Source organism: Phyllobates terribilis, unplaced genomic scaffold, assembly GCF_046119375.1.
Source record: "Phyllobates terribilis strain yellow unplaced genomic scaffold, ASM4611937v1 Scaffold_12__6_contigs__length_324123572, whole genome shotgun sequence".
Taxonomy (NCBI): Eukaryota; Metazoa; Chordata; class Amphibia; order Anura; family Dendrobatidae; genus Phyllobates; species Phyllobates terribilis.
In genome coordinates, this window is record NW_027362772.1 from 190,991,027 (window position 1) to 191,135,205 (window position 144,179).

Below are 144,179 nucleotides of genomic sequence, written 5' to 3' on the forward strand. Positions count from 1 at the left end.
GCAAGCAGTCGTGAAATGTGAGAATTTAGTAGTGTGGCCTGTGGGGCGTTGGCTGCATATTTGCGCTTGCGTTCCAAGGACTGGGGTATGGACAACTGAATGCTGCGCTGGGACAAGGACATGGACATGCTTCCTGATGCTGCTACTTGAGATTGTGCAACGACAGGTGCAGTGCAGGAGGCATCTTCGTATGCACCATGGACAGGGGATTGGCTTGCATGCACAACAGCGAAAGAAGCAATGGTGCCACACCCAGACACTGTTCCTGGACCCTGGCATTCGGCCCACAAAGTCGGATGCTTTTCTGCCATGTGCCTGATCATGCTGGTGGTGGTCAGGCTGGTCATTTTGCCACCCCTGTTGATGCTGTCTTGGCAGGTGGTGCAAATGGCCTTTTTGGAGTTATCGGCAGAGTCTTTAAAAGACAAGTCGGCCTTGTGTGCCAGACTGCCAACAGCCAAGAACTTCCCTGTTCTCGCCGAGAGTATTACTGTCTATGTTCTCTTCCTCCTCCTCCTCATTATCACCCAATCACCCAATCCACACTGAGATAAGGCTGGGTAGCATCACCCTGTACAGTTCCTTGCTCCGCCTACAATGCCTCCTCTTTGTGAGCAGCGAGCGTTTCAGTAGACAGAGAAGTGGGATGGTGACGCTAATTATGGCATCATTGCCGCTCACCATCTTCCTGGAGTCCTCAAAGTTTTGGTGGAGGGCATAAATGTCAGACATCCATGCCCACTCATAAGTTCTTATGTGTGGAGGCTGACCTGAATGCCGACGGACCTGTTGAAGCTGGTACTCAACAACTGCTCTCTGCTGTTCAAAATCATTCAAAACATCTGCAGTGTTGATTTCCAACGCGGGATCAGTTGCCTCAGGGCACTCGGAATGGTGGGAGGAAGGAGGATCAGGGTGAGGAAGATGCTGACTCCAAGTAAAAAAAATCTACTGGATCCGCACATTCCTCAACCACAAATCTACAGAAACACTAGTGCACTCGCTCATCATCTCCCTTCTCGATGACTGCAACCTCCTGCTCTGTGGCTTCCCTTTTAACACTCTCGCATTCCTCCAATCTATCCTAAACTCTTTTGCCCAACTAATCCACCTGTCCCCTCTCTATTCCCTGGCCTCTCCTCTCTGTCAATCCCTTCACTGGCTACACATTACCCAGAGACTCCAGTTCAAAACCCTAACTTTGGTATGCAAAGCTATCTACAACCTGTCTCCTCCATACATCTGTGACCTAATCTCCCAGTACTTACCTGCACGCAACCTCCGATCCTCACAAGATCTCCTTCTCTACTCCCCTCTTATCTCCTCTTCGCACAATCGCATACAAGATTTCTCCCGTGCATCCCCCCGTCTCTGAAACTCTCTACCCCACCTTTTCTGACTCTCGCCTACTGTTGAAACCTTTAAAAGGAAGCTGAAGACCCACCTTTTGCGACATGCGTACAACCTACAGTAACCCTCGCTCCACCATACCACTGCAAGACCAGCTCTATCCTCACCTACTGTATCCTCACACATGCCTTGTAGACTGAGCCCTCGCGGGCAGGGTCCTCTCCTCTCCTGTACCAGTCGCTGTCACATTTTTGTTCAAGATTATTGTAATTGTTTTTGCGATGTATACCCCTTTTTCACATGTAAAGCACCATGGAATAAATGGTGATAAAGTAATAATAATAATGTGATCCAGACTCACATCTACTGAGACTGGACCATGTGGAACACAGGGTGGTGGTGTTGGTGGTGGCAAACTGACTGGAAGCTTTATCTGCTATCCAACCAACAACCTTTTCACAGTGCTCTGGCTTCAATAGTGGTGTTCAGCGGCCCCCTAGAATTTGGGACAGGAAGTTAGTTCAACATGACGTGGGTGTTTGTTGTGCTCCCTCAGCAGGCACAGTTTCATCTTGCCCACGGCCTCTGCGTGCACAATCACCATCACCATAACGTCCACTTTCCCGTCCCTTGACACACACCTTGCCCATTTTAAATGGAGTTAAAGATTTGTCCCGTTGCCAAAAATGTCTGTATTACTACCGCAGTAATATAGGATCACGTCTGATGAGATGACCACAGTTTTAGGCAGTTCCCTCGGAGTCAGAGATGCTTCCAGCCCCAGGGGTCTTCTTCATGCTGTTCCCATGTCACACACCACATGGCCAGATAAGGTTGTAAAATGTTAAAATGACATTTCCCGATGAATGCATTTGTCTTGGTTAAAAGCAATGCAAAAGGGCAAAAAAGCATAAAAACGCTACGTGTGAACATAGCCCAAGGTGTGGAGGAGCATTTTTGTTTTTAGTTATTTATTTTGCCTTATATACAATTCATTACCCTGGATCGGATGTTCCTTAACATATTTCCCAGGAAAATCCAGTTTGGTTTCGTTTTTGTATGTTTTATTGTGATTCCCTAAAAGTGGCGTAATACCTCTGACATCGTTGTGGACAGCAGTGACCTGGGAGTCAGAAATGCTTCCAGGATTCTTTCCCATGCTGTTCCCATGTCATTTGAGCACTGTTCCCATCGATTTGGGCAATTTTTAGGCCCTCTGCAGACCGCCGGGGGGATCCGCCAGAAAAATGATCGAGTTTCGTATAGACTTACATTGGGCTCGTTGCTCGGTCCGAGCACTCGAGCATTCCAATTTGCTAGACTCGAACAACGAGCATTTTAGTGCTTGCTCATCACTAAATTTTAACATTATACTAGCTTATCTGGCCATGTGGTGTGTGAGACATGATCAGACACATCCTTTCATTTATGAAGAAGGGACTGTGAAAGTCACAAAGCCTATTTTTACAAGGCCATCAGGCGGTCCTTACTATTGTTAGAGGGCCATCAGTCGGCTATGCTTTGTTGTTCCTATTATTAAGAAGTGGGTCTCCTATACTGTTATTGCATATGCAGCAAGTTCAAGGGCTGCCAAAAATTTGGACGCACTCCAATACCCCTTTGAAGAGACGTCGATGAGGGCTTCATTAACCCCTTACTGACATTATCAGTGATAGTACATTCCTGTGCCCTGGGCCTATTGGACTAGGTAAGTACTATTACGCACAATGTGATCGCCGCTGGGTGCCAGCTGATTCTCACAGCTGACACCAGGTACTATGTGCCAGGAATGGTCTGGCATCCCTATGCTATACAAGTGATTAGTCTGCAAAAAATGAAAGTCCTATAGTGGGACAAAGTGTAAAAGTAAAAAACAGTGTAAGAAAGTGAAAAAAAAAATTGAAAAAATATTTAAAAGAAAAAGAAAAAAAAATATGCTGCACCCATAAATAAATATTATCATGAAAAAAAAAACAATAAAAGTATACATATTTGCCATGTCCAAAACGACCTGACCTATAAAACTGTCCCACTAGTTAACCCTTTTAGTGAAATTGTGGTGATGTAAAGTAGACATGTGGGAAATGTTATTTATTAACTATTTTGTGTGACATATCTCTCTGATTTAAGGACATGAAAATTCAAATTTTGAAAATTGCTAAATTTTCTACATTTTTGTCAAATTTCCAATTTTTTTCACAAATAAATGCAAATCATATCGAATAAATTTTACCACTATCATGAAGTACAATATGTCATGAAAAACCATCTCAGAATCAGTGGGATCCGGTAAAGCCTTTCAGAGTCATTACCTCATACAGAGAGTGGTCAGAATTGTAAAAATTGGCCTGGTCATTAACGTGCAAACCACCTTCAGGGGTACAGGGATAAAAAAATATGTTCCCATTATAAAGGAGTGGGTCTCCTATACTCTTATTGCATATGCAGCAAGTTCAATAGCTGCCAAAAATTAGGATGCATTCCAATACCCCTTTGAAGAAACATAGAGGAGGTCCTCTTTAAAAAAAAAGTCCTCATTATTAAGGAGTGGGTCTCCTATACTGTTATTGCGTATGCAGCAAGTTTAAGGGCTGTCAAAAAATTGGATGCACTCCAATACCCCTTTGAAGAGAAGTAGAGGGTTCATTAAAAAAATTGTTACCATTATTAAGTAGTGGGTCTCTTATACTGATAATGCCCATGCACTAAATGCATGTGCTGAAAAACATTTACCCCTGGTGGAAATACATAAACATACTGTATAACATACAGAATGTTAGTAGTAGGCCTCTAAAAAAATGTTATACAGGCATCATAAACACCCTTAAAAAAAAATTATGTGTTGCATAACGGTCACCCTCTTGATATGGTGGTGGAGGATGAGGAGAAGGAGAAAGAGTAGGACAACAGTCTATCAGTTATAATGCCTCCGGCAGCACTAAATAGCCGCTCTGACAAAACACTAGCGGCAGGGCAGGCCAGAACCTCCAAGACGCAGAGAGCCAGTTCCTGCCCGTGTCCAGCTTGTCATAAGGCACAGAGGAATCACGGAGGACATTGGTACTGTTGGCAAGGTACTCCTTCAGCATCTTCCAAAATGTTTCCTTCGTCAGAGTACCCCACGCATCAGGGTCTGGGCACCGGAAGGGTCTGAGAAAACTGTCCCACGGTTTTGACAGCGTTCCCCTGCCTCTGCTGCATCGTATTTGTGTCTTCCTCGCCTGTATTCCTTGGTTATCCAAGGAACTGTGACCTCTGCCACCCGCGTTTTCAGATGGGAATTTTTTTAATAATTCCTCAACAAGGGCCTTCTGGTACTGCAACATTTTATTAGACTTCTCCGCCACGGGAAGGAGAGATAGAAAGTTCTCCTTGTAGCTTGGGTCTAGAAGTGTGACCAACCTATAATTACTGTTGGCCAAAATGTGTACAATGCGAGGGTCATCGGATCATAAAGTCAGCCATGTGTGCCAGACTGCCCTGGCCTGATTAAGAGGATGACTGTCCATGCTCTCCTCATCCTCCTCCTGGTTCCCTTAGAGGATTTGTAACCACCATTATCAGATATAGTCAGTGTTAGGATTTCCATCCATTGGTAGCATACTTACACCTGTTATGTATTGAATGCCATTATGGGGTGTTAGTCTCTTTGTTATATTATCCATCTCACCCTATTACTCTCTAGCTATCCTCTCGCCCCTTCCCTTGTTGTCCTTATTTTGTCCTTCACCATTTATATTGATTGTAATTTTTATGATATTAACTTCTTTTCAATAAAATATATATTTTTTATTTTATCCCCTTTTTTGTGTCTGTTTGGAGAATGCTTATAAGTAAACTCTAATAACTACCTGTGTTAAGGGGAGGGGTGTCTTCTCTCCCTCGCATTCAAATTTTTCTCTCCAATATAGATCTTTTTGGTTTTGCTTATACCATCTACACTTCCCTGGAGCTAAGCTCTACCTGTGGAGAGCCACACCAGCTTTGCTGCACTGACATCAGCTCCAGAGGACCTGCTCCGCAGCGGCGGCTCCACATAGCCGCATACCACAGGTGGCGTCACGAACATTGTACATAAATCCCCTGTAAATAAACCCCTTTTTATTGACCGCCCTGGGTCACGGACCGGGTCACCGCCACTGTGACATCCCCCAGCATCTACCGGCCCGGCACCGGGTACCCCACGGCCCAGGGGGCACATCAGAAGCATTATCTGCTATCTAACCAACAACCTTTTCACACTGCTCTGGCTTCAAGAGTGTTGTTCCATGGCCCCCTAGTTATTGGGACAGGAAGGTAGTTCGACATGATGTGGATGTTTGTTGTGCTCCCTTAGCAGGCACAGCTTCATCTTGCTCATGGCCTCGGCCTCTTCTTGCAACATAAATATCACGTCCACTTCCCCATCCCTTGCCACGCGCCTTGCCCATTTTAAATGGGGTGTAATATTTGGCACGCTCCAAAAAAATATGACATTTATTACTGCGGTTATATTGGATCACCTCTGATGACCACGGTTTTAGGCAGTGGCCCTACAGATGTGGTATTGGTGTGGTGTATAAGTGTGAACAGGTTGAACAACAAACAACTGGCAGACTTTAACTGGAGTGTAACATTTGGCACGCTCCAAAAAATGTGCCATTTATTACTGCAGTTATATCGCATCACCTCTGATGACCACGGTTTTAGGCAGTGGCGTTATAGATATAAATAATCAGGATTAAGAGAAAAAAAAATTAGCCCTGATATCTAGGGCTATGGATGTCTGTATCAGCTGCAGACAAAACATTGAATAGACCCTATTCTGCTGTATACAGTTTCCACAAACTCTGCCTGCCTAATTCCTGCTATCACTAGTAAATTACTAAATTAGAATATCACCAAAAAGTTAATTTATTTCAGTTCTTCAATACAAAAAGTGAAACTCATATATTATATAGAGTCATTACAAACAGAGTGATCTATGTCAAGTGTTTATTTCTGTTAATGTTGATGATTATGGCTTACAGCCAATGAAAACACAAGAGTCATTATCTCATTAAATTAGAATACTTTATAACAACAGGTTGAAAAATGTTTTTAAAATCAGAAATGTTGGCCTACTGAAATGTATGTTCAGTAAATGCACTCAATACTTGGTTGGGGCTCCCTTTGCATCAATTACTGCATCAATATGGTGTGGCATGTAGGCGATCAGCCTGTGGCACTGCTGAGGTGTTGTGGAAGCCCAGGTTGCCTTGATAACAGCCTTCAGCTCGTCTGCATTGTTGGGTCTGGTATCTCTTATCTTTCTCTTGACAATACCCTATAGATTCTCTATGGGGTTAAGGTCAGGCGAGTTTGCTGGGCAATCAAGCACAGTGATACTGTTGTTTTTAAACCAGGTATTGGTACTTTTGGCAGTGTGGACAGGTGTCAAGTCCTGCAGGAGAATGAAATTTCCATCTCCAAAAAGCTTGTCGGCAGAGGGAAGCATGAAGTTCTCTAAAATTTCTGGTAGACGGCTGTGCTGACTTTGGTCTTGATAAAGCACAGTGGACCTACACCAGCAGATGACATGGCTCCCTAAACCATCACTAATTGTGGAAACTTCCCACTAGACCTCAAGCAGCTTGGATTGTGGCCTCTCCACTTTTCTTCCAGACTCTGGGACCTTGATTTCCAAATGAAATGCAAAATTTACCTTCATTTGAAAACGACACCTTGGACCACTGAGCATCAGTCCAGGTCTTTTACTCTTTGGCCCAGGTAAGACGCTTCTGGTGTTGTCTATTGGTCATGAGTGGCTTGACACAAGGAATGCGACACTTGTAGCCCATGTCCTGGGTACGTCTGTGTGTTGTGACTCTTGAAGCAATGACTCCAGCAGCAGTCCACTCCTTCTGAATCTCCCCCACATTTTTGAATGGCCTTTTCTTAACAATCCTTTCAAGGCTTCGGTTATCCCAGTTGCTTGTGCACTTTTTTCTACCACACTTTTTCCTTCCACTCAACTTTCCATTAATATGCTTGGATACAGCACTCTGTGAACAGCCAGCTTCTTTAACAATGACCTTTTGTGGCTTACCCTCCTTGTGGAGTGTGTCAATGACTGCCTTCTGGACATCTGCCAAGTCAGCACACTTCCCCATGGTTGTGGAGCCTATTGAAACAGACTAAGGGACCTTTTTAAACGCTGAGGAAGCCTTTGCAGGTGTTTTTTGTTAATTATTCTAATTTTCTGAGATAATGACTTTTGTGTTTTCATTGGCTGTAAGCCATAATCATCAACATTAACAGAAATAAACACTTGAAATAGATCACTCTGTTTATAATGACTCTATATAATATGAGTTTCACTTTTTGTATTGAAGAACTGAAATAAATTAACTTTTTGATGATATTCTAATTTTGTGAGAAGCACTTGTATATGCAGCTGGATTAGTCCTAATACCTGTGGAATACCTAATACCTGACTAATAAACTGCTAATTCTCTCCCTAGAGCTCCCGCCTGGGCATCCCGGAAGTACTCACCGAGCATCTCGAGCAGTGAGATGCTAGGGCGAGTATAAAGCAAGAGGGAGCACGCTCGCTCATCACTAGTGTCAATGCATTTTTACATTCAAGATCGGCCCACCCTGCACATATCATTTGAGCCATCCCCACAAGACAGCTTATTCAAGCAAGACGTATCTGTGATCAAGATGAAGACTGAAAATCATGCCAATGATTTAAAACACAGATTTGCTCAATGAGGTTACAAACGACAGTATGTTAATACTGCCTATCAACGTGCAAAACAACTGAATAGGCAATCTCTACTTGTCCCTAAGAAAAAACAGGAATCTTCAGAAGTTATTATAAGAAACTATCACTCTAGATGGAATGAAATGTCTTCAGCCATATCAAAATCTTCGTCCATCTTAAAATAAGATCCAACATTGCCTGCATTCCTGTCAAAGAAACTGTGTCTGACGGCTAAATGCGGAAAAATAATACGTGATATGCTGGTACACAGCCATCATTAAGCAGCTCCTTCAAAGTTTATTTTTGGGTCAAATGGTCCTAAGTGGGGATGTTGGAATTATGTGAATTCTATGGCTTGTAAATATATCCAGAAAACAGACTCATTTTCAGACTCTGAATGTGTATGGGATTACAAGATCATCCACTTTATCAACTATAGGACATATTTTCTCATCCATTTGGTTATTTGAGTGCGCAATACCCTCCCTGTTTCTTGTTCCTCTCTTCTTGTGATGGCTGTGAGGAACGCTGTGCTCCACCGTGCACATGTGCCTAGCTCACATCGGGATTGAAATGACCCAACAGCACATCATGAATGGCTACAGTGACGCGCGCCACATCCTCTTCTCCGGATGTGGATGTCGGCACACATGTGCAATTAGCGGCGCCCGGTAATACAGCACTCCACATTGGTAATCATATACAGCTGTGTTGATCCTATATATTCATGGTCCACCCCACCTCGAGCACACTCCCTGATGAAGCAGTAGTGAAACGGATTTGGAGTGGTGTGAGGGGATTATGGTATGTCCCCACTAAACTTTGTTTCCTATTGGCATTTATTGTCATGCCCTTCAATCATATATGTGTATATCTTATAAATCCGTACATTGCATTGCTGTATCTTTTAATTATGTATTTCCTTTGATTTCATCAATATATTGCATTAATTGTTTGTTCTAATCATACATCTAGGGATTCTTAGACTTAGGAGTTTTCTAATTGCACTAGCAGTTGAAATATATATGGACTTTATTATAATTTATCTGCAGCATTTATTTATAGAAATGTGACTAATTAAAATATATTTAGATATATTGGTTATTATTATGACATCAATGATAATTAATATAAAATAATTACATACATAACATCAATTGTGAAGCAGATATATATCGACAAGTTTTTCAAATGTGATATTGCTGGATGATGGCAGGTGTGATGGCATGATTATTATTCACTGCAGTGGGCATAACCCTCTCCCCTCTTGAGCTACTTTTTATTTTTGGATTTTAATATGTCCTTGTTTTGTTTCTATATATGAACAAATTAATTAATAAATTGCATTATCTTCTTTACAAGATTGTTTTTGTCCTTTTTAATACCTTTTTTTGGTCGCACCTTTGTAAATTAAGTAACCTAGGACCGCATGTCAGTAATTAAATCCATTGAGAAGCAAGTCCAAGGACCACTATGGGAAGGCAGCGACTAGTGAAGTCCAGCAGAACGGGTTGGGGTGTGTTAATTCAGGCACAGACTTTACAATTTAGGAAATATTCCTTACAATCTCAAACAATAGTTAGCCACCAAAAATTCCTGGTTACCAATCGAGTATTGTTAATTCAAACCTACTAGCAAAAAATCATGAGACTCCTGTTTCATAGAACATTTATTTTACCCTTAACATGAAAGTATGGTTAATAATATAGCTTCTATTACAAAATTTTCATTTCTACTCAAATTAGTTCATTCAAAAATGAATATACCCCATATCAAAAACTGTTATATCTAATATTTTTTATGACCTCCATGATTTTTAAGGACCGCAGCAAATCTATGCATGGAATGAACAAAATGGCGACATATTGCCACATCTATCTTTTTCCATTTTTCAAGAACGTCCTCTTTTAGAGCCTGGATGCTGGATGGAGAGTGATTGTCAACTTTTCTCTTCAAAATTTCCCACTGGTGTTTGATTGGGTTCAGATAAGAAGACATACAGTAGTGTTCAGAATAATAGCCGTCCAGTATGACTGACCAGATTAATCTAATCACTATTTTTGGTATAAATTATATTACCACATGTCAAACAATTTAAAAGAAGAAAACCAACATACTCAGCATTCATGGTCAGCATGTTTTTGAGTCTGTGTATTTGAATAATTAATTGAAAAGGGGTGTGTTCAAAATAATAGCAGTGTGGAGTTCAATTAGTGAGGTCAATCATTCTGTGAAGAAACAGGTGTGCATGTCATGGTCCTTATTTAAGGGTGAAGCGAGCACATGTTGTACATGCATTTCTCCTTGAAAGCCTGAGAAATCTGGGTTATTTGAGACATTGTTCAGAAGAACAGCGTAGTTTGATTAAAAAGTTAATTGGAGAGGGTAAAACTTATAAAGAAGTGCAGACAATGATAGGCTGTTCAGCTAACATGATCTCCAATGCTTTAAAATGGAAAGCAAAACCAGAGAGACATGGAAGAAAATGGAAGAATATCATTCAAATAGATCAAAGAATAGCCAGAATGGCAAAGGCTCGGCCAATGATCAGCTCCAGGATGATCAAAGTCAGTCTCAAGTTACCTCTGAGTACTTTGACAGTTAGAAGATGCCTGTGTGAAGCTAATCTCTTAGCAAGAAGTCCCCGCAAAGTCCCACTGTTAAAAAAAATAAAGACATGTACTGAAGGGGATACAATTTGCTAAAGAATACATCAACTGGCCTAAAGAGAAATGGAGAAACATTTTGTGGACTGATGAAAGTAAAATTGTTCTTTTTGGGTCCAAGGCCCGCAGACAGTTCGTCAGATGACCCCCAAACTCTGCATTTAATCCACAGTATACTCTGAGGACAGTGAAACATGGTGGTGCAAGAATCATGATATAGGCATGTTTCTCTTACTAAAGTACCGGACCTATTTACCGCATACCAGTGATCATGCAGCAGCTAGCATATATTAAAATACTTGAAGAGGTCATGTTGCCTTACGCTGAAGAGGATATGCCCTTGTAATGGGTGTTTCAACAAGACAATGACCCTAAACACACCAGTAAACAAGCAAAATCTTGACTCCAGTCCAACAAAATTGAGGTTATGGAGTGGCCAGACCTTAATCCGATAGAACACTAGTGGGATAACATAAAAAATGCCGTTTTTGAGGCAAAGCCAACAAATGCCAAAAAATTGTGGGATGTAGTCAAAGCATCCTAGGCTGGAATAACAGTTGGCAGGTGCCAGAAGTTGGTTGACTCTATGAAACACAAATGTGAAGCAGTTCTAAAAAACTGTGGTTATACAACTAAATATTAGGTTAGTGATTCACAGGAATGCTAAATCCTAAAAATTAAGAGTACATATTGTGAGTTTGTGAAGACAAATGCAGACACTGCTATTTTTTTGAACAGCCCAATGTTCATATTTTTTAATTTTCTGTAAAGTAGTTAAAAATTATATATATTCTCTTCATGTTTTGAATTAGAAAACAGTGTGCAATGTTCCCAATGCATGGAAATAAAAACTAGTATAAAGATTTTGTGCTTAAATCATGTTTTTGAACACACGGCTATTATTTTGAACACTGCTGTACTTGGCCACTGAATCACTTTCACCCTGTTCTTCTTCAGAAATGCAACAGTGTCCTAAGATAAGTGTTAATTAGAATTTTGTAGTCTAAATTTTAGCTTTTCTCCTAAGATTTTCATTGAGGTGTACTCATTTGTACAACATGGTCTTGAATTAATTTGTTAGGAAAATTACGTTTTTGGGTGTGCAAAATAACAAATCTTGTTTGTAATCATTGATCCACATTTGTGGAAGTATTTTGTAGTATGGAGTCCCAAAGAAAATGTGATTCTGAAAAGGAAAAGGAAAGTTTTCTGACAAATATGTCAGACAAATATGTTAGGATGTACTCATTTATGCTAAGCACTGTATATTTTACCTTTAAGGAGACAGGAGTTTGGTGCCAGTTCTATGGGCCAATCATAATCTCTGTATGGGGGTAATTTTTACAAATTGAGACACTGAAAAAACATTGGCAACATTTTCAAACACATTCTTAGTGATATACAGTACAGACCAAAAGTTTGGAGACACCTTTTCATTTAAAGATTTTTCTGTATTTTCATGACTATGAAAATTGTACATTCACACTGAAGGCATCAAAACTATGAATTAACACATGTGGAATTATATACTTAACAAAAAAAGTGTGAAACAACTGAAAATATGTCTTATATTCTAGGTTCTTCAAAGTAGCCACCTTTTGCTTTGATGACTGCTTTGCACACTCTTGGCATTCTCTTGATGAGCTTCAAGAGGTAGTCACCGGAAATGGTCTTCCAACAATCTTGAAGGAGTTCCCAGAGATGCTTAGCACTTGTTGGCCCTTTTGTCTTCACTCTGCGGTCCAGCTCACCCCAAACCATCTCGATTGGGTTCAGATCTGGTGACTGTGGAGGCCAGGTCATCTGGCGTAGCACCCCATCACTCTCCTTCTTGGTCAAATAGCCCTTACACAGCTTGGAGGTGTGTTTGGGGTCATTGTCCTGTGGAAAAATAAATGATGGTCCAACTAAACGCAAACCGGATGGAATAGCATGCCGCTGCAAGATGCTGTGGTAGCCATGCTGGTTCAGTATGCCTTCAATTTCGAATAAATCCCCAACAGTGTCACGAGCAAAGCACCCCCACACCATCACACCTCCTCCTCCATGCTTCACGGTGGGAACCAGGCATGTAGAGTCCATCTGTTCACCTTTTCTGCGTCGCACAAAGACACGGTGGTTGGAACCAAAGATCTCAAATTTGGACTCATCAGACCAAAGCACAGATTTCCACTGGTCTAATGTCCATTCCTTGTGTTCTTTAGCCCAAACAAGTCTCTTCTGCTTGTTGCCTGTCCTTAGCAGTGGTTTCCTAGCAGCTATTTTACCATGAAGGCCTGCTGCACAAAGTCTCCTCTTAACACTCGTTGAAGAGATGTGTCTGCTGCTAGAACTCTGTGTGGCATTAACCTGGTCTCTAATCTGAGCTGCTGTTAACCTGCGATTTCTGAGGCTGGTGACTCGGATAAACTTATCCTCAGAAGCAGAGGTGACTCTTGGTCTTCCTTTCCTGGGGCGGTCCTCATGTGAGCCAGTTTCTTTGTAGCGCTTGATGGTTTTTTCAACTGCACTTGGGGACACTTTCAAAGTTTTCCCAGTTTTTCGCACTGACTGACCTTCATTTCTTAAAGTAATGATGGCCACTCATTTTTCTTTACTTAGCTGCTTTTTTCTTGCCATAATACAAATTCTAACAGTCTATTCAGTAGGACTATCAGCTGTGTATCCACCAGACTTCTGCACAACACAACTGATGGTCCCAACCCCATTTATAAGACAAGATATTGCACTTATTAAACCTGACAGGGCACACCTGTGAAGTGAAAACTATTTCCGGTGACTACCTCTTGGAGCTCATCAAGAGAATGCCAAGAGTGTGCAAAGCAGTCGTCAAAGCAAAAGGTGGCTACTTTGAAGAACCTAGAATATAAGACATATTTTCTGTTGTTTCACATTTTTTTGTTAAGTATATAATTCCACATGTGTTAATTCATAGTTTTGATGCCTTCAGTGTGAATGTACAATTTTCAAAGTCATGAAAATACAGAAAAATCTTTAAATGAGAAGGTGTGTCCAAACTTTTGGTCTGTACTGTACCTCATCATATGCAGGGTGAAAAGTGTATTGTCAATAGTAGTAACTCATGGGAATGCAATCATTTCAGTAGGAGTAACCCAAGCTCTTTGACCTCAACAAAGTTTAAAACTGAACCGCAATTAATTTTTTTTTTCATATAAGATATACAAACGGAGCAATTATTTAGAAGAATCTTCAGAGCCACCTAGACGCTGGAGTTTTGCGGTGGCGGTCATTTTGGGCAGGCACATATCTGATGACCAGACTCCCCAAAATAGAAGCAAAGACCCAACTTTTGTTGCCCGAGCATTGGTGGTTGCTGAAACTGAGTAATCCCAATCTGCATGGGTTCCTCAGTTGAATTAGTTGTCATATGTCTTAGACAATTGTGCCAAGGAAACTGTACTTTAAGTCTTTAATCTGGTCAGAAAGTCCTCTGCGGAAGTGATGGCGAAGGGCCTGGTCATTCTATTTAGAGTCCATGGACCAGTGTTGAAGCTTTGCACAGTATTCCTCCTCAGGTTGCCTTGCCAGATTGTTGCCCTTGATGTAGTTTCAGTGAATAATACCTGGTCAGTGTCAACATACAAGAAGCCCAGGGCCAAACCATAGAAATGAGCCAGAGCAAAAGTTGGTATATGTGCAACGTTTAAGAGCACATTCACACTGTGTCCACTTCACAAACAAAACTTACGAAAAACAAAATGAGCATATTCTCTTAAGCAAGGAAATAGTATTACACAACCGAGAAAAGAAGGGTCTCTAACTATATCCTACCAAGCAAGGGAAATTGCGAATATTGCATGAATATATTTAAGTATTGCTAATCGAGGGTGATAGAGATACCAAAAATACAAAGGGGTTAACTAGAAAAGTAGAAAAATTTTAATGACAATTACATACAAAAAGGCTAAAATAGCATGGAATAAGGGGAAAAGTACAACTAGAAACCTGATATGGGAAAGGATAGAAAAATTCCCATGTCAAAAAGAGACAATCCAATTCCTCATAGCATGGGCTCCTTACAAAACAACATGTCTCATGTCTCTACAAAAATGTGATAATTGTTTATTTATATATAAAATATAACAGTAGAAGGGAACCAACAAGAGACCAATGTAATGAATCAAGGATTATAGGTAAAGATGGTATTTAGATAGGCCTATAATCCATGGACCATAGACCCAAAACTATACTGCGGACAGCGTTAATCAGTCATCATGATAAAGCATTTAGACCTTAGTCCAATGATTTTTATGGAGATGCCTCCTGATGAAGCCAAAGCAGGTGAAGCATGCATCAATGCTTCTGCAATACTGTTATTTTGGTCGTGGTGGGCAGATTCAGTAAGATGTCTCATTTTATTGCGCTATCTGCTTTACCCAACGCCAAGACCTTGGCGAAAATGTTCATCAAAGAAATCGTGAAACTACATGAGATCCTACCGATATTGTTTCTGACCGGGGGGGGTGCAATTTATTTCCAAATTTTGGAGACGTCTTTTGCTCATTTGGGGATTCCCAGTCTAATGGGCAAACTGAACGTGTTAACCAGAATCTTGAGACTTATCTTAGGTGTTTGTGTCTGAGAATCAGGAGGATTGGGTTACTCACCTCTAGATGAATTTGTGGTGAATAACCGTTGTCATGAGTCTACTGGTAAGTCCCCATTCTTCAGGGCATACGAGTTTCATCCTCAGTTCCGCTCATTTAATAGGAATCGTTCTTCAGGAATACTTGAAGACGAACGGTTTTCTTCATCTATTACATCTGTTTGACAAGGGGTTCTTAATAATTTGAAGAAGATGAGGTCCAAATATATGGCTTATTGGAGACGTTTGGTGGGTCTGGACCTGTGTGTTGGTGATTTGGTGTGGTTGTCCTCTAGGAACATTAACCTAAGGTTCCTTCTTGGAAACGGGGACCCAGGTTCATCGGTCCTTATAAGATTGTGGCCGTCGTCAATCCTGTAGCATTCCTCCTTGCTTTGCCACTCACTTTTAGGATTCATAATGTGTTTCACCAGTCCCTACTCAAAAAATAAGTTGTGTCCTCTAAACGATCACTACCATCTCCATCTCCAGTCATTATTGATGGGAATTTGGAATTTCAGAAAGCTACAATCATTGATTCGCGCTTGGTTTGTTAGTCTCCTTAAGAGAGAATGTGGGTACCAGCATCTGATGTCCATGAGGTTGATCTGGTCTTTTCACGTGGCACACACTGATAGACATGGCCCTAAGGTTTCAGTGGTTTCTCCACACACTATATGATGGCCCTCACACTGTATAATAGCCCCCACAGTAGCCTCCACATTGTTTAATGGTCCCCACACTGTATGAGGGCCTCCACAGTAGCCCCCAAACTGTATAATGTCTCTCACATTAGCTCCCACACTGTATAATGGCCGCCAAAATTGGTCTCCACAGTTTGGCTTCCCCCCACAGTAGCTCCCACACTGTATAATGGTCCCCACAGTAGATCTCAAACAGTATAATGCTCCTCCCCGAATTAGCTCTCACACTGTATGTCTCCCACATTATCCCCCACGCTGTATAATGACCCCAGCATTCATTCCCACCCTATATAACGGACCCCGGATTAGCTCCTTCACTGTATAATGTGCCCGGATAAGCTCCCACGCTATATACGAGTCCCTTGCATTAGCTACCATGCTGTATAAGGGCCCTGGCATTAGTTCCCACAATGTATAATGGCTTCGGTATTAGCTCCCATGCTGTACAAGCGGCCCTGGATTTGTTCCCACGCTGTATAAGGGTCCCTGGCATTTGCTCTCACGCTGTATAATGGCCCCCTTTTAGCTCCCACACTATATAAGAGCCCTGGCATTAGCTTCCACGCTGTATAAGGGCCCCGGATTAGCTCTCAGGCTATATAAGGTCCCCAGCATTAGCTCCCACGTGTGTTTGTCAGGCAATCCCCGCATGTTTTGAGGCTGTCTAACATGTGGCTGTGGGGACTCAAACATGATACTCGAGCACCCACGATACTCGATGCATACTTGAACACCCTAGGCAAACTCGAGTAACGAGGACTTATGCGCAACACTAATTAAAACGGGCAAAAAATACACAGGTGCATCTCACTAAATTAGAATGTCATCAAAAAGTTTATTTATTTCAGTTCTTCAATACAAAAAGTGAAACTCATATTATATAGAGTCATTACAAACAGAGTGATCTATTTCAAGTGTTTATTTCTGTTAATGTTGATGATTATGGCTTACAGCCAATGAAAACACAAAAGTCATTATCTCAGTAAATTACAATAACTAACAGAAAAACAACTGCAAAGGCTTCCTAAGCATTTAAAAAGGTCCCTTAGTCTGTTTCAGTAGGCTCCACAATCATGGGGAGGACTGCTGACTTGACAGATGTCCAGAAGGCAGTCATTGAGACACTCCACAAGGTTCCAGAGTTCCAATTTTCATTTGAAAATCAAGGTCCTAGAGTCTGGAGGAAGAGTAGAGAGGCCACAATCCAAGCTGCTTGAGGTCTAGTGTGAAGTTTCCACAATCAGTGATGGTTTGGGGAGCCATTTCATCTGCTGGTGTAGGTCCACTGTGTTTTATCAAGACCTAAGTCAGCGCAGCAGTCTACCAGGAAATTTTAGAGCACTTCATGCTCTCCTCTGTCGACAAGCTTTTTGGAGATGGACATTTCCTTCTCCAGCAGGACTTGGCACCTGTACACACTGCCAAAAGTAACAATACCTGGTTTACAAACAACAGTATCACTGCGCTTGATTGGCCAGCAAACTTGCCTGACCTTAAGGATGAGAGACACCAGACCCAACAATGCAGACAAGCTGAAGGCTGCTATCAAAGCAACCTGGGCTTCCATAACACCTCAGCAGTGCCACAGGCTGATCACCTCCATGCCACGCCGCATTGATGCAGTAATTGATGCAAAAGGAGCCCCGACCAAGTATTGAGTGCATTTACTGAACATACATTTCAGTAGGCTAACATTTTGGATTTTAAAAACATTTTTCAACCTGTTGTTATAAAGTATTCTAATTTACTGAGATAATGACTTTTGTATTTTCATTGGCTGTAAGCCATAATCATCAACATTAACAGAAATAAACACTTGAAATAGATCACTCTGATTGTACTGACTCTATATAATATGAGTTTCACTTTTTGTATTGAAGGCTAATCCAACTTCAGTAGAAATGCCTCAAGACAATGAAATGATGCTCAGTAGTGTGTGTGGCCTCCACGTGCCTGTATCACCTCCCTACAATACCTGGACATGCTCCTGATGAGGCGGCGGATGTTCTCCTGAGGGATCTCCTCCCAGATCTAGATTAAAGCATCAGTCAACTCCTGGACAGTCTGTGGTGCAATGTGGCATTGGTGGATGGAATGCAACATGATATCCCAGATGTGTTCGATTGGATTCAGGTCTGGGGAACGGACAGGGCAGTCCATAGCATCAATGTCTTCATCATGCAAGATCTGCTGACAGACTTAAACCACATGAAGCCTAGCATTGTCATGCATCAGAAAGAACTCAAGTGGCCACTGCACTGTCTGAGGATCTCACCCCGCTACCTAATGGTAGTAAGGGTACTTCTGGCTAGAACATGGAGGGCTGTGCGGCCCTCCAAAGAAATGCCTCCCCACACTATTAATGACCCACTGCCAAACCGGTCATGCTAGAGGATGTTGCAGGCAGAAGATGTGTGTCACATGTGCTCAGTGTGAATCTGACCTCATCCATGAAGAGCACAGGGCACCAATGTCGAATCTGCAAACCTTGGTGTTCCCTGGCAAATGCCAATCGGTCTGCACTGATTGGGCTGTAAGCACAACACCCACTTGTTGACGTCAGGCTCTCATGCCACCCTCATGGAGTCTTGTTTCTGACAGTTTGATCAGACACATGGATGTTAGTGGCCTGCAAGAGGTCATTTTGCAGAGCTTTTGCACTGTTCCTCCTTGCACAAAGGTGGAGGTAGCGGTCCTGCTGTTGGGTTGTTGTCCTCCTACGGCCCCCTCCACGTCTTCTGGTGTACTGGCCTGTTTCCTGGTATCTGCTCCATGCTCTGGACACTGTGCTGACAGACACAGCTACCAGTCTTGCCACAGCTCGCATTGATGTGCCATCCTGGATGAGCTGCACTACCTGAGCAACTTCTGTGGGTTGTACTGTAGACACCACCTCATGAGACTGTACCTCTTGGGGTGAGAGCAATGACAAAATGCAAAAGTGACCAAAACAACAGGCAAAAGTATGAGAACAGAGAAATGGATTGTGGTCACCACCTGCAGAATCACTGCTTTATAGGGGTTGACTTGCTAATTGCCTATCATTTCTACCTGTTGTCAGTTCCATTTGCACAACAGCAGGAGAAATTGATTCAAAATCAATGTTGCTTCATAACTTGACAGGTTGATTTCACAGAAGTGTGATTGACTTGGAGTTACATTGTGTTGTTTAGGTGTTCCCTTTAGGCTGCGTGCCCACTATGCGTTTTTCAAGCGTTTTTGCCATGGAATTTCCGCAGCAAAAACGCTTAAAAAACACTTGGAAATACGAGCCCCATGGTCCCCAATGATAATCCGCATGTGCTGTTCACATGCTGCAGAAATTTCCGCTGCGGATTATCATTGCGGAAAAATACGCAGCATGTCCATTAATTTTGTGGACAAGCAGTGTAATCGCCGCCATTGACTTACATTGGACCGCGTGACATCTGCATCACTGCATCTGCACATGCGGATATCACACGGTTCAATGTGCGGATGGTACCCAGGTCTGGAGGAGAGGAGACTCTCATCCAGACTTGGGTACCATAGAACCTGTAAAAAAAAGAATTTAAAATAAAAAATAAAGATTATACTTACCTTCCGATGTCCCCCGGCCTCCTTAGTGATGTGTCCGGTCTCTTGTACGGCTCGCGGTGGTGTGAAGGACCTGCCATGACGTCATTTAGTCATGTGCATGAAAATGATCTTGCTGCGGAATGCACGGTTCTTCTTCTTGAACCATGGCAGGAAGTGCTGTGTGAGAAACTCAACATACATTATGGAGTTCATCTTTACCCCTTCAGGGATCCTAAAAGGGCCGACAATCTCTCTCCACATGATTCCAACCCAAAACATTACTCCACCTCCTCCTTGTTAGCGCCGTAGCCGTGTTTGCATGGGGTGTCCATCAACCAGCCATCCTCCACTCCATCCATCTGGACCATCGAGATCATTTCATGCATGATAATGCCCCGTCTCATGCTGCACATAACACATCTGCATCTCTGGCTGCTGTGGGCATAAAAGGGGACAAACTTATGGTGTGGCCCCCATGTTCCCCTGACCTCAACCCCATTGAGAACCTCTGGAGCATCATCAAAAGGAGTGTCTATGATGGCAGGAGGCAGTTCACATCTAAGCAACAGCTCTGGGAGGGTATTCTGTCCTCATGCAAAACAACTGAAGCAGAAACCATCCAAAACCTGACAAATTCAATGAATGAGAGAGTTCAGAAGCTCCTTTCGAACAAGGGGTCCTATGTGCAAATGTTACATCACCTAGAATAAAGTTTTGAGTTGAAAACTGTTTGACTTCAGTTTGTAATAACCTGCTAATGCTTATAATTTCAAAAATGACAATTTTTTGGTTCTTTATTAAAATGAAAAGGTTGAAAACTCTGCTGTGCATAATAATTTGGAACATGCAGTTTGAGTGCAGTTTGAGTGTTTTATTTTTTTAAAAATATACTGTTATCATAGGCAGTTTGTACAAAACCCTTTCAATTGTACTCTAATAGTTATTTGACTGGAAAATTACAATGACTGCAATTCATATAGGTAATTTGGGAAAATCTGAGAAAATATTATTTGCATAATAATTTGGAACACAGTGTATATAATTCCACATGTGTTAATGTACAATTTTCATAGTCATGAAAATACAGAACAATCTTTAAATGAGGTGTGTCCAAACTTTTGGTCTGTACTGTACATTTTGCTTGTATATTCTTTTTCTCTATGGGCTTTCATGTATTTATTGATGAACTTTATAACCTTCTTCATATGGACTTACATATACCCCTATATAACCTTTCTTAGGTCAGCAAATATGTCTATTAATATTGTAATCTCTCTCCACCTGGATGTGCACCTTACTCTCTCTCCATCTTCACCCATAGGCCATGGCCCCACTATATCAGTATTTGGCCAGTATTTTTTCTCAGGAGTGGGAGACAAAACCAGGAGTGGGTATACATGCAGAATTGGTGCACTTGTTTCTATTACACCTTTTCTGTGATTGTTCCTCACCTAGTTTTGGCTCCCACTCCTGAGAAAAAATACTGACCGAATACCGACCAAATACTGATAGTGGGGCCGTGGCCATATAGATAATCCCACTGCAATTGTTTCTCGACGTACAGCTCATTCCATATGGATGGGAGTGAGTACGCATTGATAAGCCCAACCCCTTGGATGACGCTACTTCCAGTACCGTGATCCGCACCGCCATAACCATCCTGTTGGCATTACGTCCTTGCGGTCCACACACCGGAAGTGTGTGACCCATGTGATAGGTGCGGGCACCCGATGACGTGCGCCAGTATTCCTCTCCCTAGGGAATTGGCTTGGTCTGTCAGGCACGCACCGCCATTGCCATCCTGACGATAGTGTGCTTGCGGTCCACACACTGGAAATGTGTGGCCTATGTCATAGAGGCGGGCCTATGAGTCTGGATGCCAGCACTCCTCTCCATTAATTACTAACCTGACCGCAAGTGGGCATTATGTCACGTGTATATGATCTGGATTCCCTATTGGCCCACTCTCCTTTTTAAACATCCGGCTATCCCCATACCTAACACGCCCCCTGAGGAAGGTATTTCCGAAACGTGCATAGGGGTGGAGGGACGCCTGACTGCCATTTCACGTACTGCTACTACTCATCAAATCCTTCAGGTAGTGTATTGGATCAACAAACTATGCTCATTTTCATATTAGTTCCAGTTTTTCTACTGGACATTAACATCTTGAAGGCTTGACAGAGCTTTTTCTTATATGTAGCTATTCCTTAAACCATATTCGCTCTTATTTACATTAGGTGACTTTGAATTGTCATTTTCACCTTTTGCACTAACTATTCTCATACATTAACACACACCTGAAAACTCTGGTACTACTTTGTGGTGTGTATTTTTTTTAAAAATGTTCTGCTATTTTGGTGGATATACCTATTAATCTGCCTTTGTCGTTTTTGATTAACCTGATTTCTGCACTGTCACTTGATAGGCATACACTTTGTTGGTTCTGTTGATAACTTTTATGACAGTGTTGTATGTCTGTTAACCTCCAATATCACAACTACCCTGAATGTGGTATATTTGAGATCTGTATTTAAAGTACGCACTCTATATTTGCATGTATTTGCTTCTATCATTGGACTTTGGGTCAGGCTATTCCCTCACATGAGAGGCACCTGTTTTTAATGTGTATTCTTGCTCTAATTTTTGTCATTAATAAAATTTATATTTTATAATCTATTCCTACTGTCACATGGTTATTTCCATTCTCCAGCATTAGGATACTTGGGAGGCTACTTTTGATTCCTATTAGTTTCAGTGACGCTGTATTTTCGTTAGACCAAAAACTATTGATTGCAGATTGACGTTATGAAGTGGCCAGCACAATCCCCAGGCCTCAATTCGTCTGCGAATTTGTGGAGTGTCAAAAAATGCTGTTTTTGATACAAAACCTAAAAATGCAAAAGAACTATGGAAAGTAGTCCAGTCAGCTTGGGCTGGAATATCTGTGCCCAGGAGTCAGATGTTAGTTGACTCCATAACACACAGATGTAAAGCAGTTGTCAGAAATAGAGAGTTATGCAACTAAATAATACTTCAGTGATTAACAGTAAAGTCTCTAAACAAATGTGTTTATAATGTTCATATTTAAGTTTGTAAATAAAAATGCAAACACTGCTGCTTTTTTTCAACAGCGTATTATTCCTTTTTCTTCATTTTCAGTTTAAAAATTGATATTTTCTTGAGGTTTTCATTTGGAGATGAATGTGCAGTGCTCCCAGTGCCTTTGTGTATATGGAAATAAATACTATTATGAGGATTGAGCTTTTTCACAGTTGTTGTAAACACACTGCTATTATTTTGCGCATAACTGTATACACACACACACACACACTCTCTAACACAGCAGCGTAAGAATGCAATTTTAAATAACTTCTCTTTAATGAGGCTCAACTCTCTTTATACATTGTCATGGCAGGTTAGTAAATATTCTGACATCTGTGGTTAAACTCAATTCAGTTTTGGAAAAAAAAAGTGTTAATAATGCTTACAAAAGTATGCTATATATACAAAGCAATAAAACATTACAAATTATACTTTTTATTCTAACATTAATAAATGGCAAGGTTACAATTATCTAAGGCCAAGAAAATAACTAGTAGCACAAGGTACAATGTTGCATTTCCCAGATTGTTTAAGATACGGCTTTTCAATATCATTAAAGAGGTTGTACGGTTGAAACAAGTTAATATCTATCCACCGGAAAGGTGATAACTTCCTTGGCTGATGAGGGCCTGAGAGCTAGGACAAGCACCGATCAGCAGAGCGGGGAATTTATATCGCCAATGGGGCACATACATCTCAGTCATAAAATGGAGTGACAGCTCCATTCATTCTCTGGGACTGCAGAAAAAAACAGAGTGTAGAGCTTATCAGCCCAATATGGAATTAATGGAGTGGCAGTCAATGCCATCTATCAGGAATAAAAGTTCACAGTCTCGTTGATCGATGTAGGTCCCTGCGGTCGGACCCCCTCCAATAAACAAGTTATCACTTGCCCAGTGAAAACAAGTCAACACCTAAGCAAAGGATAACTCCTTTAAAGGTTAAGATTCAAAAAAGAATATTCAAAAGGGGTACTTCAACCAAAAACATACAGGTACATCTCACTAACTTAGAATATCATCAAAAAGTTTATTTATTTCAGTTCTTCAATACAAAAAGTGAAACTCGTACATTATAGAGAGTCATTACAAACAGAGTGAGCTATTTCAAGTGTTTATTTCTGTTAATGCTGATGATCATGGCTTACAGCCAATGAACACACAAAGGTCATTATCTCAGTAATTTAGAATAATTAACAAAATACACCTGCAAAGGCTTCCTACGCATTTGAAAAGGTCCCATAGTCTGTTTCAGTAGGCTCCACAATCATGGGGAAGACTGCTGACTTGACAGATGTCCAGAAGGCAGTCATTGACACACTAAGTAAATTTTGTACTTTATTTGGAAATCAAGGTCCCAAAGTCTGGAGAAAGAGTGGAGAGGCACACAATCCAAGCTGCTTGAGGTCTAGTGTGAAGTTTCCACAATCAGTGTTGGTTTGGGGAGCCATGTCATCTGCTGGTGTAGGTCCACTGTGCTTTATCAAGACCAAAGTCAGCGCAGCTGTCTACCAGGAAATTTTAGAGCACTTCATGCTTCCCTCTGCTTAGCTTTTTGGAGATGGAAATTTCATCCTCCAGCAGGACTTGGCACCTGACCACACTGCCAAAAGTACCAATATCTGGTTTAAAAACAACAGTATCACTGTGCTTGGATGGCCAGCAAACTCACCTGACCTTAAGGATGAGAGACACCAGACCCAACAATGCAGACAAGTTGAAGGCTGCTATCAAAGCAACCTGGGCTTCCATAACACCTCAGCAGTGCCACAGGCTGATCGCCTCCATGCCACGCTGCATTGATGCAGTAATTGATGCAAAAGGAGCCCCGACCAAATATTGAGTGCATTTACTGAACATACATTTCAGTAGACCAACATTTCGGATTTTAAAAACATTTTTCAAGCTGGTGTTATAAAGTATTCTAATTTACTGAGATAATGACTCTTGTGTTTTCATTGGCTGTAAGCCATAATCATCAACATTAACAGAAATAAACACTTGAAATAGATCACTCTGTTTGTAATGACTCTATATGAGTTTTACTGTTTGTATTGAAGAACTGAAATAAATGAACTTTTTGATATTTTAATTGCACCTGTATATGGCATAGTAACAATGTCTTATTTTAAGAGAATCGTGATCCCGTGATGACTGTTGAGAAAATATTGCATCAGTTCGACCACTTTCCTACACCTATTTTCCTGCAGTCAGTTTGCAAAACAGGTGACAAAAACATTGCCAGATACTTCTGCTTTTTTATTGAACATTTAGTTGATTTAGCAAATTTCTTATCCCATATATTAATACACAGCCTTAAAGATCATTCCACTTCAATAAAACAGCCATGTATCAGTAAATTGAAAATTAGAGCGACACTCAAAATTTGGCAATTATGTTTTATTTAGAGACAGTCATTTTTTAATTCGAATGAGGCAAAGGCATTTGCTAACATGTGTGTGAAATGTGCAGACATTTAGCTAATTTTTTAATTTGGAAAACTATTAGCATGGATTTAAAGAACACAAAAACTTTGGCTACTTCTCTAACTTGTGGCCTGATTCACACCAAGTGGTAGATTTATTAACTAGGGAACTCTAAAAGATTGAGGGTTTGAGTCACATTGTGGTCACGAAATAAAAAAAAAACGAGAAATCGGATGCATACGCCGCATTGAGAGCTTTAAAAGGGACACTTTTTGCAACTCAATAGACACTTTCAAAAATTAAAGTGGAGGTAGCTTAGCATCTTTCTAGAATACCACTTTTGTATTTGCATGGACTGGGGCGGTGAAAAGTTAAACAAGATGGTCTCAAAATGCATCAGACATACTGTATATCTAGCATAAATCAAATGCGATGACCTTGTTGGATTTTAAGACTGTCTAGGCTTAGTTTATTCAGGATGAGTAAATCAGCCATGTTTTGACCTATATCAAAAGTGAATTGTATACACATACTATAATGTACAGGTTTGAACAAGGTGACTGTTCTCCTTTTTGCAACATGTATTGATTGAGCAGGAAAGGAACATTAAAGCAAATAAATGCCATGAACTGATGTAGATGGATATACAGTATTTCCTGATTTTATTAAATGTTCACATCCTCACTGGTTTTAACAGAGGCCATTTTGTGGATATATGTGCACAAAAAATTGAACATGAAATTAAACAAGACCAGAGCACATAAAGTACCAGAAAATATTGCCATGAGGACTGTGTAGTGCAACCGAGGGCTTCAGGCTTGTTAACAGGAGATACATACATACATAGATAGATAGTAGCTAAACTTTTGTGGTTTAAAAAAAAAAAAATTAATTTGAATACATTTTGTATTTTGCTGCTTTCATGAGGAAAATAGGTAATAAAGTGCATAGATACGTACTTCTTTTCTGTAGTATGGCTCTGCCAACTCTGAGTGCAGAGGAGAAGAGTCTTTTTAGTGTTTTCGCAGTTTCTTTGTATGTAGCAAACACAGTGAGACTGCCGATCTGCCTTCCTTATAAGCGCTCTGGGACCCTCGCTTCTACGCAGCGCTGTCACTATGACTGCAGCATGTTCTTCTGTCTCCTTGTCACCAGGGCCACAACACTGCCAGCTTGCTTTCCTTACAAGCACTATTGCACAGCACTTTAACTGTGACTGTAGTGAAATTCCTGGAGTGCTTGGAAGGAAAGCAGACAGGCAGTCTATGGCCCCAGTGAAAACTGTGACTGTAGTGAAATTCCTGGAGTGCTTGGAAGGAAAGCAGACAGGCAGTCTATGGCCCCAGTGAAAACTGTGACTGTAGTGAAATTCCTGGAGTGCTTGGAAGGAAAGCAGACAGGCAGTCTATGGCCCCAGTGAAAACTGTGACTGTAGCATGTTCTCTCCTACAAAATGGATGTTGGAGAAGATCACGTTACAACAGACCCAGCATCTTCACTCCTCTCACTGATGACTACAGAATGCTCCCTCTGCACTCGGTGAGACATCCATTCTCCAGACACGCAGTACTGATCTATGCAATTGTTAAAGAACGCTTTAGCACCTATTTTCTCCATGAAGCCATCAATATATGGTATACAACCCCATTACAAAATGTTTTCAAATGATATTTATAGCATAAAAGTTTAGTTACTCTTTAAGGGCTTTTCATATGTTGCCTTTGGTAATTCTGCTTTAAATAGAAATATAGTAAATTATAAAGTATACAGGGCCAAAAAAAACTTAAAAAAAACCAGATAGAAATAGAGTCTTATTGAAACAAACCGTGTAGGGATAGATTTTCCATTATAAAATGGTAAACTAAATTGTGTCAGTTTCACTGTTAAAATTAGCTAATTAATTACATCCCATCATTGTGTTGAATTTGACAAATTACTGTTTTCAGATAGATTTGTTCTATATGCATGCACATATTTATTCTAATCTGTCTAATTCTAATAAAATTAAACATTTAAGACATTGTCTTCTAATAAAATGACAGACTTCTAGTAGGGATTATACTATTGTTTTCTGTAACGAATCCACTGAATACACACTTATTTTGAAAATAAAATGAAATATCTCAGCTAAAACTTTTGTAAAAATACAAATTTAATGTAAGGGTTTAAAGCTACAGTTCAGAAAACTCTTAAACTTACTAAGACAGTCCATTTCTAAACTGTATAGAAGCATGTAAACTCAATGCCTCACTCCAGGATGTGGTGAACAGCTTTCAAATGCCTCTTAACCCTACGCTTTTCCTGGAAGCTCTTCCCGCATAATGGGCAATTGTGTGGTCGCTCTCCAGTGTGCACTCTCTTATGTTTAGAAAAATTGGAAGAATTATTAAACCTTTTGTAACAAACATCACACTGAAAAGGCTTTTCACCAGTATGGATACGTTGATGGCTAGAGAGTGCTGATGACTGGGTGAATCCTTTGCCACAAACTTGACAGACAAAAGGCCTTTCACCAGTGTGAACCCTCAAATGCTCTTTTAAGTCTGTAGCCCTTTTAAAGCGTTTAGAGCACACAAAACAAATGTAGGGTTTTGATTCCAAGTCAAAAAAATGACACTCGTCTTGGTCAGAGTTATTTACATGAGAGTCCCAACATTCAATAGTCTTTTCCAACAGCTGGTCTTCCTGGTCCACCATGTCTGAATCACTGCAAGGTAACTCACTCTTGATATTTTCTTGGCAGCTTTCATTGTCACACTGAATTAACCCTTCAGCAAGCGTTTTCTCATTTGGCGATTGGCTCTCTCTCCTATATATCTCAGCTTTAGTCTTAGGATCCCTAGTCTGGTATTGAAATGATGGCGTTGTCTGTCTTGCCAAATGATCATCATCACATTCTTCATCAGTAGTGTCAGATATTTCTACATATATATCTTGTGTACCTTTAGTATAATAGTTGATGTTTTCAGCTTCAGGTGATGTAGTATTGCTACATTCATACGTGGGAGACGTTGATAATTTTGGTTTATGGTTTTCCTCAGCATGAGCGTGAAAGGCAGTGTGACCATTTTGGATGGAGCAAACAGAAGCCAGGTCAACTTCATTTTTAACGTGTATCATTTGTTTAGTCCTAATATCCGTTGTTTTAAAAGGCAGACACTCTTTTAAGTTGCTTGTCATAATTGAAGGGGAAAGTTCAGTTCTAAATAGTTTGTCTTTACTTTCTTCAAATATTTTCTTTTCAGATATGAATTTAAAGTCATTTAGCACCATTCTACCTAGATCCTTTTTGTTAAAAAATGCACCAATATTATTTGTATAGCTTATGCCATTTTTAATTCGAAGTGGCCGTTTTAAAACACCAATATTATCATCCATGTTAACTTTTGCAATTATATCTTGTATTGAGTGTGTACGCTGGTGCTTTTTAAAATTGGAAGAATTGTTAAAAGTTTTACCACAGACATTGCAATGAAATGGTTTCTCACCAGTGTGAATTCGCATGTGTCCGGTCAAAACTGAAGACTGAGTAAAACATTTATCACATATTCTGCAGCGGTATGGTCGTTCTCCAGTATGAACTCGCTCATGGTCTTTCAAATCAGAAGTGCGCTTAAAGGCTTTTTCACAATATGAACATCTATATGGCTTTTCAGACAGTTTTGAACCGCTTACCTGTTCTTGATCTTTTAGATAGTCAGACTGACCATGAAGGCGTTTATGCTTTATAAAATTTGAAGCATCTTTAAACATCTTTCCACATATATCACACTTAAATGTTTTTTCTAGAATATGAGTATGTTTATGAGCCAATAAAAAGGAAGACTGGGTAAAAGCTTTAGCACATAAGTCACATTTATAAGGATGTTCATTTGTGTGTATATTATAGTGGTCTTTCAAGTCAGAACTATTCTGAAAAAAACATCCACAGACTTGACATTCAATACAATTATTGCCATTATGTTCGTGTCCATGAAACATCAGCTCAGACACATGGTCAAATTGTTCATAACAGGTATCACATCTGAATTCCTTGCTTGATACAGGTTCTATCTGACAACTTTCAATATTAAGTCCGCTTTTAACTGTGAACATTGTACGATGTGGAACATCTAACTTGTGAAAGTTTCCCAACTTCATTGCCATCCCGTCATGAAGGCTCTGAATGGATGTACTCATCATTATATTGCAGCTGGGTATACGCAATAATACTTTTACAAAACGTTCTGTATGATCAAATTTTAACTTTTCCCCATTGTCGTCTTTCTCTTTGGTGATGAACAATGCAAGAAAAGCAGGTGGCAGATTGTTCTTGTCATGCTCCAGTCTTTAATATGCTTTCCACCTAAGTAAAAGGAACAAAAAATTTTTTAAAAAAACTTTATTTTGTCAGTTTAATATTCTACCATCAATTCTATCATTTAACTTTTTGCAACATTATTGAGTACAAAACCTCTTTCTTTAAAGGCCAGATGTTTAGTAGTGTATACATTTCTATTTGGATGAATGAGTACCATATTTTGCGGATTATAAGATGAACTGGACCATAAGACTCACCCAAAATTTTGGGATTGAAAATAGGAAACAAATTTTTTTTAAATAAAACGGTGGTGCATCTTATAGTCCGTTTGTATACGGACTGTTATAGTAGTCTCTGAATCCAGCCCTGTGACTCTGAGTCCGTCCTGCCCGAGGAGTAGTCTGAAGGGAGCCCGAGTCCGTGTGCGTGACCCTTGGGGTCAGCAGCCGAAGTACTGGGGACTGCCTAGGAGTGGTACCTGGTGGCTACCTGCAGTTCAAGTCTGACTCCATCATCAGAAGCTCCAGTGAACACCAGGCAGCCGCTTAGCCATGTCCCTCCTAAGCAAGTCCGACCCCGTGGGTCCACGAACCACGTGTGCCACCTGTGTGCGTTACACATTGTGTCCAAGTGCTGTGAAGAGACAATTTGCACATTTCCCAGGGGAGCATTGTGACTTAAAAGTTTCCTCACCTTGACATGCTTAACATGTCACTCTCCACAAGGATCCAAAAATGAATAAATTCATAAAGCATAGCGATATAAATACACCAAGAAGGGAGAGCTTTGAACAATGACTATGTATAAAAATGATTTTTAATTAACATACAAAGTGTTAAAAACATCCAATTGGTGGGTAAATCTGGATAATAGTATATACACAGTGGTAAGGATGTATGTAGGGTAATGACTACAATGGCCCAATCAGAAAATTAAGAAGCACAAGATGAATACACAATACACAAAAAGGTGCATATATTTCAATTGTGCAATAGCAGGGGAAAATCTAATATAATGAGACTTCAAGCATGCTGAGAGCTTAAATATGCAAATACATGTGAAAATTCATGTCTGTCCAAATAAAGTGCCTAAAATTACGGTATTTATACAGCAGCAAAAAAGGATCAGGTACTATGAGTACACATATGTGCATAAAACACAATGATGCCCACTATTTATACAGAGATGCTATTCCTGGAAAAAGCCAAATATGGGGGATAGAAGAAAGGAGGAGTAAGCTATAATTCAAGTCAGTACTTTCAAGCCAATGCCTCCACTGACACATTGGGCGATCGCCATTATTCCATTATTCAGTAGTTATTTAATATAAAAATTATGTAATTAATTGTTGGCAAGAATTAAATATCAGGAGACCGGTTGCACGGTCTTAGATTTTCTCTGCCAAAAAAAGTGTTCTTTACAGGCATATGCTGTTATACACATATCTCTCTAGAAGAAAGGACAGTAGCCTTCATTTTTCCGCTACTCTTTTTTCCCTATAAAATTTACTAAGAAATAACAGTGCAAATTCCAATAAATGCATTCATTTTATGTCAAATGTCAAGCTGGTAATAAACATATTTGGTATGTCTGTAATTGTAGTAACCAGTACAATACAATCAACACATTTACAGTGATAGGTAAGTGGACTAAATAAAAAAGGCATTTTTCCCTCATCTAACTAAACATTTGGGATATTATTTGTATACTTGTATGCCCTTTTAATCAGGGCTGTGGAGTCTGAGCCCATTTTGGTGGAGTCGGTATAAAATGGACCGACTCCAACTCCTAAAATATATAATAAATTGGGTACAGTAGTTGAATGCAGTTTGTGGGGAATATTTTTTCATAAGAATTTGGGTAAGTTATGAAATGTCCTATAAATGTCTGTCCTATTCCTGATCTAAGGGTCTAGACTTTTAGCTGAGATGAATCTGTGCTACAGTAAATTTATCACTTAAACATGAGCCATGTATGAGGGAGTCGGAGGCATGGAAATAGAGGAGTCGGAAGTTTGGCTTACCGACTCCACAGCCCTGCTTTTCATTGCAAGCATATATCAGTAGAGGACCAGATCATTAGACACCCACCAATCATTCAACCCCCCCAATTTTTGAGAAGTATACAGCTCAGAAGAAAGAAGCGCATAGGTCTTACTTTAGTGTGCACTCAGAGCGGATTATAGGTATAGTAGAAAGCCTAAAGGTTTAGTTACACAATTAAGTATTGCATTTATAGAAAGGATTAATTATTCTAAATGTAATGCTTACATAATTATGGCAAAATGGCGCCTAAAAAATATGTCAATCTAGCAAAAAACAAGACTTCACAAACCGAGGTTTACATAATAATAATAAAAAAAGAAGAAGTTATGACTGAATGGGTTAATTCTTCTCTATGTATAAATTAAATAAGTGCATAATTAAAATTTACAATCAGAGTAAGGATTAAATGACAAACTTTACGGCATATATCTCTTCTTATGGCATGTTCTCACATGCAGTGGCTTAGCATTTGGGATTGCCCCAGGTGCTACAGTCTATAGGCTAGTGTGCACCCTGGAACTTTGACTGTTGTGGCTATGACCGAAATAACAAAGCTCAGTATAATGAAAAAAGCTTTGTCATCTCGGTCACTGCCTATACAGAATGCAGTAGTCGATGACAAATTCCTATCGACTGCTGCCCTCTGCATAAGCAGCGATGGAGATGACAGAGGATTAGTACATAATGAAAAAAAAACTGTATTAAAGTAAACTGGATTCAATACTAGCTTAGTCATTACTAAGAGCTAGTTTTACATTTTTACACATTTTCTAAACCTAACTACAGTTAGGAATTGGTTTGGTGTTCATAATAGACATCACTGATTTTTTCTCGTATATAAAACTTTAATTATATTTGTATTTTCCTTAAAATTATAATACAATACAATATAATACAATACATTAACTTCAAAACTTATGCTCCAGGCACTAGTAAGCCACTGCACACTTTTTTTTGTAAAAAATATACATGCCATTTTAACATATTGGTCCTGAATCATCAAGATCAGCATTATTCATGCTGGTCTTGATGAGGGGGGCGTACTGGAGTCAGACATTCCAGATTCATTAAGAGGCATAAGACTTTTAACCCCTTTACCCCCGAGGGTGGTTTGCACGTTAATGACCAGGCCAATTTTTACAACTCTGACCACTGTCACTTTATGAGGTAAATTACTCTGGAACGCTTCAACGGATCCCCCTGATTCTGAGATTGTTTTTTCGTGACATATTGTACTTCAGGATTGTGGTAAAATTTCTTCGATATCACTTGCGTTTATTTGTGAAAAAAAATGGAAATTTGGCGAAAATTTTGAAAATTTAGCAATTTTCAAAATTTGAATTTTTATGCCCCTAAATCAGAGAGATACGTCACACAAAATAGTTAATAAATAACATTTCCCACATGTCCACTTTACATCAGCACAATTTTGGAACCAAAATTTTTTTTTTGTTAGGGAGCTATAAGGGTTAAAAGTTGACCAGCGATTTCTCATTTTTCCAACAAAATTTACAAAACCATTTTTTTAGGGATCACATCACATTTGAAGTGACTTTGAGGGGTCTTTATGACAGAAAATACCCAAAAGTGACACCATTCTAAAAACTGCACCCCTCAAGGTGCTCAAAACCACATTCAAGAACTTTATTAACCCTTCAGGTGCTTCACAGGAATTTTTGGAATGTGGAAGAAAAAAATGAACATTTAACTTTTTTCACAAAAATGTTACTTTAGACCCAATTTTTTTTATTTTCACAGGGGTAACAAGAAAAAATGGACCCCAAAATTTGTTGCGCAATTTATCCTGGGCACGCATATACCCCATATGTGGGGAAAAAACACTGTTTGGGCGCACAAGCAGGGCTCGGAAGGGAAGGAGCGCCATTTGACTTTTTGATTGTAAAATTTGCTTGAATAATTAGCGGACGCCATGTTGCGTTTGGAGAGCCTCTGATGTGCCTAAACAGTGGAAACCCCCCACAAGTGACCCCATTTTGTAAACTAGACCCCCCAAGGCACCTATCTAGATGCATAGTGAGCACTTGGAACCCCTAGGTGCTTCACAAATTGATTCGTAAAAATGAAAAAGTATTTTTTTTTCCCACTTTTTCATTTTTACGAATCAATTTGTGAAGCACCTGGGGGTTCCAAGTGCTCACTATGAATCTAGATAGGTGCCTTGGGGGGTCTAGTTTCCAAAATGGGGTCACTTGTGGGGGAGCTCCAATGTTTAGGCACACAGGGGCTCTCCAAACGCAACATGGCATCCGCTAACAATTTGAGCCGATTTTCCATTCAATTTGTTAGCGGACACCATGTCGCGTTTGGAGAGCCCCTTATGTGCCTAAACAGTGGAGCTCCCCCACAAGTGACCCCATTTTGGAAACTATACCCCTCAAGGATTTTATTAATGGGTATAGTGAACATTTTGAACCCAGAGGTACGACACAGAATTTGATAACATTAGGTCATCATATTGAATAAGTTGTCATTAGTCTTGAGCGCAAGTGCTCGCTACTTGAGTTTGCATCGGGTACTCCGGTATGCACCATGTACTGTTTGTGCTCGAGTGACATGCTCGAGTCCCTGCCCCGCATGTTTCACGGTTATTAGACACCCATGGCAGGCAATCCCCACAAAGTATTTTTGGCCACGAAGCATATGGGGCGGAGACTCGAGCATGTCACTGAAATACCCACGATACTCAATGCATACCAGAGCACCCGATGCAAACTCAAGTAGCGAGCACTTGCGCTCAACACTAGTCGCCATATCGTCATCTTTTTTTCTTACTTTTGAAAAAAATCACAACCCCATCACAACCCTAACCCTAGCACAACACTAACCCTAGCCCAACACTAACCCTAACCCTAGCCCTATCCCTAGCCCAACCCTAACCGGAGAGTTTATTTTTTACGCCGTTCCTCGTGTGGTATAAGTGATTAGACGACTTTATTCTTTGGGTCGGTGCGATTACAGTGATACCAGAATCATATCGGGTTTTTATGATTGACAGCTGTCACACACTAAGAGACGCATTTTTTGTAAAATCTAGTTTTTGCATCACCATATTTTGAGAGCTATAATTTTTCCATATTTTGGCAGACAGTCATGTGAAAGTTTATTTTTTGCGGGATGAGTTGACGTTTTTATTGGTGCCATTTTCAGGCACGTGACATTTTTTGATCGCTTTCTATTCCGATTTTTGGGAGGCAGAATAAACAAAAACCAACAATTCAGGAATTGTTGTTTTTTTTTTTTTTTTTTATTCTGTTCCGCATGTGGTAAAATTGATAAGGTAGCTTTATTCTTTGGGTCAGTGAGTTTACAGCGGTACCACATTTATATTGTTTTTCTATGTTTTGGCGCTTTTACACAATAAAAGCTATTTTATAGAAAAAATTATTTTTTTGCATTGCTTTATTCTGAGAGCTATAACTTTTTGATTTTTCGGATGATAGAGCTGTATGGAGGCTTGTTTTTTGCGGGACAAGACGTTTTCAGCGGTACCATTTTTATTTATATTCGTCTTTTTGATCGCATGTTATTCCATTTTTTGTTTGGCGGTAGGATGATAAAGCATTGTTTTTTGCTTTGTTTTTTATTTATTTGTTTTTACCGTTTTCACTGAAGGGGTTAACTAGTGGGACAGTTTTATAGGTCAGGTCGCTCCGGACGCGGCGATACAAAATATGTGTACTTTTATTGTTTGTTTGCTTTTTTTTCATAATAATATTTATTGATGGGTACATTATATTTTTATTTTTGGTGGATTATTTTTTTTATTTTATTAAATATTTTTACAATTTATTTATTTTATTTTTTTTTTCACTTTCTGAGAGTTTTTACACTTTTTTACTTTGTCCCACTATGGGACTTCCACATTTTTTATTCTGATCGCCTGTACAGCATAGGGATGGAGCACCATCCCTGTGCCATGCAAGTAGTCAGCGCTGCACAGTGAGAACATTGTGTGGTCGTGCACTGCGCATGACCAAACAATGTTCCTGCTGCCTGGTGACCCGGATGTTGTCATGACGACATCGGGTCGTCATGGCAACACCCGGGAAGCCGCGGCAGACAGCGCTGGAGGCCGGAAGAGGAGGTGAGTATTGCGATCACCTCCCCTTGTCTCCGCAATGCTGCGATCGACTTTGATCGCAGCATTGCGGGGGTTAATGTGCCGGGAGCGGTGCGGGACCGCTCCCTGCACATAGTACCGGGTGTCAGCTGTGACAATCAGCTGACACCCGGCGGCGATCGCGCCCGCACAGCCTGTGTGCGCGCGCGATCGCGATGACGTACTAATACGGGTCAGGCTCTTAAAGCCCAGGGCACTGACGCGTATTAATACGTCATGGGCTGTAAAGGGGTTAATGAACCAGGAAAGTCAGACAAGTGGTGTGCAGTCAAGGACTGAAGTAGGATTTGTGACATAAAGAACGCCACTTCTCATCATGAATTTGCTGAGCGGGAGTTGCCATCCCAGATCCGTTCACTTTTTTAGAGCTTGGCAAAAATGGCACGAGAATGCCATAAGTCGCAAAATTTTAGTGCAGCATTGAGTTGCCCCGAAATTTTGTGAATTTTGAAAGCTTTTTATGACAGACTACATAGTAAAAGTTTTGCTTAACTGTGCCCATTACATATGCATGGGTATATATGCATTTTATATATGCATATATACATGCGAGGGAAGGTCTAAACATATTTTGCACAAGGGCTGTTTACTGGCAGTGTCTGTATGACTTTACTATTTGTGCATATACAGTACAGACCAAAAGTTTGGACACACCTTCTCATTTAAACAAATTTCTGTATTTTCATGACTATGAAAATTGTACATTCACAATGAAGGCATCAAAACTATGAATTAACACATGTAGAATTATATACTTAACAAAAAAGTGTGAAACAACTGAAAATATTGGCATTCTCTTGATGAACTTCAAGAGGTAGTCACCGGAAATGGTCTTCCAACAATCTTGAAGGAGTTCCCAGAGATGCTTAGCACTTGTTGGCCCTTTTGCCTTCACTCTGCGGTCCAGCTCACCCCAAACCATCTCGATTGAGTTCAGGTCTGGTGACTGTGGAGGCCAGGTCATCTGGCGTAGCACTCCATCACTCTTCTTCTTGGTCAAATAGCCCTTACACAGCCTGGAGGTGTGTTTGGGGTCATTGTCCTGTTCAAAAATAAATGATGGTCCAACTAAACGCAAACCGGATGGAATAGCATGCCGCTGCAAGATGCTGTGGTAGCCATGCTGGTTCAGTATGCCTTAAATTTTGAATAAATCCCCAACAGTGTCGCCAGCAAAGCACCCCCACACCATCAGACCTCCTCCTCCATGCTTCACGGTGGGAACCAGGCATGTAGAGTTCATCCGTTCACCTTTTCTGCGTCGCACAAAGACACGGTGGTTGGAACCAAAGTTCTCAAATTTGGACTCATCAGACCAAAGCACAGATTTCCACTGGTCTAATGTCCATTCCTTGTGTTCTTTAGCCCAAACAAGTCTCTTCTGCTTGTTGCCTGTCCTTAGCAGTGGTTTCCTAGCAGCTATTTTACCATGAAGGCCTGCTGCACAAAGTCTCCTCTTAACAGTTGTTGTAGAGATGTGTCTGCTGCTAGAACTCTGTGTTGCATTGACCTGGTCTCTAATCTGAGCGGCTGTTAACCTGCGATTTCTGAGGCTGGTGACTCGGATAAACTTATCCTCAGAAGCAGAGGTGACTCTTGGTCTTCCTTTCCTGGGGCGGTTCTTATGTGAGCCAGTTTCTTTGTAGCGCTTGATGGTTTTTGCAACTGCACTTGGGGACACTTTCAAAGTTAGCCCAATTTTTCAGACTGACTGACCTTCATTTCAAAGTAATGATGGCCACTCGTTTTTCTTTACTTAGAATTTGTATTATGGCAAGAAAAAAGCAGCTAACAGTCTATTCAGTAGGACTATCAGCTGTGTATCCACCAGACTTCTGCACAACACAACTGATGGTCCTAACCCCATTGATAAGGCAAGAAATCCCACTTATTAAACCTGACAGGGCACACCTGTGAAGTGAAAACCATTTCTGGTGACTACCTCTTGAAGCTCATCAAGAGAATGCCAAGAGTGTGCAAAGCAGTCATCAAAGCAAAAGGTGGCTACTTTGAAGAACCTAGAATATAAGACATATTTTCAGTTGTTTCACACTTTTTTGTTAAGTATATAATTCCATATGTGTTAATTCATAGTTTTAATGCCTTCAGTGTGAATGCACAATTTTCATAGTCATGAAAATACAGAAAAATCTTTAAATGAGAAGGTGTGTCCAAACTTTTGGTCTGTACTGTATAATGACCCAAAAGGGGCCATTAAAAATGTTTTTTTGCATTCATAGGAGCCTGTGGAAGAAGTCATGCTTTGATGTGTTGCTGGATGTCATTCTGTCAGACTAAATGTAAGCTGTTGCTCTGTAACATCACGGGAAACCAGCAGGTGGCGGTATAAGTGTTGTCAAGTGACTGTATTGGAGGATGTCTGATCAACATCCTCTATAAAAAAAAAAATACAAAATAAATGAAGTAGTAAGCCCGAATTAAATTCAATAATTTTTTTATTAGAAATATTAAAAGAACAAACATATTAAAAGTGGAGACTGATACAGGAAAACTGCTATACAATGGTGACAACAAGTGTGGCACACAGCCCAAAAAGACTAATGAGAAATTAAGATAAAGTGCTGCAGAAGGTAAAAAGATATATGATTGTAACAACAATTCCTTTGAACAAATACAAACTTCTTTTAAGACAACACTCTTTTTTGTATCATTTAGCATAAAATAGGGAAATAATTCTACAATTGTTCATAAAGTGCACTCTGCAAAAAGACCAAGTGATCATGTGACACAGTATGCCACTATATAATTTTCTGTTTGAAAAAGTGTGTTATGCAATAAATACAAATAAATGCAATGCAAAGCAGACTCAGAATTCTGTGATAAAGTGCACTATGCATAAAACTAATTTCCTATTTGCAAGGGCTCAGTGCAGTAAATATAAATGAATGCAAGGCAGAGCAAGTTCATAAATAAAGCATAAAAAAGTAAAGGCAGTGCTGGGAATACAACCTGGGTATAGCAGATATGACCCCCGATGCGCGTTTCATGTTAGCTTCTTCCACAGGGGCAGAGAGTAATGTCATGAGTGATATGCAAGCTATTTATGGAGACTGTCACCAATCGTGAGGTAGTTGCGGCGCACATCCATGTCAGGTAAGTAGAGCGGAAGTCCGTGGTTCAGCGTCTGACGTCAATTATCCATGCCCCCACCAGACGCATCATGATGAGAGCGGGGAGAGGGAGACCGGAAAGACGTGACGTGGAAACCAAATGCCAAGTCACATGAGCGGATGCACAGCGGGTTCAGTGAGATGTATGGAAGATGATAGGAGCGACTGCAGGGTAGAAAGCGCGCGTGCATGTAAACTTCTATGATGTCAGTGTTCATATTCTGGCACATATAATGAAAGTGACCAAGGACTATGTAATTGCAAAAAATACAAATGTGCCACAATCATTATGAATATATAATACATAAATAATTAGAATTCTGAACAACTCATAAATATAGTAAAAAAATAAAAATGTCTCTATTCGTATTGGATGCTCTTTTCGTGCCTTTCTTAATGCTCCTATTGGAGTATCCCTTTACTTGGAATCTTGATGATAATTCCTGGGCCTTTGTGTAAAAAGAGTCATCACTTGAACATACAGTTGTGCTCAAAAGTTTACATACTCCGGCAGAATTTTTGCTTTCTTGGCCTTGTTTCAGAGAATAAGAATGATAACAAAAAACTTTTTTTCCACTCATGGTTTTTGGTTGGGTGAAGCCATTTATTGTCAAACTACTGTGTTTTCCCTTTTTAAATCTTAAAGACAACCAAAAACATCCAAATGACCCTGATCAAAAGTTCACATACCCTGGTGATTTTGGCCTGACAACATGCACAGAAATTGACACAAATGGGTTTGAATGGCTACTAAAGGTAACATCCTCACCTGTGACCTGTTTTCTTGTAATCAGTGTGTGTGCATAAAAGCTGAGTGAGTTTCTGGAATCCAGAGAGACTCTTGCATCTTTCATCCAGCCACTGATATTTCTGGATTGTGAATCATGGGGAAAGCAAAAGAATTGTCAATGGATCTATGGGAAATGGTAATTGAACTGTATAACACAGGAAAGGGATACAAAAAGATATCCAAGGAATTGATAATGCCAGTCAGCAGTGTTCAAACTGTGATTAACAAATGGAAAATCAGGGACTCTGTAAAAACCAAACCACGGTCAGGTAGACCAACAACAATTTCGGCCATAGCTGCCAGCAAAATTGATCGGGATCCAAAGAAAAGCCCACAAATAACATCAGCTGAAATTCAGGACTCCCTGAAAACTAGCGGTGTGGCTGTTTCAAGATGCACAATAAGGAGGCACTTAAAAGAAAAATGGGCTGCATGGTCGAGTCACCAGAAGAAGACATTACTGCGCAAATGCCACAAAGTATCTCGCCTACAATACACCAAACAGAACAGAGACAAGCCTCAAAACTTCTGGAAAAAGGTAATTTGGAGTGATGAAACCAAAATTGAACTTTTTGGCCACAACCATAAACGTTACATTTGGAGAGAGGTCAACAAGGCCTATGATGAAAGGAACATCATTCCTACTGTAAAGCACAGAGGTGGATCGCTGATGTTTTGGGGATGTGTGAGCTACAAAGGCACAGGAAACTTGAATGCAGCACGTTATCAGCAAATACTGGAGGCAAATTTGCACTGATCAGCCCAGAAGCTGCACATGGGACGTACTTGGACATTCCAACATGACAACGATCCAAAACACAAGGCCAAGTCGATCTGTCATTGGCTACAGCAGAACAAAGTAAAGGTACTGGAGTGGCCATCTCAGTCTCCTGACCTCAATATCCCTGAGCCACTCTGGGGAGATCTCAAGCGCGCAGTTCATGCTAGACAGCGCAGGAATTTACCGGAACTGGAGGCTTTTTGCCAAGAAGAATGGGCCGCTTTACCATCTGAGAAATTAAAGAACCTCATCCACAACTACCATAAAAGACTTCAAGCTGTCATTGATGTTAGAGGAGGCAATACACGGTATTAAGAACTGGGGTATGTGAACTTTTGATCAGGGTCATTTGGATGTTTATGGTTGACATTAAGATTTAAAAAGAGAAAACACAGTAGTTTGACATTAAATGGCTTCACCCAACCAATAACCATGAGTTGAGAAAAAGTTTTTTGTTATTATTCATATTCTCTGAAACAAGGCCAAGAACGGAAAAATTCTGCCGGGGTATGTAGACTCGAGCACAACTGTATCCTACGTGTTCTTAAAAATTGGCCAGTAGGAATACTGTTAATAAGGAGGCGTGGATGCGAAACGAGGCATGTAACAAAGAGTTCACAGAGGTGGTCTTTCTGTAAACTTTAGTATTAATCAGACCATCCTCCCCCTTAAAAATAAGGGTATCCAAAAAATCTGTGGCTGTGTTTATTTGTTACTCTGATTTTTATATCATTGAGATTCAGCATCTGTACAAATCTAAGCAATTAATTTTGTGTGCCCTGCCAAATTGGCAGAATATCGTTGATATATCTTGCCCAAAATAAGACCTTCTTAACAAGAGCCATCGGGTTGGTAAAAGATTCTCCTCGGGGGGGCATGTCTAGCTGCTGAGGGAGAAGGGCGTTGAACTGGGAGCTCCCTGAATTAGACTAATCTAACGAATAAAGTAGAAATCACTGGGCCATCCACCGCATAAACAACTCAGTTGACACCCCTGGACTGAAAACCATCACGTGGAGGGGCGCCCGGAGCTGTGACGCCGGTCTTTGAGCTTGGGCCTACCCGTGTGCCTGAAGCCACGGTCTGTCCTGCGGATCTGTGGAGCGGCCTGGAAGAGCAACAGCAAGTCTAGCCAGAGGGAACGTGTGGAGACGCTGAGGCAGGACAACATCGAACTCCATCTGCCGCGGAGGTCGAGAAACGGTGACCGGAGGAGAACGCTGCAGCTGTGGAGCTACTGACTGGAGTCCCAGACCAGCCTGAGAAAGCGCCGGAGCGGAGATAAGGGGAAGCCCCAGCTCCTGGTCCCTACCACGCAGTACAGAGCTCCGGACCCATAATTACCTTATGGAAGATCGCGTCAGCTAATTCCCTGTCGGAGCCCGGAACACATACAGGCCCCACAGAGGAGTAGCCCTCAGTGCTGCGGGAGAAACTGCGCCGACTGTCATAAAATTTACTCCCCGAGCTGCATCTATTGCATGAGGAAATTTCCCGCTGACTGAGCGCCCACCATCTTGGGGAGAATAAGACCTGAGAGCAGGGCTGTGGAGTCGGAGCCCATTTTGGTGGAGTCGGAATAAAATGGACCGACTCAGACTCCTAAAACATACAATAAATTGGGTACAGTAATTCAATGCATTTTGTGGGGAATATTTTTTCATAAGAAGTTGGGAAAGTTATGAAATGTCCTATAAATGTCTGTCCTATTCCTGATCCAAGGCCCTAGACTTTTAGCGGAGATTAATCTGTGCTACAGTAAATTTATCACTTAAACATGAGCCTTGTATGAGGGAATCAGAATCGGGGTCGTGGAGTGGAGTCGGTGTCATGGAAATTGAGGAGTCGGAGGTTTGGCTTACCGACTCCACAGCCCTGCCTGAGGGGAAAGTAAACGCAAGTGGGGCAGACTCAGGCAGAGGCCACTATAAAGCAACTCTGAGCAAACCACAATAACTAACCCCTATACAAAAGTTATCTCCCTCCTTTAAGGGCCATTTAGAACAATATCAAACTAATTAAATCTCTACAAGGACGCAAAAAGTGGACCAATCACTATTACATCCAACATTATTACATGAAGACTTCTTTATTCTAACCTCAACACTTTCAGATATCAGTTCTGCTCTTATGCAGCCCTCAGTGACATTAACCCCTCACTATTGAAATAACACCGCCATATCACAGTTTCTCTTCTATTTTTACATGATCATCACAGTGTTCACCACACATCTATATACAGAAGCATTTTGACATAACTAATCAGAGACTCTGACGGCATCTAATGGCTGAATGTAAGATAACAATTAAGACCGGTCTCTGCAATTTAACATCTCACTTCTCTGTAATCAAAAGCCCTCCTCAAGAATATCTCTTTTAATCTCACAAGCTACCACGAATGAAACCCAGCCCATCAAGGACACATGAGCGGACCGCGGACCTAGGCCGAAACTAAAATGATAGGATGAGTACCGCACCCAGGAAGACAAGCTACAGACATTTAGCAAATCTGGATACTCAAATACTAATACGGACAACTCATTATATGCGAATCTAAACGTCTAAAGACACACAATGCCAAAAAAGGGAGACTCAAAACAGACAAATCGCCCTATAACAGACCTCCTAATCGCCTCATCAGTAGGCGGAACCGCCACATCCAACGCAGTCTCTCGCACCTCATCTGGCACATTGCAAATGGAAAATGATGCTACTACTATGGAACAGACAACACAAACACAATCTGAATATGTAATAACTATGTCTGCCTTACTCAAAAGCATGCAAGAAACCCTTAGAACGGAGCTCGCATCTGCGATGGAGACTTTCACTACCCAACTTAATGAAATCTCACAACGCACATCTGAGTTGGAAAAAAAAATGGATGATATTGCCGAGGCTCTAAAGGAAGACCAACTTCTACTGCAACAACATACAGAGCACCTCAACACCCTTGACCTTAAATACGAGGACCTCGAAAACAGGTCCCGCAGAGGCAATGTTCGAATTAAAGGCCTACCAGAAAACATTACCTCCTCAATGAGACAGCTATGTCCGTATTCATTTCTCTTCTCCCAGATACCGACCCGGCTCTACTCCATATCACAAGTATTCATAGAGTTTTGGGAAGAGCACGGACAGAACATTCACCTAGAGATGTGGTCCTGAAATTACACTACGAAGAATCAAGGGATCTAATCCTAACGGCAGCCCGTGACATGCAGTCGTTACTGGGATTGCTGGACAAAGTCTCACTATTCGCTAACATATCACCAGCCACCCTCTTCAGAATAAGATCGATGCGCACGATTGGCCTTACAAGCCGCAAATGTCAAATATAAGTGGGGCTTCCCCTTCGCTCTATCTACAACAATCAAATTTTCACAGTGTGCTCACTGACTGAAGGAAACATGTACTTACTTACCGGTAATGTGTTTTTTCGGAGTCCATGACAGCACCCCAAACGAGAGAGGGATCCGCCCTCCAAGGACAGGGAACCATCAGGGCTTTAAAGGGGCAGCTCCTCTCCCCCTGTCAGTTGGTTACAGAGACTGTACTAATCTTAGGAACACAGTTAGTCCACCGCAACCACAACACCACGTGTATAATACACAAGACACCAAGAGGAGAAGGTGAAGATAGGAACCCCCAACAATGGGAGGGAATATGAGGGTGCTGTCATGGACTCCGAAAAAACACATTCCCGGTAAGTAATTACGTGTTTATCGATCGTCCATGACAGCACCCCAAACGAGAGAATTACAGAGAAGTGAAAACTTTAGGGAAGGACCACCGCCTGCAGAACCCTACTCCCAAAGTTGACGTCAGTACCGGAAAGGTCAAGCCTATAGTGCTTATGGAAGGTTGAGGACCAGGTGGCCGCTCTATAGATTTGATCAATAGAAACTCCTGACCTTTCTGCCCAGGTAGTAGCCAAGGCTCTTGTGGAATGGGCTTTGAGATTCTTCTCCACTTATTTTCCGCTAGCAGAATAGGCCAAACTAATCACTTCCCTAACCCACCTAGCTAGCGTGGCTTTGGAGGCTCTACGTCCCTTCATCTGTCCCTGGAAGCAGACAAACAAGAACCTATCCTTCTCCAGGAACCGATGGATTCTAGGTATTTTTCTAGACAACGTTTAACATCTAGGGAGTGTAATTTCTGTTCTTTAGCATTAGAGGGATTACTGCAGAAAGTGGGCAGGACTATCTCCTGGGAGCGGTGAAACATAGAAGCTACTTCTGACCCGGCGTACCTCCCAAGTCTCAAGATTACTCTGTCCTCCTGAAACAGGGTAAAAGGAGGATCTACTGAGAGAGCCTGAATGTGTCCTATTTGCCGAGCGGAGGTCAATGCTACCAGGAGAACAGTTTTAAGGGAGAGGACCTTGATAGGGACATTCTGTAAGAGTTCAAAGAGGGGTTCCGTTAATGCTGTGAGCACCAGGTTAAGATCCCAAGGGACTGAGCCGATAAATCGGATGGGTTTAGATCTGGCACATGCTTTTATAAACCTAGAAACCCAGGGATCCCCTGCTAGGTTAAAGTTCTAAAGGGCTCCAAGGGCTGATACCTGGACCTTGAGAGTACTTACTGAGAGTCCTATCTATATATAATAATAATAATAATAATAATAGTTAATTTTTATAGCGCCAACATATTCCGCAGCACTTTACAAATTTTAGGGGGGACTTATACAGACAATACAGAATAAGCATATCTCATATCGAACGGAGTGAGGGCCCTGCTCGCGAGCTTACAGTCTATGAGGAAGTGGGGGAGACACAAAAGGTAAAAAGTACATATATTGTATAATGCAGCCTTGATATACTGAATAGGATAAATAATAATACATGGACTGGTCGCCAGCCAGTATGTGTGCAGTCCTGACAGAGGCTTTTATGTGCATGGTTGGTTTGAACCCGAAGTTGAAGAAGATTTTAATATGGGGGAAAGCTGGGATGGACAGAGTGTGTTTAGGTGATACGCCAGTCTAAAGAAATGTGTTTTTAGGGTTCGCTTGAAACTGTGGGTATTGGGAATTAATCGAACTGTCCTGGGTAGTGCATTCCAGAGAATTGGCGCAGCACGCGAGAAATCTTGGAGACGGGAGTGGGAAGTTCGGATTATGGAGGATTTTAGTTTCAAGTCATTTGCAGAACGGAGGGCACGTGTAGGGTGGTAGACTGAGACAAGGGAGGAGATGTAGGGGGGTACTGAAGCATGGAGCGCTTTGTGGGTAAGCGTGATAAGTTTAAAACGAACTCTATATTGGATGGGCAACCAATGCAATGACTGGCACAGGGAAGAGGCATCTGAGTAGCGGTTGGCGAGGAATATGATCCTGGCTGCTGCGTTCAGGACGGATTGGAGAGGGGAGAGTTTAGTAAGAGGGAGACCGATTAGTAGAGCGTTGCAATAGTCAAGACGAGAATGAATAAGAGCGACAGTAAGAGTTTTTGCCGAGTCAAAGGTGAGAAAAGTCCTGATTCTTGATATGTTTTTGAGGTGTAGATGACATGAACGAGCGAGTGATTTGATGTGAGGAGTGAAAGAAAGATCTGAATCAAAAATGACCCCAAGACAGCGGGCTTGTAGCTGGGGAGTAATGGTTGAGCCACAAACGGAGATGGCAATATCGGGCACAGGTAGATTAATGGAGGGAGGAAAGACGAGTAGTTCAGTTTTTGACAGATTCAGTTTTAGGTAGAGGGAGGACATAATGTTAGACACAGCAGAAAGACAATCACTGGTCTTTTGTAGTAATGCAGGGGTGATGTCCGGAGCAGAGGTGTATAATTGGGTGTCATCAGCATAGAGATGGTACTGAAAACCGAATCTACTGATTGTTTGTCCAATAGGAGCGGTGTATAAGGAGAAAAGAAGGGGGCCTAGGACTGATCCTTGAGGAACCCCGACAGTAAGAGGAAGTAGGGAGGAGGAGGAGCCGGCAAAAGACACAGAGAAGGAGCGGTCAGAGAGATAAGAGGAGAACCAGGAGAGAACCGTGTCCTTGAGGCCAATAGTGCGGAGCATAGTGAGGAGGAGCTGGTGATCCACAGTGTCAAATGCTGCAGAGAGATCCAGGAGAATCAGCAGGGAGTAGTGACCATTAGATTTAGCTGTTAGTAGATCATTAGAGACTTTAGTGAGGGCAGTTTCAGTAGAATGTAAAGAGCGGAAACCAGATTGTAAAGGGTCAAGAAGAGAGTTGTCTGAGAGATAGCGGATTAGACGGGAGTGGACCAGGCGTTCCAGGAGTTTAGAGATAAAGGGAAGATTGGAAACAGGTCTGTAGTTGGCCGTGCAGTTCTGGTCGAGGGATGGTTTTTTAAGTAATGGTTGTATGCTGGCGTGTTTAAAAGAAGAGGGAAAGATACCAGATGAGAGGGAAAGGTTGAAAATTTTAGTTAGGTGAGAGGTGACAGCTGGAGCAAGGGACTGAAGGAGATGTGAGGGAATAGGGTCGCTGGTGCAGGTGGTAGGGCGAGAAGATGCAAGGAGCCTGATCACTTCATCTTCCGTGACTGGTTCGAAGTCAGAAAATGAGCAAGATACAATGTGGCGGGGGGGAGCATGCATAACATTTGGGGATTGGGAGAAAATTTCCTGTTGGATATGGTCAATTTTTTCTTTGAAATAGTTAGCTAGATCGTCAGCGCTGAGGTCGGTGGTCGGGGCCTGTGCTGTTTGATTGAGGAGAGAATGAAACGTGTCAAAGAGTCGTTTAGGATTATTGGAAAGTGAGATGATGAGGTTGTTAAAGTAGGTTTGTTTGGAGAGGTGAAGGGCAGAGTTATATGTTTTCAGCATAAATTTATAGTGGAGGAAATCTTCGGGCAGATTTGATTTTCTCCACAGCCGTTCAGCGCACCTGGAGTACCTCTGGAGAAGACGTGTTTGAGGCGTGTGCCAGGGTTGTCGCCGTCTATGCCGAATTGTTCTTTGTGTAGGAGGTGCGGCTTCATCCAGGGCGCATAGCATTATTTTGTTATAATGCTTCAATGCAGATTCGGGACATGAGAGGGAGGAGATTGGGGCCAATGATGATTGCAACCTTTTTATAAATTTCTGGGTGTTAATGGCGCGTAAATTTCTATAAGTGTGGACGGTGGGAGTGTCTTGAGTAGAGTCACAGTTCTTGACAGAGAATGAAAGAAGATTATGGTCAGAGAGTGGAAGGGGAGAGTTAGTAAAGTCATGTACTGAGCAAAGCCGGGAGAAGATCAGGTCCAATGTGTTCCCGTCCTCATGTGTAGGAGAATTAGCAAGCTGTGAAAGGCCGAAGGAGGAGGTTAATGATAAAAGATGCGTGGCAGATGGGGAAAGAGGATCGCCAATTGGGATGTTAAAGTCTCCCATGATTATCGTGGGGATGTCGCAGGATAGAAAATTTGTAAGCCAGGCAGCAAAGTGATCCAGGAATTGACGGGGGGGACCTGGGGGGCGATAGACAACCGCCACTCGCAGGGAGAAGGGCCGGTAGAGTCTGACTGTGTGGGCCTCAAAGGACGGGAAGATAAGGGAGGGTACAGGGGGGATAACCTGAAAAGTACATTTTGTTGAAAGAAGCAGACCAACACCTCCACCTGATCTGTTGTCAGGTCGCGGGGTATGAGAGAAATGTAGGCCACCATAGGAGAGAGCTGCAGCGGCGGTGGTGTCTGACTGCTGGATCCAGGTTTCAGTGAGAGCCAGAAGGTTGAGGGAATTAGAGAGGAAAAAGTCATGGATGTAAGAGAGTTTATTACAAGCTGAGCGTGCATTCCAAAGGGCACAGTTGAATGAGACAGAAGATATGCAGGGAATATTAATGAGATTAGCAGGGTTTCTGAATGTAAGAGGGAAAGAGTTAGTGTTATTATTACTGGAGGGTCCTGGGTTGGGAGAAATATCACCTGCGACTAATAGAAGGAAGATACAGAGAGTGAGCAGATGATTGAGTGATTTGTGAGAGCGTTTCCTGCGTTGTATGGTGGGAATGAATGGATCTGCGTGGTATAACATTGTGAAGAGAGCATGACAACTGTACATAGGAGAAGAGAGGAGTGAGGGATTAATATGGATGAAGTGTGCCGCATTTGTGGGAGAACGGTGAATGTGGATGATTGTAGCAACCAGAGTATAAATGGCACAGATACAAATGGTGAATACTGTTTGCCAAAAAGATGACCTGGAAGCAAGTTTGTTTAATTGTCTTGCATGTATCTGCACCCCTTTTTGTAGAAACTCTAAAATTAGATTAATTGGAGCCCCCCCTTTTGGATCTGCTCATTGATAAGAATTTTTTCAAAGTCCTATGAGAAATTCGAGAAGTTACAGGCTTTCTAGATTTAAGGAGTGTTGAAGACACTTCAGCAGAGAACCCTCTACTTCTCAGATGCCGCCTCTCAAATTCCAAGCAGTCAGATGTAATTTGTCTGCCTGCGGGTGATGAACTGGCCCTGGGAGAAGAGGTCCGGAAAATCCAGAAGGACCCAAGGATCGGATATTGACATCTGCTGGAGCCAGAAAAACCAAGGCCTTCTCGGCTAGAAGGGGGCAATCAGGATCACCCGAGCCCTTTCTTCTTGGATTTTCTGGAAGACTGTCGGAACTAAGAGGAGTTGAGGGAATGCGTAGGCTATGCTGAAATTCCATCTGATCAATAGGGAGTCTACAGCAAACGGACGATCCTTGGGGTCTATGGAGCAAAACCTATCTTTCGGTTGGCTCTGGTCGCAAATAAGTCTACTGTGGAGACCCCCAAATGTCTGTGATCTGGTGGAATATTGCCCGATTTAGGACCCACTCTCCCTGGTGAAGGTGTACTCGGCTGAGGAAATCTGCCCTGCTGTTGTCCTTTCCCTTTATATGAACTGCCGAGATGGAGGCTAAATGAGCCTCTGCCACATGAAGGATCCGTTCTGCTACCTCCATCAGGGTTCTGGACCGGGTTTCTCCCTGGTGGTTTATATATGCTACTGACACCTGATTGTTGTTCAGGATCTTGATATGCTGGCCTTCTAATACTGTCAGAAACCCTTTTATAGGCTTTTCCACTGCTACCAGCTCCTTTACATAGGAAGAACTGGTTTTTAGAGCATCTGACCAACCCCCCTGAAGCATGTGATGGTCTAGTAGGGCCCCCCATCCTGAAGGGCTGGCATCGGTTGTAACCACCCTTGTAGCTGGAGATCACCAGGGAACCCCTGTGGATAGAACAGACATGTCTAGCCACCAGTGGAGAGACTGCAGTGTCAATATTCCTTCTAGATTCTGATTGAGAATTTTAGGATTCCTCAGAATGTCCCACTGTAGAGTCCTGGTATGGGCCTGAGCCCATCGTACCCCCGGGATACAAGCTGTAAGAGATCATAGAGACATAGCTCTCCTTAGCGTCATGGTTGATGACTCTATGGCATTCGACACTAAGCTCTGGATTCTCATTATCTTGTCCTGAGGAAGGTGACAGTCCTGTTTGCCTGAATCCAGTATAAGACCTAAGAAGGTCTGGGACGTTAATGGGGCTAGCCTTGATTTCTCCCAATTGATGAGCCACCCCAGGTTCTGTAACATCTTGAGGACCTGTTGGACCTGTTCCAAACAATGCTGAGCTGTCTTTCCAACTATCAAGAAGTCGTCTAAATATGGCACAATTAGCACCTTCTTTTCTCGAAGATGTGCTGAAACCTCTGCGATAACCTTGGTGAAAACATGAGGAGCAATTGCTATGCTGAAAAGAAGGGCCTGGTACTGGAAGTGCTTGATCTGAGAGTTCATCTGAACCGCGACCCGGAGAAATTGTTGAGACTGATTGCATATGGAATATGGTAATAAGCATGTTTTAAATCCAGAACTGCCATGTGGCAGCCTGGAATGAGAAGCTTTATAGCAGACCCAATTAACTCCATCTTTAAAGTCAGGACCTCTAAGAAATTGTTCAAGTCTCTAATGTTTAAAATGGTTCTGAAAGAATTGGCTGTTTTTTTTTTTTTTACCAGGAAGAGGGGGAGTAGTAACCTCTTTTCTCCTCCTGAGCAGGAACCTGAACCAAGACAGCCTTGTATAAGAGAGTCTGAATTTCGTTCTCCAGAGCTTGCTGTTCGTACAGTGGACTGAGGAGGGGTGACAAGAAACCTGGTTGGGGGAAGGCTTGGAAACCATAGTCTCAGTCATGTTCTGATGAGGCTTAGAATCCAGCTGCTTGAAGAAATTTGTGTCCAGGCAGGGAGGAAGTGAGAAAGTCGACCTCCCACCTGGGGGAAGGAGTCACTTGGAGGTCTTTTTGGGGTTTCGAACAGACCCTTTAAACATAAAACCTTTCCCTCCTTTCCTACGCTCTGACCAGCCTGACTGTTCCGAAAGGGCTTGAGTGAAAATCTTTAAACTTTTTCTTTTTATACCCGGCCTTCTCCAAGATGTCATCAAGTGCGGCCCCAAATAAAAATTTCCCTTCACAAGGGAGTAAATTTAGCCTGTTCTTTGCTTGAAGGTCCCCATGCCAACTTTTTAGCCATAAAGCCCTCCTGGTGGCATTGGAAGATGCTGCAGACCTTGCTTTCAAAATGGTGAAATCCGCAGCCGCTTCTAACAAAAATGCTGCAGCCCCTTGTATTACTGGGACCAAGGCCAAGATCTCGGCTCTAGGGACTCTGTTTTTTAATTGACTAGAGAGTTGGTGTAGCCAGACCATAAGGGACCTGGCCGTACAGATGGTAGCAATCTCTGGTCTCCGTCATCCTGCTGATGACTCACAGGTATTTTTAAGGAACTGGTCGGCTTTCTTATCCAAGGGATTTTTTAGCGAACCCATATCTTCAAAGGGAAGGGAATACTTCTTTAAAGCTTTTGCCACTGCCAAGTCTAGTTTCGGAGCTTTATCCCAAGAAGAGCAGGAGGCCTCTTCAAAGGGATATTTACGTTTTAAAAAAGACGTGGGGGCGCCTTTCCTATCCAGCCTATTCCATTCTCTTGTTATTAGGGCCTGGATCCTTTCATCAAGGGGAAAGGGGCAACGCTTCTTCTGCCCTCATCCCCCAAATATTACCTGACATGGGCGGGCGCCACAACTACCTCGCGATTGGTGAGTGCCTTCATAAACAGCTTGCATGTCACTCGTGACATTACTCTCTCCCCTTGTGGAAGAAGCTAACGCGAAACGCGCATCAGGGGGTCATATCTGCTATACCCAGGTTGTATTCCCAGCACTGCTTTTCCTTTTTGATGCTTTATTTATGAACTTGCTCTGCCTTGCATTCATTTAAATTTATTGCACTGAGCTCTTGTAAAATAGGAAATTAGTTTTATGCATAGTGCACTGTACCAGAGAATTCTGAGTCTGCTTTGCATTGTATTTACTTGTATTTATTGCAAATTGCACTTTTTCAAACAGAACATTGTATAGTGGCATACTGTGTGTCACATGACCACTTGGTGTTTTTGCAGAGTGCACTTCATTAGCAATTGTAGAATTATTTCCATATGTGTGACCTATCTTGCCATTCCTATCATCTGCACTAACCTGGTATGTTTGTAAGCGGACAACAGCATGACCCCCTGTTCAACACTTTCTTTTCTTTATGACCAGCCTGTTTTACTTTGCTTGTATTATATCCTGCTCTGGCCCAATTTGTAATTATCTGATAAACCTGGGTCAGAGGACTCTCTCCTCCCTTTAACAGCTGAATGCATTTGCTAGCACATATATTGTGAAACCTTAGTCTGGTTGATGTAGTCTGGCCAGTGTGAATTCACCAAGTGTGTTGAAACAAGTATGGCATTGAATTAATCCTGAATTGGACCAGAAGGAAACTGGATACCCAGGCAAAAGTAAATGATGTTCCTGTTTGTCTTCACTCTCCCCCATCGTACTTCACTTTCTACTAACCCCACTAATCCCTACACCTAGTAAGGAACTCTTCATTTCTCCCTCCATCCTCCCCATTCATCTCACCTCCTCCTCAGAACTTTTCCTCAATATTCACTCCTGTATCTCCAAACACAGACAGCCATCTCATGCCCTCTCCTGCTCCCACCTGCTAACATTTTCCCTGCTCCTTCTGACTGCCGACTATATCTCTCCAAATCCTGGTTCTCCTCACCACATCCCCACAGTCACTTCCACCTCCTATCCACGATCTGTCACAAGCTCTCGCAACCCTTCTAACCTTATTCCCATCCACCCAGCCCCCGCCTCTCCAGCCCCACTAACAGGAGCTCTATGGAACGCTCACTCTCTGTCTGGAACAAACTTTCCTACATCCATGATCTTTTCATTACTAACAAACTCTCCTTCCTCGGCATCACCGAAACCTGGCTCACCCCCTCTGACACGGTGGATTCCATCTTTCTCACACCCCTCGCTCCAATGGCAAGCATGGGGGAGGAGTAGGTTTTCTCCTGTCAGATAACTGCTCCTTCACCCATATCCCACTGCCACCCTCCATTACTCTCCCCTCCTTTGGAGTGCACTGTGTGCACATCTACTCCCCCTCCAACTGGCCGTCGTTTACTGCCCCCCAGGAACAGCCACCACTTTCTTTGACAACTTCACTACATGGCTGCTTCACTTCCTTTCCGCTGACATCCCCACTATCATCATGGATGACTTCAACATCTCCATTGAGACCTCCCACTCATCTGTCTCCAAGATTCTATCCCTCACTTCTTCCTTCGGCCTTGTTCAATGGTCTTTAGCCCCCACTCACAAAGATGGCCACACACTGGACCTCGTCTTCACCCGCCTCTGTTCCCTTTCTAACCTCTCTAGCTCACCTCTCCCTCTTTGACCACAACCTGCTCATATTCTCTTCCCTCTCCTCTCCAGGTGCTCAAGCCCCACTCTAAAAACTTGCACACCCTCGCAGAAATATCAAACACCTTGACCTACATTTACTCTCTGAATCCCTTCTCCCTCTCACAGGCATAAGTTCATTACACAATGCAAATGCTGCTGCCACTTTATAAAACACCACAACAGTTGAAGCTCTCAATTTGGTCGCCCCATCACACATACCACCCACTCAACCGGCAACCCTGGCACACCAACCTAACTAAAGAACTGTGAAGGGCCTCCAGGGTTGCTGAGCGGAAATGGAAAAGGTCCCGCTCCAACGAGCACTTCATTGCATTCAAACAGTCCCTCACTACCTTCAAGTCCACACTCACTGCAGCAAAACAAACCTACTTCTCATCTCTCATATCCTCCCTTTCTCACAACCCTACACAGCTATTCAAAACTTTCAATTCTCTCCTCCGTCCCCCAGTACCTCCTCTCTCTATTCTCATCTCAGCCAAAGACTTTGATAACATCAGACAAAGCTTTTGCCTAAAGTCCCCACAGCCCCTCCTCACACCTACTCAATCCTCCTCCAAAACCAGCTTCTTCACATTACAGAAGATCAACTCTCCTCTTTACTCTCCAAATCACACCTCATCACCTGCAAACTTGACCCAATCCCATTTCCACCCCATTCCTAACTTTCCTCCAACCTGTCACTAACAACTGGTGTCTTCCTCTCATGCTTCAAACATACCTCGATCACACCCATCCTCAAAAAGCCATCCCTTTGACCCATCCGCTCTGTCTACCTATCGCCCCATATCACTTCTCCCTTAACCCTCAAAACTACTGGAACAACACATCCATTCTGAACTGTCCTCCCACCTCTCCTTCTGCTCCCTCTTTGACCGCCTCCAATCTGGCTTCCAACCGCATCACTCCACTGAAACTGCCCTGACTAATGTCACCAACGACCTACTAACTGCCAAATCCAAGTGACACTACTCTGTCCTTCTCCTCCTGGACCTGTCATCTGCCTTTGACACAGTCAACCATTCCCTCCTTTGGAAGTGCATTGAGCTGAAGGGTGCATTGCTGCAAAAGGGGGAAAAAAAAAAAAACCCTCTTTAAATCTTCTTCCTTAGCGAGTGCTAATGGAGCGTAAGTGCAAACGGAAGTAAGTGTGTGACTTGTTTTTCAGTGAAGAGGTATTTGGGAATCCTGCAGAAAATACCTGTGTGAATTGCGGTGAGTTGCTGAATTGTGACCTGCTGAGTGCTTTTCTACCTGTTTAGTTTTATTGGGCTTTTTAAAACCTATTTTCTCACTAAAGTTTTACAGTTTCTTAGTTTACTACCTGTGTATTTAAGGGTTAACTACAATGCACTAAAATCCTGAGGTGTAGCTATACTCACAAGGGGTTAATTAAGGGTGAGGGGTCATAATTTAGGGTTTATAAGGGGCAGCTGGTTGGGGCATCCAGTCCTTTGGAAGTGCATTGAGTTGTAGGGTGCATTGCTGCAAAAGGGGAAAATCTTCTTCCTTGGCAAGTGTGAACGAGCTGAGTGTGACTGGAGCGTAAGTGCAAACTCTGTCCCCCAGAGTTCAGTCCTAGGACCCCTGCTCTTCTCCATCTACACCTTAGGCCTGGGACAGCTCAGAGTCCCATGGCTTTCAGTATCACCTCTATTCTGATGAAACACAGATCTACCTCTTTGGACCAGATACCTCCTCCCTACTAACCAAAATCCCACAATGTCTGTCCGCTATCTCATCCTTTTTCTCTGACAGATTTCTAAAACTTAGCATGGACAAAACTGAATTCATCATCTTTCCACCATCTCACTCAACCCCCCCCCCCCCCAACCGATCTAAAGTCAATGGCTGCCCACTCTTCCTAGTCCCGCAAGCCCGCTGCCTTGGGGTAATCCTGGACTCTAACCGCTCCTTTAAACCACATATCCAAGCCCTTTGCACTTCTTGCCGACTCAAACTCAAAAATATCTCCCGGATCTGCACATTCCTCAACCACGAATCTGCAAAAACACTAAAGAAAGCCCTCATCATCTTCCTCCTCGACTACTGCAACCTCTTGCTCTGTGGCCTCCCTTCTACCACTCTCGCACCCCTCCAATCTATCCTAAATTTTGCTGCCCGACTTAATCCACCTGTCCCCCTGCTATTGCCTGGCCTCTCCTCTGTCAATCCCTTCACTGGCTCCCCATTGCCCAGAGACTCCAGTTCAAAACCATAACCTTGGCATGCAAAGCCATCCACAACCTGTCTCCCCCATATATCTGTGACCTAGTCTCCCGGTACTTACCTACACGCAACCTCCGATCCTCACAAGACCTCCTTCTCTACTCCCCTCTTATCTCCTCTTCCCACAATTGTATACAAGATTTCTCCCGTGCATCCCCCCTACTCTGAAACGCTCTACCCTGTAGTGCCGGCGTCCCTGCCCTCTGCTAGGCAGGGACGCTGCTCCTCTCACCGCTCTGCTCCGTGCCCGGCATCCTCCCCCCGCTCTGCTGTCAGCGCGCGCTCCGTCCCGGCGTCCTCCTCCTGCTCTGCTCTCAGCGCGCGCTCCTTCCCGGCCCCTGTGCTTAGGGCGCGCGCGCGCGCGCTCCCCTCCTCTTAAAGGGGCCGCGCGCGCCGCCCTAAAGAGTCCCCGGCCAATGGCCGGAGGACTTCATCATATATAAGGCACCTCCTCCAAAATGGAGGTGCCCGAGCAATGTTGTTTGCACCTGTGTCTCACCTGTGCTTCAGCCCTCAGGTCCCGTTGCCAGTTACCTGCCAGTTACCTGCCAGTTTCCTGCCAGTTTCCTGCTAGTTTACCTGCCAGTTACCTGCCTGATTCCTGCCTGAATACTTGTTACCTGTCTGCCAGTCTGAGGTCCGACGGTCTGCCTTACTACTCCTGTCAGTCTGTCTAAAGGACCAGCCTGCCCGCTCACCTGGGAGCGCATATCAGCTACCTGCCTGCTTGCCTGAGGTCCGACGGTCTGCCTTACTACTCCGGTCAGTCTGTCTATGGACCAGCTTGCCCGCTCACCTGGGAGCGCTTCTCCGTTATCTGCCTGCTTGCCAGCCCGGAGGCTCCGTTGTCACGTGCTGTGACCACCAGCTATCTCAGAGACTCTTGCCCGCTCACCTGGGAGCGCATCTCCGTTACCTGCCTGCTTGCCAGCCCGGAGGTCCCGTTGTCACGTGCGGTGACCACCAGCTATTCCAGAGACTCTTGCCCGCTCACCTGGGAGCGCTTCTCCGTTACCTACCTGCCTGCCAGCCCGGAGGTTCCGCCGTCACGTGCCGTGACCACCTGCTATTCCAGAGACTCTCGCTTGCTCACCTGGGAGCACACATCTACCATCTGCCTGCTAGCCTACCCGGAGGCTCTGCCATCACAGGTCGTACCTACCCCTTACCCAGAGACTGCCCTGATCACTTGCCGTAACTCCCTGTCCGTTCACCCAGAGACTGCCACCCGCTCCCTTACAAGGGCCGCCCCCTTGTATAGTAGCTCAGAGGTTCCGCCTCCCGGACCCGTTACAGTTTGCTCGGGCCATGGAACCCGGTGGCACCCAAGCTCCCTCGCTCTCGGACCTCTGTCTTGAACTGTCCCGTCAGAGGTCCCAACAGGAGGCCATCCTGGGTCACCTGCGGAATGTTAATACTCGCCTGAACACTCTGTCTGATCCACCAACAACCTCCGCCAGTGCCATATCTTGCAATCCGGCAGCTCCGCTGCCCACTAATACTATGGTATCCTACCCCGGACCCCGGCTCTCTGCACCTCCTCGCTTCGGAGGCGACCCCGTCCAGGCTCGGGGCTTCATAAATCAGTGCACCCTGCACTTTGAACTTTTGTCCCATCAGTTTAATTCCGACCGGGCCAAAATTGCCTTTATCATGTCCCATCTCACCGGGGAGGCCCTGGCCTGGCTAAATCCTCTATGGGAGAGAGGAGACCCCCTGGTGTCCAACTTGCCTGCTTTTCTCTCGGCTTTCCGGAAAGTCTTCGACGAACCCGGACGGAAGACCTCATCCGCATCCTCTCTGCTACGCCTCCGTCAGGAGGGTCTCACCGTGGGCCAATATGCCATACGGTTCCGCACCCTTGCCTCGGAGCTGGCCTGGGATAACGACGCTCTGGTATCCGTCTTCTGGGAGGGTCTGTCCGGTCGTATTAAAGATGAACTTGCTGGTCGGGACATTCCTACCTCTCTCGATGATCTAATAACCCTTGCCACCCGGATTGACCTACGGTTCCAAGAGCGTGCCAAAGAGGTCACCCGTGAGAGAAGGATTCCACGTTTAGCTCCTACTTTCCAGAAACCCGTCATTCCCTCCGTCTCTCCCCAGGTACACTCTCCTGAGCCTATGCAGGTCGACCAGACCAAGATGGTCAAAACCCGTCAGGACTCACGCCGTGCCGAGGGGAGCTGCTTCTACTGTGGCAGTAAGGAGCACCGGATCCGTGCCTGCCCGGAGAGGTCGGGAAACGCCTGTGTCTAGGTTCGCTCAGAGAGGTCCACCTAGACAAGAATAAATCCTCTCCATCCCTGCTGTTGTCTGTTTCGATCATCTACGGGGAGAACCGTTATTTCGAACTAGCCCAACTTGACTCTGGAGCAGCCGGGAACCTTATTTCACAGTCCCTGGTTGAGAAATACCGCATCCCCACCAAACCTCTGGCTGTACCCTTGTCTGTCGCTGCCGTGGATGGGGGCCTCTTACCTCGCCCCATTCAACTCATCACCGAATCCATTACCCTGCAGGTGGGAATGCTGCATTCTGAAAGTATCTCCTTTCATGTTTTGCCTGGACTCTCTCACGCCCTCTTGCTAGGTCTGCCCTGGCTCCAGAGACATGCACCCGTGCTAGACTGGCAAACCGGAGAGGTCCTTCGCTGGGGACAAGACTGTCATAAAACCTGCCTGGTTCCCGTCCATCCCGTCCGTCCTTCTCCTACCCCAGCTAATCTACCTGGACTTCCGATTCCTTATTGGTCTTATGCAGATGTCTTTAATAAAAAGGAGGCAGAGACATTACCACCACATAGACCATACGACTGTCCCATCGATCTGCTACCCGGTACTACTCCTCCCCGTGGGCGTATCTATCCTTTATCCGCTGCTGAGACCCGGTCAATGTCCGAATATATTGAGGAGAATCTGGCCAGAGGATTCATCCGGAAATCTACCTCCCCGGCGGGAGCAGGCTTCTTTTTCGTCAAAAAGAAGGACGGCTCTCTCCGTCCCTGTATAGACTATAGAGGCCTAAACCTGATCACGGTGAAGAATAAGTACCCCCTTCCGCTCATTCCAGAATTATTTGATCGTCTGAGGGGGGCTAGGATCTTCACCAAACTGGACCTTCGTGGGGCGTACAACCTGGTTCGTATTCGTCAGGGGGATGAATGGAAGACGGCATTCAACACCCGGGACGGCCACTATGAATACCTGGTAATGCCCTTTGGTCTCTGTAATGCTCCTGCCGTCTTTCAAGAGTTGGTCAATGACATCTTCCGGGACCTTCTCTACTCCTGCGTAGTGGTGTACCTGGACGACATCTTGGTCTTCTCTCCGGATCTCCAGACTCACCGGAGGGACGTTCGTCAGGTCCTGCTCAGGCTAAGGCAGAACCATCTCTACGCTAAATTTGAGAAGTGCCTCTTTGAGCAGACCTCGCTTCCGTTTCTGGGCTACATTATCTCTCAGACCGGCCTACAAATGGATCCTGAGAAACTGTCTGCCATCGAGAAATGGCCCCGACCGGAGGGGTTGAAGGCCATTCAGCGATTCCTGGGCTTCGCCAACTACTACCGCCTCTTCATACCACACTTCTCTTCCCGGACGGCCCCAATTTCTGCGCTCACCCGTAAAGGTACTAATCCCAAAGAGTGGCCACCCGAAGCAGAGGAGGCCTTTCTTTCCCTTAAACAGGCCTTTTCTTCCGCCCCGGTGCTGCATCGCCCAGATGGCAACAAGCAGTTCTTCCTGGAAGTTGACGCCTCCTCCTCTGGAGCCGGAGCAGTACTTACTCAAAAATCATCTTCCGGGAGGATGGTAACTTGTGGCTTCTTCTCAAAACTCTTCTCCTCCTCAGAGCGCAATTATTCCATAGGAGACCGAGAGTTATTGGCCATCAAACTGGCATTGGAGGAGTGGCGTTACCTGCTCGAGGGGGCTCTTCACCCGGTAATAATTTACACTGACCACAAGAACTTGGCTTACCTCCAGCATGCCCAGAGACTTAACCCGCGCCAAGCCCGGTGGTCCTTGTTTTTTGCTCGTTTTGATTTTGTCCTTCATTTTCGCCCGGCTGACAAAAACGTCAAGGCGGACGCCTTGTCTCGATCCTTTCTGGTGTCTGATCTCGAGGAGGATCCGAAACACATCATCGATCCCGCCAGAGTAATGCAGGTGGCTCCCGTGAGTCTAAATCGTCTTCCTCCTGGTAAGACGTTCATACCAGTACCTGATCGGGAGAAGATCCTACACTGGGGTCATTCGTCTAAACTAGCTGGCCACGCCGGTCAGAAAAAGACCCTCCAGCTTATTTCCCGGCACTACTGGTGGCCTAACCTGCACAAGGATGTAATTGACTTTGTTTCTGCCTGTGTGTCCTGCGCCCGCAACAAAGTTCCGAGACACCTGCCGGCCGGCCGCCTCCTACCTCTGCCAGTACCTGCTGCCCCCTGGCAGCATATAGCGATGGACTTCATAACTGATCTGCCCGTCTCTGCCGGTTGTACGGTCATTTGGGTGGTCGCTGACCGCTTTTCCAAGATGGCTCACTTCATTCCACTGCCAGGTCTTCCGTCTGCACCCGAGCTGGCTAAAGACTTTATCCGCCACATCTTCCGTCTTCATGGCCTGCCCCGTCACATCGTGTCGGATCGAGGAGTACAGTTCACTTCCCGTTTCTGGAGAGCCACTTGTAAATTGCTGGACGTCACCCTGGACTTCTCCTCCGCTTACCACCCACAGTCTAATGGTCAAGTGGAGCGGATCAATCAGAACCTGACCAGTTACCTTCGGCACTTCGTTAATGCCCACCATTCTGACTGGGTGGATCTCCTGCCATGGGCCGAATTCTCGTACAACAATCACGAGAGCGAGTCTTCCTCCAAATCCCCGTTTTTTGTAATCTACGGTCAGCATCCTCGGATCCCGTTTCCCGTCTCCACCTCGGTGGACAATCCGGCTGCGGAATCTCTTGTTAACAAATTTTCCTCCATATGGGAGAGTACCCGGTCCGCACTCCTTCTGTCATCCGAGCGTATGAAAAGACACGCTGACAAAAAACGTCTGGACCCTCCTCAATTCCGCCCTGGGGATAAAGTCTGGCTCTCGTCCAAATATGTCCGGCTCAAGATCCCTTCCTATAAGTTAGGGCCTCGGTTCATCGGCCCACTGGAGGTCATCAGTCAGATCAACCCGGTGGCCTATAAATTGAAACTCCCGGCCAACTTACGGATCCCTAACTCCTTCCATGTGTCTCTCCTCAAACCTGTGGTGCTTAACTCTTTTTCCAAGTCTACAGGTACGCCTCCTGCTCCGGTTTCTGCTGAGGACGAGTTTGAGGTAGAGAACATTCTTGCCACCAAAAGGGTAAGAGGAAAGACCTTTTTTCTGGTAGATTGGAAGGGGTTTGGTCCTGAGGAGAGAACGTGGGAGCCCCGGGAGAACATCCATGCCCCTCTCATCCTAGCTAAATTTCTGTCTGGCCTAAAAAAGGGGGGGCCTAAAGGGGGGGGTACTGTAGTGCCGGCGTCCCTGCCCTCTGCTAGGCAGGGACGCTGCTCCTCTCACCGCTCTGCTCCGTGCCCGGCATCCTCCCCCCGCTCTGCTGTCAGCGCGCGCTCCGTCCCGGCGTCCTCCTCCTGCTCTGCTCTCAGCGCGCGCTCCTTCCCGGCCCCTGTGCTTAGGGCGCGCGCGCGCGCGCTCCCCTCCTCTTAAAGGGGCCGCGCGCGCCGCCCTAAAGAGTCCCCGGCCAATGGCCGGAGGACTTCATCATATATAAGGCACCTCCTCCAAAATGGAGGTGCCCGAGCAATGTTGTTTGCACCTGTGTCTCACCTGTGCTTCAGCCCTCAGGTCCCGTTGCCAGTTACCTGCCAGTTACCTGCCAGTTTCCTGCCAGTTTCCTGCCAGTTTCCTGCTAGTTTACCTGCCAGTTACCTGCCTGATTCCTGCCTGAATACTTGTTACCTGTCTGCCAGTCTGAGGTCCGACGGTCTGCCTTACTACTCCTGTCAGTCTGTCTAAAGGACCAGCCTGCCCGCTCACCTGGGAGCGCATATCAGCTACCTGCCTGCTTGCCTGAGGTCCGACGGTCTGCCTTACTACTCCGGTCAGTCTGTCTATGGACCAGCTTGCCCGCTCACCTGGGAGCGCTTCTCCGTTATCTGCCTGCTTGCCAGCCCGGAGGCTCCGTTGTCACGTGCTGTGACCACCAGCTATCTCAGAGACTCTTGCCCGCTCACCTGGGAGCGCATCTCCGTTACCTGCCTGCTTGCCAGCCCGGAGGTCCCGTTGTCACGTGCGGTGACCACCAGCTATTCCAGAGACTCTTGCCCGCTCACCTGGGAGCGCTTCTCCGTTACCTACCTGCCTGCCAGCCCGGAGGTTCCGCCGTCACGTGCCGTGACCACCTGCTATTCCAGAGACTCTCGCTTGCTCACCTGGGAGCACACATCTACCATCTGCCTGCTAGCCTACCCGGAGGCTCTGCCATCACAGGTCGTACCTACCCCTTACCCAGAGACTGCCCTGATCACTTGCCGTAACTCCCTGTCCGTTCACCCAGAGACTGCCACCCGCTCCCTTACAAGGGCCGCCCCCTTGTATAGTAGCTCAGAGGTTCCGCCTCCCGGACCCGTTACATACCCTAACACATCACACTCTTGCCTACCATGAAAACCTTCAAAAGGAACCTGAAGACCCACCCCTTCCGACAAGCATACAACCTGCAGTAACCCTCGCTCCATCATCCGCTGCATGACCAGCTCTACCCTCACCTACTGTATCCTCCCCCATCCCCTGTAGATTGTGAGCCCTCACGGGCAGGGACCTCGCTCCACCTGTACCAGTCGCCGACTTGTATTGTTCAAATTTATTGTAATTGTTTGTGCTATGTATATCCCTTTCACATGTAAAGTGCCATGGAATTAATGGCGCTATAATAATAATAATAAATATATTTATTACAATGCCAAAGATTTTATAAAAGACTTTAAAAAACTGGAGCAAGTTCAGAAAACAGCTACCAGGATGGTGAGCAGAATGCAAACTACTGTATGTCCTACGAGGAACAGTTAAAGGATTTCGGAATATTTAGCTTGCAAAAAAAAAAAAGAGAAGAGGAGACTAAAGAGCTGTCAACAAATATCTGAAGGGATGTCACAGTGTAGAGGGATCATCCTTGTTCTCATTTGCACATGGAAACACGAGAAGCAATGGAATGAAACTGAAAGGGAACAGATTAGATATTAGAAAAAACTTTTTGACAGTGAGGGTGATCAATGAGTGGAACAGGCTTCCGCAAGAGGGGGTGAGTTCTCCTTCAATGGAAGTCTTCAAACAGAGGCTGGACAGACATATATATACAGTACAGACCAAAAGTTTGGACACACCTTCTCATTTAAAGATTTTTCTGTATCTTCATGACTATGAAAATTGTACATTGACAATGAAGGCATCAAACCACATTAACACGTGTGGAATTATATACTTAACAAAAAAATGTGAAACAACTGAAAATATGTCTTATATTCTAGGTTCTTCAAAGTAGCCACCTTTTGCTTTGATGACTGCTTTGCACACTCTTGGCATTCTCTTGATGAGCTTCAAGAGGTAGTCACCGGAAATGGTCTTCCAGCAATCTTGAAGGAGTTCCCAGAGATGCTTAGCACTTGTTGGCCCTTTTGCCTTCACTCTGCGGTCCAGCTCACGCCAAACCATCTCGATTGGGTTCAGGTCTGGTGACTGTGGAGGCCAGGTCATCTGGCGTAGCCCTCCATCACTCTCCTTCTTGGTCAAATAGCCCTTACACAGCCTGGAGGTGTGTTTGAGGTCATTGTCCTGTTGAAAAATAAATGATGGTCCAACTAAACGCAAACCGGATGGAATAGCATGCCACTGCAAGATGCTGTGGTAGCCATGCTGGTTCAGTATGCCTTCAATTTTGAATAAATCGCCAACAGTGTCACCAGCAAAGCACCCCCACACCATCACACCTCCTCCTCCTCCATGCTTCACGGTGGGAACCAGGCATGTAGAGTCCATCCGTTCACCTTTTCTGCGTCGCACAAAGACACGGTGGTTGGAACCAAAGATCTCAAATTTGGACTCATCAGACCAAAGCACAGATTTCCACTGGTCTAATGTCCATTCCTTGTGTTCTTTAGCCCAAACAAGTCTCTTCTGCTTGTTGCCTGTCCTTAGCAGTGGTTTCCTAGCAGCTATTTTACCATGAAGGCCTGCTGCACAAAGTCTCCTCTTAACAGTTGTTGAAGGGATGTGTCTGCTGCTAGAACTCTGTATTGCATTGACCTGGTCTCTAATCTGAGCTGCTGTTAACCTGCGATTTCTGAGGCTGGTGACTCAGATAAACTTATCCTCAGAAGCAGAGGTGACTCTTGGTCTTCCTTTCCTGGGGCAGTCCTCATGTGAGCCAGTTTCTTTGTAGCGCTTGATGGTTTTTGCAACTGCACTTGGGGACACATTCAAAGTTTGCCCAATTTTTCAGACTGACTGACCTTCATTTCTTAAAGTAATGATGGCCACTCGTTTTTCTTTACTAAGAATTTGTATTATGGCAAGAAAAAAACAGCTAACAGTCTATTCAGTAGGACTATCAGCTGTGTATCCACCAGACTTCTGCACAACACAACTGATGGCCCCAACCCCATTTATAAGGCAAGAAATCCCACTTATTAAACCTGACAGGGCACACCTGTGAATTGAAAACCATTTCTGGTGACTACCTCTTGATGCTCATCAAGAGAATGCCAAGAGTGTGCAAAGCAGTCATCAAAGCAAAAGGTGGCTACTTTGAAGAACCTAAAATATAAGACATATTTTCAGTTGTTTCACATTTTTTTGTTAACTATATAATTCCACATATGTAAATTCATAGTTTTGATGCCTTCAGTGTGAATATACAATTTTCATAGTCATGAAAATACAGAAAAATCTTTAAATGAGAAGGTGTGTCCAAACTTTTGGTCTGTACTGTAATATATATATTATACACACACACAGACACACACACAAAAACATCCACATGACCCTGATCAAAAGTTCACATACCTTGGTGATTTTGGCCTGATAACATGCTCAGAATTTGACACAAATGGGTTTGAATGGCTACTAAAGGTAACATCCTCACCTGTTTGCTTGTAATCAGTCTGTGTGCATAAAAGCTGAGTGAGTTTCTAAGATCCAAACAGACTCCTGCATCTTTCATCCAGCCACTGACATTTCTGGATTGTGAGTCATGGGGAAAGCAAAAGAATTGTCAACAGATCTATGGGAAAAGGTAGTTGAACTGTATAACACAGGAAAAGGATACAAAAAAATAGTCAAGGAATTGATAATGCCAGTCAGCAGCGTTCAAACTGTGATTAACAAATGGAAAATCAGGGGCACTGTAAAAACCAAACCACGGTCAGGTAGACCAACAAAAGTTTTGGCTATAGCTGCCAGAAAAATTGTTTGGGATGCAAAGAAAAACCCACAAGTAACATCAGTTGAAATTCAGGACTCTCAAGATGCACAATAATGAGGCACTTGGAAGAAAAATGGGCTACAAGGTCGAGTCGCCAGAAGAAAGCTATTACTGCGCAAATGCCACAAAGTATCTCGCCTACTATATGCCAAACAGCACAGAGACAAGCCTCAAAACTTCTGGAAAAAGGTAATTTGGAGAGATGAGACCAAAATTGAACTTTTTGACCACAACCATAAACGTTACATTTGGAGAGAGGTCAACAAGGCCTATGATGAAAGGAACACCATTCCTACTGTAAAGCACAGAGGTGGATAGCTGATGTTTTGGGGATGTGTGAGCTACAAAGGCACAGGAAACTTGAATGCAGCACGTTATCAGCAAATACTGGAGGCAAATTTGCACTGATCAGCCCAGAAGTTGCGCATGGGACATGACAACGATCCAAAACACAAGGCCAAGTCAACCTGTCATTGGCTACAGCAGAACAAAGTGAAGGTTCTGGAGTGGCCATCTTAGTCTCCTGACCTCAATATCACTGAGCCATTCTGGAGAGATCTCAAGCGCGCAGATCATGCCAGACAGCCCAGGAATTTACAGGAACTGGAGGCTTTTTGCCAAGAAGAACGGGCCGCTTTACCATCTAAGAAATTAAAGAACCTCATCCACAACTACCATAAAAGACTTCAAGCTGTCATTGATGTTATAGGGGGCAATACACAATTTTAAGAACTGGGGTATGTGAACTTTTGATCAGGGTCATTTGGATGACCATGGGCGTGGAGAGGGGTGAATATTCATGCCCTTTAATAGAGGGCACACGCGATTGCCCGACCGCAGCAGGAGCTGAGCTGTGGCTACACTGTGTGCCGGCTATTAAAGGAGAATGAAGTCACTGCTCCCCAAGCACACAGTCCCGTGCATACCAGGATAGGGATGAGGGGAGCCGTGCATACCAGGATAGGGATGAGGGGAGCCGTGCATACCAGGATAGGGATGAGGGGGGCCGTGCATACCAGGATAGGGATGAGGGGGGCCGTGCATATCAGGATAAGGATGAGGGGGGCCGTGCATATCAGGATAAGGATGAGGGGGGCCATGCATATCAGGATAAGGATGAGGGGGGGCCATGCATATCAGGATAAGGATGATGGGAGCCGTGCATACCAGGATGGAGGGGGAGCCATGCATACCAGGATAGAGATAAGGGGTGCCATGCATACCAGGATGGGGATTAGGGGTTCCTTGCATAAGAGGATGGAGGGGTGCCATGCATAACAGGATGGGGATGAGGGGTGCCATGCATAACAGGATGGAGATGAGAGGAGCCATGCATAACAGGATGGGGGATTGGGGTGCCATTCAAGCCAGGATGGGGGATATTAACAGAATTGGGGGACATTACCCCTATAACAGTGTCAGACCCCCTCCCCCTTAACAGTGCATCATGACCACATTTTTTGCTCACATTTTTTTTCTATTTTCCTCCTCTAAAACCTAGGTGCGCCTTATAGTCCGAAAAAGACGGTACTTCCGCTGCCTGATTGTAAATGATTGAGACAATGATTGTGAAGGAAAATACAGTTGGTAAGAGAGGGGATAAAAACAAGCACGAAAAGGGCGCCACAGCAGGGATGTAAGGAGATGGTAAGCAGCCCAATATATAAAGTGCTATGTGCCAAGCGTGTCCACGCAATCAGGGTGAAAAAATAGATGGTAAATAGAGTAATGCTAATGCTTTATGGTACAATTACAACATATTCCTGTTGTTGAAGTATGAGCAGGTAGGGGATAGAAAAATCCTAGGCGCCTAGATTAAGCTCACATGAAGCTGTTAGTAGTAGGCATGCTACTAGATAGGATGTGTATCCATATGATATGACATGCTATTAAGTTTTTTTGTCATAACTGTATATATAATACTCACAGCCAAGAGGTGAATTTGCTGCTCTGCAATGGCGCCAACCCCGACGAGCGTTTCGGCGTCCAGCCTCCATCTGGGGGTGGCATCATTGTGCTGCGCCCCAGTATAAAAGTCAGCGGGGGCCAATAGGGAAACACGCGTGTATCCCACGACAGCCAATTGTATTCGAGGGACGTGGTATGGCGCATGACGTGAAGCGGTGTCTCTAAGCAGCCACGGCGACCGCATTACGTGGCAGGCAGCGCAGCGAGCACGTGACCAATCAGATGACTGGTTACGCGGTCCGACACCACAAGCCACCCTTAGACGCGGCCGGCGAGACACGCCCAGGGGCCGCGGCCGCCATGCGCACCGCCCATTGAGTGAACATGTGGATTACTAACCCCCGGACTTTGGTGGGCAATCAAGCGGTCCTAGGTATTAACCCATGGCTGAAAGGTAAATCAACCTATCTTGGCTGTATGAACCATTTGAGCACACCATTTCCATAACACAACATGGTGGAATCAGGATGCCACATCAAATGCCCCGTTGAAAACTATAATCTCTCTTTATAATCTATTAAGCATTATAAACATATGCCTCAAGCATTTACAACATGTGCAGAACCTTTTCCCACATAGATATACATATAGAGCATCAGTTAATATAGACAATGCATTTATTTATCACAAGATATTTTCATAGAACATTCATTATTATAAATAGCGTAATCCATTAACTTGCATATATGTGGAATGTGCTACCTATAGCATTGGCATGATGAGGAGAGAAGAAAAAGAAGAGGGGGAAGGCAGAAAAGGAGGGGGGAAAGATGGGTGGGGAAGGAGAGATGGGGGTAAAGAAAGAAAGAGTGAGTAGGAAAAAGGGGGGGTTAGAAGGAAAAAGGGGGGAAGAGAGGAATGGCATAAGAAAAAGGAATAATTGGAGGAAAAGGAGGACTGAAGTGGAATGAGGACTCCATCATATATATGTTACCACAGTATTATTATCAATGTCCTTTCATGAACATAAAAAGAGGGCAAAAAGGTTAGTTGCTAGATGATTCACAGTCGTCATAATCTTTAGATCGTATGTTCAAAGGGGACTCACTGTCTAGTGTAGTTGATTGTGGGAGCTATCTAGATGGAAAAATATAAGAGAAAATTAGGGTCAACAAACATAAAAAATGATTAAAAATGTTTGGACCCAGCTGAAAAATATAAATTATAAAACAAATGAACTAAAACCATGGGGACACAGTGGCGATCAGAGGAAGGGGGATAACTGAGGTTTTCATTTAGACCTAGGGGTTGGACAGTTTTTAGTGTCCATATCCAGCGAATTTCATGTTGCGCTAGTAGTTGATTAATCTTACCACCCCTAATATTTGTGGTGATTTTATCAATACCTCGTACCAAAAATCTAAGATGTATCACAGTTGTGGTGCATTTTAAAATGTTTTGTGATAGTCTTTAAAATAGTAATATCTGATTCTTCGCGTGCAGCCTCAATTCCCAGAACCCGTTCCTTTAATTGTCTTGAGGTTAGTCCTATATATATTTTTGGGCAAGGGCAAGTAGCATAGTATACTACAGCTTTTGTTGTGCATGTTATAGATTTAAGTATGTTGAATGTTTTAGTGCCCTTTGAGTCAGAAAAAGTAGTAGCTTGTATCACGTTTGGGCATGCTACGCATTTCCCACAAGGTAAACAGCCATTCGCCGGACGTAAATCATCAAGAAAAGTATGGGATCTTTCTCCTTGATAATGACTATTGACTAACTGATCACGTAGATTCTTTGATCTACGAATGTAATTTGTGGTTTGTCTGGAAGATACTTGGCCAATATAGGGTCCTCCATTAGAATTTGGAATGCTTTAGTTAGGCTCTGTCTCATATGTCCCGCCTAGGAATGAAAATTGGCGATGAACCGTACAATATTACTGCTTTTGTTAGTCTTGGTATTATATAGAGAATCGTGGCGTGATGTATATTTAGCTATATGGTAAGCTTTTTTTTTTAGAGCAATGACTATAGCCACGTTCCCTAAATCTGTTTTTCTAAATCGGATGCCTGTTTCTCAAAGTCAGTCTCAGTTGAACAAATTCTTCTAAGTCTGAGAAATTGTCCAATCGGTATGGAATTGATCATATGACTAGGATGGGCTGACGATGCAAGAAGTAGTGAATTCACTTTGGTAGGCTTGCGATATATATCACTTTGTAAGGTGTTAATTGCATCACGTTTCACATGCATGTCCAAAAACTTAACCGACATTGGATCTGCATGGTATGTTAACCGGATGTTATAATCATTCGAGTTTAGCTCATCCATAAAAGGTGGCCAGTATATCTGAGGATCCCTGCCAGATCAATAAGATGTCGTCGATGTACCGCGCCCAAAAAAGGATGCGGTCCACCAACGACATCCGATCCAACGACATCCGATCCAACAGGAAGAGGTCCCTCTCCCACAGCCCAGGGAACAGGTTGGCATACGAGGGGGCAAAGGATGCCCTCATCGCTGTCCCCTGGAGCTGCAGGTAGTAAGACCCCTTGAAAACAAAAAAATTATTCGATAAAGCAAATTCCAATAGTTGGATTAGAAATTGAACGCCGCTAAGAAGGTATGAGCCGCTCCTATTCCGTCTGAGTGCTTGATATTGGTATATAGTGACTCCACGTCGCAAGTAGCTAATAGTGTACCTTCACCAATATAGCCCGTCAATTTTCCTCAGGAAGTCCCCAGTATCTTTAATAAATGAGGGGAGACTTTCTACTAAGGACTGTAATTTAGCATCTATGTATTTGCCAGTGTGTTCCAAATAATTCCCACGGCCAGACAGAATTGGCCTTCACAGGTGGTATATCACTGTTTTTGCGTATTTTTGGCAATAGGTATAGTGTTGGGATTACTGGTTCTGGTACTTTAAGGGCGATGCTAAGTTCTTTTGTAATAACATCCCCATCAACAGCCATTTGCAAAAGCTTGCCATACTCAGAATAGAAGGCAGTAGCAGGGTTATAGGTTAGTTTTTTATAATACTGTGCATTATTGAGCTGGTGAAATGCTTCTTCTTCGTTGAGTAGTTTAGGCCATAGCACCACTTTCCCGCCCTTGTCTGCTTGCTTAATTTCTACATCCCTGAGGTTTTACAATTTCCTCAAGAATGTACATTCATCTTTCGTACATATGTGCCTCTAATGATATATAAATGTACCCGCTCTTCTGCGTCTTGTTTATACATTCTCTGATCAAATGATGTTTAACATACAGACTTCAATTTCTCATCAATACTATCATTCAGCGATGCACCATACGGATAAGACAAATGATGTATCAGCCTAAACGAATTAGGCTCCTTCTTTGGTACAACCCCAAACTCAAACGGAGGCGCTTTAAAAGGCTCAGCAACTCTAGCTGCTTTATTTCCTTTTCTATTTTAGTCTCTACTACCTCTGGATGCAACTCCACTGACTTCAAATTATCTACCCATGAACAACCAGCACCGCTAAAAGAAGGGATAACAAAGCAGTCTGTGAACCCCTCAATTAGCGGCCTGGCCATCCTGCGGCTTGGATACTGTTCTAACCAAACTCGAAAATTCTCCTGCTTTACCGGCGTCAATGCCCTTGTTAAGATACTCCTTTGTGGAGGGCTGCCCCGGTAAACTGGCTTTTTAAAAATATCTTGCCATCGGGTGTGACCCTCCACAAAAGGAGCATTCGTGCCTATATCTGCATGAGTTAGGCCACTTACATTGAACCTCATTAAACCCAAAACATGTCCCTTTTCAAAGCATGTTTTGGGTTGTCTTCGGTCTTTGAAAATTAGTCACCTTTGTTGGGATCATCAAATTTAACCATAACCCGACATCTTTAAAGGGAACCTGTCACGTCTTAGTTGCTATGTACACTGCCCCTATTTCTTTTGTGGTACCCCAGGAGTCTGGTTGCCACATTAGCATTGCCTCCCTCACAGGGGGTGATGCCAAGCCTGCAAGCAAGGAGGGGTCCCCTTATCAGGTAACACCAGCATCCAACAGTTTTCCTGGCTCCAGACAAGAAGAGGGAGCTCTAACCAGTTGGAGACGGAGGAGAGTGAGTGAAAGACGAGGGAGAACCTGGTGAGGGGACCTGTGACCAAGCTCGCCCCATAGAAAAGCACCAGAAACCGGAGTTCGTTATTTCTTGGGTACTGAAGTTCCGGCAGCTAAATCCAGAGGGCAGGAGACTGCAAGTCTTCTGGCACCACCAAACACCCGACGGCTCAGCAGCATACTAGAGCCCAGAGCCGCCATGAAGAGGCAACACCTGTAAAAGGCTCGAGCTGCCAGCCATACGGGCTAGGATTTAACGATCACTCAGGAAAGAGGGCTGCAGCATAGCTTTAGGAAGCAGGGCCAAAGAGGATAGCGCAGAAGGAAGGCCTACAACCCCACCTGGCATGGCTGCCCGGATCTCCATTACCTTCTGTTACCAGTGCCCCGATCTGCACCATCAATCAAGTAAAGGTAGAGGAAACCACCATTACTGTGTCATCTGGTCATTATATGCACCCCAACATCCATAATCCCCTACATAAAACGTACCATTAGCCTTGGGGCCCCGCTTTACCCGTGGGGAGAAAATCCATCCCAGCTGCATCACCAATTGCCCCAGCGGTCTCTTTCAGCAGCGGCTGACACCTATAACCGCATTCCATTGGTGGCGTCACAAAACTTTTCCCCTAAATAAAATGTCCTTTTTATTGACCGTCCAGGGCCCTAGACCGGGTCACGCCCCCGTAACTATCCCAAGGAACCGACCGACTCGGTGGCGAGTACCCCACGGTCCTAGGGGGCACGTCACTTTGATAGTGATGCAATGTGCATCACTAACAAGCTTTTTTTCATTAAAATCGGTGGTAGTATAATGATTTTATAACATTATATATACTTTGTCCCACCTGCTAGTATTCAGTCATAGGGGTGTGATTCTCTCATTCAGTCATGGGCAGGTGTAGCATCCAGTCACTGCTGGCGCCGCCCATGTATTTGAATACTGCTCACAGCAAGGTTGCGTCTAGATTGGAGTTGATTTTTTTGAGGCCTTCACTCCAGCAACTACGCTCTAGTCTCCTCAGCAGTGAAGCGTCTAGATCGGAGTGGCTAAAATGAGGACCACAAAAAATTACCTCCGATCTAGACGCTTCACTGCTGAGGAGACTAGAGCGTAGTTGCTGGAGTGAAGGCCTCAAAAAAAATCAACTCCAATCTAGACGCAACCTTGCTGTGAGCAGTATTCAAATACATGGGCGGCGCCAGCAGTGACTGGATGCTACACCTGCCCATGACTGAATGAGAGAATCACACCCCTATAACTGAATACAGCAGGTAGGACAAAGTATATATAATGTTATAAAATCATTATATTACAACTGATTTTAATGAAAAAAAGCTTGTTGGTGATGCACATTGCAACACTAACAAAGCTATGGGGGCAGTGTCTAGTAGATAGGACATGACAGGTTCCCTTTAACACACCATTTTAAAGAAGGGTAAAGGTTCGTGAGGCAACCCCTTTAAAGTTTGTTACCATATGAAAAAGTTCATTATATTTGATGATAAAAGGAAAAACTTCCTCAATTGTGGACATTTTTCTTAAAGATTGGCCTGCAACTTTGTCCAAGCTTTTAATTTTGGACCTCTGTGTATTTGAGTTTGACATCCCTGGCATAGACTGAAAGAAATATTCCTGAAACTACTACTTTCCTCTTACAAACAGCTGCCGTTACTTAAGGAATCTTCTTGTCAAAAGTGTCTGCTTATCACCATCAGAGACGGGCACATTGCCCTGTTACAGTAAAAAAAAAAATGCAGGAATTGTACCCACATATTACCAACTACCATAGTCTGCATAACCAACACAAATCAGGACTATAACATCATGGATTTCTTTTTATGCACATCCTCCAATGTGGTGTACATGATACAGTGTACAAGGTGCCCTGTAGGTACCTATATTGGGGAAAAACTACAAACTAGGGATAAATCTACACAGGCACACTATACGGCAATGGTCCCCAACCTTTCTGAACTCGAGAGCCACACTCAGCTTTAAGAGAGAGTTGCAAGCCACATTCAGATCCTGACCCCCTTCACAGTAGTGACAGAGTGCCCCCTTTCCTTGTATAATGACAGCCAAAGCTTTTCCACAGAAATCATACCGAGGCAGTATACCAAGATCCATAAGTTTCAATAATACCCCCATTCAGTATTCTCCCATCAAGCACTCCCACCACACTGTTGCATCCTGCTTCAAGCACCTCCTCTGACAGCATCATCCGGGTCTCAAGCTTACCATACTTAAATTATCTCCAAACCCCCCAAGGCCAGAATGTGCACATTCATATCTGCTCTTTTGTTCAGGGCTACTCACAAAATTCACCATCTGGAGACCTGCTCTTCATAGTTGTTTGCTAGACCTTCTGCTAATACACCCCGCTGGCAGACAGCCGTGAGATACACATCATTTGCCCACAAGCTATACGTGGCTCACGAACCACTGGTGGAGGACCCCTGCAATAAGGAATAAGCTAGACTGGGACACAGTTAAGACAGATTTAAAATTCTTAATACAGAAAGGTCATTTAAAGGACGACAGAGAAAAAAATCTGAGAATTAAAGCTAAGAATGGTCAAGACTTTGACACCTGGATTTATGACTCACACCTCCACTAGACTGACTCCAGATCACTAAACCATTATTACCACCTCTCCATTGTAGCATAAGGCTATGTGCCCACGATGTAGAAATTCTCCGGATTTTTCCTGAGCGTTTCTGCATCTCCCCTGGCAGAAAAAACACATGCAGATTTTACATGCTTTTTCTCTGCCAGGGAGAAGCGTTTTTTTCAGCGTTTTTACATGCGTTTTTTTCAAGCGATTTTGAGCATCACTTGGCAAGTGCTTGACAAGTTGGTCACACAATATAAATCCATGCAACCGGCATGGATTTATATTGTGTGACCGAGTTTTCTGCTTAAAATACTGCACCTATAGTAAAAAAAAAAAAAAGAATTATAAAGTAAAAAAATTTAAAAAAATATTCATACATACCTCTCCAGGCGGTGTCCTCTCTCATCGGCAGCCCGTGGTGTTCTGCCAAGACCTGCGGTGACGTCATTTAGTCAGCTGATGGTAACACGAACATCACCTGACCGCTGACGTCAGCGGTCGCGTGACCATCAGCTGACTAAATGACGTCACACAGGTCCTGCCAGTACACCGCGGGCCACCGAGGAGAGAGGACGCTACCGGTAGCAGACTGGGGGCCGCCGGAGAGGTGTGTATAAATATTTTTTACTTTATAATTGTTTTTTTTAACTTTCAGGTACCATGGTAACCGGGTTGGAGAAGAGTCTCCTCTTCTCCAGACCCAGGTACCATCAGCGCATTGACCCGTATGAATTGTATACATGCGGATGTTATGCGGTTCAATGCAAGTCAATGGCGGCGAAATCGCACAATAAATGGTTGTGCTGTGAATTTTTCCGTAATGATAATCCGCAGCGGAAATTTCCGCAGCATGTGCACAGCACACGCGGATTATCATTGGGAAACATGGCAGACATCTTAAAAAGCGATTTTAATGCGTTTCCGTGGCGGAAATACTGCCTATCTTTAGGAGGCATCACCCCATCCACAAACTTCCTGTTGTAACATCACTTAAATGTTTCAGGAATTCATTTGTAAACCTGCCTGAAGAGGCAGTCTCTGTGCCTTAAAGCTTGCAAATATAATTTTCTAACTAGTCAATAATGGCATGAACTCCTTGAATACTTTTGTCTTTTTAGGGCATAAACGTATTTACATTTAAAGAAAAGGAATTTATCAAGGTCTGGTCTTCATAAACACATTTGTGGAAATATATCATGGCACAAGCAAACATTTCTGAGGAACTCCGGAGAAGTGCTGTTGATGCCCCTCGGGGTGAAAAAGGTTGCACATGCATCTTTAAAGAAGCACTCCCATTAAGGTTTTTATTATTATTTTATTATTATTGTTTATGCATGTAATGTAGTGTATTAGGCTAAGTGCCCACGATGCAGAAATGCTGCAGATTTTTTCTGCATCTCCCTGGCAGGAAAAATGCATGCGGATTTTACATGCGTTTTTCCTGCCAGGTAGAAGAGCTTGTCAAGCGTTCTTCACTTGCATTTTTGCATGGGGGTTATCAAGCACTTTCCCAAGCGATTTTAGCATCACTTGGAAAAGTGCTTGACAACTTGGTCACACTATATAAATCCATGCAACTGGCATGGATTTATATAGTGTGACCAAGTTAATAGTGGAAAAAAAGAATAAAAATGGTAAAAAATAAACATTATACTCACCTTCCAATGGCCCCCGGGCTTTTCTCCTGTGCGTCTGGTCTCTTGTACAGCTCGCGGTGGTCTAAAAGGACCTTTCAAGACATCATTTAGTCATGTGACAGGTCACGCGACCGCCTACATCAGCAGTCGCATGACCTGTCACATGACTAAATGACGTCATGGAAGGTCCTTTTAGACCATCGCGAGCCGCTGGGGAGCCAAGACGCATCATACAGGAGATAATATAATGTTTATTTTTTATTTAAAATTCTTTTTTTAACAGGTACTATGGTACCCAGGTCTGGATGAGAGTCTCCTCTTCTCCAGACCCGGGTACCATCCGCACATTGAATCGCTTAATATCCGCACGTGCACATGTAGTCATGCGGATATTAAACGATTCAATGCAAGTCAATGGCGGCAATTACGCTGCGTGTCAGCAAAATGAATGGACATGCTACGGATTATTCCGCAATGATAATCCGCAGTGGAAATTTCCACAGCATGTGCACAGCACATGCGGATTATTATTGAGGACCATGGGGCACGTATTAATGAAAATGTAAAGTCACTGTGGGTGGAGATAAGGGGAGGGGGGGGTTCAGGACCCAACAAGAAGGGGGGCACTGCTAGACCTAATATATCAAATATGAGAGTTGGGGGTCACTTGGGTAATAGTGATCACAAAATAATAAGCTTTCATGTATCCTTTAATAAGATGTGTAGTAGAGGGGTTACAAGGACACTAAACTTCAGGAAGGCAAATTTCCAACGGTTGAGAGATGATCTTAGTGCAATAAACTGGGACGATATCCTGAGACATAAAGTTACACAAAGCAAATGTGAGACATTTATTAGCATCCTGAATAGGACCTGTGCACAATATATACCCTATGGGAATAAACATGCTAGAAATCGGAGGAAACCACTATGGCTAAATAAAGCTGTAAGGGGCGCAATAAGTGACAAAAAGAAAGCATTTAGAGAACTAAAGCAAGTAGGTAGTGATGAGGCATTAAATAACTACAGAAAATTAAATAAGTTCTTTAAAATCCAAATCAAGGCAGCAAAAATTGAGACAGAGAGACTCATTGCCAGAGAAAGCAAAAATAATCCCAAAATATTCTTTAACTACATAAATAGTAAAAAACTAAAAAATGATAGTGTTGGCACCCTTAAAAATAGTCTGGGTGAAATGGTGGATGAGGATGAGGAAAAAGCCAATATGCTAAATGATTTTTTTCAACAGTATTTACACAAGAAAATCGCATAACAGAAAACATGATTAGTGATGACAAAAATTCTCCATTAAATGTCACTTGCTTAACCCAGCAGGAAGTACAGCAGCATCTAAAAATCACTAAAGTTGACAAATTCCCGAGCCCGGACCGGATACACCCGCGAGTACTGCAGGAATTAAGTAAAGTTATAGATAGACCATTATTTTTAATCTTTAAAGATTCCATAATAACAGGGTCTGTACCAAAGGACTGGCGTATAGCAAATGTGGTGCCAATATTCAAAAAGGGGACAAAAAACGAACTTGGAAATTATAGGCCAGTAAGCTTTACCTCTACTGTGGGTAAAATCCTGGAGGGTTTCCTAAGAGATGCTATACTAGAGTATCTGAAGAAGAATAACCTTATGACCCAATATCAACATGGGTTTACGAGGGACCGTTCCTGTCAAACTAATCCGATTAGCTTTTATGAGGAGGCAAGTTCCGGACTAGACCAAGGAAATACAGTGGATGTTGTGTATATGGACTTTTCAAAAGCTTTTGATACGGTTCCACACAAAAGGTTGATACATAAAATGAGAACAATGGGGATAGGGGAAAATATATGTATGTGGGTTAAGAACTGGCTCAGTGATAGGAAACAAAGGGTGGTTATTAATGGAACACACTCAGACTGGGTCACAGTTAACAGTGGGGTACCACAGGGGTCAGTATTGGCCCCCCTTCTTTTTAACATATTTATTAATGACCTTGTAGGGGGCATACAGAGTAGTATTTCAATATTTGCAGATGACACTAAACTCTGCAGGGTAATCTATACAGAGGAGGACAATTTTATATTACAGGAGGATCTATGTAAACTAGAAGCTTCGGCTGATAAATGGCAAATGAGCTTTAATGGGGATAAATGTAAGGTAATGCACTTGGGCAGAGGAAATAAAATGTATAATTATATGCTTAACTGTAAAACACTGGGCAAAACTGTCACTGAAAAAGACATGGGTGTACTGGTGGATGACAGGCTCAAGTTTGGTGGCCAGTGTCAGGCAGCTGCTGCAAAGGCAAATAAAATAATGGGATGCATTAAAAGAGGCATAGATGCTCATGAGGAGAACATAATTTTACCTCTATACAAGTCAGTAGTGCGACCACACTTAGAATACTGTGTACAGTTCTGGTCTCCGATGTATAAGAAAGACATAGCTGAATTTGAGAGGGTGCAGAGAAGAGCGACCAAGGTTATTAGAGGACTGGGGGGGTCTGCAATACCAAGACAAGTTATTACACTTGGGGTTATTTTGTTTGGAAAAACAAAGGCTTAGGGGTGATCTTATTACTATGTACAAGTATATGAGGGGACAGTAAAAAGACCTTTCTACTGATCTGTTTACTCTGAGGCCTGAGAGGGGGACACGGGGGCATCTTCTACGTCTGGAGGAAAGAAGGTTTAATCATAATCACAGACGGGGATTCTTTACTGTAAGAGCAGTGAGACTATGGAACTCTCTGCCGCATGATGTTGTAATGAGTGATTCACTACTAAAACTTAAGAAGGGTCTGAATGCCTTTCTTGAAAAGTATAATATTACAGGTTATATATACTAGATTCCTTGATAGGGAGTTGATCCAGGGAACTAGTCTGATTGTCGTATGGAGTCAGGAGGGAATTTTTTTCCCCAATGTGGAGCTTAGTGTTTGCCACATGGTTTTTTTTGCATTCCTCTGGATCAACATGTTAGGCTATGGGTTGAACTAGATGGACTTAGTCTTCCTTCAACCTTAAAAACTAAGTTACTATGTTACTATATTACCAAGCACTTTTTAAGCGTTTTCGCTGCGGAAATTCCGGGGCAAAAACACTTGAAAAACGCATAGTGGGCACACAGCCTTAAAGGGGTTGTCCACTACTTATTATTCCCGCCACAATGTATCCTCCCAGGGCCCATAAGTGTCTTTGTAATTACCTTCTGTTGCAGTTACTGCCTGTGAGCAGCACTATTGGTGGCTGCTCACAGGCATCACGTGACCCCCGGCTGCAGCTGGCTCTGACATCCACTGATGTCACGTTATGATTCCAGATGCAGCCGGGGGTCTCTCTTAAGCGTTCCACCGATGGATGCTGGGTTGTGGGCGGAGTTAACCCGCACATCACTCCCGGCATCCACCGCGCGCTCTCCCTCTCCTCATTCATTGGGAAAGCGAGCGGTGGATGCCGGGCCCATAGCCCGGCATCCACAGCTTCACTGATGTCACGCCTCACTTGACGTGACATTAGTGGCGGGTCCCGTGATGTCTATGAGCGGCCACCGATAGCGCGGCTCACAGGCAGAAACTGCAACAGAAGGTAATTACAAAGACACTTATGGGCCCCGGGAGAATACATTGGGGGCATAATAAAAAGTTGTGGCCAATTTCTTTAATTTACTCACCTACCGCTGCTTTCTCCGGTGTCTAGTGCCGCTCTTCTCCTCTTCTGAGAGACATCACTTCTCTGCAGACTGTCTGAGTCATATTGCAGTCTGCATGACCCGGAAGCGACTTAAGAGAGCACGTCTATGAAGCATCAGAACGAGGCTCCACATAGGTTTAGAATGTAAAAGACTTCCAGCTCACGCATAAAGTGAGCCGGCTACTCGCAATTGCAGTGACAGAAGAGGAGAAAAACTACGATTTACACACCTTTAATTAATAAAAAACGTAATGGGAGTGCTTCTTTTAAGACTATGGACATCACCAATCCACGTCAGAAAGATTGTGCACAAAAGGAGAAAATTCAAGACGATTATTACCCTCCCCGCTAGTGGTCAACCAATATAGATCACGATGCATGTAAACAGTCCATGAGGGCGCAAAGGAACCCAAAGTAACCTATAAGCATTTAAAGGCTTCCCTCACAGTAGCTAATGTTCATGAGTCCATGGCAGAACTTGCAAGAGAAAGTCACTGCTCCTTAAAAAGAACATTGCTGCCTATACTCAGTTCGCTAAAGATAACTTGGAGAAGCCAGAAGGATATTGGAACAATGTTTTGTGGACAGATGAGACTAAATTGATTGTTTCAAACGAGAAGCGATATGATTGGAGAAAATAAAACATGCATCAAAGAATAACAACCTCATGCCATATGTGAAACACGGTGGTGGATAGTTGCATAGTTTGTGCCTGTTTTGCTGCATCTAAGGATGATTTGCCTTTATTAATGGACCAACGAATTCTGAATTTTAAACAGAAAACTATACAAAAAAAAAAAGTCAGGACATATGTCCATTAGCTGACTCTCTAGAGAATGTGGGCCATGTAACAAGACAATGACCAAAAGCACAAAAGAATGGTGAAAGAAGAATAAATGGCCAAGTCAAAGTCCTGACTTTAATCCTATACAAATGTTGTGGAAAGACCTGAAGCGAGCAATTCATGTGAGAAACCCTACCAACATACAGTAAGAGAGTTGAAGCTGTTTTGTAGGGAGGAATGGGTTAAAATTCCTTCAAGTTGATGTGCAGGACTAATCAATTACCAGAAATGTTTAGATGCAGTTATTGCTGCACTAGGGAGAGGAAAAAGGGTCATACCAGATACTGAAAGCAATGGTTCACATACTTTTGCCTTTCAAAGGCATGTGATATTTGATCATTTTCCTCATTTAAAAAAAAATGACAAGGTTTAATATTTTTGACTTATTTGTTTGATTTGGCTTTCTTCATCTACTTTTAAAGTCTTGACCTAAAACTTCATCACATAGCAACACAAAATTATGAAGAAATATGCAAAACTCTGAATGGTTCACAAAGCTTCAAGAATTACTGTATTTACTAAAAGTTATCTAATAATCCTAACTTGGTTTTTCATGGGAATAATGTTGTCGTTGTTGCTGGAAGGTTGCTCTCTGGGTGTCCTATCAAAGGAACAAATTGAATATTTGTTGTTCGACAATTCTACAGTGCCAATCTTACATGGTTCGCCATAGGTTCACAAGGAGGTTATTCCCTCCATCCATGAGACTCATCATGTCAGAGATTGGCTCTCTTGAAGAGGGGCTGGGCTGTGTGTGTGATCAGATTGTAAAAAAGAGGTTGTAGCAAATAGACAATCTTTTTTTCCCATTGGGAAAGAGATTACAATTGGCTTAAATTTCATTGTATACTTAGATATTCCATCAGATTGGATTAGTTTCCATGTAGGGAACTTTAGTACTTATTCAGAGGATCTTAACTTGTTCCCGATTTTCAGTTTTTAGGTTTTTTTCCCCATCCGTTTTTTCTAACAACCATAACTATTTTTTCAATCATCATAGCTGTTTGAGGGCTTGTTTTTTTTGCAGGAAGAGTTGTAGTTTCCATTTTACCGCTCAATGTACAGGAAAATGGGAAAAAAATCCCAATGTTGTGAAATTTTGCAAAAAACGCCAATTGTGCAATTTTATTTTATTTTTTGGGGGGGGGGGGGGTTCCTTTTACGGAGTTCATTGTGCAGCAGTATTATTCTCCAGGTCGGTATTATTACAGAAATGCCAAACTTGTCAAATAAAAAAAAAATTAAAAAAAATAAAAACACTAAAAAAAAAAATGTGAACATTTTTTTCTATTTTTTTTCTTTTTAGAGCATTTATGGTTAATTTTATATTTTGATAGATAAGTCTTTTATAGTCGCATCGATGCCAAATATGTTTATTTTTGATCACTTCTACCATGCGCTGCCATTCCCCAGTATATAGTAAAAATCAAGGTCTCCTATGGACACCAGCCGTAGGCTGGCCTATAGAGGAGTACCATCATGGCAAGCACTAAGGCTTTCAGCAGACTATGACTACCATGGCAATCTATCGGCACCCCGAAATTTCATAGCGGCCATTTAAGGAGTTGACAGCAGCAATTAGAGGTCAACTTTGCTTACTGCTGATGATGTAAGGCAGATGATGATGTAACACAGCGATCATCTGCTGGCAAAGATGCAGGTTCAGCTCTCAAGTCTGTCATAATCTAGTATGTCATATGTTGGTATGTAAAAATTATGTAACATTTTTATTATTGTTGCAGAATTTTTTCAGATTTGACGATTCTTATTTGGAGGTGAGTGAAGTGCCCATGGGACCCAAGTACTCCCACTCGCTTACAAGTTTAGTGATGTTGTGGTGGGAGATCCCACATATTTTTTTCAGATAGCAATCGTTTCATTAGTCACATACCCTAATTTGGCAGATGCATTGATGATGTGCTACTCATTTGAAGGTTTAGAGTGTCCACAATACAAATGTTAATGAGCTACATAAATAAAAATGCTCTTAATTTTCAGTTTACATTTTATTTCATCACCAGGACATCTATTTTTTGCATCTTAAGTTCCAGGGGAGAAAATTGTCTTTTTATGTCTCCGCAAACCCACCACTGGAAACAAGATTATGCATTCTAGGTGTCGACATCCATGACATATGACATGTTTCATAAATAATGAGATAGTTTTATAGATGCGTAGTTCCAGACTCTGCAATATCAATTGTGCACTTTTTTTGGTTTAAAGGGACTGCCAGCACAGAATGATTGTTCAAACTAAGTCGCACCACTCTGTGCTACATGGAGCGACCAGTCATTTATATACACCTTCCCATCTACTTGTTTTCCCTCTTTGATTGACAGCTCTGACTTAATAGAGCCAGAGAAGGATGGTCTTTCTATATATGTTAAGTTTCTGAAATATTATTATAGTCCCGTAGTTTGCAATATACAGATATATGCTCAATTGAGGGGACTTTTTTGCATGAGTATATACCAGATACAGCTCTGGCAAAAATTAAGAGACCACTGCAAAATTTTCAGTTTCTCCGATTTATCTCTTTCTAGGTATATTTTTGAGTAAAACGTACATTGTTGTTTTAGTCTATAAACTACAGACAACATGTCTCCGAAATTCAAAGCTAAAAATTTTGTATTTATTTGCAGCAAATGATAAGGCATCAAAATACTAAAAAAGAAACAGTGCTTTCAGACCTCAAATTACTCATGTTTTAACTCAGAAATCAATATTTGGTGGACATGATTTTCAATCACAACTTTCATGCGTCTTGGCATACTTTCCCCCAGTCTTTCCATGCTTTCCAATAGAAAACTGTTCAGTGGTCTCTTAATTTTATATATTGCTGAGCTGTCAGATTTCCTTAAAAAAAAAAATATATATATAAAAACACAAACACACACACCCTTAAAAAAGTATTCATATCCCGTGAACCTATTTTCACGTTACACCCACAAATTTTCATTTATTTTGTTGAGGTTGTGTGTGGTATACAAAGTATTAAGTATTTGTGAAGTGTAAAGGAAATGATACACATACCAGGTATGCTGCTGAGTGGCATTCACTGACAGATATCAGTTTTGCAATACACAGTGGAGAAAATAAGCATTTTCTACACTGCTGATTTTGCAAGTTTTCCCAACTACAAAGCAAGAAGAGGTCTGTAATTTTTATCGTAGGCATACTTCAACTGTGAGAGACAGTATCTTAAAAAAAAAATTATATGTAAAAAATCACACAATGTGATTTTCTGTAAGTAATTTGCATTTTATTGCATGAAATAAGTATTTGATCACCTCCAACCAGCAGGAATTCTGGCTTTCACAGACCTGTTAGTTTTTATTTAAGAAGCCCTCCTACTCTGCACTCATTACCTGTATTAATTGCACCTGTTCGAACTTGTTACCTGTATAAAAGACACCTGTCCACACACTCACTAAATCACACTCCAACCTCTCCACCATGGCCATGTCACGCAAGGTGTGGAAAAGACTTAGTGCAAAACAAAGGGAAGAAGGAAAGGGAGCCCAGACTCTAGGGAAAGGGGGAAGTGGAGACCTCCTAGGTTGATCTAGTGTCACCCTGTCTCCCCCAACGTCCCATGCGTGTCTCGCCCTGTCTTTCCCTGGTGTATGACAAAGGCTAGGGAAGGGAGGAGATGATCACTAGTCGATCTCCACTAAACACTATAGACAACAAGGGTACACAAACAGGGGGAAATTGCTTAGCTTTAGACGATTCCAGATAAATGTGCATACATCCTCAAGCTCCAGAGAGAACGAAGTAATGTTCTTGCTAAAGCCTCACAAGTAGTAATGAATATCGCCGGCACCTCCCTCTGAATCACAGCAGGTATTTATACACCCAGGCAGGCTGTTAATGAGCCAGAGGAACGTAGCCGCTGGGTCCTAGAGACAGCCTCCAAGCAGATGTTTGTAATGCTAAACATAGAGATCTACTGCAACCAACTGCAGGGCGACTGTGTCACTTCTGACATTATTAGAAAATGGAAGAAACACGAGATGACTGTCAATTTTCCCTCAGTCTGGGGGCTCCATGCAAGATTTCGCCTCGTGGGGTAAGGATGATTCTGAGAAAGGTCAGGAATCAGCCCAGAACTACACGAGAGGACCTGGTAAATGACCTGAAGAAGTCTCATACATTACCGTTAGTAACACTCTACGCCGTTATGGATTAAAATCGTGCAGGGCATGCAAGGTCCCCCTGTTCCAACCAGCACATGTTCAAGCCTGTTTGAACTTCACCAATTACCATCTGGATGATCCAGAGGAGGCATGGGAGAAAGCCAAGTGGTCAGATGAGAACAAAATAGAACTTTTTGGTATCAACTCCACTCACCGTGTTTGGAGGAAGAAGAAGGACTACAACCCCAAGAACTCCGTCCCAACCGTGACGCATGGGGTAGAAAATGTCATACTTTTGGGGTGCTTATCTGCAAAGGAGACAGGACGACTGCACCGTATTGAAGCGAGATTTTGGCCAACAACCTCCTTCCCTCAGTAGGAGCCGTCTTCCAGCATGACAAGGACCCGAAACACACAGCTAGGGCAACGAAGCATTAGTTCCGGAAAAAGCATTTCAAAGGTCCTGGAGTGGCCTTGCCAGTCTCCAGACCTGAACCCAATAGAAAATCTTTGGAGGGAGCTGAAACTCAATGTTGCCCAGCGACAGCCCAGAAACCTGAAAGATCTGGAGAAGATCTGCATGGAAAAGTGGGGCAAAATCACTGCTGCAGTGTGTGCAAACTTGGTTTAGAACTACAGGAAATGTCTGACTTCTGCAACTGCAAACAAAGGTTTCTGCACCAAATATTAAGTTCTGTTTTTCTATGGTATCAAATACTGATTGATGTGACATTAACCCCGCCCTATGACCCCACTTTCCACCGCTCCAGGGCAAGTGAGGAGAAGGCTAAGCAACAGAAATGGTGCATCTTATGGATGCGCCTTCGCTGGGGCGGCTGAGAGCTGATGTTTTAAGTCTGGGAGGGGGCCAATATCCATGGCCCCTTCCTAGCCTATTAATATCAGCTCCGCAGCTGTCTGCCTAGCCTTTGCTGGTTATTAATTGTAGGGGGCCCCACATCATTTTTTGGGATGGTCCCCCATTTTAATAACCAGTAAAGGCTAAGTATACAGCTGTGAGGTGATATTAACAGCCTGGGAAGCTCCATGGGTATTACCCCCTTCCCAGGCTATAAACATCAGCCCCAGCTGTCCACTTTCCCTCTGCTGGTTAATAAAATTTCAGGGGATCCCACACCATTTTTTTAAGAAAATAATTTATTTTGTACTGAAATACATGTATAGTAAGCTACACATGCAAAGCACTGAGTATATCTCTCAATCTATATATATTGAAGAATATTTCCTTGGAAAACAGTGTGCAAATGACAGATAATTACTGTATGTAAGGCTATGTGCCCACGATGCAGAAATGCTGCATATTTTTTACGCTTCTCCCTGGCAGGAAAAATGCATGCGTTTTTTACATGCGTTTTTCTTGCCAGGTAGAAGCGCTTGTCAAGCGTCTTTGCATGCATTTCTGCATGCGGGTTATCAAGTGCTTTTCCAAGCGATTTTAGCATCACTTGGAAAAGTGCTTGACAACTTGTTCACAGTATATAAATCCATGCAACCGGCATGGATTTATATAGTGTGACCAAGTAATAGTTAAAAAAAAGAATAGAATGGTAAAAAAAAAAAAAAAAAAAAAAAAAGATTATACTCACCTTCCGGTGTTATCTCCGCTGCGTCCGGTCTCTTGCAATGCTCGCGGTGGTGTGAAGGACCTGCGGTGACGTCATTCAGCCATGTGATGGGTCACATGACTCAGTGACGTCATGGCAGGTCCTTCACAACAGCGCCAGCAGTGCAAGACACTGGACGGAGCAGACAAAACACCGGGAGGACATCAGAATTTGAGTATAAACTTTATTTTTTATTTTAAATTCTTTTTTTTTACAGTTTCTATGGTACCCAGGTCTGGAGGAGAGTCTCCTCTCCTCCAGACTTGGGTACCATCCGGACATAGAAAACGCATAATATCCGTGTGTACAAATGTACTGACACAGATATTATGCGTTTCAATGCAAGTCAATGGCGGCGATTACGCGGCGTGTCCGCAAAATTAATGGACATGCTGCGGATTTTTGAGCACAGCATAAACGCTGCGGAAAAATCCGCAACATGGGCACTGACATTGCGGCTTGTCATTGGGGACCATGGGGGGCGGATTACCAAGCGTTTATGCTGCGGAAATTCTGCAGCATATACGCTTGTAAAACGCTACGTGGGCACATACCCTAAGAGCTCATGTTAAAAATCGCATGGCAGTCGGATCACATTCGCATGTCAACCGGATGCTAGGTAAGAAAAATTGCATTGTGGCTGTTTTCTTCACCTTTTTTAAATCTTCCGCTACAGAGTTACAGGAAGATTTTAAATGTAGAAATTAATTGAATTAAGTTATCAAACAAGATTTCCCATAGTTCTCTGGATGCCCGGAAAATCATGACAAGTAGGTCATTTTCCAGAGCCTCATAAATACTGCATCCTTTAACCGATAAAGCCATAATCATCACCAAGGGAAACTACAATGTAAACCGTGAGGAGACTAAAAGTAAAGAACCAAAGCTTTGCAGAATTATGGGAACTATAGTCGGCTGTTTGTTGTCATCCTTCAGGAATCTCACTCCCAAACAATCTCTTGTTCCAATGTCGGTCCCATCCTGCCTGTACGTCTTTCATCCCACCATAAACCGCCCAGGTTCACTAAAGGCCAAAACGCCATAATCACAGCAGCTCATTGTCATCCCATCTCACAAATGTCCGGGGTCTTTACATTGCGCACAACATAAAGCCTGGATTAGGACTGAAAAGCGAACCATTTTACCTTCCTGCAGCTCGCAGAACATGCAGCCAGCTCCATTTCACTGCTGCCTGCAAACTTTCAGCCGACCTAAGTGGATCTTGCTAGGAGCCGCTCGGCCATCTTTAGCCTCCTTTCCATCCCCCATTGAATCTGTTTCCAGCAGTCTTATCATTCCTTTAACTTCACTGCCTTAAAGGGAATGTCATATCCTTTGTTATATGCAGCCAGTAACTCCTCCTCTGGTTGTTCATTAACCACTTCATGGCCAGAAGCTTTACAGCGACAGGCGAACTGAGGACATTATTATACCCCACAGAATATAAAAGGAGAGATGTTTCATGAAAAATAGCAAAACTAATAATAGTTTTCTGATGCCTTAGAAAGGAGGCTCTAAAATAACAGTGAATAAAAAGAAGAAAGATACTCCTCGCAACTGACAGTCTTTACTGACACTTAACAAGTAACCACTGCAATGGGAATGAGTCATTCTCTACAATCCTTCTGTGAATGATGAGAGCCATTTCTGAATGTCCTTCGGGGGTGGAGGGGGGACCTAATTGTTTGGCTGGCGATGCAACTCAAATCGGTTTTGATCACAATGGGCTGGAGTAATTTAACATACGGTGAACACATATTTAATAGTGGTCCCAAAAGAGCGGTCTCCTCTTGGTAAGACCTAGACAGTCCATCACTACACTGTGGCTGCAGCTCAGTAGTGATGCCAATACTAAGGGACGTGACCACTGATTGGCTGCAGCAGTCATGTGATGGTAGAATGTAATCATAGATTGGAGGGGAGACTAAAGGCCCCGTCACACTTAGCGACGCTACAGCGATCCCGACAACGATACGCGACCTGTCAGGGATCGTTGCTGCGTCGCTATGTGATCGCTGGTGAGCTGTCAAAGAGGCAGGCTCACCAACAATCAGGGGAGCAGCGACATCGTGGAAAGAATCTTTCCACGATGTCCTGCTCCTGGTTACCAGCCTGCTGAAGCAGGAGCAGGCTGGTAACCATGATAAACAGCGGGTTACTAAGTGCGCATGTGCCCCTAGTAACCCGGTTTATCATAGTTACCAGCCTGATCGCTGCTCCCGCTGGTCACACACAGCGATGTGTGCTGACCAGCGGGAGGGCAAAGACCAAAAAATGGTCCAGGACATTTTGCAGCGATCAGCGACCTCACAGCAGGGGCCTGATCGCTGCAAAGTGTCACACATAGCGACATCGCTGGTGAGGTCGCTGTTGCGTCACCAAAACCGTGACTCAGCAGCGATCTCGCTAGCGATCTCGCTATGTGAGACGGGGGCTTTACATTTCAGTACTGCAGTTTACTCATTGTAAAGAATTGGCCTTTGTTTTTTGTTTCCAAGTGACTGAGTTTAGATCACCCATTTTCCTAAACCTTTTTAGTAAACTTTAACCCCTTTCCGACGTGGTCAGTAATAGTACGCACCACGTCGGAAAGGCCGGTTCAGAAGGGGCTCTGGCGCTGAGCCTGCACTGAACCGGGCTCATGTCAGCTGATTTATACAGCTGACATGTGCCCGCAACAGCCGCGGATGGAATCGCGATCCACCCGCGGTTGTTAACTAGCTAAAAGCCGCTGTCAATCTCTGACAGCGGCATTTAACAGCGCCGCGCCGGAAGTGCATCACTTACCCCGCCCATCGGCGACCCCGTCACGTGATCGCGGGTCACTGATGGGTGGGCATGACAACTCTGGGTCTGCAGCACACCCCAGTGGTTGTCATGTAAAGATTGCTATGAGCGCCACCTAGTGGTCGGCGCTCATAGCACAGGAGCATTTCTGCTACATAGAGGTGATCTGCTCATCGCCTCTATGTAGCAGAGGCGATCGGACAGTTGCTGCTTCTATAGTCTCCTATGGAAACTATAGAAGCAAGCAAAAAGTGTAAAAAAATGCTTTTAAAAATATATATATAAAAGTTTAAATCACCCCCCTTTTGCCCCATTCAAAATAAAATAAACCCCACATACACATATTTGGTATCGCCGCGTTCAGAATCGCCTGATCTATCAATAGAAAAAAAGAATTAATCAGAGCGGTAAATGCGTAAAAAATTCTAAACACCAGAATTACGTTTTTTTGGACGCCGAAACATTGCAATAAAATTCAATAACGGGCAATCAAAATATTGGATCTACCCCAAAATAGTATCAATAAAAACGTCATCCCGGCATGCAAAAAATAAGGCCCAGATCCCCAAAAAAATTTAACAAACTTTGGAATTTTTTTTCACCACCTAAATAAAAAAGAGCCTATACATGTTTAGTGTCTACGAACTCGTAATGACCTGGAGAATAATAATGGCAGGTCAGTTTTAGCACTCAGTGAACATGGGAAAAAAATTTCACCGCACTATTCCCGTACATGATATGGTAAACTAGTAATGGCATTTAAAAGTACAACTCATCCCGCAAAAAATAACCCCTCACATGGCCATATTGACCGAAAAATAAAAAGGCTATGGCTCTGGGAAGAAGGGGAGCAAAAAACGAAAACGCAAAAAAGGAAAATGCTCCGGTCATGAAGGGGTTAAGATGCAGAATGGTTATTCAGTGGACCACCAGGGTCTTGCTTCCTGTACCAGGTAATTTGTGGCCTACCAGGCAGTGACCATTAAAGGGCAGTCCTTCAGATGAACAACAAGTCTACTAGAAAGGGTCCCCCACTAGGAACAAGTAGAGACTGTCTTAGGAGACAATCCATTTTCCTAATCAATGTGAGATTTGCAGTGTGCTCACTTTTCAGCTACATCGAAGAAAAAAAAAAAAAGCAAAGAAAAAACTTCCAGCATGGCCTGCAAAGTGATCAGAGCATGCTGCTGCCACAATGGAGCAGAGGAATGTGATGGGGTGTGAAGACAGGGGCCGCCAGGGCACAGTGCACACTGTACCTCTGCTCCTTGCTAGACGGTCGTGTTGTGCGCCCGATAGTCCACGACTCCGCTTTCTTCACTTGTGAGAAGGTTTCCTTTGGCAGATTCCAGGCACTTGGTCCAGCAGCAGACATGTCCGGTGCAGACTCCAGCACAGATCCCAGGGAGGTGACCGAGTCTCTGCAGATCACATTAACACGACCACCTCCATTCCACAAGTACCCAGCTCCCGGCCTGTAACACGTCTCTGCTCCCTGCAGAGCACAGAACTAGGTCATGTGATTTACCCATGTGACCTTATTTCCATATATGGAAAGCATAGCTTCTTCATTCACCACCCCGAGCCAGAGCATGCACTGTGCAGAGAAGGATCCCTGCTCTGTGCATTACCTGCAGGGCAGACATCCCTGATACATCTGGGAAGCACACATCAGATCTGGGGTCATTACATTACAAACAAACATTGTCCCTATACATCTGGAACAGCCTTGTAATGCGCCTAGGGCAGCGGAGAAGAGTGACACACAAAGTGCAAATCAGGTGCGGCCAAATCACCGGTGCCACCGCACTGGGGCCGAGAGTCGGAGAGGCCCATGTAGGGACGCTTCATAAGGGTATGTGCACACGATGCACGCAGATGAATCCGCATGTGGTTGTTGTTATTATAGAGATGTATAAGATATGACAGTAGATTTGGACAACCTGTCCTCTGCTTAGTAGGTATTATTATTTATTATAGCGCCATTTATTCCATGGCGCTTTACATGTGAAAGGGGGGTATACATAGCTAAAACAAGTACAATAATCTTAAAAACGCAACAGCAAACTGGTACAGGAGGAGAGAGGACCCTGCCCGCGAGGGCTCACAGCATGGGCGTACCCAGGATCAAAACTAGGGGGGAGGGGCAAGCCATGGTCGTTCAGGTTGTAACATTTTAAAACGAAAAAGGTGAATGAAATGAAAATTTTAAGAAAATTATATGTAATTATAGAAGTGCTTTATTAGTTATTACAATTATTTGCTTGCAAAAAATTTAGATTTTTATTCTAATTACATGTCTTATACTAATATCATTTTTCTTGGGTTTGAAGAAAACTTGTTCAAAACTTTAGTTTCAATCCAGTCCTGATTTTCCTTGAAGAATTTCCGATGGATGCTCATCAAACACAATCCAGTCAGTCTGTCCTCTCCCATTGTACTTCTGAGCCAGGTCTTTACCCTTCGAAGGGTACTGAAAGATCGTTCAACAGTAGCTGTGGTGGACGGAAAAGCACTTAAAATGAAGAGTGCGTGCCTTGTTGCAGGGAAAAAAATATTAGCCTCCTCAAAAAGTGCAGCCACTTCAATGTCTTTAACTACCTGTCCTTTCTCCAGGTCCAGACCAGTTCCTACTCCCAAGGCTCAGGCCCTTCCAAATTTCAATAATTACACAGTGAGTGAGTGTATTGTGTAATTTACACTGGCTTGCTGCCACAGTCACTGGCAGCCGGCCCACAGTAATAGGACAAGCGCTCCGCTCCGGCGGGATTCTCAGAGACAGGAAACAGGGGAGGCAGGCAGCGTGCTACGTCAGCACGCCTCAGGAGTCAGGACCCTGATCAGGTGACAAGCGGCATGCTGTGTCACTCAGCGTGCGTTAAAGGTAATCCCGGCCAGACCCCATGCAGTGACACTGCGCAGTTCCGGCCGCCGGGTGCAGAGCAGAGCAGTCACCTGCAGCCAGCCGCAGAGGGAACTTTCGCTGGCCGCGACCGCCGGTGATCTAAGTGTGTGTGCGGCAGGGCCGGCTCCAGGTTTTTGTGGGCCCTGGGCGAAAGAGTCTCAGTGGGCCCCTTTAACACATACCACGATTCATGATGCATAGATATGGCAGAGAATATATATATATATATATATATATATATATATATATATATATATATACAGTACAGACCAAAAGTTTGGACACACCTTCTCATTTAAAGATTTTTCTGTATTTTCATGACTATGAAAATTGTACATTCACACTGAAGGCATCAAAACTATGAATTAACACATGTGGAATTATATACTTAACAAAAAAGTGTGAAACAACTGAAAATATGTCTCATATTCTAGGTTCTTCAAAGTAGCCACCTTTTGCTTTGATGACTGCTTTGCACACTCTTGGCATTCCCTTGATGAGCTTCAAGAGGTAGTCACCGGAAATGGTTTTCACTTCACAAGTGTGCCCTGTCAGGTTTCATAAGTTGGATTTCTTGCCTTATAAATGGGGTTGGGACCATCAGTTGTGTTGTGCAGAAGTCTGGTGGATACACAGCTGATAGTCCTACTGAATAGACTGTTAGAATTTGTATTATGGCAAGAAAAAAGCAGCTAAGTAAAGAAAAACGAGTGGCCATCATTACTTTAAGAAATGAAGGTCAGTCAGTCTGAAAAATTGGACAAACTTTGAATGTGTCCCCAAGTGCAGTTGCAAAAACCATCAAGCGCTACAAAGAAACTGGCTCACATGAGGACCGCCCCAGGAAAGGAAGACCAAGAGTCACCTCTGCTTCTGAGGATAAGTTTATCCAAGTCACCAGCCTCAGAAATCGCAGGTTAACAGCAGCTCAGATTAGAGACCAGGTCAATGCCACACAGAGTTCTAGCAGCAGACACATCTCTACAGCAACTGTTAAGAGGAGACTTTGTGCAGCAGGCCTTCATGGTAAAATAGCTGCTAGGAAACCACTGCTAATGACAGGCAACAAGCAGAAGAGATTTGTTTGGGCTAAAGAACACAAGGAATGGACATTAGACCAGTGGAAATCTGTGCTTTGGTCTGATGAGTCCAAATTTAAGATCTTTGGTTCCAACCACCGTGTCTTTGTGCGACGCAGAAAAGGTGAACGGATGGGCTCTACATGCCTGGTTCCCACCGTGAAGCATGGAGGAGGAGGTGTGATGGTGTGGGGGTGCTTTGCTGGTGACACTGTTGGGGATTTATTCAAAATTGAAGGCATACTGAACCAGCATGACTACCACAGCATCTTGCAGTTGCATGCTATTCCATCCGGTTTGCGTTTAGTTGGACCATCATTTATTTTTCAACAGGACAATGACCCCAAACACACCTCCAGGCTGTGTAAGGGCTATTTGACCAAGATGGAGTGTGATGGGGTGCTACACCGGTTGACCTGGCCTCCACAGTCACCAGACCTGAACCCAATCGAGATGGTTTGGGGTGAGCTGGACCGCAGAGTGAAGGCAAAAGGGCCAACAACTGCTAAGCATCTCTGGGAACTCCTTCAAGATTGTTGGAAGACCATTTCCAGTGGCTACCTCTTGAAGCTCATCAAGAGAATGCCAAGAGTGTGCAAAGCAGTCATCAAAGCAAAAGGTGGCTACTTTGAAGAACCTAGAATATAAGACATATTTTCAGTTGTTTCACACTTTTTTGTGAAGTATATAATTCCACATGTGTTAATTCATAGTTTTGATGCCTTCAGTGTGAATGTACAATTTTCAAAGTCATGAAAATACAGAAAAATCTTTAAATGAGAAGGTGTGTCCAAACTTTTGGTCTGTACTGTATATATATATATATATATATATATATATATATATATATATATATATATATATAGTACAATGCAAAGATTTCACTTCTTACATTACATGAGTGATATCTATTGTAAATTCCACAATAGCTCAGAAACCAGCGAATTGCTCCACACAGTATACTGGCACCCATAAAATGCTCCATACAGGATACTGGTCCACATATAACGCTCCATACAGGATACTGGCCCCCATATAACGCTCCATACAGAATACTGGCCCCCATATAACGCTCCATACAGGATACTGGCCCCCATATAACGCTCCATACAGAATACTGGCCCCCATATAACGCTCCATACAGAATACTGGCCCCCATATAACGCTCCATACGGAATACTGGCCCCCATATAACACTCCATACAGGATACTGGCCCCCATATAACGCACCATACAGAATACTGGCCCACATATAACGCTCCATGCAGGCTGTTCCCCACACATAAGGCCTCATGCAGGTTGTTCCCCCCACATAATGCCCCACGCAGGCTGTTCCCCCCACATAATGCCCCACGCAGGCTGTTCCCCCCACATAATGCCCCATGCAGGCTGTTCCCCCCCATATAATGCCCCATGTAGGATGTCACCCCCCTTATGTCACACACACCCCCCTCCCTTATAATGCCCCATGCAGGATGTCACACACCACTCCTCCCTTATAATGCCCCATGCAGGATGTCACCCCCCCCTCCCTTATAATGTCCCATGCAGGAAATCACACATCACACACACCCCCTCCCTTATAATGCCCCATGCAGGATGTCACACACACCCCCCTCCCTTATAATGCCCAATGCAGGATGTCACCCCCCCCGTTATAATGCCCCATGCAGGACTTCACCCCCCCCCTTATAATGCCCCATGCAGGATGTCACACACCCCCGTTATAATTCCCCATGCAGGATGTCACCCCCCCCTTATAATGCCCCATGCAGGATGTCACACACCCCCCTCCCTTATAATGCCCCATGCAGGATGTCACCCCCCCCATTATAATGCCACATGCAGGATGTCACCCCCCCATATAATGCCCCATGCAGGATGTCACACACACCCCCCCTACCCCCCATATAATGCCCCATGCAGGATGTCACACAACAACCCCATATAATGCCCCATGCAGGATGTCACACACCCCCCTCCCTTATAATGCCCCATGCAGGATGTCACCCCCCGTTATAATGCCCCATGCAGGACTTCACCCCCCCCTTATAATGCCCCATACAGGATGTCACACACACCCCTCCCTTATGATGCCCCATGCAGGATGTCACCCCCCCCGTTATAATTCCCCATGCAGGATGTAACCCCCCCCTTATAATGCCCCATGCTGGATGTCACACACACCCCCTCCCTTATAATGCCCCATGCAGGATGTCACCCCCTCATTATAATGCCCCATGCAGGATTTCACCCCCCCCATATAATGCCCCATGCAGGATGTCACACACACACACCCTACCCCCCATATAATGCCCCATGCAGGATGTCACACAACCACCCCATATAATGCCCCATGCAGGATGTCACACACCTCCCCTCCCATATAATGCCCCATGCAGGATGTCACACACCCCCACCTCACCCCCCTCCCTTATACTGCCACAGGCCTCCATACAATAAAAAAAAAATCAAATACTCACCTCACGTCTCACCTGCTGCCGCTGCTCCGGACTCCAGCGTCGCCGGCCTCATCCCGCTTTGCGCTGTGACTGCTCAGGAGAGAACGCGGTGTAAAGACGTCACCGCGCCCTCTGACCTGAGATGTCACAGTGCAGCAGCCGCGGAGGATGCAGGAGCTGCTGCGAAGGCACGGGGAGGGGTAAGTATTGTGCCGGCTGCCGGGGGCCTGAGCAAGCGGGGGGGGGTGGGGAGAGGGCGCTGACACCGCTCTCCTCCGCTCACGGGTCCCATAGCGCGCGGGGTGCCCGATAGTGAGGGGCCCCCCCACCTGCTCAGGGCCCCGGCATTTGCGGCGTGCGGCCCTGCTTCCCCCGTGCCCCACAGTGGGTATGCCCTGGGCTCACAGTCTACAAGGGATGGGTGAGGATACAGTAGGTGAGGGTACAGCTGGTCGTGCGGCGGTGTGGTGGAGCGAGGGTTACTGCAGGTTGTAGGCTTGTTGGAAGAGGTGGGTCTTCAGCTTCCTTTTGAAGGTTTCCATGGAAGGTAAACGTCTGATGCTTTGGGTTAGAGAGTTCCAGAGTAGGGGGGATGCACGGGAGAAATCTTGTATGCGATTGTGGGAAGAGGATATAAGAGGGGAGTAGAGAAGGAGATCTTGTGAGGATCGTAGGTTGCATGTAGGTAAGTATCGGGAGACTAGGTCACAGATGTATGGGGGAGACAGGTTGTGGATGGCTTTGTATGTCATGGTTAGGGTTTTGAACTGGAGTCTCTGGGCAATGGGGAGCCAGTGAAGCATTTGACAGTGAGGAGAGGCCGGGGAATAGCAGGGGGACAGGTGGATTAGTCGGGCAGCAGAGTTTAGGATAGATTGGAGGGGTGCGAGAGTGTTTGAGGGGAGGCCACAGAGTAGGAGGTTGCAGTAGTCGAGGCGGGAGATAATGAGGGCGTGCACTAGTATTTTTGCAGATTCGTGGTTGAGGAATGTGCGTATCCGGGAGATGTTTTTGAGTTGTAGATGGCAGAAAGTGGAAACGGCTTGGATATGTGGTTTGAAGGAGAGCAGAGTCCAGGGTTACCCCAAGACAGCAAGCTTGTGGGACTGGAGAAAGTGGACAGCCATTGATTTTGATGGATAGGTCAGATGGCGAGGCTGAGAGAGATGGGGGGAAAGAGGAGGAATTCTGCTTTATCCATGTTAAGTTTTAGAAATCTAGCAGAGAAGGACGAGATAGTCGACAGACATTGTGAGATTCTAGTTAGTAAGGAGGTGATATCAGGTCCAGAGAGGTAAATCTGTTTGTCATCAGCATAGAGATGATACTGAAAGCCGTGGGACTTGATGAGCTGTCCCAGGCCGAAGGTGTAGATGAAGAAGAGCAGGGGTCCTAGGACTGAACCTTGGGGGACACCAATAGATAGGGGGCTAGATGAGGAGGAGTGTGTGAGTGAGAAACACTGAAGGTCCTGTCTGTTAAGTATGATGAGATCCAAGATAGGGCCAAGTCTTTGATACCAAGAGATGAGAAAGTCTGTAGTAAGAGGGAATGGTCCACTGTGTCAAAGGAAGATGACAGGTCCAGGAGGAGAAGAACAGAATAGTGTCGCTTGGATTTGGTGGTTAGTAGGTCGTTGGTGACTTTAGTCAAGGCAGTTTCAGTAGAATGGTGCAGTCTGAAGCCAGATTGTAAGCGGTCAAAGAGGGAGCAGGAGGAGAGTTGGGAGGACAGTTCAAAATGGACGTGTTGTTCGAGTAGTTTTGAGGCATAGGGGAGAAGCGATATGGGGCGATAGCTAGTCAGAGAGGATGGATCAAGGGAGGGTTTTTTTGAGGATGGGTGTGATCGAGGCATGTTTGAAGCATGAGGGGAAGACATTAGTTGATAGTGACAGGTTAAAGAGGTGGGATAGAGTTGGGATGAAGACTGTAGTAAGGTTAGGGATGAGGTGGGACAGGATAGGTTCAAGTTCACAAGTGGTGAGGTGTGACTTGGAGAGTAAGGAGGAAAGTTGATCTTCCGTAATGGCGGTGAAGCTGGTTTTGGAGGAGGAGGATTGAGTAGATATGAGGAGGGGCTGTGGGGACTTTAGGCAAAAGCTTTGTCTGATGGTATCAATCTTCTGCTTGAAGAATGAGGCAAAGTCCTTGGCTGAGAGGAGAGGGAGGAGGTGCTGGGGGACGGAGGAGAGAATTGAAAGTGTTGAATAGCTGTTTAGGGTTGTGTGACAGGGAGGATATGAGACATGAGAAGTAGGTTTGTTTTGCTGCAGTGAGTGTGGACTTGAACGTAGTGAGGGACTGTTTGAATAATAATAATAATCTTTATTTATACGGCACCAACATATTCCGCAGCGCTTAACAATTTACAGGTTCATATACAACAGTCATAAGTATCATAGCTAAAGATAATACAATAATTACAGCAAATATAATGACGACCCTGCTCGTAAGAGCTTACAATCTACAATGAGGTGGGGGTGACACAAAGTACAATGGCTTATTTACAAGGATGGTCCAGCCATCTTGAGGGGATGAGGGATAGATAAAGGCTGCATGATCTCATCATCAGCCAGTATCTGTAGTGCTTTTTGGTTCGGTGGAGAGTTATGTTTAAAGAAATAAGGGATGGGTTATAAGAAGATAAAAGGACTTCGATTAGGGAAGGTGATAGGCTGCCCTAAACAGGTGTGTTTTTAGGGAGCGCCTAAAACTGTGTAAGTTGTGGTTCATCCTAATTTCTTGGGGTAGAGCATTCCAAAGAATAGGTGCAGCTCGGGAGAAGTCTTGAAGCCGGGAGTGGGAGGTATGGATTAGTGCGGATGTTAGTCGAAAGTGGCTTGCGGAGCGTAGAGAACGGGTAGGCCGATAAACAGAAATGAGGGAAGAGATGTAGGGGGGTGCACACTGTGGAGAGCTTTGTGGGTGAGAACAAGCAATTTAAATTGGATCCTATAATTCATGGGCAGCCAGTGCAATGACTGGCACAGAGCGGAGGAGTCTGAGTAACGGTTAGCCAAATAGATGACCCTGGCTGCAGCATTAAGGATGGACTGGAGGGGGAAAAGTCGAGTGAGGGGGAGGCCAATTAATAGAGAGTTACAGTAGTCAAGGCGGGAGTGGATCAGGGCAACAGTGAGGGTTTTTGTTGTTTCCAAGGTGAGAAAGGGACGGATTCTAGAGATGTTCTTTAGGTGCAAGCGACAAGAGTGGGCAAGAGATTGTATGTGGAAGGTGAAGGAGAGATTGGTGTCAAACACAACGCCCAGACAACGCACCTGCTGGCTCGGCATTATTGTGGTGCCACACACGGAGAGAGAGATGTCAGATTTAGAGAGGTGAGTAGACGGCGGGAGCAGAAGAAGTTCAATTTTGCAAAGGTTGAGTTTGAGGTAGAGAGCGGACATTATGTTAGAAACTGCGGACAGACAGTCACTGGTGTTCTGTAGTACAGCGGGGGTAAGGTCAGAGGATGAGGTGTATAGTTGTGTGTCATCAGCATAAAGATGGTACTGGAAACCAAATTTGCTGATGGTCTGTCCAATTGGGGCTGTGTAGAGAGAGAAGAGAAGAGGGCCAAGGACTGAACCCTGCGGAACCCCAATAGTGAGAGAAAGAGGGGAAGAAGTGGAGCCAGCGAACGATACACTGAAAGAGCGGTCAAATAGGTAGGAGGAGAACCAGGAGAGAGCAGTGTCCTTTATGCCGATTGAGTAGAGCATAGAGAGTAGGAGGTGGTGGTCAACGGTGTCAAAGGCTGCAGAGAGGTCAAGAAGAATGAGCAGAGAGTGGTCACCATTACATTTTGCTGTCAGAAGGTCATTGGTTACTTTGATGAGTGCAATTTCTGTAGAATGTAGGGGGCGGAAGCCGGACTGTGATGGGTCTACAAGAGAGTGAGTGGAGAGGTAACTGGTAAGGGGGGAGTAGACCAGGCGCTCCAAGAGTTTAGAGATGAAGGGAAGACTGGTCAGTAGTTGTTTGTGCAGGAAGGGTCAAGAGAGGGCTTTTTTAATAATGGAGTAATGATGGAGTGTTTGAAGGAGGAGGGGAAGATACCAGAAGAGAGGGAGAGGTTGAAGATTTTAGTTAGTTGAGTAGTGATGACTGAAGAAAGAGACTGGAGTAGATGTGAGGGGAAGGGGTCAGTGGTGCATGTAGTGGGATGAGAAGAAGAGAGGAGCCTGGAGACTTCGTTTTCTGTGACTGGGTCAAATGTGGAGAGTGATCCAGAGGGGATGTGGGGAGGGATGGGAGTCACGGCACTTAGTATCTGGGAGCCGATTTCCTGACGGATGGTGTCTATTTTCTCTGTGAAGTAGGAGGCCAAGTCCTCGGCACAAATGTCCGTGATGGGGGCCTGCGCTTTAGGACTGAGTAGGGAGTGAAAGGTATCAATGAGTTTTTTGGGGTTGTTGGATAGTGAGGAGATCAGGGTGGTGAAGAAGATCTGTTTGGCGAGGTGAAGACCCGAGTTATATGTTTTTAACATAAATTTGTAGTGGATAAACTTTTCTAGTGTGCGAGTTTTCCTCCATAGTCGTTCGGCACTGCGATGAAGTGCTCGTTGGAGTGGGACTTTTTCCATCTCTGCCCAGCAATCCTGGAGATCCGTCTCAGTTCTTTAGTCAGGCGGGTGTGCCAGGGTTGCCTGTTGATTGTGCGAGCTTTGGTATGTGTGAGGAGGGCTGCAGCTGTTATGGTGTTATATAAAGCAACCTCTGCATCGTGTAAGGAACTTATGTCTGTAAGAGGGAGAAGAGATTCAGAGAGTGAATGTAGGTCGAAGTGTTTGAGATTTCTGCGAGGGTATGCAAGTTTGTGGAGTGGGGATTGTGTACCTGGGGAGGAGAGGGAAGAGAATGTGAGTAGGTTGTGGTCAGATAGAGGGAGAGGTGAGTTGGAGAGGTTAGATAGGGAACAAAGGCAGGTGAAGATGAGGTCCAGTGTGTGGCCATCTTTGTGGGTGGCTGCAGAAGACCATTGAGCAAGACTGAAGGAGGAAGTGAGAGATAGAAGCTTAGAGACAGATAAGTGGGAAGTGTTAATGGGGATGTTGAAGTCGCCCATGATGATAGTGGGGATGTCAGCGAAAAGGAAGTGAAGCAGCCAGGTGGTGAAGTGGTCGAAGAAAGTGGTGGCTGGCCCTGGGGGGGCGGTAAATGACAGCCGGTTGGAGGGGGAGTAGATGCGTAAACAGTGTGCCTCGAAAGAGGGGAAAGTAATAGAGGGCGGCAGCGGAATTGGGGAGAAGGAGCAGTTATCTGACAGGAGAATACAAACTCCTCCTCCATGCTTGCCGCTGAAGTGGGGTGTGTGGGAAAGATGGAATCCACCATAGGAAAGTACAGTTGGAGAAGCTGTGTCAGAGGGGGTGAGCCAGGCTTCTCTGATGCCGAGGAAAGAGAGTTTGTTAGTAATGAAAAGATCATGGATGTAGGAAAGTTTGTTGCAGACAGAGCGAGCGTTTCAGAGAGCTCCTGTTAGTGGGACTGGGGAAGTGGAGGTTGGGTAGATGAGTATAAGGTTACAGAGGTTACGGAAATTTGTGGTAGGTCGTGGATAAGAGGTAGAAGTGACTGTGGGGATGTGGTGAGGAGGGCCAAGGTTTGGTGAGATATCGCCAGCAGTCAGGAGAAGCAGAGAAAGTGTTAGCAGGTGGGAGCAAGAGAGAGCATGAGGTGGCTGTCTGTGTTTGGAGACAGAGGATTGAATATTAAAGAACAATTCTCAGTAGGAGGTGAGATGAGGGGGTAGGATGGAATGAGAGATGAACAGTTCATTACAAGGTGTAGGTATTAAGGGGCTTAGTAGAAAGTGGAGGACTATAGGGGAGAGAGTGAAAACATATAGAAACATTGCTTAATGTGAGTGTGTACTATCTTTCGGTGCGTAGTTAAAGAGGGTATAAAGTGTGGTTACCTGACTCCTACAATGACTAACTGCCAAATGAAATAACTGCCCACTCTTGTCGCCGATGACACGTAGCGCAAGAAGACACAAGCATGAACCCCACACACGATTGTACAAATGTTATGCTACAAATATGTCAATTAAGGTCTGGTTCATCTATTCATACAGGCCATTACACTGTGGATGATATATGCAGTTGTCCACATTTTCATACAGCCATAGAAGGCACACTGTCGCAGAAAATTTTTTATCTCGTGGTTGATGATAGTCAAGGCATAGGAGACTCCAATTCTGGCAGGCTACTGTTTCACATGAACCAACTGAAGTGGCTTATGGTTGACTGTTGGGTGCAAAGGTACCATCCGGTAAGAGGTTTTTCTACATCTCAGGGTGTAAGCAGTAGGTTCACAGCATCATCTTTCTATATCACCTCTCATCCTGATCCAATAGAACTTCTTTTGACTGTTGGCTCCTGTCTTGTGGCAACCAAAATGTCTAGATAAGTCATGATAGACCTCTAAGATCTCTTTTGCATCAGGTCTAGGTAGTACAATCTGGACTACTTGTTCATGGGTAATCAAGTCAAAAGGTTCTTCCAACCAACAGGTCTCTTTCAAAGAACTGACACTGTCTCTAGAGTTGCACTAACGTAATATTCATACACCACATTCCAAATTATTATGGAAATTGGAATTAACTGTCATAAAAATGTAATTTTTTGTTTTTCAAATATACTCATAGATGATATTGTGTCTCAGGGCTCTTTGGATCACTGAAATCAATCTCAATCACCTGTGATAATTAGTGTGGCAGGTAAGACCAATTAAAGGAAAACTACTTAGGAAGTATGATCCACATTATTAACCCCTTTACTACCAGGGGTGGTTTGCACGTTAATGAACGGACCAATTTTTACAATTCTGAGCACTGTCACTTTATGAGGTAATAACTCTGGAACGCTTCAACGAATCCCTCTGATTCTGAGATTGTTTTTTCGTGACATATTGTATTTCATGATAGTGGTAAAATTTCTTCGATATATCTTGCATTTATCTGTGAAAAAATCAGAAATGTGGCAAAAATTTAGAAAATTTAATGATTTCCAAAATTTGAATTTTCATGCCCTTAAATCAGAGAGATTCCATATTTTTCAGACTATAAGATGCACCGGACCATAAGACGCACCCCAAATTTTAGGGTGGAATATAGAAAAAATATATATTTTTATAAGATGGGGTCTGTCTTATAGTCTTAATAGGTACAGTATCTTACCTGGGGGTCGGAGGAGCGAGGGTCACAGGGGGCAGGGTCCTTCAGGAATCCGATGCTCCAGCAGTGGGGAGTTGCGGTGAAGCAGGATTGCAGGGCCCTCCATTCCCTCCCTCAGGAACCTGGCAGCTACAGCAGAAGAGATGGCTGGGGCCCGAAGCCAGGCTGGTGGCCGGGACCTGGCTGGGGCCCGATGCCAGGCTGCGGGCTGGGGCATGGCTGGGAGCCGGGGCCTGGCTGAGGCCCAGTGCATGGCTGGGTTCCTGGCTGAGGCCTCATGCATGACTGGGGGCCGGGCCCTGGCTGAGGGCCGGGGCCAGTGTTTGGCGATAGGGGCCGGCCAGCCTGAGGGCAGGGACCGGGGTCTGGCTGCGTGCCGCTGAGGCCTGACTGGGGACCGGGACCAGTGGTGGTGGTGGCGGTGGCGGCAACAACAGCAAAGGAGGAGGAGGTGAGGTGCTGCGGGTGTCTGGCTGAGGGCCCTTGATGTCTGGCTGGGTTTAGACTGGATGTGGGCAGTGTCTGACTGCAAGGAAAAAGAGCACCAGGTATCCAGCGGATCTTCATTAAAATATAGCTTTTATTGAAAACATATAAAAGCAGCCATGTTACAGGGACAAAACACGGAATACCAATCCACAGAGCATTGTAGTCCCAACGCGTTTCAGCTAGGTGTTAGCCTTAATCATGGGATGGCCTTAATCTACTAACTGGTGAGCTGATATTTTTTTTCCCTCTCCCTCTTCCCTGCTATTTTGCCAAAAATAACAGTGTCTGACTGCGGGCCGGGGCAGTGAGCGGCGCAGGTTTCCGGTGTGCGCGGCCATCTTCCTGAAGCTGTGGTCTACAGGAAAATTGCCGCACGAGCTACATGTCAGCGCATACGCCGGCTCGGACGGCCATTTACCTGTGGATCACAGCTTCAGGAAGTGACCGCGCACATCGGAAACCTGCGCTGCTCATCGCCCCAGCCCACAGCCAGACACTGCCTGCATTCAGTCCAACCCGCGCTGGCCCCCAGCCAGACACCCGCAGCCCCCAGCCAGACACCCGCAGCATCTCACCTCCTCCTCCTTTGCTGCCATCGCCACCTTAAAGGAGGGAGATCCTGCTCCGCCATCACCGCAGGTATGCAACATTCGGACCATAAGACGCAACCCCCATTTTCCTCCAAAATTTTGGGGGAAAAAAGTGCATCTTATGGTCCGAAAAATACGGTATGTCACACAAAATAGTTAATAAATAACATTTCCCACATGTCTACTTTACATCATCACAATTTTGGAACCAATTTTTTTTTTGTTAGGAAGTTATAAGGGTTAAAAGGTGCCTAGCGATTTCTCATTTTTTTAACAAAATTTACAAGACCATTTTTTTTGGCACAATATCACATTTGAAGTGACTTTGAGGGGCCTTTATGACAGAAAATACCCCAAAATGACACCATTCTAAAAACTGCACCCCTAGAGAACTTATTTAGGTGTGTGGTGAGCACATTGAAACCCCAGGTGCTTCACAGAAGTTTAGAACATTGAACCATAAAAATAAAATTTTCACATTTTTCCCACAAAAATGTTTTTTTAGACTCCAATTTTGCATTTTCATAAGAATAACAGGAGAAATTGCACCATGCAATTTGTTGTGCAATTTCTCTTGAGTAAGCCGATACCCCATATACGGGGGAAAACCACTGTTTGGGCACAGCAGGGTTTGGAAGGGAAGGAGCGCCATTTGACTTTTTGAATGTAAAATTTGCTTGAGTAATTAGCGGACGCCATGTTGCATTTGGGGAGCCCCTGATGTGCCTAAGCACTGGAAACCCCCCACAAGTGGCACCATTTTAGAAACTAGACCCCTCAGGGAACTTATCTAGGTGTGTGGTGAGCACCTTGAACCCCCCGGTGCTTCACAGAAGTTTAGAACGTTCAGCCATAAAAATAACATTTTCACATTTTTCCCACAAAAATGTTTTTCAGCCTCCAATTTTGCATTTTCATAAGAGTAACAGGAGAAATTGCACCATGCAATTTGTTGTGAAATTTCTCCTAAGTAATCCGATACCCCATATGTGGGGGAAAACCACTGTTTGGGCGCACGGCAGGGTTCGGAAGGGAACGAGCGCCATTTGACTTTTTGAATGTAAAATTTGCCTGAATAATTAGAAGACGCCATGTTGCGTTTGGAGAGCCCCTGATGTACCTAGACAGTGGAAACTTCCCACAAGTGACACCAGGTACAACCCAGAATTTGATAACATTAGGTCATCATATTGAATAAGTTGTCATTAGTCTTGAGAGCAAGTGCTTGCTACTTGAGTTTGCATCGGATACTCAGGTATGCACCAAGTATTGCGGGTACTCAAGTGACATGCTCGAGTCACAGCCCGCATGTTTCACAGTTGTTAGACACCCAAAAAAAACAGGGTCGAGGACGTCACAGTGGCAGAGACCCTGTCACCGGCCCAAAAACAACAGTGCCGAGAACTCTTGCAGAGAAACCGAGACCTGTTCTCTGAATTGACCGGATGTACACAAGTTGTAGAGCATGAGATCCTGACGGAGCCGCACGTACGGGTGAACCAAAGGCTGTATCAAATTCCCGAAGCCCGCCGGAAGATGATCTCCAAGGACGTGAGGAGAATGTGGAGCCTGGGGGTTATCGAGGAGTCTAAGAATGGCTGGTCCAGCCCTATTGTTCTTGTGCTTAAGCCAGTCAGAGAATGGCGTTTCTGTAACGACTACAGGAAGCTAAATAGTCGATGAGCTTATTGAGAGGCTGGGGCCTGCCAGGTACATCACTACACTGGACCTAACGAAAAATTACTGGCAAATTTGCCTAGCCCCAGCTACTAAGAAGAAAACGGCCTTCTCTACAAGTGTTTTCAGTAAACCAGGATGCCGTTCGGACTACAGGGAGCCCCAGCTACCTTACAGAAGGCCATGGACCGGATTCTGGGCTCACATAAAAAATACGCTGCTGCTTACCTTGACAACATCGTGATTTTCAGCCCAGATTGGGGAACCCACCTGCAGAAAGTCCAGGCAGTACTGGATGCATTGAGAAATGCCGGGTTTACCATAAACCCAAGAAAATGCACCAAAGGAAAGGAAGAGGCGAAATTCTTGGGCTACGTGGTTGGAAGGGGTGAAATAAAACCACAAATGAACAAGATGGAGGCAATCCAGAATTGCCCGCAACTGGCCTCCAAGAAACAGGTACGGGCTTTTCTGAGAATTGTGGGGTATTATCGGCGGTTTATCCTGAATTTCGCCACAATAGCGGCACCCCTGACCGACCTACTTAGAGGTACGAAGATGGCGATGGCTAAGTGGTCTTCAGAGGCAGAGATAGCGTTCCAGGAGCTGAAACGTGCCCTATGTAACCAGCCGGTCTTGATAGCACCTGACTATTGTAAAGAGTTTGTGCTCCAGACGGACGCCTCAGACGTCAGCATAGGAGCCATATTATCGTAGGTGGTAAATGGGGAGGAACACCCCATTCTGTACCTGAGCAGAAAACTCTCAGCCTGCGAAAATAATTATGTAATTGTAGAAAAGGAGTGCCTGGCTGTCAAGTGGGAGGTTGACAGCCTTAGGTACTACCTGCCAGGTCGCAAATTCAAACTGGTCTCAGACCATGCCCCCCCTGAGGTGGATGAGGGAAATGATGGGGAAAATGCCCGGGTGACCAGATGGTTCCTGGCCCTCCAGGACTTTAGTTTTGTGGTGGAGCACAGGCCCGGGAAACTGCATGCTAATGCCAATGCCCTGTCCAAACTTCCCTGTCTAACAAGTGAAGGTGCCAAAACTCCCGGCTTTGGGCAGAGGTGGGGAATATGTGAAAAAGTCACTAGTAGTGTGTCGGAAGGGAGATATGTGTCACTGGGACTCTTAGCCTCAGTGATGTGAAAACATGGAAGTTTCTCCTGCAGATTAGGTGCAGAGAGGGTTAACAGAACCATGTTTACAAGGGAATGTTTTTAGTGGATAACGAAGTGCAGGGCGGGACGTTATCCACCCTATCTCCAATCCAGGGAGTGTCTGGGCTTTACATAGTCAGCCCTGACACTCAGGTGTGTTCAGTACCTTGGGAAATCTTGCTCCAGAGAGGAGCTCATACGTGCTGTGCTGAACCATGAGAGCTTAATTGTGAGTGGCCAGACCTTGGCCTGAGATATTGACTGTGCTGCAGATTTTCTATTTTGTTTTGACTCTTTAGCCGAATGGACTTTGTTTTCTTTATGGACTCTAGGGTAGGTTATGCCTGCTGAATAAACTAACCCCAAAATTTAAAGAGACAGTATCCTGTGTTTACCTCCACATACAGTCGAGCTTGTCGCTTTACCACAGCATACATACGTACATACACAGTGGTATATACAGTAAGTGGAATAAGTATTGAACATGTCTCCAATTTTCTAAGTAAATATATTTGTGAAGGTGCTCTTGACATGAAATTCTCACCAGATGTCTATAATAACCCATCCAATCCACACAGGCAAAGAAATCAAACCATAGATGTCCATAAAGTAAGTTATGTGTAATAATGAGAAATGACACAAGAAAAAAGTATTGAACACATGAAGCAAGAAAGGTGCAAAAAGCCATGGAAATCTATCAGTAATTAGAAAGCAATCCTGCCACTTAGTGAAAAATAATATCAGCTGGTTCAACTGATGGCCTAGAAAAAGTTGTCTCATTATCAAGTTGCCACACAAGAAACATCTCATGATGAGTAAAACCAGTGATCTACCTTAATACCTTGGCAACCTCATTGTTGCAAAACATACTGATGGAATTGACAGAAGAATTTTTAAACAACTGAAAGTTCCAGTAAGCACTGTTGGGAAAATAATTTGGATGTGAAAAGAGCATAATTTCACCATAAACCAGCCATTACCAGATGCTACCCAGATGATTTCATACAGGGGGAGTGAAAAGAATTATCAGAAGAGTTGTCCAAGAGCTAAGGATCACCTGTGGAGAGCTACAGAAAGACCTGAAATCAGCAGGTACAATTTTTGCAAAGAAAACAATAAGTAATGCACTCAACCTCCATGTGTCATGCACAGTGTAGGAAAGACAAAGCGCAACACAAAGGGATGAGGTGAAGGGAGCCCAGAAACTAAGGAAAGAAGGGGTGGAGACCTCCTAGGCTGATCCGATATCACCCTGTCTTCCCTACCATCCCTATATTGGTTGCTCACAAATCGCCGTACAGGAACCTAAAACTCTGTATCTCCCTGGAGCTAGGCCCTGGCTAGGGAAGGGGGGGATGAGCGCTAGTCAGTCCTCACTAACAACTAAAGACAGCAAGGGGAGACAGACACGGGAAGTAACTTAGCTTGAGCCGACTTCAGAGAGATTACACACACAGCCTCTAAGCACCAGAGAGGAAGTAAGCAGACTGCAACAGCTCCAAGCCTTCACAAGGGGTCATGTGAATATCACCGGCACCACCCTACAGCTGTTATGATCTGCAAACATGTACTAAGGAAAGATAGGGGAAAGCTGTCCCTACAGTAAGACTAAGCTGAATCCCTACGATGTAGCGGGCTGACTGTTCCTAGTGAACAGACCCGCCTTAGTCCTCGGCTAGTCTGAATGAAGACCTATAGAATTAAGGGAGGGGTCCCTAAAAGAACTAAGGACTGGGACAAAAATGGGACACCTCCTAAACAGAAGTTGTTGCAGAACACAAAAAAACAAACTGACAAAAATGTACTAGAGGTCCCAGAGGACCAAGCGAACTTGACAGAGAAAGGCAATGAAGCACCAGGCTAGAGAAACAGTCAAACACTGAAGTCCAGCACAGCGACAAGGGCGGAGCTGGAATATAAAGGCAGATGGTCACGTGACCACAAAACACAAGATGGAAAAAACAAACAGGAGGGTTCTAACAGTACCCCCTCTTTTATGATGATCCTCCGGATCCTCCAGGCCCAGGCCTATCCGGAAACCTCCTGTGGAAAGCTTTAACAAGCCTAGGAGCAGAGACATCATCCGTCCTTACCCAGGAGTTGTCTTCGGGACCGAAACCCTTCCAGGAGACAAGATACTGTAATCTCCCTCTATGCCATCTAGAATTCAAGATACGAGAAATTTCATATTCGCTGTCTTCCACAACAGGAGGAACTGTGACAGTGGCGTCCTATAAGATACATCAGCCTTTTTCAACAAGGAAACATGAAACACAGGATTAATCTTCCAGGAAGTAGGGACATCCAACCTAACAGCAGACGGGTTAACAACCTGAAGCACTTTAAATGGACCCACAAACTTTGGACCCAGTTTTTTAGAGGGAATCCTCAACCGCAGGTTCTTCGAGGACAACCAAACCATGTCACCCACAGTAAACAAAACCTCCTTACGTTTCCTGTCAAAATACTTCTTGGACTTCTTGTTAGCCTCTTGAAGGTTGCAACATACATTAGTCCAAACTCTCTCCAAATCACCGGAAAAATTCTCCTCCTCCGGCACCGCCGACCCCAATTTGGAGAACAAACCAAAAGACGGATGTCTCCCAGTACAACAAAAAAAAGGAGAACACCCAGCAGAGGAGGATGTATGATTGTATAAGAGCAAATTCTGCGAGAGGCTGAAACTCAAACCACACCTCTTTATTGTCCGCCACAAAACAACGCAAAAACGGTTCAACATCCTGGTTCTTTCTTTCAGTCTGTCCACTAGTCTCAGGATGATAACCAGGCAAAAATGACAAATGGACTCCCAACCTGTCACAAAAAGCACGCCAAAAGCGAGCCACAAACTGAGGTCCTCTATCAGAAACAATATCCGTGGGAGCGCCATGGAGCTTGACAATCTCCTTAACAAACGCCTTAGCGAGTGTCTTGGCGCAGGGCAACTTAATGGATGGAACCAAATGACACATCTTACTAAAACGGTCCACAACCACCCAGATGTCAGTAAAACCCTCAGACCCAGGAAGATCAGTAATAAAATCCATTGTGAGATGCATCCAAGGCGCACTAGGAACCTCCAGAGGGCAAAGCAACCCCGCAGCTGGAGTATGTGAAGCCTTTGACCTAGCACACACAGTACACTGACGCACCCACTTGATGACTTCCTTCTGCCATCCAGGCCACCAAAAACTGCGACTGATAAGTCTCTTAGTCTCTGAAATTCCTGGATGACCTGCCAACCGAGACTCATGACACTCCACAAACAAATCTCTCCTAAAGGCTCTAGGCACAAACAACCTCCCATGGGGAGTGTTAGATGGAGCATCATCTTGAGCTTTCAGAATCCCATTCTCCAAAACGGAGTCCAATGCCGCCACCACAATTCCTTTCTGTAAAATGCTCTCCTCCTCCTCGGCACCGACCGTAGGAGAGAAGCTGCAAGATAAAGCATCGGCTTTAACATTGTTAGTACCAGGGATATAGGTAACAGAAAAATGAAACCGAGAAAAAAAAAGTGCCCACCTAGCTTGACAGACATTCAAGCGCCTGGCAGCATCCAGATAGATCAAATTCTTATGATCTGTGAAAACCTGAATAGGAAATCTAGTGCCTTCCAAAAAATGACGCCAATGTTCAAACGCAAGTGTAATAGCCAGCAACTCCCGATTTCCAACATCATAATTCAGTTCTGTTTCCGAAAATTTTTCGAAAAGAAGGCACAAGGATGTACTCCACCCTTGTTCTCCTGAGACAAAACTGCTCCAACCCCCACCGATGAATCATCAACCTCGACCAAAAAAGGCTTGGTCTCATCAGGCTGCATAAGGATAGGGGCAGAACTGAACCTCTCTTTGAGATACTCAAATGCTTCAATGGCCTCAGTAGTCCCCTGGGCCGTATTCGCACCTTTCCTGGTGAGATCGGTTAGAGGTTTAACAATTACAGAAAAATTCTTAATGAATTTCCTGTAATAATTGGCAAAACCCAAAAATCTCTGTATAGATTTCAAATCAATAGGCCTAGGCCATTCCTGCACAGCCTGAACCTTCACAGGGTCCATCTCAAAGCCCTCGCTGGATACAATGTAGCCCAAAAAATTAATTTTCTGCACAGCGAACTCACATTTCTCCAGCTTAGCAAATAGTGAATTATCACTCAATAACTGCAAAACTTCACATACACTCTGCCAATGGGACTCTAGATCTGGTGAATAAATCAAAATGTCATCCAAATACACAACCACATTCTTACCAATCAAAGGTCTCAGGATGTCATTAATAAGGTTCTGAAAAAATGCAGATGCATTGGTAAGACCAAAAGGCATCACCAGATTCTCAAAATGACCTACCGGAGTGTTAAAGGCAGTTTTCCATTCATCACCCTCCTTCACTCGTAACAAATTGTATGCCCCCCGGAGATCAATTTTGGAGAACCACTTGGCTCCCACTAACTGGTTAAACAAGTCAGGAATTAACGGCAATGGGTAGGAATTGCGTATGGTAATCTTATTAATTTCACGAAAATCCAGACATGGACGTAAACCGCCATCCTTTTTTTTAACAAAGAAAAATCCAACTGCCACAGGCGACTTAGAAGGTCTAATGTGACCAGCAGCCAGGCTAGTCTCTATGTACTCCTCCAAGGCCTTTCTTTCAGGGATAGTCAGATTAAACAAGCGACTCTTGGGAAGAGTAGCTCCAGGAAAAAACTCAATGGCGCAATCATAATCCCTATGAGGAGGTACAACTTGCGACTCCTCCTCCGAAAAATCCCTCCAAAAATCTTGAATAGGTACCGGTAATTCCCCTTTTTCCACAGCCGCAATGCGACCATTACAACATTTATCATAGCACTTCGGACTTCAAGACTTAATCACATTAGTAGACCAGTCCAATAAAAGATTGTGCAGTTTTAACCAAGGCAATCCTAGAACAACTGGAGAGGGTAAATTATCTAAAACAACCAAGTCCAAAATTTCTTGGTGAACTCCATAGATAGTGAGGGGAAATGCAGCAGTCTTGTGAGTAATACATTTCAAAGGAGTGTTATCAATTCCAATCATAGAAATAGGTGATGACCAAGGTTTGGATTTCAATTTAAGGTTTTTCAAAAACCCTTTATCAATCACATTAAGTGTTGAACCACAATCCAAAAATACCTGAAATTCAATCAAATCTCCCTGCAGAGTAGTACTCCCAGAAAGAAATACTCCAGCAGAGCGTAAACAAGCTATACGGGCGTAACTGACCTTTTTTTTTTTTCTTTACTTAAACGACGCTCACAATACTTAATCAAATGGTCAGCTTTACCACAATAAAGACACAATCCCTTGGCGAACCTCCGGTCTCTTTCCTGAGAGCGGAGTGACATCGCCCCAACCTCCATTGGTTTTCTGCCATCAGGGCAGATTTTCTGGGGACTTGGAACTGACATTACAGGAGTCTTTACCTCATTGAGCCTGCACCTCAGTCTCCTGTCTATATGACCAGCTAACGGCATAGCCTCCTGCAGAGTCTCAGGTGCAGGGAATGCAGTTAGCAAATCCTTAACCCTTTCACTCAGACCAGCAAGAAATAAACATCTCAGCGCAGGATCATTCCACTTAACTTCTGAAGCCCATCTCCTGAAGTGTGTGCAATAATTTTCAACATCATCTGACCCCTGATTCAAACGTCTGAGTTCTGATTCAGCAGATGAGATTCGATCAGGATCATCATATAATAGCCCCATAGCAGAAAAAAATTCTTCAACAGACCTTAAACACGGATCATTAGGTTGGAGAGAAAAGGCCCACCCCTGTGGTTCATTGCACAAAAGTGACATAATAAAACCAATGCGCTGTGATTCATCCCTAGAGGACCTTGGTCTCGAATGAAAATATAACAAGCAAGCATTTTTAAAGGAAAAAAAATCTTGCTGTTTACCATAAAAACATCAGGCAGTCCTACTTGGGTTCGACAAAATGCGCTCCAGAACAGCTACTCACGTGTTGCTGAAGCTCGGCCACCTCCAGAGACAATCCCTGCAGGCGTTGAGCCAAATCCTGAACGGAAACCATACTGATCACCGAATTTCTTTCCTTTTAGTTTTTTGGGCTGGGCTTACTGTTATGATCTGCAACATGTACTAAGGAAAGATAGAGGAAAGCTGTCCCTACAGTAAGACTAAACTGAATCCCTACGATGTAGCGGGCTGCCTGTTCCTAGTGAACAGACCCGCCTTAGTCCTCGGCTAGTCTTAACAAAGACCTATAGAATTAAGGGAGGGGTCCCTAAAAGAACTAAGGACTGGGACAAGAATGGGACACCTCCTAAACAGAAGTTGTTGCAGAACACAAAAAGACAAACTGACAAAAATGTACTAGAGGTCCCAGAGGACCAAGCGAACTTGACAGAGAAAGGCACCGAAGCACCAGTCTAGAGAAACAGTCAAACACTGAAGTCCAGCACAGCCACAAGGTTGGAGCTGGAATATAAAGGCAGATGGTCACGTGACCGCAAAACACAAGATTGAAAAAACAAACAGGCGGATTCTAATAATAGGAAAAAGAAAGTATTTAAACACCCAGGCCTGGGTGTCAATTAGCCGGAGGGAGGTAGCCGCTGGGTCCTAGAATGAGACAGATCTAAGAAGGTGTCTGTAATGCCAAACAAAGAGATCTCCTGCAACCAACTGCAGGGTAACTATCTGTCACATCTGATACACCCATGACACGATGGCCTGTATGGACACTCACCATGCAAGACTCTGTTGCTAAACAAAAAGCATGTTAAATGCATTTAAAGTTTGCTCAACAACATTTAGCCTATAAAATACTGGGAGAATGTAGTCTGGTCAGATGAGATCAATATTGAACTCTTTGGATGTCATAGTACACACCATGTTAAAACACCATACCACTAGTGAAGTTTGGAGGTGGGAAGATCATGTTGTAAGGCTGTTTTTCAGCATATGGCACTGGCAAACTTCATGTATTTGAAGGAAGGGTGAATGGCCAAATGTACTTAGAAATTCTTGATAAAAATCTGCTGTCATCTACCTGGATGATGAAGATGAAACAAAGGTGGACATTTAAGCAAGACAATGATCCCAAACACACTCCCAGTTGGTTTCAAAGAATGAAAATAAAGCTGCTAGAATGGCCCAGTCAATCACCTGACCTGAATCTAATAGAAAATTTATGGAATGAACTAAAGCTCAGAGTTCATAGCAGGAGCCCACGAATAGAGATGAGCGAACATGTTCGGAAAACGTTTGTTTTTTTCAAATTCGGCTTGAACATTGCACATTCGGATTCATGATCAGGCACCCGAGCGATTTTACAGAAAATTGGCCCAATTCAGCAAAAGTGCGGGAAATGATCGCGTTTCCACTACTGTATTTATTAGGACTTTGGCTAGGATAGTGGTGCTGCATGATGAGTGGAGGGGACGTGTTTGATTAGGGGAGGGGGTGGGAGAGCTCAGAGTAGCGGTGGGCTGTTAAAAAAAAAGTTATCTTAATGTGTGCAGATCCCGGCAAGCCAATCAGGTCATATGTTCCTCTCCATATAAAGAGCGGACATGTTGTTTTAGCGCCATTTTGTCAGTGTAACAGCACAGAGAGGCTGCTTCTCCTGCTGCTACTGGATACGGAAAAATTCTGAGATAATTAGCTAGGTGGATGCTTCTAAGTCAGATAATTTAGATAGATAGGCTCCTATATGGGTGGTAAATCGACCTTCCAGCACATCAATCGTTTTTTGCTATTAGTGTGGTCCAGACAGAGACAGCAGGCCACATTTCACCATAGAACTATGTTGTGCACTGCTAATATTGTTCTCCATGCAGGAGTACACCTTTAAAACTCTAACTTTTTTCTGTTACTACCGTGATATATACAGCAGGCCACATCTCAGCTTGAAATTTTTTGGCTCATATATTCAGCTGTATACAGGCATTGTCCACAGTAAAAAACTCTAATTTCCTCTGTTACTAATGTGATACAGTAGGCCACATCTCAGCTTGTAATTTTCTGGCGGTGAAATTCAGCTGTATGCAGAGGTCGTTCACAGTAAAAATAAATCTAATTTAATCCCGTGCTCTCACACTATCTGAGCAACATGAGTGGGAAAAAGCGAGGTTGTAGTGGAAGGGGGAATAGACTTGGTGTTCAAGGTGTACGTGTTGTAGGTGGTAATGTTAGTGAAAGCTCTAGTGAACCAACACCGTCATGTCCTATCCAAAGACAACTGACAACTTCTCTTACTGGATTAGCTACTCCACTCCCTTTCTTTGGCAGCCGCACAGCAGTACATCTTGTATATGAGGGCCAGAAAGAGCATGTGCTCCTGTTGATGGTAAGTGCTGCATCAAGAGGCCTCTCCTCCTCTTATTCCACCTTAACATCACACACAGTACAGTCCTCAGATGTGGCACCCCAATTACCATCGTTTCCCCCCGCATCACAACTGTCCAACTGACTGCAGGGAACCACAGATGGGCGAGTCTGCAGAGCTGTTCCCACATTATATTCCATGGGCATCAGAGGTCGGCTCTAAAGAGTTACAGATTCAAGAGGAGCAAAGCATCTTCACCGATGCCCAAAATGTTTTTATGTTGGATCCGATGCAGAACGAAGTAGGGTCCAAGCACAATCCTGACCCTCATCATCAGATGTTAACCCCCGTGGGGGGAGTTGATCCTGATGAGACTCAGATACCTGAGGCGCACACAGACTGTACTGTGCTGTCAGGGCAGAAAGAGGAGGAGGGTGACATTCAGGGCGAGGAATTGGAGATCAGAGAGGATAATGATGAGGTTGTAGAACCCACTTGGTGTGAACCCAATGGCACGCAGCTGAGTAGCTCATCTGAGGAGGATGAAGACGAGGTTACATTGCAGCCTACTGCACAGACATGGAGTGATGCAACCACGCTGAGCACTGCATCTTCAGCCGCACCTGTGGCTGTAGCCAGCAGCGGTTGCGAGTCTGCAGCTCGTAGGGGCGGCAAGGGTTGCCTAGCCTGGGCCTTTTTTTGAAATTGCAAAGGATGAGCCAACTCACAATATCTGCCAACTTTGCAAAAAAAAGACTCAGTAGAGGGAAAAATTGAAATAATTTTGAAGCTTCGCATGCACAATCAAAATGTGTTAATCTGGCAATCTCACTGCAATAAAGTGCGGACCTTCGGGATTCACCAACCATCGGCCGCCCCAACAACCGCATCTGCGGCTTCTTCCTCCTCCATCACCATGCCAAGTGTTTTCACACAGGTCTCCAGCCGCAGAACCTCCACTTGTTTACCCGCTGCAGTCAGGCTGAGAGCCCGTCAGCTGTAACGGAAGTGGACATGCCTGCTGTTTTTGCTTCAACGAGCACACCACATCTTTCTCAATCCACCATAACATATCTGCCTGCACCTCATTCATGGTCCAGCAGTTTGTCGTGTTCACCCTACTCTGCCCTCTCAGCACAACAGCCAGCCCTCGACCCTGTAGTTGTGGTCATGTAAAAGATTGTTTCATTCTACACATGACAAAGCTATGAGGTTGAACTCCACCATCTCCAATCTGTTGTCCACGGTAATTCTGCCTTCCTGTTGGATACAAATGGTTTTCAAAAGCTGATGGCCGTTGCAGTCCCCCAGTACCAGTTGTCCAGTCACCATTACTTCTCTAAAAAAGCTGCAACTGCGCTACACCAGCCTGTCGCAGACAACATAACCCGTTCCTTGACTACACTACCGTTCTAAAGTTTGGGGTCACCCAGACAATTTTGTGTTTTCCATGAAAACTCATACTTTTATTTATCAAATGAGTTGCAAAATGAATAGAAAATATAGTCCAGACATTGACAAGGTTAGAAATAATGATTTTTATTTGAAAGAATAATTTTCTCCTTCAAACTTTGCTTTCGTCAAAGAATGCTCCCTTTGCAGCAATTACAGCATTGCAGACCTTTGGCATTCTAGCTGTTAATTTGCTGAGGTAATCTTGAGAAATTTCACCCCATGCTTCCTGAAGCCCCTCCCACAAGTTGGATTGGCTTGATGGGCACTTTTTGTGTACCATACGGGCAAGTTGCTCCCATAACAGCTCAAAGGGGTTGAGATCTGGTGACTGCGCTGGCCACTCCATTACAGATAGAATACCAGCTGCCTGCTTCTTCCCTAAATAGTTCATACATAATTTGGAGGTGTGCTTTGGGTCACTGTTGTAGGATGAAATTGGCTTCAATCAAGCGCTGTCCACTGGGAATGGCATGGCGTTGCAAAATGGAGTGATAGCCTTCCCTATACAAAATCCCATTTACCTTGTACAAATCTCCCACTTTACCAGCACCAAAGCAACCCCAGACAAAGCAACCCCAGACATTACCTCCACAATGCTTGAAAGATGGCGTCAGGCACTCTTCCAGCATCTTTTCAGTTGTTCTGCGTCTCACAAATGTTCTTCTGTGTGATCCAAACACCTCAAACTTTGATTCGTCTGTCCATAAAACTTTTTTTCCAATCTTCCTCTGTACAATGTCTGTCTTCTTTTGCCCATATTAGTATTTTCCTTTTATTAGCCAGTCTCAGATATGCCTCCCACTTCTCTTTCTACTCTGGTTAGAGCCTGTTTGTGCTCTCCTCTGAAGGGAGTAGTACACACCGTTGTAGTAAATCTTCAGTTTCTTGGCAATTTCTCGCATGGAATAGCCTTCATTTCTAAGAACAAGAATAGACTGTCGAGTTTCACATGAAAGTTCTCTTTTTCTGTCCATTTTGAGAGTTTCATAGAACAAACAAATGTAATGCTCCAGATTCTGAACTGGCTCAAAGGAAGGTCAATTTTATAGCTTCTCAAATCAGCCAAACCATTTTCAGCTGGGCTAACATACTTGTGCAAGGGTTTTCTAAACATCCACTAGCCTTCTTACATAGTTAGCAAATGGGCCTCTATACACCTATGTAGAGATTGCAATAAAAACAAGACATTTGCAGCTAGAATAGTTATTTACCACATTAGCAATGTATAGAGTGTATTTCTGATTCATTTAATTTTAGCTTCATTGAAGAAAAATGTGCTTTTCTTTCAAAAATAATGAAATTTCTAAATGACCCCAAACTTTTGAATGGTAGTGTAAATCTAAGTCTGCGAGGGTGCATTTCACCACAGACAACTGGATGAGTAAGCATGGCCAAGGGCGTTACATCTCACTGTGTGATTCTGGTGGCAGGCGGGGAAGGGGCTGCTCCACAAGTCTTGGAATCCCCAAGGCTTGCGGGACAAACCTCTGTGTCTAACACTTACTCCACTGCTTCTGCCTCCTCCCCTTCTTCTAGGGCCACCTGTGCGCTCTGCCTTAATGAGACATGCGTTCCAACAGTGCAGAACGAATCCCCACCACCTCCGTACTGCGCAGCTAGGGCTCACCACAATCAGGCAGTCTGAAAATTAATAGGTTTTGGAGATCGCAGTCACACAGGTCAAGAGTTGTGGACAGCTATCCAGGCTGAGTTTGAGCAATGGCTGTTTCCATAGAACCTGGAACCATGGAAGGCCATTTGCAATAATGGTGCAAACCTGGCGGCAGCCCTATGCCGGGGCAACCTCACACATGTGCCTTGCACGGCTCGCGTCCTCAACCTGGTGGCACAGCAATTTCTCTGCCACTATCCTGGCGTGGGTGCGCTGCTGCAGAAATCACGGTCGCTGTGTGCTCACTTCCGCCGTTCGCACCCCGCAAAGCATTGACTTGCATCGATACAGAAGTCTTTGTACTTGCCAGTTAATCGGTTGATATGCGATGTGCCAACACAGTGGAATTCCACTCTGCACATGTTGCAGTGACTATTTCAGCAGCGACGAGCCCTAACGCGGTATCTCATGTCGTATGGCCTGCGCCAACGCAGTACGGACTTGGTGAAAATCACGTTTGCTGAGTGGGTACAGATTAAGAACCTCTGCACCCTTCTGCACAGTTTTGAAATGGCTACTAAGATGGTTAGTGCTGATGATGCCATCAGCAGCATCACTATTCCGGTCATCTACATGCTGGAGGAGGTGGTGGTCCCAGAGGAAGAGGAGGAAGCAGAGGAGGATGCGGAAGGGATAACAATGTCTCTAAGTTCCATTCTGTCGACACAGGCGGGTGCCAAGGCAGGGTGTATTACAGTGATCGGGGGGCTATTGTTACCAAACAAATTGTAATGAAGGTGAAGGAGCCAAGGAACAAATGGAGGAGAAAGAGGTGATGGGCGAGAAACAGTCATGAGATGAATATGATAATGATCCCCTCTCTGTTGTCTGTGGTTGGGGGGAGGGGAAAGAGACAACAAGCAACAGTGTTACCCAGCCACCAACACATCATGGGCTTGGAATGCATGGAAGAGCCCGACACATGAGCGCCTTCTTGCTGCACTGCAACATGCATCTGCATTCTTGCATCTGCAACATGATCCCCGTATAGTTAGGATTCAAAATAGTGTTGACTAGTGATGAGCGAGCGTGCTCGCCACTGCTCGGTACTCTCCCAATCATCTCACTGCTCGATGAATATTTCCGGGATGCTTGGGTCCTCGCCCCGCTTGTTTGCCGCTCTTTAGACAGCCAATTTACATGCAGGGATTTCGTGCCACACACTGTAATGCCATAGCCATGTTGGTTGTTGCATTACAGTGATTGTCTGGCTGGATAGCGTCATCGAGTCTATATAAAACCTGGTGACCCTATGCTCATCACTGTGTACCCCGAAAACAGGCAGAGTAGGGAGAAATGCTGCTGAGTGAGGGACTGAATAGGCAGTTTAATAGATAGGTAGGTATAGGTATTCCACAGCAAGATATATATCCATCTGAACTAACAGTCCTTCTGAGGAGTAATCCAGCTGCATATATTACTGGTGATAGCAGGAGTTAGGCAGGCAGAGTTTGTGGACAGTGTAAACAGCACAATAGGGTCCACTGCATGTTCTGTCTGCTGCTGCTGTTACAGATATCCATAGCCCTCCATATCAGGGCTATTTATTTTGCACATAATTCTGATTATTTTCTTAAAAAGCAATACAGTACACCATTTTACTGCTCCATTTGCTTGTTATCAGAATACAGACAGATTTTTTTGATTTTATTCACATTGCTGTATTGTGGAAACAGAGAAACTGTTCCATCATCAGATGTGATCCCATATTATTGCAGGAATAATTGTGACATTTTAGGGAGCGTGTCAAATATTATACTCCATTTAAAGTCTGGCAGTTGTGTGTTGTTCATCCTATTCAAACTTGGTCGCTGACAAATACCATACTACGAGGCTAGTGCCTAGAACCGTGGTCATCAGATGTGATCCCATATGACTGCCGTAATAATCCTGACATTTAGAGAAGCATGTCAAATATTTTACTCCATATAAAGTCTGGCAGTTGTGTGTTGTTCATCCTATTCACACTTGGTGACCAATACCATACTAATAGGCCACTGCCTAAAACCGTGGTCATCCGACGTGATCCGATATTACTGCACTAATAATACAGAATTTTTAGGGCGCATGTCAAATATTATACTCCATTCCTGGACAGAACAGAAGCGTCACTACTGGTCACGGAAAGTGAAGGAAGTGTCAGAGAACCTCCAGAGGCAGACAAGTGGAGGCAAGTAACCAAAAGAAGCAAGAAGACCATGGAGACACCACCAACCACACAACTGAGAAACAGATTCCAAGGACTTGTGGTGGACGAAGATGGCACACCTAAGGATGAGGCACTACCAGCAAGCAAAAAAAAAAAGAGCACCCAGAAACACCCAGAAGCGACAAGAAAAAGGACAGCCAAGAAGGGAAGAAGAGTGGTGGTGGTGGGAGACTCACTACTGAGAGGAACAGAAGCAGCTATCTGCAGACCGGACATAACCGCAAGAGAAGTATGCTGCCTCCCAGGTGCGAAGATCAAGGATGTTACCGATAGGATACCGAAGCTCATTAGTTCCAAGGATGTCCACCCATTTCTTCTGATACATGTTGGCACCAATGACACGGCAAGGAAGGACCTACCAACAATCTGCAAGGACTTTGAAGCATTGGGGAAGAAAGTAAAAGAACTGGATGCGCAGGTAGTTTTTTCTTCTATCCTTCCAGTAGACGGGCATGGCGTCAGGAGATGGAACAGGATCCTTGATGTGAACAACTGGCTGAGACGATGGTGTAGACAGCACGGATTTGGATTCCTGGACCACGGTGTGAATTACCTCTATGACGGACTCCTTGCCAGAGACGGACTACACCTCAACAAACCCGGGAAACACACATTCGCCAGGAGACTCGCAACACTCATCAGGAGGGCGTTAAACTAGAAGAAGAGGGGATGGGAAGAAAAACGCCGGACACGAACATGAAACCAGAGAACATACTAATGAAAGATATGAAGTGCGACAAAGAAGGTCCAAGACAAGATACTTGGAAGGGAGGTAAGAAAATTTCTAATACAATCCACAGGGAGAAGATTGGAACAAAACAAAATCGTGTAAACTGCGTGCTAGCAAATGCCAGAAGCCTGACAAACAAGATGGATGAACTGGAAGCAGAAATATCTACAGGTAACTATGACATAGTGGGAATAACCGAGACATGGTTAGATGAAAGCTATGACTGGGCAGTTAACTTACAGGGTTACAGTCTGTTTAGAAGGGATCGAAGAAATCGGAAAGGGGGTGGAGTCTGTCTATATGTAAAGATGTGTCTAAAGCCTACAATACGGGAGGATGTATGGGAGGGCAATGAGGAGGTCGAGTCCTTATGGGTGGAGATACATGGAGCAAAAAACAATAATAAAATTATCATAGGAGTCTGTTATAAACCACCAAATATAGCAGAAGCCACGGAAAGTCTATTAATGAGACAAATAGACGAAGTAGCAAAAAATAACGAGGTGATTATTATGGGGGACTTCAACTACCCCCATATAGACTGGGAAACCGAAAGCTGTAGATCTCAGAAAGGAAACAGGTTTCTGTCAATTATCAAAGACAATTATTTGTCACAACTTGTGCAGGAACCAACTAGAGGGACGGCCCTTTTAGACTTAATATTAACTAACAGGCCAGACAGAATAACTGAGGTGCAGGTCGGGGGGCACCTGGGAAATAGTGACCACAACATTATACAATTCCACATGTGCTTCAGTAGGGTGCCCAGCAAGGGAGTCACAAAAACACTGAACTTCAGGAGGGCAAAGTTTGATCAGCTAAGAGATGCCCTTCACCTTATAGACTGGGATAGTATCTTTAGTAATAGGAGCACGGATAGAAAATGGGAAATTTTCAAAATAGTCCTACATAGTCACTGTAGAAGGTACATACCTTATGGGAATAAAAGGGCTAGGAATAGGAGGAAGCCAATGTGGCTAAATAAGGAAGTCAAGAGGGCAATGAAAAACAAAAAAAGGGCTTTCCGTAAACTTAAACAAGAAGGCAGCGAGGAAGCGCTAATATCTTATAGGGAAAAAAACAAAATCTGTAAGAAACAAATAAGAATAGCAAAAGAGGAGACAGAGAGACTAATTGCCAAGGAAAGTAAAACGAATCCCAAACTGTTCTTTAACTATATAAACAGTAAAAGGATTAAAACTGATGGAGTTGGCCCATTGAAAAATAACCTGGGTAAAATCATAGAGGGCGATGAGGGTAAAGCAAACCTACTCAATAGCTTCTTCTCCACTGTTTTCACAAAAGAAAACAATTTATCGGAGGAAATGCAGAGTGATAAAGTAAACCCTCCGCTAAATATCACCCACCTAACCCAGGATTAAGTTCAGAAACGCCTAAATAATATCAAAATAGACAAGTCACCAGGCCCAGATGGCATACACCCCCGGGTACTAAAAGAATTAAGTAATGTGATAGACAGACCGCTGTATCTTATATTCAAGCACTCTTTATGGACAGGGACTGTCCCACTAGACTGGCGCCAAGCAAATGTGGTACCAATATTCAAAAAGGGATCTAAAAGTGACCCTGGGAACTATAGACCAGTCAGCTTAATGTCTGTTGTGGGTAAATTGTTTGAAGAATTTCTTAGAGATGCTTGTAACGGGTCTGGGAGGTGGAACCTCTGAGCAACTATACAAGGGGGCGGTCCTTGTAAGGAAGCGGGTGGCTCCCAGGGAAGACGGGCAGGTAGTCACGGCAAGTGACAGGGACAGTCTCTGGGTAGAAGGGCAGGTAGTCACGGCAAGTGACAGGGGCAGTCTCTGGGTAGAAGGACAGCAGGCGGGTGGCTGGTGAGCGGGCGAGAGTCTCTGGACAGGCAGGTGGTCACAGCAAGTGACGGCAGAACCTCCAGGTAGACTAGCAGACAGATAGCAGGTGGATGCTCCCAGGTGAGCGGGCAAGAGTCTCTGGACGGGCAGGTGGTCACAGCAAGTGACGGCAGAGCCTCCAGGTAGGCTAGCAAGCAGGTGAGCGCTCCCAGGTGAGCGGGCAAGAGTCTCTGGACAGGCAGGTGGTCACGGCAAGTGACGGCAGAGCCTCCAGGTAGGCTAGCAGGCAGGTAGCAGGTGGACGCTCCCAGGTGAGCGGGCAAGAGTCTCTGGACAGGCAGGTGGTCACGGCAAGTGACGGCAGAGCCTCCAGGTAGGCTAGCAGGCAGGTGAGCGCTCCCAGGTGAGCGGGCAAGAGTCTTTGGACAGGCAGGTGGTCACGGCAAGTGACGGCAGAGCCTCCAGGTAGGCTAGCAGGCAGGTAGCAGGTGGACGCTTCCAGGTGAGCGGGCAAGAGTCTCTGGACAGGCAGGTGGTCACGGCAAGTGACGGCAGAGCCTCCAGGTAGGCTAGCAGGCAGGTAGCAGGTGAGCGCTCCCAGGTGAGCGGGCAGGCTGGTCCATAGACAGACTGACAGGTGTCGGAAGGCAGACCGTCGGACTGCAGGCTTGCAAGCAGGAAAGCGGATATCAGGCAAGTATCAAGCAGGAATCTGGCAGGTGACTGGCAGGTAACTGGTAGCGGGACCTGTGGACTGAAGCAGAGTGAAGGCTTTGCAACAGCATTGCTCGGGCACCTCCATTTTGGAGGAGGTGCCTTATATATGGTGAAGTCCTCCGGCCATTGGCCGGGGACTCCTTAGGACGACGCGCGCGGCCCCTTTAAGAGAGGGGGAGCGCGCGCGCCCTAAGCACAGTGGCCGGGAAGCAGCGCGCGCTGCCAGCAGAGCGGGAGGAAGACGCCGGGCACGGAGCGGAGAGGTGAGGGGAACAGCGTCCCTGCCTAGCAGGAGGCAGGGACGCCGACGCTACAGTACCCCCCCCCCCCTTTAGGTCCCCCCTTTTCTAGGCCAGAGAGAAATTTATCAAGGATGAGAGGGGCATGGATGTTCTCCCGGGGCTCCCACGTTCTCTCCTCAGGACCAAACCCCTTCCAATCTACCTGAAAAAAGGTCTTTCCTCTTACCCTTTTGGTGGCCAGAATGTTCTCTACCTCAAACTCGTTCTCAGCGGAAACCGGAGCAGGAGGCGTACCTGTAGACTTGGAAAAAGAGTTAAGTACCACGGGTTTGAGGAGAGATACATGGAAGGAGTTAGGGATCCGTAAGTTGGCGGGGAGTTTCAATTTATAGGCCACCGGATTGATTTGTTTGACAACTTCCAGTGGGCCGATGAACCGACGCCCTAACTTGTAGGAGGGAATCTTGAGCCGGACATACTTGGACGAGAGCCAGACTTTATCTCCAGGACGGAATAGTGGAGGATCCAGGCGTTTTTTGTCAGCGTGTTTTTTCATCCGCTCGGAAGACTGAAGGAGTGCGGATCGGGTACTCTCCCAAATGGAGGAGAATTCGCTAATGAGAGATTCCGCAACCGGATTGTCCACCGAGGTGGAGACGGGAAATGGGATCCGAGGATGCTGACCGAAGACTACAAAAAATGGGGATTTGGAGGAAGATTCGCTCTCGTGATTATTGTAAGAGAATTCGGCCCATGGTAGGAGATCCACCCAGTCCGAATAGTGGGCATTAACGAAGTGCCGGAGGTAACTGGTCAGGATCTGATTGATCCGCTCCAATTGACCATTGGACTGTGGGTGGTAAGCGGAGGAGAAGTCCAGGGTGACGTCAAGCAGCTTACATGTGGCTCTCCAGAAGCGTGAGGTGAACTGAACCCCACGATCCGACACGATGTGGAGGGGCAGGCCATGGAGACGGAAGATGTGGCGGATAAAGTCTTTAGCCAGTTCGGGTGCAGACGGGAGGCCCGGCAGGGGAATGAAGTGAGCCATCTTGGAAAAGCGGTCAGCGACAACCCAAATGACCGTACAACCGGCAGAGACAGGGAGATCCGTTATAAAGTCCATAGCTATATGCTGCCACGGGGCAGCAGGTACTAGAAGAGGAAGAAGGCGACCGGCTGGCAAGTGTCTCCGAACTTTGTTGCGGGCGCAGGACACACAGGCTGAAACAAAGTCTATTACATCCTTGTGCAGGGTAGGCCACCAGTAATGTCGGGTAATAAGCTGGAGGGTCTTTTTCTGACTGGCATGGCCAGCTAGTTTAGACGAGTGACCCCAGAGTAGGACCTTCTTCCGATCAGGTACTGTTACGAACGTCTTACTGGGAGGGAGACGATTTAGATTCACGGGAGCCACCTGTATTACTCTGGCGGGATCAATGATGTGCTTCGGTTCCTCCCCTAGATCAGACACCAGGAAGGATCGGGACAAGGCATCGGCTTTGATGTTTTTGCCTGCCGGGCGAAAATGAAGAACGAAGTCAAAGCGGGCAAAGAACAAGGACCACCGGGCTTGGCGCGGGTTAAGTCTCTGGGCGCTCTGGAGGTAAGCCAAGTTCTTGTGGTCAGTGTAAATAATTACCGGGTGAAGAGCCCCCTCGAGCAGGTAACGCCACTCCTCCAGTGCCAGCTTAATGGCCAATAACTCTCGATCTCCTATAGAATAATTGCGCTCAGAAGAGGAGAAGAGTTTGGAGAAGAAGCTGCAAGTTACCATTCTTCCGGAAGGCGACTTTTGGGTAAGTACCGCTCCGGCTCCCGAGGAGGAGGCGTCAACTTCCAGGAAGAATTGTTTGTTGCTGTCCGGACGATGCAGCACCGGGGCGGAAGAGAAAGCCTGTTTTAAGGAAAGAAAGGCTTCCTCTGCTTCGGGCGGCCATTCTCTGGGATTAGTGCCCTTACGGGTGAGCGCAGAGATTGGGGCAGTCCGGGAAGAGAAGTGCGGTTTGAAGAGGCGGTAGTAGTTGGCGAAACCCAGGAACCGCTGAATAGCTTTCAACCCCTCTGGTCGGGGCCACTTCTGGATGGCAGACAGTTTCTCAGGGTCCATTTGTAGGCCGGTCTGAGAGATTATGTAGCCCAGAAACGGAAGCGAGGTCTGCTCAAAGAGGCACTTCTCATATTTAGCGTAGAGATGGTTCTGCCTGAGCCTGAGCAGAACCTGACGAACATCCCTCCGGTGTGTGGGGAGATCCGGAGAGAAGACCAAGATGTCGTCCAGGTACACCACTACGCAGGAGTAGAGAAGGTCCCGGAAAATGTCATTGACCAACTCTTGAAAGACGGCAGGAGCGTTACAGAGACCGAAGGGCATTACCAGGTATTCATAGTGGCCGTCCCGAGTGTTGAATGCCGTCTTCCATTCATCCCCCTGACGGATACGGACCAGGTTATACGCCCCACGGAGGTCCAGCTTGGTGAAGATTCTAGCCCCCCTCAGACGGTCAAATAATTCCGGAATGAGCGGAAGGGGGTATTTATTCTTCACCGTGATCTGGTTAAGGCCTCTATAGTCTATACAGGGACGGAGTGAGCCGTCCTTCTTTTTGACAAAGAAGAAGCCTGCTCCCGCCGGGGAAGTAGATTTCCGGATGAATCCCCGGGCCAGATTCTCCTCAATATATTCTGACATGGATCGGGTCTCAGCAGCGGACAAAGGGTAAATGCGCCCATGAGGAGGAGTAGCGCCGGGCATCAGGTCGATTGGGCAGTCGTATGGTCTATGAGGGGGTAATGTCTCTGCCTCCTTTTTATTAAAGACGTCCGCATATGACCAATAAGGAGCCGGAAGACCAGGTAGATTGGCTGGAGTAGGAGAAAGACGGACAGGATGGACGGGAACTAAACAAGTCTTATGGCAGTCCTGTCCCCAGCGACGGACTTCTCCGGTCTGCCAATCAAGCACTGGCGTGGGACACCAGGGAGTCTCCTCTCTCCCATAGAGGATTTAGCCAAGCCAGAGCCTCCCCCGTGAGGTGGGACATGATAAAGGCTACTTTGGACCGGTCGGAGATAAACTGGTGGGACAAGAGTTCAAAGTGCAGGGTGCACTGGTTTATGAAGCCCCGAGCTTGAGCGGGGTCACCTCCGAAGCGAGGAGGTGCAGAAAGCCGGGGTCCGGGGCAGGATACCTTGGTATTGGTGGGCAGCGGCGCTGCCGGGTTGCGAGTCATGACACTAGCGGTGGTTGCTGGTGGAGCAGTCAGAGTGTCCAGGCGAGAATTGACATTCCGCAGGTGACTCAGGATGGACTCCTGTTGGGACCTCTGACGGGACAGTTCATGACATAGGTCCGAGAGCGAGGGAGCTTGGGTGCCACCGGATTCCATGGCCCGAGCAAACTGTAACGGGTCTGGAAGGGGGAACCTCTGAGCAACTATACAAGGGGGCGGTCCTTGTAAGGAAGCGGGTGGCTCCCAGGGAAGACGGGCAGCTAGTCACGGCAAGTGGCAGGGACAGTTTCTGGGTAGAAGGGCCGGTAGTCACGGCAAGTGACAGGGACAGTCTCTGGGTAGAAGGGCAGGTAGTCACGGCAAGTGACAGGGACAGTCTCTGGGTAGAAGGGCAGGTAGTCACGGCAAGTGACAGGGACAGTCTCTGGGTAGAAGGACAGCAGGCGGGTGGCTGGTGAGCGGGCGAGAGTCTCTGGACAGGCAGGTGGTCACAGCAAGTGACGGCAGAACCTCCAGGTAGACTAGCAGACAGGTAGCAGGTGGACGCTCCCAGGTGAGCGGGCAAGAGTCTCTGGACGGGCAGGTGGTCACGGCAAGTGACGGCAGAGCCTCCAGGTAGGCTAGCAGGCAGGTAGCAGGCGAGCGCTCCCAGGTGAGCGGGCAAGAGTCTCTGGACAGGCAGGTGGTCACGGCAAGTGACGGCAGAGCCTCCAGGTAGGCTAGCAAGCAGGTGAGCGCTCCCAGATGAGCGGGCAAGAGTCTCTGGACAGGCAGGTGGTCACGGCAAGTGACGGCAGAGCCTCCAGGTAGGCTAGCAGGCAGGTAGCAGGTGGACGCTCCCAGGTGAGCGGGCAAGAGTCTCTGGACAGGCAGGTGGTCACGGCAAGTGACGGCAGAGCCTCCAGGTAGGCTAGCAGGCAGGTAGCAGGTGAGCACTCCCAGGTGAGCGGGCAGGCTGGTCCATAGACAGACTGACAGGTGTCGGAAGGCAGACCGTCGGACCGCAGGCTTGCAAGCAGGAAAGCGGATATCAGGCAAGTATCAAGCAGGAATCTGGCAGGTGACTGGCAGGTAACTGGTAGCGGGACCTGAGGACTGAAGCAGAGTGAAGGCTTTGCAACAGCATTGCTCGGGCACCTCCATTTTGGAGGAGGTGCCTTATATATGGTGAAGTCCTCCGGCCATTGGCCGGGGACTCCTTAGGACGACGCGCGCGGCCCCTTTAAGAGAGGGGGAGCGCGCGCGCGCCCTAAGCACAGTGGCCGGGAAGCAGCGCGCGCTGCCAGCAGAGCGGGAGGAAGACGCCGGGCACAGAGCGGAGAGGTGAGGGGAACAGCGTCCCTGCATAGCAGGAGGCAGGGATGCCGACGCTACAATGCTATTGTAGAATATATTAATGATAATAACTGTCTATCTCAATATCAACATGGATTCATGAGGGATCGCTCCTGCCAAACAAACCTGATCGCCTTCTACGAGGAGGTGACCTCACAGCTGGACCGGGGAGAGTCAGTGGATGTTGTATACCTTGACTTCTCCAAAGCGTTTGATACCGTGCCACACAAAAGGTTGGTATATAAAATGAGAATGCTTGGTCTGGGGGATAATGTGTGCAAGTGGGTAAATAGCTGGCTGAGTGATAGAAAGCAGAGGGTGGTTATCAATGGAGTAAGCTCAGGGTGTGTCAGGGTTACTAGCGGGGTGCCTCAAGGGTCTGTCTTGGGCCCTATATTATTTAATATATTTATTAATGATCTAGTGGAAGGGTTGCATATTAAAATAGCAATATTTGCAGATGATACTAAACTTTGTAAAGTAGTTAATACAGATGAGGATAGGGCACAGCTACAGGAGGATTTAGATAAATTGGGGGGTTGGGGCAAAAAATGGCAAATGGGGTTCAATGCCGATAAATGTAAGGTCATGCACATGGGAAAGAAAAACAGCAGTCACCCATACATATTAAATGGGAAACCGTTGGGGAAATCTGACATGGAGAAGGACCTGGGCGTCTTGGTTAATAGCAAATTAAATTGGAGTGCCCAGTGTTAGGCAGCAGCTGCGAAGGCAAATAGAGTCATGGCATGCATCAGAAGAGGAATAGGGGCATATGATGAGAACATTGTTCTTCCTCTGTATAAAGCGCTGGTAAGGCCGCACTTAGAATATTGTGCACAGTTCTTGGCTCCGGTGCTCAGGAAAGACATATTGGAGCTAGAGAGGGTACAAAGGAGGGCGACTAATGTAATAAAGGGAATGGAGGGACTAGAATACCCAGAGAGGTTGTCAAAATTAGGCCTATTTACGTTGGAAAAGAGAAGGCTTAGGGGAGACCTCATAAACATGTATAAATACATCAGTGGGCAGTACAGAGATCTCTCCCATGACCTGTTTATACCAAGGATGGTGACAAAGACGAGGGGGCACACTATGCGTCTGGAGGAAAGGAGGTTCCTGCACCAGCATAGAAGGGGATTCTTTACGGTCAGAGCCGTGAGACTCTGGAACTCTCTGGGAGAGGAAGTGGTGATGTCCAACTCACTTAATGAGTTCAAGAGAGGCCTGGACGCCTTTCTTGAGAACAATAAAATTACATCTTATGCTTAGTGATAGTTAATTAATCCAGGGATTTAATCTGACTGCCAGATTGGAGTCGAAAAGTGAATTTTTCCTCAATGAAGTAAATTGGCCTATACCGCATGGTTTTTTTTTGCCTTCCCCTGGATCAACACTGCGGAATAGCTGCAGTGCACAAGAAATAGGCTGAACTGGATGGACGCTTGTCTTTTTTCGGCCTCATAAACTATGTAACTATGTAACTATGTAAAGTCTGGCAGTTGTGTGTTGTTCCAAACTATTCACACTTGGTCGCTAACAAATATTATACTAATAGGCCACTGCCTAAAACCGTGGTCATCAGACGTGATCCCATATTACTGCGCTAATAATACAGATTTTTTTGGGAGCATGCCAGATATTAGACTCCATTTGAAGTTTACACTTGGTCGCTGACCGATAGCATATTGGTGAACAATGTTGTCAAAGTATTACGCCACCTTTTACAGACTGACAATAAAACATACAAAAACTAAGCTAAAATGGATTTTCCTGGAAGAAATGTTTAAGAAACATTCTTTGCAGGGTCATGACTTGTATATAAGGCCAAAAAAATAAAAATAAAAAAGTTATGGACTGTAGAAGACATTTATGAGACCAGAATGAACACTCATCTCAAGCTGATGATACCACCTAGCCGCACCTGTCCCTATTGTAAATGCTTCTAACAGATGTATCAATAGGTAATAGAATAGATTTTTATTTTTTTACTGCAGCACCAGCAGCACGCAGTATAAGGCAATAATACCTGGCTGGATCGGTGTAATACACTATCCAAACTGCAATAGCTCACCTATAAACAAATTTCAGATAAGAGAGGTAATATTCTAGAATATAGAATCTATTTGTATTGTCCTTCCCATTATTAAGGAGTGGGTTTCCTATACTGTTATTGTGTATGCAGCAATTTCAAGGGCTGCCAAAAATTAGGAAGCATTCCAATACACATTTGAAGAGATGTAAAAAAAAAAATATATAAACAAAATTTTTGGGATTTTTTAAACTTTTTTAACAAATTAAAAACTGAAAAGTGGGGAGTGCAGTATTATTCGGCCCCTTTACTTTCAGTGCAGCAAACTCACTTCAGAAGTTCAGTAAGGATCTCTAAATGATCCAATGTTGTCCTAAATGACTGGTAATGATAAATAGAATCCACCTGTGTGTAATCAAGTCTCGTATAAATGCACCTGCTCTGTGATAGTCTCAGGGTTCTGTTTCAAGTGCAGAGAGCATCATGAAGACCAAGGAACACACCAGGCAGGTCCGAGATACTGATGTGAAGTTTAAAGCCGGATTTGGATACAAAAAGATTTCCCAAGTTTTAAACATCTCAAGGAGCACTGTGCAAGCGATCATATTGAAATGGAAGGAGTATCAGACCTCTGCAAATCTACCAAGACCCGGCTGTCCCTCTAAACTTTCATCTCGAGCAAGGAGAAGACTGATCAGAGATGCAGCCAAAAGGCCCACGATCACTCTGATGAAGTGGGAGAGTCTGTCCATAGGACAACAATCGGTCGTACACTGCACTTCTTTATGGAAGAGTGGCAAGAAGAAAGCCATTTCTCAAAGATATCCATAAAAAGTCTCATTTGAAGTTTGCCACAAGCCACCTGGGAGACACACCAAACATGTGGAATAAGGTGCTCTGGTCAGATGAAACCAAAATCGAACTTTTTGGCCACAATGCAAAACGATAGGTTTGGCGTAAAAGCAACACAGCTCATCACCCTCAAAACCCCATCCCCACTGTTAAACGTGGTGGTGGCAGCATCATGGTTTGGGCCTACTTTTCTTCAGCAGAGACAGGGAAGATGGTTAAAATTGATGGGAAGATGGACAGAGACAAATACAGGACCATTCTGGAAGAAAACCTGTTGGAGTCTGCAAAAGACCTGAGACTGGGACGGAGATTTATCTTCCAACAAGACAATGATCCCAAACATAAAGCAAAATCTACAATGGAATTGTTCAAAAATAAACGTGTGCAAAGCAGTCATCAAAGCAAAAGGTGGCTACTTTGAAGAACCTAGAATATAAGACATATTTTCAGTTGTTTCACACTTTTTTGTTAAGTATATAATTCCACATGTGTTAATTCATAGTTTTGATGCCTTCAGTGTGAATGTACAATTTTCATAGTCATGAAATTACAGAAAAATCTTTAAATGAGAAGGTGTGTCCAAACTTTTGGCCTGTACTGTATATACTAGATGGAGGCCCGATGCTAATGTCACGAAGGGGGCAGGCTTTGCAGCGTTGAGAATCTCCCCCCCATGTGCTCATCCACTTATCACTTCTCTCTTTCCCCCATGTGCTGAGTTCTCCCGTTTGTGCTCTCTTCTTTAACCTGTCTACCCCATGTGCTATCCCCCTTGTCTGCTGTCTCTCTCCTTCCTGTGCTGTGTTCTCCCCTCATATGCTGTCCCGTTTGAGCTGTCTACCCCCTGTGCACTTTCTCTCTCCCCTATCGGCTGTCTACTCCTTTAATGTGATCTCTTCTTTGACCTGTGTACCCCATGTGCTCTCTCCCCTGTCTGCTCTCTCTCTCCACCCCTGTGCTGTCTTCTTCCCTCATGTGTTCTCTCATTTGAGCTGTCTCCCCGCGCAGTAAATCAGACCGCTGCCATCTTTGTGCAGGCAGATAGCGACGGTCACATTAAAACTGCGCATGCCCTCCTCCTGTACAAAGATGGCGGCGGTCAGTGAATCATTCGGCTGATCCCGGCGGCAGTGTGTTCGGTGTGTACAGTGTGTTCGCGACGGTGTTCTGCTGGTGGTACCGCTGTGTGTGTATGCGGAGCGTACGACGTATACAGTGTGTGTGTGGTGCGTACGGCGTCTACAGTGTGTGTGTGTGTCGTGCGTACGGCGTATACAGTGTGTGTGTGGTGCGTACGGCATATACCGCGTGTGTGTGGTGCGTACGGCATATACCGTGTGTGTGTGGTGCATACGGCGTATACAGTGTGTGTGGTGTGTACGTATACAGTGTGTGTGTGGTGTGTACGGCATATACAGTGTGTGTGTGGAACGTACGGCGTATACAGTGTGTGTGTGGTGCGTACGGCATATACAGTGTGTGTGTGTGTTTGGTGCATATGGTGTATACAGTGTGTGTGTGTGTGTGTGGTGCGTACGGCGTACACAGTGTGTGTGTGTGTGTGGTGCGTATGGCGTATACAGAGTGTGTGTGTGTGGTGGGGCGTACGGCGTAAGCAGTGTGTGTGGTGCGTACGGCGTATGCAGAGAGTGTGTGTGTGAGGTGGTGCGTACGGCGTAAACAGTGTGTGTGTGTGGTGCGTACAGCGTATACAGTGTGTGTGGTGCATACGGCGTATACAGTGTGTGTGGTGCATACGGCGTATACAGTGTGTGTGGTGTGTACGGCGTATACAGTGTGTGTGGTGCGTACGGCGTATACAGTGTGTGTGTGTGTGGTGCATACGACATATACAGTGTGTGTGGTGCGTACGGCGTATACTGTGTTTGTGTGGTGCGTACGGCGTATACAGTGTGTGTGGTGCGTACGGCGTATACAGTGTGTGTGGTGCATACGGCGTATACAGTGTGTGTGGTGCGTACGGCGTATACAGTGTGTGTGTATGGTGCATACGACGTATACAGTGTGTGTGGTGCGTACGGCGTATACAGTGTGTCTGTGTGTGGTGCATACGACGTATACAGTGTGTGTGGTGCGTACGGTGTATACTGTGTGTGTGGTGCGTACGGCATATACAGTGTGTCTGTGTGTGTGGTGCATACGACATATACAGTGTGTGTGGTGCGTACGGCGTATACTGTGTGTGTGTGGTGCGTACAGCGTGTACAGTGTGTGGTGCGTACGGCGTATACAGTGTGTGTGGTGCGTACGGCGTATACAGTGTGTGTGTGTGGTGCATAGAACGTATACAGTGTGTGTGGTGCGTACGGCGTATACAGTGTGTCTCTGTGTGTGGTGCATAAGACGTATACAGTGTGTGTGGTGCGTACGGCGTATACTGTGTGTGTGGTGCATACGGCGTATACAGTGTGTGTGTGGTGCATACGGCATGTACAGTGTGTGGTGCGTATGGCGTATACAGTGTGTGTGTGTCTGGTGCGTACGGCAAATACAGTGTGTGTGTCTGTGTGGTGCGTACGGCGTATACAATGTGTGTGTGGTGCATACGGCGTGTACAGTGTGTGGTGCGTATGGCGTATACAGTGTGTGTGTGTCTGGTGCGTACGGCAAATACAGTGTGTGTGTGTGTGGTGCGTACGGCGTATACAGTGTGTGTGTGTGTGGGTAAAATATATTGTACCCATAAATGAATAATCTTATGAAAAAAATAAATAAACCAATAAAAGTACACATATTTGGTATCGCCGCGTCCAGAATGACCTGACCTATAAAACTGTCCTGCTAGTTAACCCCTTTAGTGAACACAATAAAAAAATAAATAAAAAACGAAACATAAAACTATGCTTTATCATCATATCGCCAAACAAAAAGTGGAATAAAGCGCGATCAAAAAGAATGTAAATAAAAATGGTGTGTGTGGTGCGTACGGCATATACCGTGTGTGTGTGTGGTGCATGCGGCGTATACAGTGTGTGTGTGGTGTGTACGGCGTATACAGTGTGTGTGTGGTGTGTACGGCATATACAGTGTGTGTGTGGTACGTACGGCGTATACAGTGTGTGTGTGGTGCGTAAGGCATATACAGTGTGTGTGGTGCATACGGCATATACAGTGTGTGTGTGTGTTTGGTGCATATGGTGTATACAGTGTGTGTGTGTGGTGCGTACGGCGTACACAGTGTGTGTGTGTGTGTGGTGCGTATGGCGTATACAGAGTGTGTGTGTGTGGTGGGGCGTACGGCGTAAGCAGAGTGTGTGTGGTGCATACGGCGTATACAGTGTGTGTGTGGTGCATACGGCATGTACAGTGTGTGGTGCGTATGGCGTATACAGTGTGTGTGTGTCTGGTGCGTACGGCAAATACAGTGTGTGTGTGTGTGTGTGGTGCGTACGGCGTATAGAGTGTGTGTGTGGTGTATACGGCGTGTACAGTGTGTGGTGCGTATGGCGTATACAGTGTGTGTGTGTCTGGTGCGTACGGCAAATACAGTGTGTGTGTGTGTGTGGTGCGTACGGCGTATACAGTGTGTGTGTGTGTGGGTAAAATATATTGTACCCATAAATGAATAATCTTATGAAAAAAAAAAATAAACCAATAAAAGTACACATATTTGGTATCGCCGCGTCCGGAATGACCTGACCTATAAAACTGTCCTGCTAGTTAACCCCTTTAGTGAACACAATAAAAAAATAAATAAAAAACGAAACATAAAACTATGCTTTATCATCATATTGCCAAACAAAAAGTGGAATAAAGCGCGATCAAAAAGAATGTAAATAAAAATGGTACCATGAAAACGTCATCTTGTTCCGCAAACAAGCCGCCATGCAGCTCCAACGGCCAAATAATAAAAAAGTTATAGCTCTCAGAACAAAGCGATGCAAAAACAATTCTTTTTTCTATAAAGTAGTTTTTATTGTGTAAAAGCGCCAAAATATAAAAAAATATATAAATGTAGTACCGCTATAAACATACTGACCCAAAGAATAAAGCTACCTTATCAATTTTACCACACGCAGAATGGCATAAAAAAAACTCAAAACACCAATTCCTGAATTGTTGGTTTTTGTTTATTCTGCCTTCTAAAAATCAGAATAGAAAGCGATCAAAAAATGTCACGTGCCCGAAAATGGTACCAATAGAAACGTCAACTTGTCCCGCAAAAAACAAGCTGCCACATGACTCTGTCGGCCGAAATATGGAACAATTATAGCTCTCAAAATATGGCGATGTAAAAACTAGTCTGCAAAAAAATGCGTCTTTTAGTGTGTGACAGCTGTCAATCTTAAAAATCCGATATGAATCTGGCATTGCTGTAATCACACCGACTCGAAGAATAAAAATGTCTAATCACTTATACCGCATGAGGAACGGCGTAAAAAATAAACTTTAGGGTTTGGGTTAGGGTTGTGTTAGGGTTAGGGTTGGGGTTGGGCTAGGGTTAGGGTTGGGCTAGGGTTTGGGTTAGGGTTGTGTTAGGGTTAGGGTTGGGGTTGGGCTAGGGTTTGGGTTAGGGTTGTGCTAGGGTCAGGGTTGGGGTTGGGCTAGGGTTAGGGTTGGGGTTGGGCTAGGGTTGGGCTAGGGTTAGGCTGGGCTAGGGTTAGGGTTGGCCTAGGATTAGTGTTGTGCTAGGGTTAGGCTAGGGTTAGGGTTAGGCTAGGGTTAGGGTTAGGCTAAGGTTAGGATTAGGCTAGGGTTAGAGTTGGATAAGGGTTGGGCTAGGGTTACGGTTGGGCTAAGGTTAGGGTTGGGGTTGCGATTTTTTCAGAAGTAAAGAAAAAAAAATGACGACGATATGGCGACTAATGTTGAGTGCAAGTGCTCGCTATTTGAGTTTGCATCGGGTGCTCGGGTATGCACAGAGTATAGTGGGTGCTCGAGTGACATGCTCGAGTCTCCGCCCCAAATGTTTTGCAGCTGTTATACAGCCAAAAAAAGCTTGCGGGGATTGCCTGCCATGCACGAGCGATCCCCGCATGTTTTTTTTTGGGTGTCTAATAACCGTGAAACATGCGGGCAGGGACTTGAGCATGTCACTCGAGCACCCATGATACTTGGTGCATACCTGAGCACCCGATGCAAAGTCAAATAGCGAGCACTTGCACTCAAGACTAATGACAACTTATTCAATATGATGACCTAATGTTATCAAATTCTGTGTCGTATCTCTGGGTTCAAAATGTTCACTATACACCTTGATAAAATCCTTGAGGGGTGTAGTTTCCAAAATGGGGTCACTTGTGGGGGGTTTCCACTATTTAGGCACATCAGGGCTCTCCAAAGGCGACATGGCATCCGCTCTCGATTCCAGCCAATTTTGCGTTCAAAAAGTCACACAGTGCTCCCTTCTGAACTCTGTCGTGCACCCAAACACTGTATTTTCCCCACATATGGGGTATTGGCGTACTCAGGAAAAATTGCACAACAGTGTTTGGGGTCCATTTTCTCCTCTTACCCTTGTGAAAATAAAAAAATTGGGGCTAAAAGATAATTTTTGTGGAAAAAGTTTGATTTTTTTATTTTCACGGCTCCATGTTATAAACTTCTGTAAAACACTTGGGGGTTCCGGGTGCTCACCACACATCTAGATAAGTTCCCTGAGGGGTCTAGTTTCCAAAATGGTGTCACTTGTGGGGGGTTTCTACTGTTTAGGCACATCAGGGGCACATCCGCTAATTATTCAAGCAAATTTTACATTCAAAAAGTCAAATCGCGCTCCTTCCCTTCCGAACACTGCCATATGCCCAAGCAGTAGTTTTCCCCCACATATGGGGTATCTGCCTACTCAGGAGAAATTGCACAACAAACTGCATGGTGGAATTTCTCCTGTTACCCTTATGAAAATGCAAAATTGGGGGCTGAAAAACATTTTTGTGGGAAAAATGTGAAAATTTTATTTTTACGGCTCAATGTTATAAACTTCTGTGAAGCACCTGGGGGTTCAGGGTGCTCACCACACATATAGATAAGTTCCCTAAGGGGTGTAGTTTCCAAAATGGGGTCATTTGTGGGTTTTTTCCACTGTTTAGGCACATCAGGGGCTCTCCAAACGCAACATGGCGTCCGCTAATTATTCAAGCAAATTTTACATTCAAAAAGTCAAATAGTGCTCCTTCCCTTCCGAACCCTGCCGTGTGCCCAAACAGTGGTTTTCCCGCACATATGGGGTATCGGCTTACTCAGGAGAAATTGCACAACAAACTGCATGGTGCAATTTCTCCAGTTACCCTTATGAAAATGCAAAATTGGGGGCTGAAAAACATTTTTGTTGAAAAAATGTGAAAATGTATTTTTACGGTTCAATGTTATAAACTTCTGTGAAGCACCTGGGAATTCAGGGTGCTCACCACACATCTAGATAAGTTCCCTGAGGGGTCTAGTTTCCAAAATTGGGTCACTTTTGGGGGGTTTCCACTGTTTAGGCACATCAGGGGCTCCCCAAACGCAACATGGCATCCGCTAATTATTCAAGCAAATTTTACATTCAAAAAGTCAAATGGCACTCCTTCCCTTCCGAGCCCTGCCGTGCGCCCAAACAGTGTTTTCTCCTCACATATGGGGTATCTGCGTGCTCAGGGGAAATTGCACAACAAATTTTGGGGTCCTTTTTTTCCTGTTACCACTGCGAAAATAAAAAAATTTGGGTCTAAAGTAACATTTTTGTGAAAAAAGTTAAATGTTCATTTTTTTCTTCCACATTCCAAAAATTCCTGTGAAGAACCTGAAGGGTTAATAAACTTCTTGAATGTGGTTTTGAGCACCTTGAGGGGTGCAGTTTTTAGAATGGTGTCACTTTTGGGTATTTTCTGTCATAAAGACTCCTCAAAGTCACTTCAAATGTGATGTGGTCCCTAAAAAAATGGTTTTGTAAATTTTGTTGTAAAAATGAGAAATCGCTGGTCAACTTTTAACCCTATTAAAAAAAAATTTTGATTCCAAAATTGTGCTGATGTAAAGTAGACATGTGGGAAATGTTATTTATTAACTATTTTGTGTAACATATCTCTCTGATTTAAGGGCATAAAAGTTAAAATTTTGAAAATTGCAAAATTTTTGCCAAATTTCCGATTTTGTCACAAATAAATGCAAGTGATATCGAAGAAATTTTAGCACAATAATGAAGTACAATATGTCACAAAAAAACAATCTCAGAATCAGGGGGATCCGTTAAAGCGTTCCAGAGTAATTACCTCATAAAGTGAAGGTGGTCAGAATTGTAAAAATTGGCCTGGTCATTAACGTGCAAACCACCCTCGGGGGTAAAGGGGTTAATATTTCAAATTACCGTTCATTACTAGAGATGAGCGTTGTTCTACTCGAACTGTTCGCCAATCTCAAATTCGAGCTGTTTTGGGCGGTGTTCGAGCCGTTCGGCGAACACGAACGATTTGAGAAAAATTCGGCTGTTCGAGGTTATGTTCGATAACTGTTTGTGCACCAAAATCATAACTGGATTTTTTCTCAGTAATGCTGAAAATTAATGTTAATACGCAGTTTGAGTGTACAGTGGGGCGGGGGGAGGGGCAGGGGATGGATCTCTGCAGGAATAATGAAGATCTCCATTTTTTTTTCTCTTTCCCGCATTTGCAGTGGGGAGGTGCAATCTGTCAGCCTATCAGCAGCGCACACACGGAGCGAAGTGCTTTTTTCACACAAGCAAGGGCATGTGTCATTGGCAGTGTATGTCACATGTCCTTGCCCTATAAGACCAAGCCATTTTCCCCGTCGCCACCATTTTCTCACTGCTGCAGCTGCGTGTTAGACGGCACCGCTGTTGCTGTGTGCGCTATACCTTGTTAATTTCAAGCCAATTTTCACACAAATCTACAGATAGCTTGGGAGTAGGGAATAGTTGTGATTGCAGTCCTTTTAAGGACTAGGTTACAGCATTTCCTACGACTTTTATCAGGCAGGTCTGTGCTCTTAAATAGATAGATTGTGGGAGTAAAGACTAATTGTAATTGCAGTCCTTTTCAGGACTAGGTTACATCAGTTCCTATCAGTTTTTGCCAGGCAGGTCTGTGCCAGTGCTGTGCAAGTTTTTTTCACAGCATTTGGCTGAATCTAGCAAAGCTAATCCTTTTTGGCCTATTCCAGAGTGTGTTAGTCAGTGGAGTAGCCTATCTGTGTTGCAAGATATACCACCTGTGTATAGAATACCAATTTTTTAACTGCACCTAGTGAAGTAAAATCTTTTGGGCATAGCATCATTCTATTAGTCCATCTATAAAAAAATATTTGGGCTTCAAACAGTGTGTGGGACTTGTTCTATTAGTCCATCTATACTGACCTCCATCAGGTTGCAAACTGAATATAATTTTTTTCTGCATCTAGCTCTGAAAAAATATTTGGCCTTCTAGCAGTGTGTGGGACTTTCTCTATTAGTCCATCTATACTGACCTCCATCAGGTTGCAAACTGAATATAATTTTTTTCTGCATCTACCTCTGAAAAAATATTTGGGCTTCTACCTGTGTGTGGGACTTGTTCTATTAGTCCATCTATACTGACCTCCATCAGGTTGCAAATTAAAAATAATTTTTATCTGCATCTACCTCTGAAAAAATATTTGGGCTTCTAGCTGTGTGTGGGACTTGTTCTATTAGTCCATTTATCCTGACCTCCATCAGGTTGCAAACTGAATATAATTTTTTTCTGCATCTAGCTCTGAAAAAATATTTGGCCTTCTAGCAGTGTGTGGGACTTGTTCTATTAATCCATCTATACAGACCTCCATCAGGTTGCAAACTGAATATAATTTTTTTCTGCATCTAGCTCTGAAAAAATATTTGGGCTTCTAGCTGTGTGTGGGACTTGTTCTATTAGTCCATCTATACTGACCTCCATCAGGTTGCAAACTGAATATCATTTTTTTCTGCATCTAGCTCTGAAAAAATATTTGGCCTTCTAGCAGTGTGTGGGACTTTCTCTATTAGTCCATCTATACTGACCTCCATCAGGTTGCAAATTAAAAATAATTTTTATCTGCATCTACCTCTGAAAAAATATTTGGGCTTCTAGCTGTGTGTGGGACTTGTTCTATTAGTCCATCTATACTGACCTCCATCAGGTTGCAAATTAAAAATAATTTTTATCTGCATCCAGCTCTGAAAAAATATTTGGCCTTCTAGCAGTGTGTGGGACTTTCTCTATTAGTCCATCTATACTGACCTCCATCAGGTTGCAAATTCAAAATAATTTTTTATCTGCATCTAGCTCTGAAAAAATATTTGGCCTTCTAGCAGTGTGTGGGACTTTCTCTATTACTCCATCTATACTGACCTCCATCAGGTTGCAAATTAAAAATAATTTTTATCTGCATCTAGCTCTGAAAAAATATTTGACCTTCTAGCTGTGTGTGGGACTTGGTCTATTAGTCCATCTATACTGACCTCCATCAGGTTGCAAATGAAAAATAATTTTTATCTGCATCTAGCTCTGAAAAAATATTTGGCCTTCTAGCAGTGTGTGGGACTCATTGTATTAGTCCATCTATACCAAGCTCCACCAGCTTTTAAATTAATAATAATTTTTAGCTGCATCTAGCCCTGAAAATAATTTTTCTTCCCAATAGTGGTAGCAATAGAAATATGGGGCGCGCGCCTGGCTTACAAAAATATACGCTTCATAACAAAAAACACCAGCCTAGCGCACTGCATTAATAAGATGGCATCATCGTCTCCCCCAGTGCTAGGCCTACTACCCAGGCTAGCATTCCTGTGCCTAAAACACAATGCATGGGTCCGCGCTAGCCACTATGCTGAGGGGTCTAAAGCTGCTGCTAACGCTTTATAACAATTCAATTGGCAGATTTTCACAGAGCTCTTCCACAACGCCCACCCATCGGGTAACAGTTGCCCACCTTCCCTATGGGATCTAGTGGCGAATAGTTGATGCCATTAATCAGAGCGTCAGTTGCCCCGTCGACGTGGCAAGCATACGGTAAGGCATGGGAAGAGTGGACACGACTAGCAGCAGGCAGACGGGTTGACCAATGGGAACAAGCCAGATCACAAGTCACCATAGAATTTCTCCACCAGCTAATTATGAGGGGCATATCAGGGGCGTCAGCGCAGCGGTGTCTGACCGGAGTAGCATTTCACTTCCAACTACTGAATTGGGGAGATGTGACAAAGGTTCATCATCAGACAATCCATAAAAGGGTGGAAAAGGGGTCAGCCAAGTCAGGAGTGTAGACGTCCCGTCCCGTGTCACTAAAACTGATTTCTCACATCATATCCCTAACACCATTAACATGACACTCACAATTTGAAGCAACACTACTGTCTACTGCATTTGTGATCGCCTTCTTCGGGGCGCTATGCATAAGCGAATTAGTCCCTCAATCCAAAATTACCACCAGTGGAGGCTTATTACACCAGGACGTAGTCATAGCCAATAATGCAATACGTCTACGCATACACAAATCGAAAACGGTTCCAGCGGGCAGGGGCACTTGGGTAGTTCTACAACCCACAAACGGTACACTGAGTTGGGTAACAATAGTAAAAACATATCTAACCATCAGATCACAAAGTAATTTCTTCCTATCACACATTGATGGAATGCCATTATCAAGATACCAGTTCCAAGCTATATTTAATAAATGCATAACATCGGCAGGGAACCACCCCAAAGATTACGGGACACACTCATTCCGCATAGGCGCGGCTACGGAAGCAGCAAGAGCAGGACTGTCAGAAACGGAAGTTCAGAGGATAGGGAGATGGCGATCCACGTGTTTGGCAAGATACATAAGACCGGACTTGTTATCCTAACGTGGTTTGTTTCTTTTACAGGTGACGCTAAGCCAACAGTGTGGGTGATAGGCCACTCGTATATGTATTGGGCAGAAAAAAGGGCGAAAGTCTGCCCAGGCGGGAGGAAATTAGAGTTTGATAACACATATTTCAACTAGAGAGGTATTAGAGGCCTGCTATGGCCACAGGTACTAATGGAGGTAATCAAGGTAGGGAGAGAGGCAAGATGTCCGGTCATCTTAGTTATACAGGCCGGGGGAAACAACCTAGGTCATCATAACAGCGCATAACTAATGGCAATAATGAAACTAGACACTGAGCGCTTCAGAGAATTTTTCACAAAACTAGCGATAGTATGGTCAGAGATTGTGCCGATAGCGGTATGGCAAGGTGCGCGAGACATCACGGCCATCGAACGGACAAGGCGGGTAATAAATATTCGGATGGCAAAATTTATAAGAGACAGAGGCGGTGTAGTGGTACGACACCGACAACTGGAAGGAGATAAAGCAGGCCTCATACGGCCCGACGTTGTTCACTTAATGAATATTGAACTGGACATATTCCTGTCAGGACTCCAGGACGGAGTGGAACAAGCGTTAAGAGTGATGGGTGGGGGTCAGAGTCCTGCATACGAGTACGCAGGATCCTCCGTGGCCTGGAAATAGAAAGGACATGTTGGAGAGTTACACTTGTTGGCCAACTTGCCGGAGTGGAGACCCAGGGCATGCTGCAACAAGCTGAATTATTTTAGAAATAAAATGCCTATTTAATGGAATGAGTATAAAGAGTTAATAAAGCTGTGACCGATCCTCACCCATCCAGTTGTAAGAGTTACATTATTGTATTGTCAAGGAAAGGGGGGCGGTAGGGGGGCTGCGCGTCTGGGTTTGGTTGGGGGTCCCCACAGTCTGCCTAGGCTAGATGCATTTAAAAATCCTTATTAGATACACAGGCGGTGCAGCTTGCTTCGCAGCTGGGCTACTACGCCAAAAGTATTGCCTAGGCTAGATGCAGTTAAAAATTCTACGCTGACTAGCAGACACTGAAGATTTGGAGCAGACCTCTGAGCTCTTTAGACTCAACCATCTGTGTTACCCCAAGCCATAGTGTATCTAGTTTCTTACAGTTAAAAAGGGGGGGGAGCGACCCAACCCACCTGGAATTGACGATGCCAACGTCATGTAAGACACAGCAAGGGGACTCCAAAAAGAGTCTCCATTTTTTCCCAAAATTGTGGCACAGACACCACTTAACCCTAGAACGCATACCTGGGGCCTCGCAGGCCCGCCCTGTTAATTGTTTTCTATTTTCTGCAAGATTACTTTAGTTAGAATTTTGAAACTCTAGGTATTCTTCATGTATATAGTTGCTTGTCATTTGAGTTTGAGTTATTCCATGTTATTTGCACACGAGCCTAAAAGGCCCCAGGTATATGAAAGTGTAGATTTTTATGGTCATGCGTTCTAGGGTTAAGTGGCATCAATTGCCCCACAGTTGCTTAAAATGGTTGGTGAGGTGATTTTACCAAATCCTCAAGGTTTTAGTCTCCCAAGGATAACACAGGGGTAGAAAAGTCCTTGCGAATCCATGATTTCTTCATCTTTATGAACGTGAGTCTGTCTACATTCTCAGTGGACAGACGCGTGCGCTTATCTGTCAGCACACCACCAGCAGCGCTGAACACACGTTCAGAGAGAACACTGGCTGCAGGGCATGACAAGATCTCCAAGGTGTGAGTGGCGAGCTCCGGTCATTTTTCCAGATTGGAATACCAAAATGAGCAAGGGTCCAGTGACACAGTCATGGCTTCGATGTTCACTTGGAGATACTCCTGCACCATCCTCTCTAGGCGTTGACTATGCGTCAGACTTCTTGTCTCCTGTGGCCTTGCAAAGGATGGTCTAAAAAAGTGGTGAAACGATTCCACAAAATTGCTGTTACCAGCAGATACTGTGTTACTGTTACGGTTTGAGTGATGAAGACTCGACAGTCCCACGGTTGGCAAGTTAGAACTGTGAGATTCACTACGTGAACCACTGGTGTTTTGTGGAAAAGCACATGTAAGATTCTGCAACAGCGTCTGCAGATACTCCTGCATGCGTCAATCCCTTTTTATGGCAGGAATTATTTCGGCAAATTTACTTTTGTACCGGGGATCTAAGAGTGTGGCAACCCAGTAGTCGGGATTACTTCGAATTCTGACAATCTGAGGGTCATGTTGCAGGTAGTGCAGCAAGAAGGCACTCATGAGTCTTGCGCATCGAGGAGGACCAAGTCCTTGTTGTGTTGGTAGCGAGGTAAGAATCATGCTTCCTTCCTCTGCCCTCTCCCCTCAACCTCACACAACAGAAATGTGATCAAGGTCTCCCTCATCTGATGAGTCTTCCATGCCCATCGCCAGTTCGTCCTCCACTTCTTCCTCGGCTCCTGCACCTTCCTCAACAGTTTGGCTGCTACCATGTGCCCTGGTTAATCCCTCTCCCCCACCCTCCCATGCCTGCCGCCTTGGTGCTGCCAACCGTCTGGACCTTGGAGATGTTATCCCTTCCGCATACGACTCCTCCTCTACTTCCTCCACCTCCTCTTGTCCCACCACCTGACTCTGAATTCTGTTTAGTGTGTGCTCCAGCATGTAAATCACCGGAATAGTCATGCTGATAATGGCATCGTCGTCAGCACTAAACATCTTCGTCGCCATTTCAAAACTGTGCAGAAGGGTGTGTGGCGCCCCTGAGGGTTCAGTCGCCACAGAGTTACTGCATCTCACCCAGAGGTGTGGTATCTCACCCTCAGGTAAGGAAGGCATATGGCTCCGGACCCTAACACCTGCATCCAACACATACCCGCAGTGGGGGTAGGGCAAGATTGCTCCTAAGGGAGAGCACAGTCCCAGGTCCCTAGCTGGTGGAAGGGTCCTATGTAGTGGGTGCTTAGGGGAGCAGCTTAGCGGAGCACATGACATGGAGAGTATAAATAGGAAGCTATCTTAGAAAGAGCAAGCCAGTCAGAGGAGGAAAAGTGACAGGAGCAGAGGCTCGGC

General features: G+C 44.6%; 1 protein-coding gene across 2 annotated transcripts; it reads right to left on the minus strand.

Moving 5' to 3' along the window:
• Nucleotides 1-22,973: 22,973 nt before the first annotated feature.
• LOC141172388 (uncharacterized) lies at nt 22,974-89,720 on the minus strand. Of its 2 annotated transcripts, none has more exons than XM_073656534.1 (2): nt 89,438-89,720; nt 22,974-29,486 (listed from the first exon to the last, which is right to left on the minus strand). In XM_073656534.1, exon 2 carries the CDS (start codon nt 29,321-29,323, stop codon nt 27,389-27,391), a length of 1,935 nt encoding a protein of 644 aa, XP_073512635.1. In that variant the 5' UTR covers nt 29,324-29,486; nt 89,438-89,720; the 3' UTR covers nt 22,974-27,388. The 2 variants fall into 2 exon arrangements, with proteins under 2 accessions (XP_073512635.1, XP_073512636.1); XM_073656535.1 differs by lacking the exon at nt 89,438-89,720 and adding an exon at nt 86,537-86,705.
• Nucleotides 89,721-144,179: the final 54,459 nt, after the last annotated feature.

Excerpts from the sequence above, each read along its gene's own strand:
- LOC141172388 (XM_073656534.1), bottom strand. The coding sequence starts at position 29,323 with ATGATGAGTACATCCATTCAGAGCCTTCATGACGGGATGGCAATGAAG.